The sequence below is a fragment of the Hyposmocoma kahamanoa genome, unplaced genomic scaffold (genome assembly GCF_003589595.1).
Source record: "Hyposmocoma kahamanoa isolate Upper Pololo Valley unplaced genomic scaffold, ASM358959v1 62, whole genome shotgun sequence".
NCBI lineage: Eukaryota > Metazoa > Arthropoda > Insecta > Lepidoptera > Cosmopterigidae > Hyposmocoma > Hyposmocoma kahamanoa.
In genome coordinates this window covers 11483759-11608135 of record NW_020653850.1, presented here as the reverse complement: position 1 = coordinate 11608135, position 124377 = coordinate 11483759, and the positions used below count along the sequence as shown (strand labels likewise).

The following is a 124377-nucleotide window of genomic DNA, read 5'->3' as shown; positions in this document are numbered from 1 at the left end:
CACCCCCTTAAAGTTTGTACAGTGCGTGCCCTAACACACTGTATAGATTAATTGTGAAAGTGAATTGTAACAATTAGTAAAATCTTTTCATATCAAGTTTCTAAAAAAGAGATGTTTTAATGTTTTTGGGCCTTTTTTTAATTGTTAGTTAATTTATTTTCTATTTGCGAATTAATGATTAATATAGGATTTGATAGATTTTAGTTACCTCTTCAAAATTAGTATATATTTTTTAATTTAATGGTCCCACGTATATGTAATTTAATTAATTTGAAATACAATATGTCGTTATAAATAATACAAAGACTTAAACAAACAGACGCGGCCGGCGCGGCATCATTAATGCCTGCCACTGCGTCTGTTTGTGAAAGGCAATCTGTAGGCAACTTTAACAGTGCATACACTTGTACCCTTGTGCAAAACCCTTTATGTGTTACGTGTACATTGTATACCTATTGTTAATATAAGTTTGTACATGTTTATAATATAATTTCGTAATTTACGCATTTAATCTAATATTCAATACGAGTTTTATTACTTTAAGTAGTTATTATTTAACCAACTGTAATTTGCTATTTTCTTTATTAAAATTTAAGACTGAGGGACGCAAGAATTGTGTGGAAAGCGAAATTAGAATTTCGTGATCCAAAGATCACGGCAAAAAAGCATTTACCTGTATTGTACAATGTACCTCACAAAACACGTATATCCAATGTTAGTGCTTCAAAATAATATATTGAGTTAGTCATAGATTGTATATGGATTCATTATAATAAAATATTTTTTTGTTAAAAATACAGAAAGCAGTTTAAATGGTGATCGCAGACTTTATTCAAATTGGTTGCTATTATACATCTAACTGTCTACTTATACGGGTCCACCTGTATAGGTCTAAGATTTTTGCCCACTTTGTCTGACATCTCTCACGAGAGCAAGTGGCATCATATAATTTTTGCTTATGTATCATATTAATTATGTTAATATTAACTCGTTATAATATTCTGTTATACTTCTTATTTTCGTTCCCATCTTTCGAAAATCATATAGACAAAGCCGGCCAAAGTGGCTTGAAGCGCAAAAATCAAAATCTGCCTAGCTAGTGTTTTACTTTACCGAAGAAACGCCAAAAATAAAATCCTCTTAGCTCCAGTGAAAACCAATGATGGTAAACATTCGCATATTAGTTAAACCCATAGATTCCTTTCTTTACCGTAATACCATCATTTCCATTGATGGTACAGAGGCAACTTTTTTTATGTCGTCGCTCCATTACGTGATAGTTCCATGGCAAAGTATCTTTTTGGTATCCGTAGTACCTACAGTTTGGAATTAAATTCCTTTCGGACTATTACTTCCACTCTTGGTTCCACTAATGGGTCCAGTGGGATTATAGGTACCAGAAACAAGAATTAAATAAATTTTTTTAATATATAACGAATGGAATTATAATATTTTTTTGAAATAAATCAGTTGAGTCAAATCAAATCAAATAAAATCGTTTCAAACTTATTAATACAAAGATCGAACACTTAGAAAAAATACCTTCGATCCGGCCGGATTCGAACCGACGTCTTCTAGCAAACCGTGCCAGACGCTATGCCAACTAAGCCACGGAACGAACCCTTTTGACCAGTTATACCATTGAATTGTACCAGTAATGGTATAAATGGGACTAACTTGTCCCATTTATAGGTACCTGTAATGGTATTAGGTCGTACTAGTTGATCCCAGTTATTTATACCATTGAATAATAAACTATGGTATAAATGGTACTTAACTGTCCTACTTATACCATTAAGAGTACTAATGGGACAGATTGGTCCTATTTATACCATTAATGGTATAATGCAATGGTATAACTGGTCCAAAAGGGTTCGTTCCCTCATCTCTTAGCAACCGCCAACCAGTGTGCTTACACGAGTCCGCCTCTTGTTAACTTTTTTTCCATCCTCTAAGCTTGTGAACCAGTGTATTCAATAGCCAATTTTACATTTTAAAAATGTAAGAAAATGTTAACTACCAGTAAGGAATATACGACAGGTATTAAAAATATATATATTAATATATTAGGTATATTTATATTTGTAATGATACTAGGGAAAACATGTTTTGCCGTAGTACATTCAATGGATCGAGGGCAAAAACAAAACTTCCACGGTACCATTAATGGAACAATGGCAAAAAAAATTGCCTATGTACCATCAATGGAACTGTGTAATGGTACTACAGTAAAGAAAGGCATAGATTTAGTATGTGTCCTAAGACGAATACCAGCTGACATGATAGCTGAAAGTGCAGGAATATCTCGAGCCACTGTGTACAGCATTATAAACGAAAAAATATACTAGCGGCGAAGTAGTCCCCATCTAGTCTATAAGGAAAACCTTTTACAAGTCTTGACGAATAAAATATTTTTGATTCAAATGAGATGAGACCTTGACTGAGAAGCGAAATAAATTTCGTTAACTTACTCTTTATTAATTAATAGTGATTTATCTAATTTATCTAATTGATAAAGTATTGGTAAAAACCAATAGCGATACGATTATTCCCACTAGTAAACATATTTTATGCTGGTTTTCTCACGATATGTTCCCTAATAATTATTAAATTTTTTATCCATGAAAATGGCAGCTAAATGCTTATAATTATGTACTTTAGTATCATTTAAAGTACCTAATATTATGCAAAAGAAATTGAATATCACAAAACTGTTTGTGCACCAGAGCGCAAGCGCTGCGTCATGCGATGCTGCCACTTTGTGCCAAATTGCCCTTCACTCTTTGGACACCGATGAGTGGATCTGATAGTATTGTGCAAGTTTTGAATTTAATGCAGTTATTAACTATAACGTGAAGTTATGCAGTAAAAAGTGATGCCAGGTAGCTCGTAGCAATTTAACGACTTGGTGCACTAGATATAATTTGTAAATACTCTTTCCATTACCCCCATTATAAAGGTGTGTACGAAAAAGGAGCAATAATACATAAGGCTCAATGTATTCATAAATTCTATCAATTTCGTTTTGCGACTTCTAGAAATTCAAACAAAACTTTTGATGATCCGCTGATCTAGTATGTTGTCATAAAAATTATATGTATAAAGTTGTAAAATAAAAGTTGTTTGTATTGGTATTGAGCACAATAAGAACATAGAGATACAAAATTATCATTCACTTTGTACGCCGCCACCGTGTATAATTATCACATTAAACGAAAAGTTTATATTTTAATAAATACCTAATAGAAAAATTGCCCAGAATTAGTAATCTGTACAGCCGCTTCTTAAAAACTCAATTGATGCTTTTTAGCCGAATGGAGTGCCGGTCAGTCTTTGGCGACATCAATAATATTCTGAAACCAACCGTTAATAAACCACAATAAATTCTTTATTTCCTTTAAATAAATAAATACATACATATTCAAATACACAGTACTTAGTATACACTAAAATACAGCAAATGGATAAAACTGGACTAGATAATTGATATTTAATAGACTAGATTACTGACTTAGGTCTTAATTAAGAATGTAACATTCAATTATTCTTTGGTTTAAATATGTACTTAAGTCAAAACTAAAACTATAATTTGTTTCGCCCAATTTTTTTCGATTTCTATAATGTATTTTAGCTGGTAGTTCGACGGCGTGTAATTCCACCGCATATTTTTTGCAGTATGTCCGCAAGATAAATGCACTGGTCATAACCGAATCTTTTGTATAATGACTTTAACCCATTGGTTTTAGTTCAGCTAGAGCTTCCTTTACAAGTAACTCCAATTCTAAAGGTAATACAGTTTTTGAAGCTATACTTGTCATTCCAAATTCTCCACCATCGCTCTTCAAATCTGATGATCCATCACTGTAATCTTTGTTGTCATCATCACTGTCAGAATACTTGCTTTTATTATTATCACTTTTTGTATTCTCTTTAATTTCTTTATCTTTTGCGTCTTCGGATTTCACTGAACCCGAATCTGGTAAAAATTCTTCGAGTAACATTCGAGATGGAAATATTGGAATATACTTTTGACCATTGCACCAACTTTCTAGGGTCTTTTCTAATTCAGTTATTCTGTTGGCTAGAATTCTGAAAGTTAAGTGTATTGTTAACCGTTAAATTTACTCTGAAATATACGGAGTATCCACAATTGCGTTACATACACTCGAAGAAGTTGTGACGTTCAGTTATGGCTACCCCTCTCAAATAGCGAAAATAACAGAACTGCTTGTTGGGTCCTCTGATAAACGTTCGTACCCGGAAACCTATCTAAACTCTTATTCGCGAGTACTGAATGCAATAAACTTAATACATTGTATACACATGAAAAATGATTTCAAATTGTTTAAATAAAATGGTTCTTTAAGTATTAGAATTTATATTTGAGATCAATAGCCGAAAAATAGTTTCATATTAATTAGCCTTTTTCAAATAAACTGTGATAGGTCGAAGGTAGACTGTCGAAGAATCAAAATAAAGCCAAAATCGCCTGAGCACCAGCGCTCACATCAATACGCATGGCGGCGCTATATCGCCACTGAGTAGCCGCGCACCAGAGTGCCACCGCCACGACCACTATCACGACAGTGCCACCGCCACGATGGTGGCGCTACCGTCGCTACTATGTAAACTCACTAAACTACCTACTAGTAAGAGACCAAAAAATGTACAATAGTAGACTAATCTGAAAATAAATTTATGACTACTGTTTCATTACATCCAAGCAAGCAACACCTAAACTCTCCTAATTGTACCTTTTAATCTTTGTTTATGACATCCAAGAAAAAGAAAAGGTTTTTCTGCTCACAAGGTTTTCTCTTCATCCAAAAACTAATTTATGAATATATTCTAATACATACTGGTTGGTCTTTCTCTGATGTTGTAGGGCAATAGACTTATCATTGAGTGCCTCAAACAGTCCCAGACAAAGAGATTTCAGTTCAGCAGCCGATGTTCTTTTCAAACCCGTTTTAGAATTGATGTCTAGGAATTCTCGAACTGAAATGTATTAATATAAATGTACCTATCTAAAACATTCACTATTACCAAGTTTTTATGGTATAAAGCAAAACAGGTCATCATTACATAGGTGTCGCACATACCTTGTTTTTGAGTCATAACATCAGCAAATCCTTTCTTGATGTTTAATGTCTCATTCTTACTTCTATTGTCCAACAAAGTCTGTAAATAGTGTGAAAAATTTTGATCATTGCTTTTATTGAAAATGTTACAAACCTACTTCTTACTTTATTGAAAACAAGTGCACTCTTAAAAATTGGAAAATTTATTTATCTACACTCACCTTGTACTTAGCCAATGTCCTTTTAATTATCTCTTTCTCAACTTGAAGCTGCGTTATTCTCTCGTTCAAATACTTATTCTCAGTGACTAGAGCATCTATATCTACTATTGGTTTTGGAGAGTCTAAATCTTTGTCTTGAAGTGGTTTCACTCTATTTGATAGCATATAGCTTATTTGGTGGTTTAATCTTTGTACTTTACTTCTGTAGTAGTCTCTATCAGAAATAAGTTCTTCTTTCTCATCAAGCATGGCTCGGTAGTCTAGTTGAATTTGTTGGTACTAAGCAAATTAATGACAAAGTAATTACTTTAATAGCACCAATGAACCTTAACATTTCTAGTAGTAATTTATTTCAGATAATAGCAAATTTAAAATACATGAAATTCAGAATAATGAGATAATGAATGACTGTAGGAAGGAAGTAGCAGCGTGAATGTACTGTAACGTAGCAGCGTGAATGTACTGTAACATAGCAGCGTGAATGTACTGTAATATAATATCAAGTATAAAGCAATTCTACAACACGCATTGCATAGAAAAAATTGGAAATTGCAATGTTTTAGACTTCTTTAAACATTACACATCTCTCCTAATCAAGGGGCAACTTTACTGTTTCAGGTGAATTTAGACAACTCCAAATCTTTACAAATTGAAATTACTTTAAATTATTTGTATACAGTACCTTTTTTAGTATTTTCTCCAGTTCTTGAACTAATTGTTCATAATCCTTGTTGGAGTATGAGGAAGCATTATTAATTTTCCTGATACCGTTAACATCGTCATGTGTTTCTCTTTTCTGCAACTGTTTCCTAAGAGCCACTATGTCCAAAGTTGCTTCTTCTAGTTTACTGCGAAGAGTTTCCACCTAAACATTGAAGTTTAACTAAACAAGTAACTAAAAAGATCTACCATAAAGTCGCCACACATATTCTGATGTATTGCCTACTACTGGGAGAGGAAGCTTATGCCAGACATTTCATAATATAGAAGTTTGGTACAATTAAAAAAGATTAACTATGCAAGATTAATAAAACAGTTTCTCAGAAAGGTAAAATATGTTATTATGAGAAAAAAATATTTTAAAAATATAGGCCTGTAAGACAAAAGTATATAATTGCTGTAATAATATTATCATTCAAACAGTTAGGTTTTGACAGCTAGAAAGTACAAATATAAATGGACATTATTATGCAAAGTGGTAAAGCTCTACCAACACCTATAGTGTTGTTTTTTAATGGGAGAGTATGGAGAAATATGGAACCATAGAAGATACAAGGTTAGAAAATACAACTGTCGTAGGAACCTTTTTTTTTTGTGAAAACAATTTTGGCATAGTCAAGATCAAGCATGGGTTCTCCACAAAAATGAATGAAATTGATCAAATTTTTTAGTGGTGATCGACTCAGTTTCATAAAGGGATTATTTAATTGTATAGGATGAAAACAGCAGTAGTTGGTCAAACGTCATAAAATGTTTTTGGTACAAAATTAATAAAATGGACTATTTTTTTAACACTGATAGACTCGGCTTCTTTTATGGATTATTTCATTGTATGGGTCGAAATAAGATTCAATAAAAGAAAGTTGGTCAAATTTAATAAAATGTTTTTCTTACAAGAGATTTTTGAGCGTATCTTATTAAATAGGGTGTTTTAAATAACAATGATTATTGGATAATATTTTGTTTGCATTTGCCCACGCAAATGCAAACAAACGTAACGCAACTGTTACGTGCACACACGTTATCAATATGTTAACAATATAAAACAAATTGCATTGTTTTTAGCCCTTTTCAAATTTCCAATATTTTTAAAATCTTTTTTGTAATGGTATTTCATTCCATTTCATTTATTGCATCGTCACACTTGTATTATATTAAGTACAGTAGCTTGAAAATGTAAATACATGTGACACCCTGTAAGGGCACAGGCAAGTATCTATCAACTTTGTTTTCATTTTTGGACTTCTATTTCATCACAGATAAAAGGAATCCAAGGAATAATAATTTGATTATAATTTAAAGTACCTAACCAATAGGAAACAAATCTTTTTTCGATATGAACTGCACATACATTTGTTTTTTCAAACAAACCAATGTTTAGGTCCTTTACAGGTATCATGGACATGGCAGATTATCAGTCATATTACACAATTTAAATTGTGAGAATAGTTTTATTTCCTATGTGTGACAACCCCCTAAACTCCTCCTCGCAAACACCTAAGAACTCAATATTACTGTGAAATTAAATGAAATTTTGCTTTATTTTCTCATCAAAAACAGGCTTAATAAGTAGAGGAACATATAGGTTAAAAGCAAGATTGGGCATGCTGTTTTGTGAGAGCCTGGTGCTCGAGATAAGAATAAAAAACTTTTATTACAGGTCACTAGATCCTTTGAAGGAAAAAGGAATTTTACTTACCTCCAGTTTTAGCATATTATTTTGATCTCTAGTCTTTGCTAACATGTCTCCACCACTTATGGTGTTTGTTGGTGTAAATCTATACATATTACCAATATCATAATTTGGCAAAGTTATCAATTTCTTCGATTTCAATTGTTCAACTAAAACTTTATAACGGTCTCGTTCCATGCTGCATTTATCTAATTCGTTGCTCATTATAGATAGTGCGTCTATTTTGCTTTGTAATTTACTTTTCAGTACTGAATTCTGAAATGTCAATTGAAAAATAACATATATATATATATATATATATATATAATCATAAACAGCTAATTTTATAAAATATCACTAGCACATTATAAATAGTGTTACAATAGTATCTTCTTGTTGTAGAGGATATATTATTATCAAATCAATGTTGTTTCTTGATAGGATAAAAGTTTCAATATTATAATTTTTAATATGATTTTAAAATTAAATTAATGTAATTTACCTCTAATACATAATCGTCGAGTTGCTGGTCTTGAAATTTAACTTTCGGGGAGGATTTGTTGAACATTATGCTTGAATAATAATTAATTTTGCTCAGAAGTAAAATGTACAACTGTAATTTTTATAGATCGACACGCCAACCATAGAAAAATCACAAACAGCTCATTTTATAAAATATCACTAGCACTTTATAAATAGTGTTATAATAGAATCCTCTTATTGTAGAGGATATAATAATAAGCAAAACCAAACGAATTTGTGTGCGAAATGCACAAGTTTTGATTGATTTTGATTCAGATTGATTACGTTGATGAAGCGGAGGGGAGGGAGACGGAAATGAAAAGAATAGAGATGAGGACGGAAGCTTCTTATTTTGTCAAAGAGGACAGTCACGAAATGTAAAGTTATTTAAGACTATGGTTGTAGTTTCCGGTCGATCGGCAAGCAAAGCGAGCTCGTATCGTGTGTAGGTGGTTTAACTACAAGTATGTACTTACACGAACAACTAATGGTCTATCTACACATATTCGGGCTGACTGAAACTTATATCCGTAGTGATACGGAGTAGAAAACGTCAGAAACTAAAGACATCGTACAACGAGAGTAGACCCCCGTGCCCGGGACGGACGTGGGCGGGCCGCGCTCTGTCAGGGGCTAAAAATTTTTTTTGCGTATATTTTTTATGAACTCGTTCACACATGTCCGTGTCCGGGCCGGCGCCGGGACGGACCCGCAGTTCATACAAACTAGCACGCCCCGGCCACGTCCCGGGCATGGCCTGATAGTGGATAGTCCTTAAGTCTTTGATTTTTTTTACAAATTTATTAAGGCTTTGGTAAAGCCAACAGCCTAAACATGAAGTTTAAATATGTTTCTGTAAATATGGCCGCCACAAAGAGGATAGGCAATTTGAGGCGGCGTGCTTGGATTGACTCGGGATTCCTTAAAACGGACGGATACGGGTATTTTAGTTCGAGATTCGTATAATTTCGCATTTAATCTTCGATTAAGGCACAGTAGCACTATCCTATTCCACTTTAAACTAGATTTCACAAAATAAAAACGACACTTTTCCCTCCAAAAGTCTTTGATGTGAAATCGGAGCAAAGAGAATCGGAGGGCAGAACAACAAAATGATAATCTGTGGAAAGTGTCAGTCTGAATTTGTGAGTGGTGTTTGCAGTCGCTTTCTGTTGTATTCAGTTGCAGATGTGGAACAGATTTAGTATTCGTATCAAATCCGTGGGTGAATTTGGTGCCATGCGCTCCGGACAGGAATCAAGGAACAGGTTCTGTTCATCCTAACACACGGCAAGAATGGCCGCGTCAGGGACTGAAATTGAAGACTTCTTGAACGGGCCTCTTGTATCGTGGGTGAGTGATCAACCATCCGTGCCTATTTTATTTCTTTGTGCGTAAGAATGAAGCGTGAGACAAAATTACACAGCCGTTCCGTATGAATGAACGTGTGATTTTATTTGCATTTTTGCACTTTTTTTAGATGGTGGCATTGCATTCCATTCTATTTAGACTGTAAGCTTCCTGTACTTCCCTGTATCAGCTCAGTAGAACCGAATCAAACATTATTGCTAGACTCTCTGCTGTATATTGTTTAGCCTCACTCAGTTTAGAAAGCCTTTTTTTATCAAACCTTTTATCAACTGAAAGGCATTATGTATAGGTGTGTATACTTAGAATTAAGTGTTTAGTCGCTATGTTTATTATTTATTAAATAAGTACTTACCTAATTTAAAAAATATGCTGTGATGCTATTGCATATATCAATGCTGGCAAAGTAAAATATTTAACACGCATTTGAAAAATATTACAGGACAGAGATTTAAAGTATTTTTTTTAAGAAGAAAAGTCATAAGTTGAAACTTTCTAGTTTTCCATATAACAAATAAAATTGGAGTTCTGTTTTTTTTTCCAAATGCAGATTAGATTTTACCTTTCCAGCGTCAATATATATCCCACTTGTGACCATTTTTCTTTGGGTTTGGGTTGAAATACAATTTACTTTAATGTTTCGTGTGAGTGAAACTGCAGGCATATACTTACCTCATAAACACCACACTGTATGAATCCAGTAATATAATGTACAGAAACAGCTTTCGACTGTGGATGATGATTAAACATCTTCTAGTTATGTAAATAATAAGTGATAAATTGGGAGTAGTTACATTTAATTTTATTTAGCATTAGAAAAATATTAAACAAAGAAGCAGTGTGCATAAACCTTATTTGAGAGTGAAGTTGATATTTCCATCAAGACTAATTTTATGATCGCCTTTTTGTATTGGATGGTTAACATTATCTTTTTTAATTTTGTCATATATTATTACTAAAATGTTCAGTTTCAAGTCACCACTTCTTTAGGTGTTCTAAAGTACTAGTTTTTAACAATGTATCATGTACAGACATATTTATTAAATGTTTTAAATATTTTGCAAAATAAATATAAAGTAAAAAACTAATGATTATTTAAGTTTGTACATTTTTTTCAATACTTGACCAGTGTTGTGCCTCATAAACAATCTGAAACTATTTGTTTCTAATGCTAAATAAAATATAGATCAGGTGTGCACTGTTGGTAGTGATTTCAATAATCATTACTTCATACATTGTTGTTAAGTTATAGGAGCAACACAAGATTTAAATACAAACTTAAGTATCAGATTAGGTCAAGGCAACAGCTACAATAATTATTAGTTCCATTCAAATATTTAAATATATACTGTTGTCTACAATCTTCCATACATTACAGCCTCACACAATCTGGTTCCCAAGATATAAACAGTACTTATTGTTTTATGTAGCACTAAGATTTCTAAACGTCTAGTCAAGTGAAATTAGTAAGTTTTACATAAATATTCAGTATATCATTCACTTCCAATTTATGTTGTTTTTCATAAATCTTTAATTTTATGTAACTGTGTGTTTTGTGTTTTGGTTGTTACACAATTCAGATCAACAGAGCAATTTCGTAAGCTTCCTTATTTTCTAAATAAATTTCAAAAAAGTGGGTGGTGTCAACATAATGAAGTAACAGGAACGTGTAAACTGTATTTTTATTAATATATTGTGATACATGGTCTAGGTCTATAGTTTAGGTGTTTAGTGGTCTTATTCTGTATTTTTCAGGTAAAATCATGTCTCCCAAATCCAGACTGCATATCAGAGTATTCCTCTCTCTTCAGTGGCGACATCCTGCATCAGGTGTACCTCCAGATAGACCCAGAGCCTTCCTGTCATATCACCAAACTTGCTGGGCTGGAGGATCAGGCACTTATCTTGGGCAGGGTTAAAAACTTTGATGCGATCATAAAAAATGTAAAAGGGTTATATGAGGAGGAACTGGGAATGACCCTGCTAGTAGTTCCAGAATGCATATGCTTGGGAAAAGCTCCTGAGTCCAGAGATGGCCTGGAAAATATGAAGTTACTGGTCTTATTGCTACTCGGCGCTGCTGTACAGTGTCCCAACAAAGAGCTGTTTATCACTCGAATCAAAGAGCTAGACGTAGAACTGCAACATAGCATTGTAGAGTGTATTAAACAGGTTTGTATTACTGCAAAAAACATCTCAAGTCCTACTTTTCTATATTGTAGCCATACTTAAACAAATCGGATTTGTTTAAGTATGGCGCTAATTTACTCAATTACATCATCGAAGTTAATACTTTCTCTGGCGCCATAAAGCTCGAATCGTGTGCAATAGGAAATGATTTATAATTTATTCGAAAAAGATTAAACCTAGTTCAAATTTTGAATAAATTGCTTAATCTATACTGAATAAGTAGTCCGACAGGTAACTCTAATTAATGTTAATTTTATTTCCGCGCTGATAACATTTTCAATATACCGTGATCATGAAACTCCAAAGAACTATGGAACGGTATCAAAATATCGGTTACAATCAAAACAGAACGCCGCTGTTAAGTTGTGTATGATTATGCTAATTAAGATAATTGTTCACAAACAATATCTCTTTGGAAATCAGGTTGAAATTCAAATATAATACCTCTATTTCTTAAGTAAGCAAATTAATAAATCATTACATTCATTATACACAACTCATTCGAGATTCATTCGTTGATAGTATGAGTAAAAACTCGAGGGGTGAATGAGTACGAAACTGTAACTTTAGCAATGTAAAATATTTACAATTTAATTCAAATATTACGAGTCACTACCATGAATTTATGTCATTCAAGTATCCGGAAGCTCTATAATTTCGTTTCACTATACTTTTTAACCTCTTAAATGGCAAATCGTGATTTAGTTTTAAGACATAATAAGGTCAGGGTTTCGTTTGCGCGTCAGAGGAAAGCTGCTTGTATAAATGATTAGTTCTGGGCGTAAAAGTATATTACGGAATACTAGAAGACGATTGTATAATACCCTCGTAGTTGCTAATTGAGTTTTTCAAAAACATTACGGTAAAAAACAAGTCGCCCTCATGATGTGACGATAGCTAAAGTATCTACTTTTCGAGGTAAAGAATCAGCCGACCGAAACAAAGTAGACGATAATATGGAGTTATAAATAGCTACGTAACAATTAGTTGACAGCTTTTGTTGCGTGTGCGATATTTCCCAATATACTTACAGTCGAAGTAAGGATTTACCTAACGAAAATTGGAGGTTTCAATGTACTTGAATTTGTGGCCTTCAATCTTACTGAGGTGACAAATTTCACAATTCTTGGCAACCGGCCCTGCTCATTACTTGTATTTACCGTAAAAATTACGTAACTAGTCGACCTTTCGACAAAATATGTTTTAGATTGCTTATTTTGTAGTTGTATATCTTTTTATTATTAAAAAAATTGTTTAATACGTTATTTTTATAGGTAACCGATATGCAAACCGTGGTTTTGACACCAGATGCCATAGATCTCTTTCAATCTCCGACGTTGTTCAACCACATGCGTAGACTGGCCAAAGAACGAGATCATTATCTCCAAAACTGGGCTTCCATAGTTCTAAATGAAGGTCTATGCGAGAACGAAAATGAAAACAAAAATGGGAAAAGCCGGTCGACCCAAAATGTCAATCAAATTAATGGGGACAGTCAACATCTCGCGGTAGAATTGGCCGATTGGAAGGCACGATTACGAAAACAACGGCAAGAATTGTAAGCTTTGTTTGTGTATTAAAAAAAAATGTGTAATAAATAACCAAACATTGAATAACCAAACTTATAAATTTTTTATGTTGTACAATTTCAGAGAAGAAAAGTCTGAACAATTATCAGAATGTCGCGAAGAATTTGAACATACGAAATTAGTACTTGCCAAATTGAGGACTGACAGTCAAGAATGGTTCAATGAAGCTAGAAAAGCTGCAGGATATAGGGACGAAGTTGATGCTCTTAGAGAAAAGGCAGAACGATGCGACAGGTATGTTAAGAACCCAAGTTGACTATAGGTCATAAATATTTCGTCTATAATGTAAGACGCATTGTCGTTTACATTAGATGAAATATTGGAGTCTATGCTACATACGATAAGATGGGCAAAGTCCTAAATGTAAAACTGATCGTAATTTGTTGAATATTATGATGAATAGGAAATGAAACTATTTTTCCGGATTTAAGTCGCGTATATTTGTTTTTTCAAACAAACCGACGTTTTTTCAAAACAGTCAACCGTGACCATGGGACCTGTAAAGGGCCCGAAACGTCGGTTTGTTTCAAAAAACAAATATACGCGATTTAAATCCGGAAAAATAGTTTCATTTCCTATGTGTAACAATCGCGAAAACCTAAGAACTCGATATTATGATGAAATTAAATTTTTTTCAGATTAGAGCAAGAAATTCAACGTTATCGTGATCGTCTTGCTGATGCGGAATATTACAAAACTCGGGTAACAGAGTTACGGGAGGATAATAAGGCTCTTATGGAAACAAGAGATGCTTTGGAGGAGCAATTGCAAAGGGCAAGAAAACGTGCAGAACAATGCCTATCCTTAGAGGCTGCCATGATTAAACTTAAGAGAGAAGCCAACGACATTGCTTTGGTAAGTATTCTTTTCATTATAAAATTTGTAATTTGTGTATCCATTGATGCGGCGAAAGATATACAGTGGTGGTCACATAATTAAAGACACCCTTGATGTTGACCACATACAACAAATTAAATGATATTTAGAGACCCAAGATAGGTATCAATTCCATTTTAATAGTCATTTTACATACACTGACATAATATATTTTTTAAAATGAGAACAGTATCAAAGTTTAACTAAAAAGAGTTTACATAGTTCCTGTTTCAAATATCATTCAAACTTTTTCGATACATTAGCTGCTGGCCATCTAATTAAAGACAGTGCGTATTTCGTGTTCTAAACTTGAAATAAAAAATAAAAAAGAGCACTGATTTTTTCTAATATTGAGCGAATTTTCGTGATACGCAAAATCTCACTCAGTTTTAGCCGTGCTCTAAGTTTATTGTGAAATTTAAATTGAAATATTATGGGAAAAAGCAAAAGTTGCGATCCTTCCACAAGGAAGATAATTCTGATTTTTTATGAAAAAGGGTGGTCATATAGGAAAATTGCAGAACACTTGCGATGCTCGAAAGATATGGTAATGAACGCTATCCGGCATTTTAAGAAATTTAACACTACGGAAAATGTGCCTAGGAAACCTAGACCGCGAAAAACAACCCAGCGAGAAGACCAAGAATAGAATTGTTTGCTAAAAAAGACCCTTTCAAAGGATCAGAAGTCATTCGCTTGGAAGTATTTGGTGCAGAGGAATCTAGAGGAGTGTCTGCAAGAACGGTGAGAAGGCGATTATGTGAGGCAAACTTGTTTGGAAGAATTTCTCGGAAGGTACCCCTTTTGAAGAAAGAAAACATCAAAACCAGATTGCTGTTTGCCAAAAAATATGCTCATTGGACAGAGCAAAAATGTGCTTTTTTCTGACGAAACTAAAATAAATATGGTTAACTCTGATGGAAAAGTTTACGTGAGGCGTCCTTCAAAAAAAGAAATGGATCCAAAATACACAAAAAAAAACTGTTAAACATGGAGGGGGTAATATCAAAGTTTGGGGATGTTTTTCTGGTCACGGTGTGGGACCTATTAAAAAAATAGAAGGTAACATGGATAAATTTAAATATAAAAATATTTTAGAAAACACCATGTTACCTTATGCCGAGGATTATTTGCCGGTGATATGGACTTTTCAACATGATAATGATCCCAAACACACTTCAGCAGTGGTCAAAGAATTTCTTAGAAGCCAATCAGTAACAGTTTTGGATTGGCCACCGTATAGTCCTGACATTAACCCGATCGAAAACTTGTGGTCCCGTGTGAAGAAAATGGTTGCAAAAAAACGTACAAGTAACGTGCATCAACTATACACGGCATTTAAAGAGGCATGGGTAGATTTCGATTGAAACTTGCAATAATTTGATTGCTTCTATGCCGAGGCGGTGTCGGGCCGTCATTGCTGCTAAAGGACATGCGACAAAATATTAACAACGTGCTTTTATTTTCTTATTATACATCTGAAACTAATTTTATACTCAAATTCGTTTTAACATTTGTAATATTTTTTTTGCAGTTACATGATTTGTGTGTCTTTAATTAGTTGGCCAAGCTTTTGTATTAGTTTATAACGGTGTAATTAAAGAAACTTAATAAAAATTTAAAATACGACATCTTCGTTCTCTTTATTTCATTTCAAACATTTCACGAGACCCGTTAGAATAATTTAAATAATATTGCAAGCTCCTATTGCATTATAATAAAAAAATATAGGATAAGTAAACTTTGAAAAAATAATATTCTCTAAGTGTCTTTAATTATGTGTCCACCACTGTATGTCTAGATTGTAGCAAGTGGGTGCCTGTTTTTTCTGCCTACCCTGATAGGAAAGGGGTGTGAATTGTACGTATTTGTGATTAAAGATGTAAAGCATTTAAATTACATATTGAGTTCTTATATTTTTAGGAAAGGGATGCTGATCAACGAAAAATACAAGAATTGATTGAAGAAAATAACCATCTTCAATATATAACTAAATCTGTATTGAGTGAAAGCAATAACAGCAATTTGGATTCAGATAATGAGGGTGAGAGTACTTTGGAATCTGGTGAAAATAGCTTATCGGAGCAACTGACGAGCAACGCGCAAGCTAGGGCTTTGAAACTCGAATTAGAAAACAAGAGACTTCTTTCGACAATTGATAGTTTAAGAGAGCAATCTTTATTAGAAAGCAGTGATAAGATTTTAGAATTAGAAAAAGAAAAAAAGAGATTAACATTGAAATGCGAACAATTACAGGAAAATTGTAATAGGGTCATGCAGCAGAACTCGGAACTGGAAGAAGTATTTAAGAATGCTTTGGAAGAAAATAGAAAACTACAAGACTCGCTCGATAGTCAGAAATCTTTTATCGACAGACAAGCTATCGATAGAGATTCTGAAAAGAATAAATTGCAAGATTTCGAAAAGCACTTAGAGTCGCTTACCAAAGACAAGCAACGAATTCAAATGTTGTGTGATTCCATACAAAGAAGAGCTGACGATTTAGAAAAGACATTAGATGCTAGAACAAAAGAACTGAACCTTCTCAAGCCAGAGGCTGATAAAGTAACTGGCCTTATTATACAAACTGAAGAGCTCAAAACAAAATTAACGTACAGCGAAAAAGAATCGCACAACTTACAACGAGAAGTAGGCAAACTAAGAGAAGCAGTTGAAGAAAAAGACGTCTTATTGGATAAAATTACAACTGAGATTGAGTTAAAAAAAAAAGAAATCGAAAGATTGAGCAGAGAGTTAGATATTAGTCAAAATACAATAAGCAAATTACAAGATTTCGAACAGAAATCCCAAGAGCTTAAATCACAAAAGAAAGTGGATTCTGAAACTATACAAACATTGCAAAAGGACTTGATTTCAGAAAAAGTAAATTTTGACAAACTGAGGAATTGCATGGACAAGCTCGGTATCAATGCTTCTGAAGTGATAAGCAAAGATATCAGTGTGGACGATTTATTAGAAAAAATTATGACTAACGCAGATCATGAAGGCATAATAACAGAAATTGCAGCTAAAGCTAATTTAACAACAAAGCTAGTGCCTTGTGAATGTAATCATAAAGAAGTGAATGTTGAACAAAGTGCAATAAATCCCCAAATCGAACAGTTAACCTCTGACCTCGCAGCATTGCAAGTTTCACTAGAATCCGCACAAGCTGAAAATGCAAAATTACAAGTAAATATCGCAACCCTTAATTCTCAAAATGGTTCTTTAATATCACAACAAATGACTTTACAGCTGGCTAATAGTCAACTTGCAGCCGAAAAAGAAGAAATTATTAAGCAATTGGAAGTTCTGAAGGCTAAACAAGATGAACTTATAAGAGATCAAGTAGCTTTACAGACACTACATGAGCAGTTGAATACTGAATACGAAATGTTGCTCAGTGAACGAGAGCCAGTGAAAACTACAGTGCGAGACCTGAAGAATGAAAACCGAGAGTTAAAGGAAAAATTAGCGTCTTTTGAAAAGAAAGTCGCAGATTTTGAATTAGAACGGGAGAATTTAAAAATCGAGTCTCGCAATCTAACTAATCTTAGAGCTGAACATTCTAAACTCAAAGACGATTTCAGAAACCTATTCACTGCCAGTGACAGGTTAAAAAATGAGTACCGAAATATGCAAGAAGAATACCGTAATCTAAGAAGCGAAGTAACTCAACTGAAACTCCGAAACACCGAGTTGTCAGGTGATATAAATACAAAAGTTGAAATTATCACAAGTATGGAGTTGGAAATAAACAAAACAAACCAACACTGTGAAATGTTGGTGCAAATGAACAAAAGCCTAGACGCAGATAGACGTTCCCTTATGGATCATGTCTCGCAACTTCTGACTCAATACCACGAGTTGTTAGCACATTCGCTAAAAGATAAGCAACACTATCATGAAGAAGAGAAAATGTTTACCGATAAAGTAAATGCACTATGTCGTCAAAAGGAAAAACTCGAAGAGAAAATTATGGAACATTATAAAAAATTAGACAACTGTACAACAAAAAGAAAAGGATTTGGTGCTTCATTTGTCAAAAGGGTCCGTAAGGCAGGTACTGACTTGATTAATAAAGTTCCGTCAAGAAATAATAAGAGAATTGAGGATGCTAGTCGCTCCAAGTCGCAATTAACTCTCGCTGGGTCCGAATCTGGTGAATCAGATCCAGGCAGCCAAGATGTAGAAAAAGGCTCTAAAACCTCCGATCCCGATCAAGGTTCTTCAAATCTGAGCGTAGAATCGCCAAGACATAGTTCGGATTCGAATTTTAGCAGGCGGTTTGATGATAAGCTAATGAAGAAATCTGAAAACCATGATGTTACTGGATCTATCCCAAGTTTGGATTCGTCTAGATTAGCAAGTGAAAGTAATTTTGTTAGACGATTGTCTACGACGTCGATGCACAGCGGCGGAGGAGACGACGCTCTTATTAGAGCATCCCTTCGAAGACGTCCTCATAAAACTGTCCCATCATCACATAGGAACAGTTACCAAGGTTTGGAAACTGACACTGGATTACCTGCAGGTACAACAAAATAATTTTATCTCATTTTCATTTCTAATGAAAGAAAAAATTTAAATTTGCAAATCTAATTTCCTTCATCTTTTTCAGCTTCTACACCTTCTCCAGTGTTTGGTACTGCTGGTTCTCGGCGGACTGTCTATGTAGCAGATGATAATACTGAAGTAAACCTTAACACAAAACCGCAGAGCACCCCAATCAAAGAGAATCCGACATATTTGGTGTACAATAGAATATCAACGGTGATTGGTGACGGTGCTTGCCAAAGTATTGATAGGCCGACTGACAGGTCTACCTCTGAACCACAACCTAATGCTGAGGATAGATTACAGGAAAGAGACCTATCTCGAACAGACCGACGTTCCAGAACCGATAAACCAGAAAATTCCAAGGAATCTGCTATCTGGTATGAATATGGTTGTGTATAAATTTCATACTATGAAGCAGTTCAAGGGGTACAAGATTTCCATTGAGTGATGAAAGGATGCCTTGATTTTCAAATTATTCTCAAATGATAAAGTCTTGTGTCGATACATTTTTATTTTGAGACGATTTTATTTTACTAATGTAACTTAGAGATGATATTGGATTTATATTTAATGTTTATTACTATTGGCAATGATTGATTGTTGAGTTACATTGGGAGAATTGTACTTAGATTAATAACAGTATTAATTTTGGCATTTAATTTTAATTCTTTGCATGGAAAACCTAAATCTTTGCAATCGAAAATTCTTTGAAGCTTTAACAGTTTTATATCCATAAAATGAGACGTTCTCTATATTTTGAGGCTACAGCTCTTTATTTACGTATTTGTTAAAAGGAAATGTTTGTACCAAGTGGTTGTGTCCTCAGAATTGTTTGATATTTGATGGTAGTTTTGGAATTACATTTTTGTAATAATTAAATGATTGATTGGTACATTTCCTTGCCAGTGATTCTGTGACAGCTACTTTAGTTTTTAAGTCTATACACCATTTAATATTATGAATTTCTATACTTTAAGTATAAAGCATAATGTTCATGTACAATAGTTTCATTATTATTTACTTGTGTGACAATAGAAAATATTTTATTTCTTAAACGGACGTGATAATAAGTTTTGAATTTAATGCGATATTTCATAATAATAGGCAATGAAATATGTTATACAAATTGTTGGTCTAGGATATCCAACTTTTCAATTTTAGTAACAGTACAAATATAATACATCAAAAAATAATGTTAAGTTTAGGCTTATTATTATTTTAGCTTTAGTATTCAGTAATAACATGAATAAAATTCTGTAAACATGGCATACTAATTTAATTTTTAAGCATTTATGACATCTTTTGTATCCTTTTCTCTGTGACTTCTTTTTTATTTTATTATGGACCATAAAAATTCATATTATAGCTAGCGTTGAGTAATAGTTAACGTCTTATAAAATTGTAGTGCCTTCTGTTTCGAGCGAAATAAAATCCAATTTAAGAAATTGTCTATTTGGTACTATTGCTAAGGTGCTTTTAAACAAATTCAAATAGTATTATTAGTGACATGTGTAATGTTTACAATTAATGAAATTACGAAAATTGTTTCTAAATACTGTATTTTCTTTCATATGTATTGTTTTATAGTAAGCAATGGTTATAATGTAGTCACATGTACTTAACATTTGCCTCTCACCGAATTTATGTATCTTAGCACATGACTTCATGAACTTAGTCTTTTTTACAAATACATTTTTAATTAAATAAGATATTACGGGTATTTATTTTTACATGTACCTTAACACACTGGCAAATTGATAACTATACACAATGGCCACCACTACATCTAGAGGGCTAGTTTCATGCACGCACATTAATATGTGTTTGTCTTCACTGGAAATGCGGTTAATATGTCTGCATACCTATCAGTGGCAAACGCATTGATTGCGATTTTGGCTTAATTACATTGATACAGCATTCAGCGCCAGTGCCAGACATGCTAGCGCCTGGCCCCATGACATAAACATTGGTCCTGTAGACGCGTTCGTGACAGGGGCAAAATAAATTCATGACAAAACTTCGTAACAATTTAAGAAGTTATGGATGTGTTGATTTCAAGCTTTTTGCTAACGCCATTCAGTAACACAAAAGTAGCGTCTGATACGAATCTATTACGATATTGCTTGGAACAAATTTTAAATAAATATCTCTGCATATTTTTTGTTTTACGAGCATTAAAATTCGTCTTCAATCCACATTCGCGACATATTATTATTGGTTGTTTGCATATATTATTAGTACATTTTATGATTTCATATCTAAGCTTTCGTTTAACTGGTATTGGTTAAACATTCAGTCATATTATATATATATTTTTTAAGTTTTTTTCGAGTTGCGTTCTTGTTTATGTGTGCTTAACGATAATAACACGACTTAAGTAAACGAACTTGAACACATAATTAGACTTATTCCCTTGACTGCAACTGTTTTATGGCTATAACAATACTTATGGTACTAACCTCACTGATAAAAGACAAAATCGTTAAAGGAATAATACGAGAAGTTTTCTGTTGCGAACTATTTAAAAAAAAAAAAAAAAAAGTATGACCAATCGTGTCCAGTGGAACAAACGGAATGCTCAGTTATACCTTTATGTACACTCTTTATGTACATTGTGGAATAAGGCAACAGTCGCTTTTAGTCCTACTTTTCTTCCCCGTCATTATGGAACAATACGAAAAGTGTCTTTGTGTAAAAATATATCTGTAGTTATTCGTTAAACTTCCATGTAATTTTTGAGTTGAAAGCACTTGTACCGTTAGACTTATAAAAAATGTCCGATAACTAAAATTATGCCCTTAGTGGAGTAAGGAAAACGACGTTAGGAGACTGCTAGAGAGATATCCTTTTGACATGTTATGTAATCGGATACGCTGAAGCCAATGGTGCAATAAAAACAAAAGGGCATAACTCGTCTTATTCCGTTTCTCACTGGAGGCACTGAATTATTATACAAAGATTCAAAGATTGAAACACTTAGAAAAAATTCCTTCAATCTGGCTGGATCCGAACCAGCGTCTTCTAGCAAACCGTGACAGACGCTATGCCAACTAAGCCACATAGCATCCGCCACGGTTTGCTAGAAGACGCTGGTTCAAATCCAACCAGATAAAAAGAATTTTTCTAAGTGTTTCAATCTTTGTATTAATTATAACAAACTAATGGAGCAATTTCACAAAAAATAATTTAATATAATGGTGGTGAAACATCCTGATATTCAATAAAGTTAATTACAATTAGCAAATAAATTCTATGGCAATTCCAAATTTAAGTGTTTACCTGTCTAGTGACTAACAGCTACCAAAAATAGGCAGCCACTCCATTTTCAGCACTCTGGTGCCAAGTTTGCTGTTGCTTGCCTGTGCTGGGATGCCTAGATACTGGCACCAAAACACTGCACCATTGAAAATCAGCTTCACCGGGCCGTGTTTAGATTTGAAAATTATTCATCAGTTCGGCCGCGCCTTTGCTCTTTCCACTGCCTTTTCTCATGCCACATTAAAGCTCGTAAGAGAAAAGCAACAAATCGCAAACCTTTTTGCTAAATATAATTTGCATTCATTTTTCTACATCTAAATGCATCTTAGATTTTTGCTCAATATAGGCTAGCTAATCAATTATACAAGTGGCTTAGTTGTAAAAGCATATTATTCTAACATTCTTTTAAATAAAATCTAGTGCACTGTCACAATTACAATGCACACAAGATGAAGTTTCACAGTTCACATTCCACACAAAATTAGCTTTTTATAGATATTGTTTGAGTTTTCTTATCTATTACAAATTGCTCATTCTCACAAATGTACATAATTAACCTAAAGAGATCCATTAGAGTTGAGATCCGTTTTGATCTCCCACTGCAGCACTGGAAATGGTTGGATAGGAACTTTAAAAGGCTGACCAGACACAACTGCTTTCCATCCAGGCACAACTTTAGATGGAAGATGAGAAATTACACACTGAAATAACATGAAAATAAAAATATTTTACAAAGATCCATAAATATAAAAAGTACAAGTTGACAAATTAGATTTTACCTTTGGTCTTTCACTTTCTGTAGACATGTAACTGACACACATGGTTTTTGTTGTGTGACCCCATAGCAAGTCTCCATATCCAGTTTGAGGGTCAAACTTCATAGCTAAGGTTCCTCCCAACCTTTCAGACACATCCCACAAAAATGGAGATTGTATAAAATCCTCTTTGAGACATTTATCTAGACTTATTACTGGGGATGGTTGAAGTAAACTCTCTGCCGTATTTTTTGCCAATTGGGTCCGGATTAAATGTTCACCACATCCAGATGTGCATGAAGCAATGGAAGGAGTCGCTCCATCTCTGCTCATGATTGCCCACACACCACTGCCAAATGAGGCAGCTTGTCCTACTCTGCCTTCATGCTTCAGTGAAACACCACCAGAACTTGCTCCAGCTGCCACTACTCCATTCGAATCAACGCATACTGCCCCAACTGTATCAAGAGGGCTGAACTTTATATCATTCTGGAGTGAATATCTTTTTAATTTTCTTTTACAATGCTTATAGTTGCGTAATGCGCGAGCAGAGATCATTCTTTTGTTGTCAACTATTTCTAAGCCCATTCTTTCTGCCCATGTTTTGGCTCCTTGTCCTGTAAGTATGCATGGTGGTACGCGGCCCAGTGATAAACTGTTACATTGCTTTATGCAAAGGTGCTTTGCCAAAGTGATAGGATTCCACACATTGGACACTGCCCCACATGCACCAAAGTGTAGAGTTTGACCATTCATAATGGAAGCGTCACATTCCACTAGACCATTCCAGCTGAGGTTGGAGCCGTAGCCAGCATTTGTTAATGGGCTGTTCTCTAATTCTGAAACAAACAATGGTTAGTTGACTTCGTTTTCTCATGTCTTGAGTATGAAGGGGATAAAATAAAATATAACAAATATCTATTGCTAACCAATAATTGCTTTCTCCACAGCTTCCACAGCATTTCCACCTTCACGAAGAGCTTGTGTTGCTTTTCTACAGGCCGCATAGCAAACCTTTTGGTATTCTTTCTTCAATGTATCGCTGTGATAGCCTGCGCCTAGCAAAGGACAAAAGGTAAAACTACAGTTTCGAATCGGTATAGGTGTAAAGTAGCAAAATTATCAATGAAAATAATCATAGGTATACTTACCACAATGCACAGCTATAAATCCATGCATGTTCATCAATTATTTATACATAAACATGTTTGGGTATAGAGTGCAAAGAAAATCGAATTACTATAGAAGTGGAAGGAAGGTCCCGGAAGTGTTTATTTTTTGTGAGCGAACGAATGAAAGAACAGAATGTCAAGCAAACATTAATGGTCCATAGACAAAAAGTAACTGCTTTAAATGAACGTACGTACGTACATACAAAATAATAAAGTACAACACATACAGTAGTATATATAATAATTAATTGTGCGTGTCTACGGACTCTTAGGATCGTATTCCAGAACTCTATTCAATGCTCAAGTCAGGATTTGAGTATGGTTTAAAGCACTCGAAATCATACTCAAGTCCCTACCATTAGGGTCGTATTTCCAGTGCTTGTGTTTCCAGTGTAATCCTGACTTGAGCATTGAGTAGAGTTCTAGAATACGACCCTAAGGGTCGTATTCTAGAACTCTTCTCAATGCTCAAGTCAGGATTTGAGTATGGTTTAAAACACTCGAAATCATACTCAAGTCCTTGCCATTAGGGTCGTATTTCCAGTGCTTGTCTTTCAATTGCAATCCTGACTTGAGCATTGAGTAGAGTTCTATAATACGAACTTTAGGGTCGTATTCCAGAACTCTACTCAATGCTCAAGTCAGGACTTGAGTATGATTTAAAGCAATGAAAATTATACTCAAGTCCTTGCGATTAGAGTCGTATTTCCAGTGCTTGAAATCATACTCAAGTCTGCTCAAGTCCTGACTTGACCCGAATGCGTAAGTTTGTTTTAATTGGTAAGTAATTATTAATGATTATGTATAAACTTTATGAAAATTTAGTTGATGTATGATTGTCCGTGGAAACTACGTTAAAATGTACAAAAAAGCTGTGGTCGTTCTTTTGCAATACATTGATAACTAAAGTGGTTACCGGCGGTAACCACCGATCAATAAGCGTAGTTTTTTGTAGGAAATACAAGCTAAAATTATATTTCATTTATTTTAGATAATGGCGAGAAAGACGTAATCCGCAAGGATTATTGAATATATTTTATCAGAACATATTAATATTTCTTCTGGTAATGATAGCAGTGCAGGTATAGATGGTTCGCAGACCGATGATCAAACTATCAATCAGGATCAGGAAGAACCCGGCGAAGATTCATGTGGAGATAACTCCTGTCGAAGAAGTTGGCCTGATGATGATGTACCGTTAGCCACTTCCCAACCACTACTACCACCATCAGCTCCACCTGCTTCTCGGGCACTCCAAAATTGAAAAAATCTTACACCATTTTATAATAAGAAGAATACGTCATTTCATTACAGACCATATACCTGTACAAATATGCTTAGCTGCTCATAAAGAACGGACTCCTATAAAGGTATCCCAACTGTTCTGGACTGAAGAGATCATTCAGCATATAGCATTCCATACCAATCTTCATGCGGAACTGAAAGAAGTTCCTTATAAATTTGTTACTAAGAGGAAATTACTGTGTTCATAGCGCTGAATCTGGAGGTTGAAATAAAAAAGACCCTAAGTTATAGATACTTAGTGTAGTTACTTCTTCTCTTAGTGCTGCAGCAGATGCAGCACGAAAAAAATATCTGGGTCTATTTGAAGCTGCAAAACATGCAGTCCCTCATTGCTATAGTGAGGTGAAATCATGTTTCAAGGATCAGAAAAATTAAATTTTTATGAAAATTTTGTTTATTTATTATTCAAACCCATTTCAAAACACGTTTACTCCTCCGAAGCTCCGAACTCGTTTCTTTTGGCATAAATTCAGTGAATAAAACAAGTTCAATATTGACAATAAAGCCCAATTATTTTAAATTGATTTTTGTCACATTCTTCATGGTGGTTACTAATAGTGACCACCTCCTACGTAACACCCCAGCATGCGAATTATAAAAAAAAGTGCAAGAATGCTTGTAATTAATCCTGATTAAGCATGAGGACACAAAAAAAAATTAATCAGAACATAAATCTATGCCGCAAAGAGTTAAATATTACCCAGGTTGTAATTACGTCGCCTATAGACGTACGTGACGTGCGAAAGTAAACATTAACCGTCTACGATATCTTTTTGTTTTGATTGGAAATAATGTAGATTTTTAATTGACAAGTCAAAAATATAGTAACAAATACCGTAATTATCATACACAATCGTTTGTGATAATATATATGCAATATTAACTAAAATTTATATAAGTGAAAGTGTTTTAACTGAAAGTGACTTACGTATTACATTCTAATATAATAAACATTCTGATAAATCAATGTGAAAAGTGTCGAAACTATATTGATTTAAACCAGTGCTAAATAGTGTAATTCTATACAGATACAAATTACCATCAAATATCGTTAATTGATCTATTTAGTGGTATCGTACTAGGACTTGTTAATACCCTCATATACTTATTAATCGATCTCGACAAACAGAGTTGAATAAAGTATACGACTATTTCGCTGTTATACGTCATGAGTGGCGTGGTCAAATGGTTTGAACACACAGCTTGCCGCGGCTCTATTTGAAGGGTCCTGGGTTCAAATCACACCTACGAAAAGTTCTTTATTGTTTTTTGTTTTTTTTTTTGTTTTGTTTTTATAATTATTATTATAACATTTATATTATTACCATCACCCTATCCACTCCACTGCTGGATATAGGCCTCTCTCATACATTTTTTTTTTTCTATAAAAAAGTAACTTATAACTTACTTTGAACATGTTGACCCGCAAAGCTGTTGCACAAAGTGCTGAATTGAAACTAAAACAGGCATTGGAAGAACTTAAACAAACCAAGGAGACATGTAGTCAACTCTTACGTGAACGTGATGAGAATGAGGAGGAAACTAAAAACGTAATTGATCGTAACACTTGTCTGAAGACCGAGCTATCGCAACTACATGCACAATATTTGGAGGTACTAAATCAAAAAGAGTTGCTTCAAATTACAGTCAGCAGCATTGATGAGCAACTTAATACACATGAGCGGGCCCTTAACCGCATCACAGATTTGGAACGTGAATTGATTGTTGCCAACAAGAGGATATCTCAACTCCTTGAGCAACAAAAATTGCAGGAGCCAGAGCATGCTCAAAGTCTTTTCGATGAACTGTTGCTATCACCTGGAGTACAGTCAGAAAAACAAATACAAACCACCTGTCACAATAATACTGCTAGGCCCTTAAATTTGGGTTCTAATAAGTTAAAGAAATATGTCAAAGTGAATAGGATTATAAGGAAAACGGAAAAACTAATTAAGAAAAATAAATGTTTTCATAAAAATATTGCATTAAGAAAGGAACGTATATGTCTCATAGATTCATTAGAAATTTATGATAGTAAATTAAGTGAATGTAGGCGGATGTATGACAGGGACACTGAACAATTACAATGTAATATTATTAAATTACAAGAATCACTTGTAGACATAGAAAATAAATATTTAATTGCTCAAAATCAAATTCAAGAACACATAAAGTCTGCCACGACATTGCTTGAACTTTCCAATTATAATATAGATCGATACGAGTCAGTAATTAAAAAGCAATTAATCAGTACCAATGAGGATTCATCAGTAATTTCCAGCATACACATTCAAAATGACAAATTAATGTTCCAGAGTCCTAGTCATTCACCGGACTGCATTGATTCTTTACAAAAGTGTTACAGCAAACAGACCGTTAAGACTCAGTATAAGACAATAATGTTTTCAGATAAGCTAGGTCAGGATCTTGGTTCGACTATTGGAATTAGCTATAGAGATTCATTTTTAAATATATGTACCCCAGGACAATCTTTTGTAAATATACTAAAAAGCATTGAGCAACACAAAGTGGACAGTTGCTCCAATGTAATAATTTTATGTGGTGACAGTACCCGGATAACAAAAAGGGATATTTTAAATAATGTAAATAATGTGCTAAAATTACAAGCCGAAATTGGTTTTAAACTTATTATTAGTGCTTTTCCTTACGCTAAAAATTTAACTTGGGTACAAAATAAGCGCATCGGAGATTTGAATATGTATCTATATAACATAATATGTCGTCATAATGACGCAATTTTATTTTTTGACATTAATAAATTTATTAATAATTTTATCTTGACTGCAGATACGATGTATCTTACTAAGAGATTTAGGATGCAGATTGCTGCATTGTTAGCTTTTAATTTACATGACACAGTTATAGGTAACACGATGAAGACCTTTTCAAATTGTGATTACACTAGTAGTTCTACAAATGTTTCTAATCTAAATAGTAATAACTCAATGATAAACTCAATTTTAAACTGAAATGTAAGACAAAAGCCAGGACCCCTTATTTAAACATAGTTCATCAAAATATACAGGGCTTGGCTGGCAAAGGTTTGGAATTGGAACTATTTTTGGATAAACATAATACAGATATGTTATGTGTAACTGAACATTGGCTAAAAAAATATGATACATCATTTACTTTAAAAAATTATTGTATGTCCAGTGTGTATAAACGACAAACAGCTGTTCATGGTGGGTCTGTGATATTCGTTAAGAATAACTTGAAATGTAAAAACCGTAAAGATATAGTGGATCTTTCAGAAGAACGTACCATTGAGATATCCTGTGTGGAATTGGTCGGTTTTGTTATTGTTTGTGTTTATCGACCCCCTCTGGGAAACTTTTCTACCTTTGAATCAATTATGGAGGATATACTTAGGAAATTGAAATCAAAGAATAGATCTGTTGTAGTATGCGGGGACTTTAACGTTAATGTCCTCGAAAATAACACTATTACTCTCCGTCTAATGTCTTTATTCAGCTGTTTTGGATTATATCATCAGTTCCTTGAACCCACTAGAGTGACGACTCATTCTTCCACATGTTTAGACAACGTATTTTCAAATTGTGATGCTGTTGTCAAATCGGTATTTAATAAACTTCCATCCGACCACTATGGTCTGCATGTAAGGTATCATTATAAAATATCGAACAAACCTAGGTTGGTCAAGAGCAGACCAGTAACTGAAAAACGACTGGAAAGTTTTAAACATAATGTTGACAATAAAATAGTTACGTTGCCATTTATACGGGATGATCCTAATGTACTTTTTGGAAATCTTTTTAATTTAATAAAAAAAGAATTTGATGGTGTTTTTACCACTAAGCTCTCTAAATATTCCCCTAAACTGAAGTTTTGCGACTGGGCCACGACGGGTATTTATAAAAGTAGAAGTAGGCTTTACGATTTATATGAACAGAACAAATGCAATCAATCTGAGTCTTTTGCAAAATATGTTAGACAATATTCTAAAATTTTCAAAAAAGTTTGCTTATTAGCTAAATCTATCTACATTCGAAATAAAATAAAAAAATCAAACAATAAAATTAAGACCACTTGGGAAGTTATTAATAATGAAACTGGTAAAAACACACCACGTTCATATACTGTTTCTCTGAAAATCAACAATAATATTGTCGAATCTGATGCAGAGGTGGCCGGAGTATTTGACGATTTTTTCAAAAATATACCAGTAGCTACTACTTCGAATTTAAATTCATCATCAACTGATGCAATGACCTTTCTTACGAGATGTGTATCGAAGTGCTGTACCTCATTTCAGTTTAAATATGTTTCTGTTGAAGATATTATGAAAACTTTTAAATTACTTAAAATAAAAAATACGGGTGATCTATGGGGTATTTCAATTAGAGTCATTAAATCAATCGTAATATCTATTGCTCCCTATCTTGCGGATATTTTTAATAGCTGTGTTGATCATGGGATATTTCCCGACCTTATGAAGTTTAGCAGAGTTATACCTCTGTTCAAATCTGGTGATAAAAGTGATCCTAGTAATTATAGACCAGTCTCAATTTTACCAGCTCTTAGTAAGATCTATGAAAAAATTATTCTTGACCAGCTGATTGTGTACTTTGAGGTAAATAAACTTTTTCACGGTAAACAGTATGGTTTTACGAAAGGTCGCTCGACTATCGATGCAGGTGCAGCACTGTTGAGGCACATTTTTGAGGCTTGGGAGCTGTCGAAAAATGCTCTTGGAGTTTTTTGTGACTTATCTAAGGCTTTCGATTGCGTTAATCATCAGACGTTGGTTTCAAAATTAGAATTTTATGGAATCCAGAAGACAGCTTTAAAACTATTAATTTCGTATCTGAGTGCTAGAATTCAAACAGTTGATGTAAATGGGGTGAAGTCGTCTGGATCTCACGTAGGAATGGGGGTCCCGCAAGGCTCTATTTTAGGACCTTTCTTGTTTTTAATTTATATCAACGATCTTCCTTATTTTGTACAGGATCTCTGTGAGATTGTGCTATTTGCAGATGATACTTCCTTAATATTTAATATTGATAGAAATAAATCTAATTATGACGATGTAAATAGTGCTCTCTCGGAGGTTCAGAATTGGTTTACCGTAAACAATCTGAAGCTCAATTCCAAGAAAACGAAATGTGTCATGTTTACGTTACCTAATGTAATGAATGTAACAACTGACATTACAATTAATAATGAACAATTATATTTGGAGGACACCACCATCTTTTTGGGAATAAAGTTGGATTCAAAACTGCAATGGAATCCACACATTTCGACATTGGCCGGTAAGCTTAGTTCTGCTGCTTATGCTGTGCGAAAAGTGAGACAACTTACTGACATCGAGACAGCCAGAACCGTGTACTTCAGTTACTTTCATAATATAATGTCATACGGGATTTTGTTGTGGGGCGCAGCGTCCAATATTGATACAATTTTTATTTTGCAGAAGCGTGCTATTAGAGCAATCTATAAATTAAGTTCACGTACCTCACTTAAGGAGATTTTTAAAGAAATTGGTATATTGACCACTGCATCACAATTTATTTACAATTGTATACTTTTTATACGACTTAATAATGAATTATATAATAAACGAAGTGACATACATAATTTTAATACTCGACATAAATGGAAACTCGTGTTACCGAAATTTAGACTTCAAAGGGTCATGCGTTCTTTTGTGGGGCAAGGAATTCAGTATTATAATAAGATTCCAAAAGCTGTTTTAGATCTATCTTTTGATAAGTTTAAAAAACATGTAAAGACTACCTTACTTAAGGGAGGATATTACGCTGTTACTGATTACTTAAACGATAAGGCGGTATGGCTGTAAAAATATGTTAAATGTGACGATTTCAAGTGTAATTTGTTTACCTACGAAATAAAGATAATTTTGATTTGATTTTGATTTGATTATGCAAAATTTTATAATTGTGTCATACTTAAAAGTGTATAGGCAGTAAATTTTGGCTGTAGACCAAGTTTTATATTTTCACATTCAGACATTTCATATTTTTCATGTCCCGAAGACTACATCGAGTATATAACCAGTTGACTATTAATAATGTAGAGCAAACTTCGGGAAATATTATACCTTTTTATTAATAAAATAAACCCTTAAAAATTTGCTTATAAATTGGAGTTTCACTCAAAGTAAGCTTGCCCAAACTATGTGTACTCGCTTGCACAAGTGATTATTTTTTATATACAGTACACAGGCAGAAACATACATATGGCTTGAGCAAGTAGAACCGCGCCATGAGTTGTTTGATGAAAAAAAAATCTAATAAATTCTTAGATAACATGAGTAGGTGCTGTAATACTCTTTTTTCCATATGCATTTAAGATGAATGCAAACAGGCTGTTATTATGTTGAATGCAGTTTTCATTTAGCAGTTCAGTGTCGTTGTTACTTCAATATTTATTGCGTTTTTTTGAGTCATGGAAATTAATCAGATTTCGAAGTTTAATTGAGCATGGTATGAAAAACACAATGAAAATGATATAACTGTCCTTTTCCCTTTGTATAAACTGACTTGTGTATGAGATTAGAAGCATTTCCAAGTAAAATCACTCAATAATGTAGCACCACTTCAACCGTACAGATTTACCAACATAATAGTGTTTTTTTTTCAATTAAAAAAATTTGTCAATTTTATTCATTTTGTATGAAAAATCATTTTAACTTTTGCTGTTCTGATTTATTCAAACTATACAATTAAAAGATCCTTAATAAAACTTAGACAATGAGCACTAAAAAAAATTTTTGACTAATTTTATTAACATTTATGAACAACTCACACTTGACCAAAAATTCACTATTCCAAAATTGTTTATACGAAAAAAGACTTAATGGTTTCTCAGACAGTCTCCTTGTATTTTCTATGGTTTCAGATGTCCCCATACTATCCTATTAAAAAAAACCATTTTGTATACCAACCTATAATGTCTCACCTATAATATGCAAGAGGTTTGAAAAGTTTTACTAAAAAATAAGTACTGATTAATGTGGTTTTATTTGTATACATCTACTCTATTTTATCAAGCTAATTAATTATATACACAAATCATCTACATGCCTTTTACAACAGATGCTTTATAAACTACTGTTACTTTAAAAACTATTTTACAGAATAATATGGTTTGTGATTATCTTCAAGAATCATTTAAATTCAACAAGGAAACAGTTTCATATTATGTGGTAGAAATTAAGCTAAGTATTGTGTTCACTGTATGATAATTAATTTTATATTTATGTTTTGTAATTATATTTAAAAATTGAGAATCATAGATAAAAAAGTTTCCGTAGTGATATTATTTAAGATTTTTTCCTGCAGACATGACTCCAAGAATTAATGCAGTAATTGTGAATCCTTGTGCGACAATCCTTAACCGCATCATCTGTTGGGATCTCCTTGATTTACCGGTTCGAAAGCACCACAGACCATAGGAAAGTGCCGCTGCTGTAGCCAAACAACCTGAAATAAAATAACTGTAGCTGGTAGATATAACTTTTCCAAAGAAATTGCTTATGTTACAATATAAAAAGAATAAACACATATTTAATAAAAAAACACTTACCGATTGGAACAAAAGGATTCTCATTTAACTTTCGGCCAAATTTTTCTTTTGTCGTTTCAACATGATGTTGTTTTGACATTTCTTGGCGCAGTTGCACCCAGTCAAGGTCTGTTGGTTCACTTTCAGACATTTTAAACAATTATACAAGACGGAAAAAATATTACGTTGTATTTCAAGATAATAATTTAAAAATGAAAATTAATTTCATTTCAAAACGCGATTTACGCAGTGATAACTGACAATGACAATCACAGCTGATAATCTTCTAAAACGTCAGAAGTTGTTTGGAACTTATTGTCTATGGTATTGTTGGTAGGTATTTTTCTGTGCTTGCCAGTGCTCGGTAGTAGTATGTGGATAAATCTGTATAAAGGGGTAGGTAATTTATCACAGACATATATCTAGATAGACGCCGCAAGTGTACGTACTTGGCGTGCCCAAAGTAAGTGAAATTCAATTAATTGCGGCTGCTACACTTCAGAACGCGCTCGACCGTTATCGTAAATAAACACCAGTCGAAAACGCGAAAAATGCATAATTGTGCCATTATAAACAGCAAAATAAAGGACTTAACTATCTATCTAGTATTTTTCTACTATATTATTATTACGACAACTTGTAATCAACAAATACTTGAACAAAAATTATTCTATCTAAAATCGATTAATTGACTGCAATATGCGTGTTTACGTGTATTCCGTTCAATCAATCGATTTAGAGCGAGCGGAAGGTTTCCATCACTAAATAGCTCTTGTGACGTCATAGTGGGTACAAAAAATGTGGCACGCATGGTTTTCATACAAATTGCTGTACTTGCGGCGTCTAATGTCTGTGTAATTTATAATAGGGTGGTAATTTTCCGAAAAAATTTTTCAAATTTCGAAGGCTCATTTTTATTAATAATTTTGGCTTGGATACAAGTCCTTGAGCCATGTCTTCGTTTACTTATGTTTCTGTAAATATGGCCGCCACAAAGAGGATAGGCAATTTGAGACTTTGCTTGGATTGATTCGGGATTCCTTAGAACGGGCCGATACGGGTATTTTAGTTCGAGATTCATATACTTTCGCGTTTTAATCTTCGATTAAGGCACAATAGCACTTCGATTCCCGCGAAGAAGTTCGATTCCCAGAAGGCGCATCCATTGTCCAATTTCATTGTTCAAAGCAAAAGAAAGAGAAAAGGAAATAGAGGGACTATGGCAAATTCATAATGAAGTTGAAGAAGGGCAAGGGGATAACGTCGAAACAGAAACAATGAAGAACAATGTAAAATAATAGGGGTTAAAGTATGAAATTGCCGATTTGTACTGAAAATCTAAATTGTTTATTTTTTAAATTTTCTACATATCTATACGACCTTGTGAACAAAGAAACCAATATTTATTGTAAAACTTCCCGGGAATGTAAAAAGATACTAGAGGATAATGGATACTGTAATTACTTTTATCTAGTAAATAAATCCTTTTTTTTTTCCTTCTTAATTCTCGACTTGTCTAGTCCTTTTTTCGTCTATATATTACCTCTTTTGCTTATATAATCGAGTATGGCGCGCTATTGTACATCGTAAGGTAACATGGAAAAAAAGTCCTTCTAGTCGGACTTTTGGTATTGACTTATTTTAAAACGTCTTAATTCGTCGCGGTTTAGTTTTCCCGACCTCTCCTCGTTCTGCTATGGCCAGTAAGCCATTGAACTGTAAGAGAGAGAGAGAGCCTTTATTGTTAATCTAAATACATTTATACTTTGATACGCAGTTTAATATACAGCCTATCCTCACTCCTGTTATGTATGGACCTGGATGAGACTAGCGTTGATTGTTCACCAGTTTTTTATTTAGTAGGAATTTGTCTTTCACTGCTTTTAGGACAACTTGGAGTGAGATGCACGACTGAAAGTTGCCAACTCGTTTTCTATCTAAATACACAACGCAAACATTCACAGCCCCGCGCTAAGGAAACCTTGTATGGCGAGCGCCATGCACACACACCTAGACAACCACAAGTTACACCAAAGCTTACGAGGCGAACAAATGCAGGCCATATAAATATCTCTCCCGGCGCGGGAATCGAACCGGGGACTCGTATCACACCAGCACGGTAGCCGTTTGGCCACGAGGGTAGTTAATCTAATGACATCGCAATTGAATGCGCCACGTAATCTAATGTGTCTCGCAATGTAATGTGTTTTTACTAGTTTCGCCAACGGTGTCAGTTCGTTTGTATCATTTATAAGCGGCGGGAGTAAATATTTATGTTTTCACTGTCACTTAAAATTACGCAACACAATCGTTTTTCCTGTCTTCCTTGTCGCAGGCCCAGTCTGCGTGGATATAACACAGCAATTGTTTTTCTTGTGACTTTGTGCATGTTAAACCGCTATCCAAAATTCATGCTGATGATGTTAAGCTATTGAATTCTTATTGGTTATTTTATTTTGCAGTTTTTTCCAATAATTGGGGAATTTTCCGGAATAATTTCCATTAATTTGAAATTGTTCGGAAAATTTATTAACAGTAGCGTAGAGAACGTTTTACGCTTGAGTGTGTGGACAGGCTTTAAAACGTGTCAACGTCAAAATAGTAACCAATTTGAGGTTAAGTTTGTGATTTGTAGTCCAAATTAATGTTGTTTTTTAATAACACAGATAACAGTGCATATTTGTTTACTATCGTGACTTAATTACACGAACGAATGGCACCTGCTATTCCTGACAGGTAAGTCCTTATTGAGTCACGTGTAGTGTTGTTTTGGGAGTCATTGTTGATATTTAACATTTCGTGCCTTTACTTCCAGGTGGATACCATACAAAGCCTGTGGCAGAGTCATAGACGGCACCAGAATAATATGTTTTAAAGTGCCGTTGAGGAAGGTAGGTGGTTTTTTTATTTGCCTAACATTTTTGCGTTGGGCATAAATAAATGAAAGTTCGTGTCAGGACAGTTGCAAGAAATTATTTTAAGGGAAAATTTTGTTTCTCTTTTAAGGATTGACCCATTGACCAACCAACAAATGGATGTCGGGTCTAATACAAAAACCCTGAAAAAATGTCCAAAGTTATACAAAGGGACATGTAACAAAATATAAAAAACTAAAACATTTAATTTAAATTATGACGTCATTGCAGTACGGCCTAATTTGTCTTGCAACAATTTATGGGCCCAGAAAAAACATATTCACCTTTAACTGTAAATTTAACAAAATGCACCATATTTAGCTTCGACTGAAAATGACTTGAATACAAGAGTAATGGAGTAGTCTTTATCGTAAATATTAATTAATTTTTATATATATCAAACAATATATAGATATATAGATTTAAATAATAAAGAGTTGGGCAGATACATATATACAAATATTACTACAAATGTGAAAATAAGCGTGTACTATAAGAAATAAACCAATATTCCAACTAAACGTAAATTCAAATATCTGTAATTTATGAAATCCAATTATAATAAAACCATTACTCTTTTGAGTGATTTTGATGCTCTTCACAAAGACAAAATTTGCTTTTGTTTTATAATCTTCCTAAAAAAAATATATTTGACATTATTTTCTGACTTCTAATAGGTAATCCCAAGCCGTAAAACAATTACAACACTATTTTGTTCATTATTGCTAACGTTTAATAAAAAAACATTTTAAAAATAAGATTAAAATCAAAGCAACTTTTTACTATCTTTGTTCTAAATATTTCAATCGCTTACCAATAAGTTTAATAAGCTCCTTGAAATTGACGTAATAGGTCCCTTTCCATCTTTTGAGCATGCAATGTGTAGAAAAAGGACAGTTAGCTATTTAATTATTTTGTCTGCTTTTGTAATTTATATTTACAATTCATTTATATACAAATTAAATACTATACAACTGTACAAAATAACACTTTTAAATGATAACTATGATAACACAATATATTTGTTTAGTGAAAATGTGGTACAAAATCCTTTGTCTACATTTTACTGCAGTACTTGGTACTTGGTACTTGGTGCAACGGGTTGGTATCCGCAACTTGACGACAAAGCGCCTATTTTGCGTGTGGTGGGTGCAGGGTCCTACTCGTGCCACCCAAGCTCCTCCAGGAATCTCAGCAGCCTCCTTGGTTTGCTGAAGACTTCGGGGAGCGACCTTGGCACTCCAAGGTATCTTGCCCTGTAGTTGGCCACGCCGGAGCACTGAAGTAGGATGTGCGCAGCCGTTTCCTCCCCCTCCATGCACGCTCTGCATAGAGGGCTGTCTGTGATACCTAAATTGAAAAGGTGTTTATTATATGGACCATGACCCGTTAGGGCGGCAGTTAGAGTGCGAAGCTCTTGCCTTTAAAGTTTAATTAGTATTCGAGATAGACTGGCATTGAGCGTTGGGAGTGCTTCCCTCGCCTGTCTACAAACCGTAAGGGTGGTCCATGTATTATTATGTGAAGATTTTGTACCTTTGTGTATAGTTGTTCTAGACCATTGGGAGGGGAGGGACACTATGGGTTCTGGTCCTACAGCGTCCGTCTCCGACCCTTTCCTGGCTAGTTCATCTGCTGCATCATTGCCACGTGAGCCGCTGTGTCCTTTAATCCACTGAAGAGTTACGTGGTTTTGTATACATACCTCCATGAGTGCTTGGTGGCATTCGTAAATGAGCCCTGAGTTTATGTCATAGCTATTCAGTGCTTGAAGTACTGACATACTGTCGGAGAGTATTCGAATGGAGTAGTTCTTTACTCTTCTCGCTATGATTGCTTCTGCTGCCAACTTGATGCCCATGCATTCAGCCTGGAATACTGTGTTGTGGTCACCAAGCGGTGCTGATATCCTGATATTGAGGTCTTCTGAGAATACCCCAGTACCTGTTCCTGAGTTTGTTTTAGATCCGTCGGTGAGGACTCGGACCTCTCTGGGGTTCAGTCCTTCGTTGGGATCTTCAAATAATTGTATCTTATATTTCTTGTCAAAGATGTATTGTTTTGGGATCCTATCCACAACCGCCTCCAGTAGCGGTTCCTCATTGACAGACTTGTAGAGGATTTTTGTATGTGGGGTCCTCATGTGCTTCCAGAGGCCGGCTCTGTTTAGACGCACTGCTGTTGACGCCGCTTCCTGTCTGATGAACAGTGGGAGGGGTCGAAGGTCCAGCATCGCTTCGAGGGCCGCAGTTGGAGTTGTCCTCATGCAGCCCGTCGTCGCCATGCACGCTAGTCTTTGGAATTTGTCCAGTTTGTCGGTTGCGGTCGTCAGCTTGGTTCGTGGCCACCATACTATCGCGCCGTAATTGATCATGGGTCTTATCACCGCAGTGTAGAGCCATAGTGTAATCTTGGGTGAAAGTCCCCATTGTTTACCCACCATTCTATGGCACTGCCAGAAGGTGATAGTGGCTTTTTTAATTTTGTTGTCCATATGTTTGTTCCAGTTCAACTTGTTGTCCAGTATTACTCCCAAGTACTTGACTTCGGTTGATATCTGTAGTTCTGTGCTGAAGAGTTTGGGTAATCGGTAGTTACCTAGTAGTCGTTTGTTGGTAAACATTACTAGTTCCGTCTTTGTTGGATTTACCGATAGTTCATATGCTCTGCACCATCTTTCCACAATTCGGAGAGCCGCTTGTGTAATGTCGCAGAGTGTATTGGCATAGTTTCCTGTTACCAGTATAGCTATGTCATCAGCATATCCTATTGTATAGAAATGTTCTTTGTTGAGTTTAATGATAAGGTCATTTACGACCATGTTCCACAGCAGAGGCGACAATACCCCTCCTTGAGGGCACCCCTTCGCTACTATTGCCCATGGGGTCTCATTTGCTGTTGTTTTTATTGTTCTTTGTTTCAGCATGTTGCTAATCCAGCTAATTAGCACTTCATCTACGTTGTGTCTTCTCATTGCTGATTGTATGCTGGAGAAGTTCGTTTTATCGAAGGCTCCTTCAATATCTATAAAGGTGCCTAGGCAGATTGCTTTGTTTACTGCAGTAATTTATTTGCATGATTGACAACCATGCTGTCAGTCGAACAAGCGAAGATTGTTGCGCGAGGGACGCTCTGTATACGATTTTAACGCCCTATAGGAGCGGTCACTTTTTAGTGCGAACTCGACGTCCATTTCTTGGTAGGTCAATGGATTGACCCCATTCACTCAATGACGTTTCTGCTTTCAGAAATAATTCTTTTAAATAACATTATAAATTAAGAAAGCTATATAGCATTAAACTGCAGTGCATGGCTTGACTAATTCTTAGAATGAGTATGTAATGTGTGAATAGTATTTGTTTTAATGTTTAGGTAGTTATGTCAAAGTAAGTACTTTTTTTAAATTTCTTGAAAATCTGCTATCAGTCGACCAAAGCAGGTGAAGCAATGGATGAAGGGTGTTCTAGAAAGTTAAGGCCATTGCCATATCTCTATTTACACAGCACATCTTGAGTCTCTTAATTTAGTTTTGCAGAGATGGCAAGTGGAGTAATGGGTCACAAGAAGCACCTAGTCAATGTCTGTAGTTAATTCAACAGCATATAGCTTCGTTGAGAACTGTTGCCATTTCCATATAGTTGTGGGTTTGGCGAGTGTAAATAAATTTGCCTTGCTGGTTGTTTACCACATTTGTATTCTGTTAGTTCAGATCAATTTTATTATAACATTACTTATTTCTGATATAAGGGTGCTGGTTAAATTACAGGCACATGACATTATAGAAACCTAAGTTGACTAGTCCCACATGCCTGTGATTTAAAGTGAAGGGCGCAGTGGCAGTGCCCCTCAGATCTTTGCGATTGAAAGTTCTGAGTGACATTGCAACTCCCATGGACAGGAGTGTCGCTTACCTCCACATGCACTACTTGTTCGTCCCGTCACTTATCATAAAAAAAAATTATGTATACTACATTCTCAGCTTATTGCCTAGAGATGAAATGGATTGTCTTCTAAGAGTCAGAAAAGGTTTCTAAATTGTGTATTGATCTTGGTTTGTTTATATTTATGTGATCACTCCATGTCAACTCCTTACAATCCGTATCATCTCTCAGCAAACACCACTTCCCAAATAATTTCAAGAAATTTTAAAGGAGAGTGAAAACTACATCATTTCTGTTATTGTATACAAGACTGTGTTTTTTAAGCTGTTTTGTAATAAGTGCTCTATTTATGGATAACAATAGTTTACGTGTGTTCGTTATATTATATTTATTGGTATTCTAGTTTTATTTTGACTTGAGTATTTTAAAAAGTAAAAATCTCCTATTTTCCACTTCAGCGGTGTTGTTTGCTAAGTGAGTCTTAGATGTTCAGCGCAAGAGACTTTTGGCAGAGTTTTAGGACCTAAACTGACTGGGGGACAAGTGCAGTGGATACATTGACCTACCAATAAATGGACGTCGAGTTCGCACTAAAAAGTGTCCGCACCTGTAGGGCGTTAAAATCGCATACAGAGCGTCGATCGCGCAATACTTTGTTTGTTCGAGTGACTGCGCGGTTGTCAATCATGCAGTATCAATATATGCAGTACAAATAATAACTTGTTAAAATTACTGCAGTAAAGTGTGAAAACAGGATTTTGTATCATATTTTCAATAAACAAATATATTGTGTTATCATAGTTGTCATTTAAAAGTGTTATTTTGTACTGTTTTATAGTATTTAATTTATATATAACTGAATTGTAAATATAAATAACAAAAGCACACGAAATAATGAAATAGCTAACTGTCCTTTTTGTACTCATTGCACGCGCAAAAGATGAAAAGAGACCCATTACGTCAGTTTCAATGAGCTTATGTAAACTTCTTGGTCATTTTCTATTATTCGAACCAAGCGATTGAAATATTTAGAACAAAGAAACTGTAGAGTTGCTTTGATTTTATTCCTATTTTTAAAATGATTTTTTTATTAAACGTTAGCAATAACTAACAAAATATTGTTGTACTCGTTTTATGGCCTGGGATTACCTATCAGAAGTCAGAAAATACATTTGCCCGATATAACATTAGCTCGAATTTTCATAATGTGTTTTTACGAAGATTACAAAACAAAAGCTAATTTTGTCTATGTAAAAAGCATCAAAATTACTCGAAAGCGTATCTGTTTTGTTATGAAACGGAATTACGGATATTTGAGTTTACGTTTAGTTTACCGATATTCTATATCGGTATATTTCTTATAGTACACACTTATTTTCACATTTGTAGTAATAATTGTATGTATGTATCTGCCCAACTCTTTATTATACCGTTAAGTGTATTTGTACAAACTTCGACGTAAATATATAAAAAAAAAAATATTTACGAGAAAGGAGAAAAGTAATTCCATTACTCTTGTGTACAAGTAACTTTCAGTCGAAGCTAAATATGGTGCATTTTGTTAAGTTTCCAGTAGAACCTGAATATGGTGTTTTTGGGCCCTTAAATTGTTGTAAGCAAATTTAAGCAGTACTGCAATGACGTTACAATTTAAATTAAATGTTTTAGTTTTTTATATTGCGTTACATGTCACTATGTTCGTATAGGTTAACCTCGAACATTTTTTTCGTGGTTTTTGTATTATACCCGATGTCCATTTGTTGGTAGGACAATGAGTGGATAAGCGCGATGTGATATGTCGCCATTTGTTTAACTATGCGTTGGTGTCATTAAGTTGGACAGTTATAAGATCCGGTTAGTCTCTATTGGATTACAATTACAGAGCAGGAACACTGCAGTGTTGCGTGTGTGTTTGAAAAGTGGGGTAGTTATTAGGTAATGACGATATTATAAATACAACACTGGGTCAAGTATAAAACCTGACCACATGGCAACTGAAAAGAGAGATGACCAGTGGGCTAGCACGACAGGGCGCGACTGAGGCGAGTAAAGACATAGAACCGCGAGATATTGGTATGTCGCGATCCGGTAGCACGACGGTGCTTGTCGAGTCGTATTTATTTGTCATTGCACCATTCGTCAGTCGATTGACAGCTGCGTGCGACACGCTCTCGCAGTTCGTAGCACGATTGTTTATTTAGAGCCAAGTATCTCTAATTTAAACGTCATAGTGCGAGACATTTGTCTTCGAGCCTTAGGGTGCGCGACCGAGGAATAAAAGTTAATATTTTTGTTCTTATTACTTGAAAAAAATATTATTTCTATTTAACATAATATACTCTAATTATTATTTTCTCTTATTCTTACTCTATTTATAATATTATTTTTACTCATATTTATTTATTAGACTTTATATTATTTTTGTTATATGTTTTTTACTCCTATCGCTCTTTTCTTCAGTGATTATAATTTTTGTAAGTATATATATTTTGGAGTGGATGAGGCGAAGGCTTGTCAGGTACATAGCAGGTGGAGCTCCATAGTCTCTGCCTACCCCGATGGAAAATAAGCGTGACAATATGTATGTATGTATATGTATTTTTTTTATTTAATTGAATATTATATTTTTATTAGAGCAAGAACAATTTTTGTAATAAATTCGTATTCAATAGCAGTTTTTGCGCCCTCAATTAATTATTACATTTAAGTTTATCCTGTAACCGGGAAGTTGCCTGGAAGAATCTTAAAATAAAGCAGCCTGTTGTACCCGTCTTTTGCTTTTTTTAATGTATTTTGTTCTTGTGTACAATAAAGAATATTTGTATTGTGTTTTATAAAAATAACTTTATAAAAAATAGAATGGAAATAGAATACAGTTAGAATATAATACCATGACTTGTATCAGACTTAAATGAGTATTTTTATAGAAAATACGTAAACATAATTTTACAAGTGGTTAAATAATAGTACAACTTTGATAAATCAATTTATTTTCATACAGGTAACTAACAATTAAAGGTTTTGAGATAAATAATCACTAATTAAAGTAATCAGTGTTATTACCTAAGTAAAGAGGATTAATCCACAGTGAAAAAATGGATATGATCATACAAGCAGCAATTTTTTTAATCTCAGGATCAGGTATACACGTGGGCCATCATCTTCTAACTCAGAGTCCAGTTGACTTCTTGTGAAGAGAATGCATATTCTATCACTCTTCATTGTCTATGCTGTAGGTTGCTATGGCTACAGTCTGACTTGTTATTTTTCACTCTTGTCACTCATGTATATACTGTTACATTTAAACTTGCTCTACTTATTAAATATATAATAATATTCATTTATACTTGTATGTCCTTTATTATTCACATAACAAAAACTTAAAATGGTAGCAGAGCGTAAAAGTATCCGATATTTTTTGAAGTGAAGTGTAAAACTCGCGCAATATAAGACGATGCCGAAAACGACATATCACATCGAACCTTTGGATAAGGATAACTATGATACCTGGGCGATACAAGCTGAAGCCGTGCTAATAAAAAACAAACTTTGGAAGTATGTTACTAACACACTACCTCCAACTCCAAGCAACGATGAACTTGACAGCGACAGAGAGGCTAAGTCAGAACTTATTTTACTGATTGCACCTTCACAGCTAAAGGACATCAAGAAATGCACTTCTGCGAAAGCCCTATGGGACAAATTAAAGGAAATACATGCAAGTAAAGGCCCTGCGAGAAAAGCTACTCTTCTAAAACGGTTAATACTAACTAAACTTGAAGACAGCAATGTTCGTGAGCACCTGAACAAGTTTATGGACACAGTAGACAAGTTAGCAGAAATGGATGTAGATATTAACGAGGAACTACTCACAATCCTGATGCTCTACAGTCTTTCCTCTGAATACGAAAACTTTCGTGTAGCCATGGAGTCACGCGACGTTCTACCGAAACCTGAGGAACTTAAAATAAAAATTATTGAAGAGAGTGACGCTCGACACCGTGACGTCGAAGTCAGCCCGCCACCACATGAAGAAGAAAACGCACTCTACGTATCTTGCAAAATCTGTAAGAAATCGGGACGAAAAATCTTTCAGAAGAAGACGCACAAGATCTGCTCTAACTGCTGGAAGAAAAATAAAGCGGCTAAAGGCTCGGAAAATAAAAGTTCCTCCTATGCCGAAGATTGCTACCTCATTTCAAACAAAAACAACCAGAACGACTGGATACTTGACAGCGGCTGTACCTCTCATATGACGTTTCAACATGAGTACTTCAAAAACTTTAGTACAGTTTCAAGAAAACTTAATTTTGCTTCAGAACAGCACTCTACTGAAATTAAAGGTGAAGGCAGAGTAACACTGAAAACCAATTATCGAGTAATTAATCTCGAAAACACTCTGTACGTACCCTCACTTTGTAAAAATTTACTCTCAGTGCCAAAAATGACAGAACATGGAGCTTCTGTAACTTTTAAAAAAGATAAAGCGTTCGTACGCAACAAGACAGGAGATTTGGTTATGACTGCGGAAAAATGTCAAAACAGTGGTCTCTACTATGTCAAGTCGCAAACCATCGAACAAAATTACGCAGCTACATTTGAAACAATTTCAAACAGTGCGAAGAAAAACTCCTTACTGGAATGGCACAGGAAGCTTGGACATATGAACGACAAAGATCTGCGTCTAGCTCTCAACAAGGAGACTGATTGGATTATACTTTGAGAAAAAAGAGTCTCTGTCCGACTGTGACGCATGCATTCAAGCTAAAATGACTCGCGTACCAAGCCCTCCACAAAGAACAACTCCTAGAACAACTGAACGTTTGGAGATTGTCCACAGTGACGTGTGTGGTCCTATCACACCTTCTAATGGAAAGAACCGCTACTTCGTCACCTTTATAGACGATTACAGTAGATATGGACGTGTCTACTTTATGAAAAACAAATCTGAAGTACTAAATCACTTCAAAACATACAAACGAGAAATGGAAACATTTACTGGAAATAAAGTCAAGCACCTGCAAGCAGATAACGGCACAGAATTTGTCAACGGCAAATTTCAAGCCTATCTTCAGGAAAATGGAATAGTAAGACGCTTATCCGTCTTAGACCTTATACCCCACACCAGAACGGAATTGCTGAACGCAAAAATCGTACACTGCTGGAGAAAGCTAGAGCAATGCTAATAGACGCCAAAGCACCTATGTTTCTATGGGCGGAAGCCATAAATACGGCGAACTATTTATCCAATAGAATTTATGCTTCTATATATATTATAAGAAAACCGTGCGTCAATCATCTCCAGACTTTTGGAACTAAAGCATTTGTGCTTATAAAAGGTCGTGCTAAAGGTCCTAAATTTGCACCAAAAGCGATTCCAGGAGTATTTGTTGGGTACTCTGACACAAGCAAAGCATACAGGGTATATGTTCCTACCAAACGCAAGATATTTATTTCCAAAGATGTAAGAATTGTCCAGACAAATTTTTACTCAAATACTACCAACAATTTTGACAATCTTACTTACTCTATTTCGACCACTCCAACAATTGAATTGAACATTGAAGATACTCAAGATCAACGACAAGATACAAATTCAATTCGAATTGATCCAGATTCCACTCAAGAAATAGGTGTCATTGATCAAGAATATGACACGGAAGATGAACAGCAAGAATTCTACGAAGTTCCTGATCACGATTCTGAACCCGAATCGAACGAACATGAACATGGAATTCCACCACATGAACTGGGGCAATATAATCTGAGAAACAGATCAGCAATACAGCGACCACAACGGTATGATGACTAAGTACTGGAAGCTGTCGCTGAAGTCGAAAACCTACCGAAGGATCCAGAAACTTATAAACAAGCTATGGAATCTCCTTATAAAGATAAATGGCTCAAAGCTATGTTAAGTGAGATAAATTCACTACACGAAAATCAAACATGGGATTTAGTGAATTTGCCTAAAGGAAGAAAAGCTTTACCTTGCAAATGGACTTATAAATTGAAAACGAATCCAGACGGTTCAATAGATAAATTTAAAGCAAGGGTAGTTGTGAAACGCTACTCCCATCAACAAGGCGTGGACTATGACAAGACATTTAGTCCTATAGCCCGCCTTAGCACAATTCGAGCAATAATAGCGATTGCGGTTAAAGAAAATTTAAAGTTGCGACAATTTGACGTAGCAACTGCCTTACTTAATGGATCAGTCAAAGAAGAAATCTATGTGAAACAGCCTGAAGGGTTTCACGACGGAACCAAACGAGTCTGTAAACTCAAACGCAGCTTATACGGACTGAAACAGGCGCCGCGCTGCTGGAATTCGTGCATAGCCGAGTTTTTACAAGAGGTTGGCTTTCAACAAAGTGAAGCAGATCCCTGCCTATACGTTAGAATTAAAGGACGGTCCAAAGTCTTGATTGGATTATATGTCGATGACGGGCTGGTTGCGCATACGAGTAATTCAACTGCAGCAGGAGACGAGTTCATAGATGAACTGAAAGCCAGATTTAAAATTACTACCAAACCTGCCTCTTATTTTCTAAGAATCGAAATTAACGTGTGTGACGATCACACTATCACAATTTCTCAAAAAGCCTATACAAAGAAAGTGCTACAAAAATACGGCATGACTAATTGCAAGGCAGCACCAACTCCTATAACGAAAGAAAATTATACGGGAGAGGAAGAGGAAGCAAATGGAAAATTTCCTTATAGACAAGCCGTTGGTGCACTGGCATACCTATCAGTGGGAACTAGACCAGATATCTCATACGCTATGCTTGGAGCACCTGAAAGAAAGGATGTTGTACTGGTTAAACGTATATTCCGGTATCTAAAAGGCACACTAAACAATGGCCTTACGTTTACGGCGAAGTCACCTCCACATTTAGTTTGCTACAGTGATGCAGACCTGGCTGGCGATCAAACAACTGGACGATCGACGTCGGGATACGTTTGCATGTACTCCGGAGCCGCTTTAAGCTGGAGAAGCCAAAGACAAGGGACTGTCTCAATCTCGTCGGCAGAGGCAGAAATAATGGCTGCCAGTGAAACCGCACAAGAAATATTGTGGCTGAATGCCCTATTAAAGGATATAATCTCCTTAGAAAAACCAGTACTCTACTTGGACAATGAATCGGCTGTGAAACTATCTCATAATCCAAAATATGAGTATCACAAACGTACTAAACACATTAAACTCAAGCATCTCTTTGTACGTGAGTGTGTCACCAATGGGGAACTACTAGTGAAACAAGTTCCATCTACAACACAATTGGCAGATATGCTCACTAAGCCATTGTACTGTCCAAGATTGGAAGATTTGAGTGGAAAAATTGGACTTAAAAGAATTTCTAAATAGAATTACCAAATTCTTAAAAGTTCAGAGGGTGTGAAGAGAATGCATATTCTATCACTCTTCATTGTCTATGCTGTAGGTTGCTATGGCTACAGTCTGACTTGTTATTTTTCACTCTTGTCACTCATGTATATACTGTTACATTTAAACTTGCTCTACTTATTAAATATATAATAATATTCATTTATACTTGTATGTCCTTTATTATTCACATAACAAAAACTTAAAACTTCTAAACTGTACCTCAATCTCATTTATTTCTGCTATGCCTGATAATAAATATTAAGTGATAAGCAAACTCTGCCACACCATGTCTAAAAAATAAAGAATACTTATTAGAAACAATACAATAACCTGTTGTATGTATATGTATGTGAATAACATATATACATTCTACCAACCGCTCATATGCATTTTTACATATACCTTATAATGAATAACATAAGATATATGTATACACATTTTTGAGCGAGGTTGTTAGGTTGTGTACATGTTAGTGCCCTTGAATGTGGCTATGACAGCCAACAAGTTGAAATTTTGTATAAACTCCATATAAGTAATGAGTGAAACGGGTACTTCCTATTTGTTCCATGAATCTGTAATGTCACAGAACTGAGGAAACCTTTTATTTCCCGGCTGTTCCATGATTGAAGTAATGAAACAAATTTGTCTTGTCTTTTCTATAGAATTTTTATCTACTTCACCACGCTTTTGGCCGACCCTGCTTTCGCTAGCAATTGCTGCAAGCGAAAACGTTCGGCTTCCATCTTCTGGTAGTTACGACATGTAGTTCATCAAGTTTTGTTAAATTTATTAGTGTTTCGTACATTAGTTACATAGTAAATAACACTAAGATAAACTAGGTGCATACCATTGCATTCTACGGTAAACGCACATATGCTGTCACAAGCATAATGGAAATACATTCTTCAATTGCAGTAAAATTTACTTTTACAATTTTATTATGTATTTTGTAAACGATTTTCTATTTCGTTGAAACACGTTAGTATATCTAAAACAATTTATTCGAAAAGAGTGTACGAGAAAATTCAACAAACGACAGTAATATAACTACCGGAAGTGGTAAGATAAGCAAAATTAATTCAATATAAACTTAAATTTTTCCCAATTAGCGCCATGTTGATTCAACATCACTCAGATTTTTGACAGATGTGACGTTATTGTGTTTTGTAATTCACTCAATGAACGAATGAAACTGTGTATATATATTTTTAATTTATTAAGGCTTTGGCAAAGCCATCAGCCTAAACATGAAGTTTAATTATGTTTCTGTAAATATGGCCGCCACAAAGAGGATAGGCAATTTGAGGCGGCGTGCTTGGATTGACTCGGGATTCCTTAAAACGGGCCAATACGGCTATTTTAGTTCGAGATTATTATTATATATATAAATTCGCGTTTAAATTTTCGATTGAGGCATAATAGCAGTATCCTATTCCAGTTTAAACTAGATTTCACAAAATAATTGAAAGTCAAAATAAAAACGACACTTTTCCCTCCAAAAGGTCCAGAGCGAATAAAAACTGTCTATATTACCGATTCGGTGTTATCACAAAAGAATATAACGCAAGTTGAATATTTTTTATGTAAATGGTATCACATACTATGTCGCCCTCGACTGAATCTACTCGCAGTGCCTACGTTTGTCGCATGTCATGTCGTGGTACGTAAAACGAGAAAATTGACGACTGCGAGAGAGTTTTGTCGTCTCGCTAGTCGCGTCGCGCTTGTACAGCGTGCTAGCCCTACTGGTGCCCTAATGGAACATTATATCGCTGAGGTAGGAGACCATCGAAGAAAGAATGAGTTTAGAGTAGTTTTTTAATTTTGTTCTAGATTTTTATGCCAGACTTGATCAACAGCTATTAATAATAATAATAATATTAACGCACACACTCAACATATATATTAATATGTCAAAGGTTTGTAAAAGAATGTAAAGAATGTAATAAATATATTTTGCAGTGCAATATTAATGATTTGATCCAAATTCAATTTTTCGCTTGATAACAGTTTATCAAACCACAAAATTTGTTAAATGTTCATCAGATAACAATTTATTGAAAAGTATATTTTTAAATTAATATTTATTATTACCTTTGCACCAAGCCCCAGTTAAATACATACTTTAAGTTGTGTTTATTTAATACAGCGCCGCCTTTTGAGCGTTGTGATTTGTACTTAGTAAGCCAGGTTGATTGCCATCCTTACAAGCTTTATGATTTTACTATAACTCACAACAGATGGCGCTGCTTAATAAAACTTCATTATCAAGGTTTTCCATTGTTCAGGCTAGGTAAGTACTAGTTACGAATATAAATTAAATTGTTTTGTTACTCAAATGCAGGCCGAGAAACATGTTAAGATTTTAGTATCAATAAAATTATACTAAAATGCAATTGTGAAAGACATAATTGGTTGAATTGTAGAATTTAACATTGTGCTTTTGTTTTATGAGTAAGTAGTTAAGTAATTAAGGCCAACAGCTGGTCCCTGCATTACTTAAAACAATTTAATTTGAATTAGATACCGGAAAAATTTAATATTGCTCTGTAATCATGTTTTTAGTGAAGGTGATAATTCATGTTGTATTCTTTCGCCTGTTTACTTTGATACTAATAATTCATTTCACGAACTTCTTTTATAACCAATTATAAATATAATTATAAGTACTGCATTTGTTTACTTGTTACAACTAGATATAATGTACCGATATATTTCAGCGTTTGGGTAGCCAACATAATTATTATTGTTAGTAGGTCTATTGTGAGTGTACACAAAATGCATTAAAGACTCCTTTGCAAATCTTGTTGATCATGCCCTTAAATCTTCTCCCGTTTTCGAGGACGCATACTGTTGCACATGCAAAGCTCGCCGACAATGAAATGCGTTATTGGTCCACACACGAAATGTTTGCATAACTGCGCAGTCTGGGCGTTCACTTGACCGCGTCTTTTACATGGACTGTAAACAGCGTGATCTATGTTAATTTGTTCTGCATAGAGCTGTGGATATCAGAAGTGATGCGTGAGTTTTCTCATGATATTTTAATATGGTTAGTTGATACCGCCACAGATTGGTCGAGTCTTGACGCTTTTTTTAAAGTCAATTATTATTTCGTATAGTAACTATTGTATTGCTTTAAGGTAGTGGTGAGTTTAATGGAAAAGCTCAATAAAGATTTTCATTTATCAATTCCTTTATATACACCGCTTTATAAGTAATATTTTTCTTTGTTTCTTCAGTTTTTGGGTTTTCATTGTGAAAGGTCATTGTGACAATATTTCATTTCATTAAAATATTGTTTTTTTAGAATGTATTTACCAGAAGATATATTATTAGCTCTCATTTTTTGAACGAAAGCTGCGCTTCTAGGTACCTCTTTTGCTTTGTACATAGGTGCTCTATAGAAGGCAATTCATGTTTTAGCCACTTGACACAAAACATTAAATGCTTTGCATCGGCGTGTCTACAAGACGCCATATTTGTGGAAACTGCGCGTTTGTTCCGCTCTTTATTGTTTCAGTCAACAACACTTAACTCTCAAGTTCTGGTTTAATCGTGATACTTGAGCAATTGGGCGGAAGGTAACATTAAAATGATTGCGGTTTTTAGAGGTATTTCATGTTTGCTCGAGAATTGACCACCTTTTTGTTTGGACGTCTCCACGAAACGTAATTTTCATAGTAAAGCGTCAAATTGCCTCCCAAGTTGTTGAAAATATACCTAGGTAAATAGGTAATGCATTTAATGTATCGTTATATTAAAGTACCGGGTAAAACGATTTACATAAGTAGCGTAATAGCCAGGAATGTATAACGCACAGAGTAGTGTGTATAACACTTTAGTACCTTTTTGGCCACTTATTTTTTGATCTGATGTTGTAGATAAATATGAAATTTTCTGAAGTAAGGCTATCTGGAGGTAAGCTTTTTAAGAAAATGTACAGTTATTTTGAGAGATTTCATCTTGTGGCAGACAAAGCAAGAAAAGCCTCATCGTAGTACTAAAAATTAATGTAAATGCAGTTTATATATATAGTAATAAATTTCAGTTAAGTACAAACAGTTTGTTATTTCAAGTTTTGAGTAACAGTGCCTTTGATTTCTGTACTAAGATGAGATTAATAAGCATTAAAAGAGGCGTAAATTGCGCGTCTGATGATGACGCTAATCCTTCAGATACCTACCCTTTATTTGCTCAGCCGCATGTCAAAATATTTGTGCCCCTTTATGAAAGAATCCGTCCCGACTCCTAAAAGGCTAATCCCATATTTGATAAAACAGCGGGTGACTCATACACCGTCCTATGAATAGTTGATTCTTTTTATCTCTACATCTTTTGATTTAAAAAAAAAAAGTCCTTTATTCTATAACCGTGGCGCTTTGATTCCGCTTCTTTATTCAACGAGATGTGGTCATAAATTTTGATAGTTTTATTCACTTTGAATTATAAAGGGATATTACCTTAATGCCAATCGGTAGGTGTAATTTGATATTACTCGTTACGATAAAACTTTTTTGTTTGGAATCGAAGATTAGTTTCTTGTCGCTTCCTACTTTTATTATTTTGTAAATTGTCTGATTTTTTACCTGAAAGTAGTTTCGGCACATTTAAAAGGTTTGCTATCAATGGTTTAGTCTCAGTTTTTGTTAGACTTTGTTGTAATTATGACGAATGGTGACAGCTACGAGGGCGTTCGCTTTTCAACCAGGTGGCAGATGGCTGTATGCATCTTTTATGGTTCCTAATGGCGAGTGATACAAATTTATTGTTTTTTTATATACCAATGACGTCAGTTTGTTACAGGTCTTGTCATGATGATATTTTGTCAGTACTTTAACTGCTTTTTTGAATATTTCGAAATCAAAGAATGTAGGCCCAAGCAGTAACAAAGCATAAATTTTCAAGAGCTTGTTTCGACTTTCATTGGTAAATGTAATACGTATATGTATCCCATATACCGTTAAATAAAGTCGTATCAATCAGTACAACATTCCGTCGTAAAATAACAATATTTACTTTTCGCAATATTCTTTTATGGTATCACCTCAAGCCCAGCGCACAATTGGTCCAACGACTTTGACAAACGCTCATGTTTTCATTATGCACACACACGGGCTACGTTTATAAAGTTATAAAATACGGACAGTACTTTGTGTTTGTAGTATTTTTGTTTGCTTTATACCGTTTAAAGCTATGGAATGACGTCGCGATTTCTCTTTTACTTGTGCGGTATTAATAGGTGTTTTAAACTTTTGTACCTTTTGTAGATTTGCTGATATCTTCAGTAACTATTGATTTTTTTTATAGGACTTCCCATATTAAAAAAATATATATGTATCTATGCGTTGGATTCCATTAATTTAATTACTTCTGAACAGGTGTGAATAGCCAATAGAATAGGTATTTTAATGCGACCGGAACGATTGTATCGATTACATCTCACACTGTTAATCGATCTAATATGGTGTCGGTATGTAACTTCAATATCGACTCCTTTTTAATGCTATAATGTGTGGTCTAACACGATAGGAATATGTAGACGTTCCTTGGAAAACTATTTTTGATGGTATATGTGTTGTCTTTCCATTTTTTTTTCATTATTATGACAAGTCGCTATAACAAGACATGATTATTGTATGGTATCAGTTACACACTCGAATTCCAATACTGTCCTTTTATGTTTCTTAGATATTTGTGCCTTCACTCAGGTAGGTCTTGCATAGCTTTCTACGTTACGATGATACGCATACTATAAAGCGTATTCGTTTTCCATCTGTTCAATTCTTTCATGCATTCACTTAACATTAGTGTGTAATATGTTGAAGTTTATTGCACTGTGATTGGTTCAAAACTATTCATTTACACTTTTTATAGCACACTTCAGTACCGGCATGGAATTGGGAGTGGTGTTGCATTTCTCTGGCCATCAGGACGAATAAAAAAGTCATAAACCGATGACAGGCTTGGGAACACGGCTCTCTAATGTTGTTCCATATCTCCCGGTCATTTTATTGGATCGACAACAGCAAAAGGTTCAATACATCGCACTTATCGGCTATCTGTGCTACTACGCGACTATCGGCGCGTACATGTAACGCAACATGCTCATAAAATTCTCTCTAAAAACTAGTTCGAACCGCATCGAGCAATGAGTTCAATTAGTTTTGTGTTGAATATTCATCAGGGTGTAGAGGATCCTTTAATTAATAAAGAACCCGATCAAACGTTGGTAACTATGAGGTAAACCAATGCATCCTTCCTTGTTTTGATCAACATCATAACGGTATCCATTGAATCATGACTTTTCTTTGTTAAATTACCTGGAAGCGTTAAGGAGGTCGGCGTTACTATCAATACTGGAGCTTGTGGCTTAATTTATGTCAAGACTACTGGGGCTAGATTGACGTAAATCATGATCATCACAAGACGCTCTAACAAAAGGACTTTCTAAATCAGTTTTATTTCTTTTGTCCGTTTCGTTAGGAGGTCGCGCTGCACCGGTATGCTCCGACCGTTCATTGTTTGGCATTGTACGCGAAATAACACCTCAATTATACGCAAAAACTGACAAAAAAAGTCCAGGTTTCTCCCTTTTGTGTTTGGGTGAAGGGAAAGCAATAATTTATCCGCTGACTGACTTCCGCGTCGCGTGGTGTTCAATGGAGGGTTGGAGGGTACTTCGGGAAACCATCTGTTTATTGGAGACTACAGTTTGCAAAACCTGATTACGATGAATTTTCTGCGAGGTGATTAAGAAAAGACTGGAGGATCGCAGACTAGATTTATTTTCATTTCTCGGCTAACATTTCGGCTGTTATATCTATTTTGGATTTGTGGCACGTGGTAATTGGTAATTAGTATCGATGTGCTAAAACTGAGTTAGTCGCAGAGTCGATTAGCATCGTATCGATTGCGTCGCCGATACCGGTGGGCAGTGTTAATGGCCACCCATTTAGTAAGCTGTTTGATCTTTTAATAGCTATTTGGGAACATTTTGTTTTTGTGCTTTCTGCATTTTAGGATGATAATTTTTTAGCTAAACATAAAACCCTCGCACGGCGTCCGTGACGCACTAGATGGCGTTAAATTGTTGGTAGTGTAGCGTTCTCATCATTTCTGATGCGCATTTTTTTCTTTAATAGAATCATTACAGTGGTGATGTCACCATTGATTTTTGGACACGATAATCGTGATGGTAACGCCCTGCCAGATATTATTGCCATGTTAAGTTATGAGCTCATTTATTTAGCGAGTATGAGATGATTATTAGTCATTGTTAAAGTATAATGCGGTAATGTGAACCTGTCTGTCGCCGATTAATATACGATTATTAGGCTCGGCATCTAATTAGGTGGATTACTAGGGTGGCGCCTGTAGCCACACATGCAATATGATTGGATCCCGACCGCGCTGGCTCTACTACCGCCAATCAATGTCCGTTGATTGCCAATTGCACCGTGACATATCGCCGATCGCTGCGTTTAATTGTGTGCGAGTAGTATTCGTACGAGTGAGGGCTCTCAAGAATGTATATGTAATTATATAGTAACATCTTTATACCGTTTCAACACGTTGGTGGTATTCGAATTTCAGTACTCGGCATGCACTGTAGCGTGTTAATTAAGGACGTTGTTTTCAGCGTTAAGTAAATGTTCATAAATAAAGTTTTTACTTTAAATATTACATGCCCGTGACTGTGCTTTAAGTCATTTATTATAATTTATATTGGTGTAATAATTTGAACTTTCTGTCGTCGACCAATTAAACTTAATTAAAATTTATTGGACGTAATAAGTGAATTACGAACTTTATTCAGATCTACACATGTGCTCTGTAACTAATAACCGAGTTTATTTATTGATTTATTGTCTTCAATAAATTCTTGCAATTAAGTGTAGGAGTAACGGCCTAATTACATTGCCTAAGAAACTAGCACAATTGGAAGTTATGTTAAAAAGGAATTGTAAATATTGATATATTTATTTTGTAATTGTTAAAAAAAAATCGTTTTATCTGTATAATTTCGTAATAAGATAAGAATAACTATATTCGAGAATGTATATAGCTTATGGGGTTGCTTTAAGTAATGTCCAGTGTGTTCGTACAATGCAAATGACAGCTGTGCTGTGGGTGGTTCGGTTTGTGCAACGCTCAATCAGTAATGGCCGTTAGCCGCACGCACCGGACTACTGTCGCACTTTGGAACAAAATATGGCTTTTTATAAGTTTACACTAGTTCCATATCTAAGGTTCTGGAACTTGCTGCTTGCATGTTCACCAAATTCGGCCGTCCTGATAATTTTGTTATATATATGCCATTTTCTTATATTTATGCCATTGTAGATTACGTCTGTTATCTACGACACTAACGGTCGTATTCTAGAACTCTACTCAATGCTCTAGTCAGGATTTGAGTATGGTTTAAAGCTCTCGAAATCATACTCAAGTCCCTGCCATTAGGGTCGTATTTCCAGTGCATGAAATCATACTCAGATCCTGACTTGAGCATTGAGGAGAGTTCTGGTATACGACCCTAAATTGCAGCAAAGCTAAAAATAAAATTCATGGTAATCATTGCGCCTTCTTAGACCACCAGAGGCGTTGTTGTTAATATTCTGTAACACTAAAGTGTAAAACGTCAGCTTTAATTGCTGTAAAGTTCAGTGAAAAGAAATTTGATTTGTTTTAATGTCGCATAAAAGGTAACGTAATGTTTTTTTGTTCCAGATGATAAGGCACTATTTACTTTTTTTCATTAAAGACCGCAGTAGATGCCAAAGAAATTTATTTATAAAAAATTAATAGCCCCAGTGGCGAAATACAGCGGGGTGTGTTAAGATAAATACAGTATCATACCGTTATATGATGGGTATTCTATATTTGTCGAGTCTAAATGTACTTAATAATCACTATTTATAAAATATAGCAATTTGTAGAAAAAATAATGAAAGAATTGTGCTCCATTTTTACAACTTGTACCCACTCGTATATTTCTTGACCTTAACTTTAATTTTTTATTGTATCATATGTAGTATGCAGATTTATTCCCCACAAAATTTGGTAAATTTTCTAGGTTATTTATATTCCTTTAGTTTCTTTATTCATAGTCATTATTCTTGAACTTTGATGACTATACTAAAGTAAGTAATGCTTCTAAATTTGGCATTTTTAACTTTTAATTCAAAGCGTTTGCAAATTGTTCTTGGCAATGTAGTTTGTTTTTACATTGAACGCTTTAATTTCTCTTGGTAATTGAGATAAGCATGTCGACTGATCTTTATACTTGGCTATCAATATAGATTCAATTATAATATTTACGATAACGACACTGTCTCATCACCATCGCGAGGTCGCGCCCGTATCAATTACGCAGATCCAACGATAAGTCGTACGATAAATTACTTATGCGCGATAACATCTGATCGGCGCGGGATTACTTCTCATTGTTGATTTACAGAAGGGTTGTACTTCTGGCTTTGAGCACATATAAATTATAGATTTGTGGGTCTATTTCACATTTCTTTAAGAAAAAAAAACTGATATACGGGATTTAATCTCCCATATTTGTGATAGCAATAGACCCCAGAATATGTCATTGTTCTTTAAAAAAAAAAAACTAAAACACAAACCAATCATCTAGATCCGAATTTAAATAGGTACATTCATCGAAGCGTTTTTCCACAAAGCCATGTGCTCCATATTCAAGAGTCCCGCCGTTTGTTTGTAAAGGCAAGACCACACAGTAAGCGGACAATCATCTGACCATCGCTGACCCGCTCCCACTCTGTAATCACGCCATCATTACCTCTAATGACGTGTTAACGTTGTTTTATGGGAATGCCAAACATGACGTTCACATTTCGTTCATTTACATTTGTTTATCCACTATCTTCGGACTGTTTGCGTTCGTCTCTAAAACAGAGGGCGGCGTTTGCCAGCCACCGGCATGCTTAGCTTTTTTTGTGAGTATTAAATTATGTTTGGCTTCTGTCTTGTGCTGTCGCTTCTGGCTTTATCTCCTTATATTACGATCCTTGTTTTTCCATTTAATATTATTTCTGTTTGTCGTAACCTTCTACATTGATCCATAATAATGTATCTTAATTCATCTCATATTGACTCGATAAATCACAACCGCTTATTATTGGGTTGTTACCTATAATTATCAAGTTTATGACTAATACTCACAAAAAACTAATAATGTATCCTGTATCGTAATCTACATTACCAGTTGTGTTTTTGATATGTTAGGCATCTCGAACCTGATATTTTCTTTATCTGCTTTAATTACAGACCAATTTTGCAATACTTAATTTTAAAAGCTTTTCCACACAATGATGTCGCCTGGTTTATAGAATTTCATCTTTAATAAACTCTATGTTACCCTTTACTTTTTTTCATGTATTAAATTTGTTGTTCTATAAATTTCTTCACTATTTGTCTTATCCTAGAATAAAAAGAGCGTGTACCGCTATTCAAAAGGGAGATACAGATATGTTGGTTTAGTAAGTCATAAATCACGATAGGTTTATTCTTCGTGAATGTAATATTTTGAACAGGTTGACAAAAATCACGGTGTCCTATTAAACTTAGTTGTCAATTAAGCCGTTACGAGTATCAATACGTGCTTATTCAGGCTTCCTGTCTATTACCAAATAAGCTTGCTGTAGTTAGTGTGTACAAAAATACGACTGGTTAGGAACACCCACAGTTGTCTACCTTCCGGCTGGTGTTAATACGCCCCTGTTGATTTTTAGTCTCCACAAATCTTCGGTTGCTGTTGTCATATTCAATAATTGTCTTTATGTCCATTTAATACGGTTCTACAAGCACGAAATTCTTTTATGACGTCCGCAAGCCAAACCTAATTCACACTATGTATTTAGCTGAACTTTGTGAAACAACAAAGATGTAATGATGACTATGGTAATGCATTTTTTTGTGTATTCAAAGACGGTCGCCGCAATGCACACGATAATCAAATTATCAGTGCAGACTTCCTCGTTACTATTAAAAACTGGCTTATCTACGCTATGCGTATCAGATTTTTTACATCGTGCCTTTATAAATGAAATTATTAATCAGGTCAATAATATATGCTGAAATTCTTCAATAACTGTCGGTGGCGCACCTCCAACAGTATAGTCACGTTCCACAATAATGGTAAAAGGAATAAAAACATTATAAATGTGATAATAGTCCATGGTCACGAAGTTGCTGGCGTTGTCTGAGGCGCCGTGCTACCCCCTGTGATTTTTCACCCCGTCGATTTATGATGACCTTACTATTCTTATGCGTATTGTTTTCGCCTTATTTACAGGGGAGAGGTTTATGTTTCTGGATGTGCAAGCCCCATCGCATTAGAGTTTGCCGATTAAACTCACACCCGCGGTTAGTCTGTCCCCTCCTCATTATAAATCAAACGCAGGTATGACTCCATTTGGAGCAACCAAGTGTGAATGCTGCAACCCTTACGTATGCGATTTGAACCGAACCGTTGAGTTGGTTGGTTGGTAAAATATTATGTTAAAATATTTTAGTACAATTTCTGTTGCTTTAATGATGTTCATTTTTATCTAGAGGTTAGTCAATTAATAATTACAAAGATGTTAAATTATAATTTCGATTTGTGATGCTTTTGTAGAAGTGTTACTTTTGCAATGTAGTAAATAGTTATTCTTAGAAAGGCTGTAATTTTTTTTTTGCATATACAAGTTGCAATTCTCATTTCTCATCTCTCAGAAGTTTATTTCTCAACTAATACCAACACCGTAGTTTGCAACAACAAAAGTAAATTAATATTCAACTTAATATTATTATGACTTCGATGATCAATAATAAAAAATATGTCACGTTCGTATCACAGCGGCAGTGTTTCAGTTTGACAAAGAACTTGCCAGTCAGTGCCTTGAAGCCTTTCCATACAGCACTATTATAACCCACCTCAAGTGTGACGGCTCCATGCATTTGTTTGTCCACAGCTGTGGTGCCGACAACATATTTATTGTGCTCATTAACCTTCAAGAACGCTATTTAATTGTCGGCCGTTTTTTATTCACTTCACCTTTGACCCGTCCGCGACTTATTGCTCCCCGGCCTCTCTTTGAAAGCGAGAACTGGATGTTATTTATTATAGCAAGAGATGGGGATGCGTGTCGTCTCAAGTCGCTTCTATCTTTGTGGCGCTTGTGAACTAGACTGTATGATTTATGTGGTTATAAGGACTAGTGATTAACTGTCTCACGGCGAGGAATCGTGTGCGGCTTAATGGTGTGTCTTCTTACAATTCAAACTGTGGAAGTTGACGACGCTGTACACTCAAATAAACATGTCAACGCCGCGGTATGCTATTAGAAAACCTAGGTACATAATCTCACATTACAGGATATGCAAACGAACCTTACGTTTATCGATCGTATTTAGTTACTTTCTTGTGTTAATAAGAGGTTAGCGTATGAAGCAACTAGTAGGTATTCGTACGAGGAGCAAACAGGATCTATGTATTCGCTAAGCAGTTTGGAGTGCGTTCTACCGCTACAAGATAATGAAGTTCTGTATTGAAATGCCCCATGGAGTATATTGATCAGGTAAAGCGGAGTTATACTCGACGATATTGTCAAATGACCGACCATATCTCACACAGTATGGGACTGTTCTTACGGGGTTCTAATACCTGCGGTTAATGATCAAAACACACGTCTTGCGGGAATTTGTATACAGAAATGTGTTTATTGAATGATAAACCTGTTGCACAATTTATAAATGTTGTAGTGCTGAGGCTTTTATTGATATTTTATGGCAATTCTATGTGGGATTTAGGCGTTGTCTCTTGCAAGTGAGTGTAATATTTTATTCATATTAAAAGTATGCTTTGAATATTTTTAGGGATTAATGATTTCTTTTATTCTCGATTATGTAAATCACACACTCTTATTTCCTTAATATTACAATGTATAACGCAGTAATTCTCGTCATATTCAATGGCAGTGATTGAGCAGTTTACGTTCTTTATACAAGGGATTCGTATCACAATGAAAATGCTGCTACTATTGTCTGGGGCTTTCTATCTGACCGTGTGTACTCTGGCATTGACGTCTTCATACGTGCTATCGAGAACAGTAAATTGTGGTATCATGCCGGTACCGTCGTCGGTATGGAACCGTTTATTGATTGGTATCGTAGTTTGTCCGCTGTTCACTTTGAATAAAATTCGAATTATAATTAATCACAGCTGGCCCGCGTGGGAGAGCGTCGCGCTCCACCCGACGATCTATCATATTTTGTGATAACGCCACCAGGACGCATCTCGTAAACGTATTGGCCTGATCGGGTTTGAGGCGCAGCTATGCGACAACAGTTCGACACAACGGCACTATGCCATTTCAAATGCAACGTTTCATTGTGTAGTGTACCTTCAAACAGCAATAATACTTCGCTAACAATTTCTTACATCGATGATATGTGGAAATTCCGGGATGTGAAAGAAAATACCATAAACAATTGTTGGGTGAAGAATTGACTGTGGACATTCAAGAAGATCACTCAACTTTACTGGAAAGTGTCGTGTTGTTACGCTGTACACATCTTTTAGAGTTTGTTAAACTTAACAGTGCAATTTTCCACTCCATCTAGAGGCTCTGCCAGTCGTCGCGTCGCGTTTATGCCAACGGCGGCGGTGTCGATGACTACAATAAAATCGGATCATAAAGTTTGTATCGCACCCTTTGAGAGTTTCTATGCAATCTCGCCGATCAATTTTATATCCAATACGAGCGTAAATAGATAGGCGGGTATATGTAAACGAGGGACACCCTGGGGCTCCGACGGAGGCTCCCTGTCAATTGAATTTGTCTGCAAGCGCGCTCCGCATTAATAGCGCACTAAACTACGTTTAATACTATTAGTGATATTTCTGTTAAATCTATTGTGTGTTGAATATCTTCAGGTTTCCAGTTTCAAGCTATATTTTGAATGCTAAATGGTATTTTACGTCGAATTACTGCTTTATATGTATTTTGTAGCACTTTTGCTTTTGTACTTTTCGATTTTATTGTATTGTCTCTTGGCTGCTGGCTTTTTAGTACTGGCTTTCTAAGCCATTATAATAGTTTGATTGTTTAAAAAAATATCATTTGTTGGGATTCCGTTACATGATTTGATATGTTTGCCCAAAAGAACATGATTTGAATATATTAAATTATTTAATAGCTGATTTAAATTATTATATGCCGAAAATGATTACTCCTTTTTTGAGAAAAGAAGAATAAGCAATAAATGTACTCTTTTTTTCAATTATGTTTCGCCGTTTGTTCCCACGTTTCTGTCTCTTAATCGCTTTGTTCTGCGTCCGCGCCTAATATCGCGTTGTAATGTGTGTATTAAGCGCCGTTCCCTTTAATGGCGGAACATTTAACATATGATGTGCGGATTCGCGTGCTAGCCACTAATGGATACGATCTCATCTAATAATGGCTCTTACACACCAAGCAGTTCATTACGCTTTTATAAAATTGTATTTTTATTTTGATCAGTCTCTATTTTACATCTTACGGACGGATCGTTTCCAGGTTTAATAACCTTTTCAAATAAAGCCAAAGTTTATTATTATAGTACAGCTTAATAGCATTAAGTTAACTTGAAGTTGTTGCATTTCAATTTGGGTCTGTTGTATACATTATTAAAGGTAGTATCCATAATTTGATATTGTTATCAGAACTTCACTCTGCTGCAGCTTTCTTTGAATTTCGTCATCGCCAGCCACTGCTGCATGAATAACTCTATTAATTATTGCTAATGTTTGAACACTGCCTTTATTCATGAGTTTGCCCATGATTCAAATGTCTTTTTTATCTTTTGTATTCTACACAAAGGAGAAATGACACGTATGCCAGTCTTATTACAAAGCCCTTCGTCGGTGAAATGTTTTCGTATATGTTTTGATATGTGAAAACTTGTGTTTGACGCATGTTTATTGCTTTATTATTGTTGCGACCAGACTTGATTGAGAGTCGAATGTCGCCGGAAACTATTAATGCCCACCAGTTTCGACATTTTCGGCAACGATATTAACCAGCTAATGAAAAATAGTAGAGTTTAACTCCGTTTGCCTGGCCATTATGTCAACACGAACATCTTAATCGCCGCTTATAAGTTGTGGATCGAAAGTGTTTGATAAATGTGCCAGAGTCACCATTACCGAATGTGATCTATGCTCCTCATTAGCTCCCTCTAAATAAGATATCATCCCGTGATTAAGTGCTAACACCGCTTATTATTTTATTGCATTCCAACGCTAATAAACAAACTAAAGATTTCTTGTTTTTTGGTGCACAAAAATTGATAGTTTCATTTAGTTGTTTTCGTTAGTCTGTCGTTAGTATCACTGGTTTGGGTGGTAGCGATGCAAATTAAGATGTTTGGTCGGAACTCACTTTTGATTTATGTTCTCATAAAGCAAGTTGTTTGAAAGATAGCTACTTCCTTCATGGAAATAAATCGCGGATTCATTTGGTAAAAATATTTTGATATTTATTTATTACCATTAGGCAATGAGAACATTCCAATTACATTACTTTTGAAATAAATGTTACATTAATGTTATTATAAGTTTTTACTAATCACATCATAGAAGTGGAGTAAGATCCTTGAAAAGTAGCGTAGATGTAATAATATGTTAATCTGAAGTAACGATTTAAACAAGCCTAAATAAATGATTTGCGAATTTCCCAAAATCTACTTTAGCAAATTATTTTATAATTTTTTTAATTTATAGTCTACATAGTTTTTATTGCCACTACATTGTAAAATTACGTTTTATATTCCTCTACCTTAGAATGAAACCTGCATGCATATTCATTATAACGTTGTCAGCTAATTTTTAACCTTCGCGTTGATTGAACATCGTCGGCGCATAATTAATTAATTAACGAATACATAATTAAAGCATTAATATGTTATTTAAAGTTTTTTTACATTTTAGTGGCCTATTGAAGCGTGTCTATTTGGTTTAAAAATGGTCACGGTCTTAAATAAATCATATAAATTACTAAAACTTACGCCAGCTTTAGCATAATACTTTATCATTTAAATTAGGCTAATTAAGTATTGCTTATTTGTTTGTAAGAAATTTTGATGAGGGCCTTTTATTAAGCCGTATATTTCCTGCACACGAAGATTATCATTAATTTATAAGCTTTACTACATTGGTATACGTTGTAATGTTATCTTTACGAGTGTACATGTGACGCTCTGGATGTACTTGGGTCAAACAGTCATATTAATCGTTCTCGCGAAAGCCTCTGGGGCACTTATCTTTTAATTCAATTTACACGAGTACACGTCTTGTTGATAGGAAATTTATCGCAGGTGATTCTTATTTACTTTGATTATTTAAATTTCTTTTTTTGTTTTTTTTCCTTCGGTTAGACCTCTTTAGGGTGTTTGTTAATTTATGTTTTATACAGTTTGTGTATCTAATGTCCGATCTTCGGGTTATATTGATACTTTATTGTTCAATTAAGTTGGGTGGAATATTTTGAGTTTGCAGTATTTAACTTCCTCCGTGGCCGAACGGTTACCATGCCGGACTGCCACATAGAGGTCCCAGGTTCGATTCCCGGACCGGGAGAAATACTTGTATGGCCTACATTTATTTCTCTCGTGAGTTTGGGTGTAATTTGTGGTTGTCTATGTGTGTATTCATAGCACCCACGACACAGGGTTTCCCTAGTGCGGGGCTGTGGTGAGTGTATGCGTTATTATAATTATTATTATGTCCGGGTCCCCCAGAGACGCCAGTGAAGGGTATTACTGTACCCTGTAGTAACCTGGTCATACCGGGGTCTTCCCAGAATTCCCTATCTCTCGGGTCGGTAGATAGGGAAAATCCAAGCCGGACAGTAAAACGACCAAAGGGAGTGGAATATCTAGGAAACTTAACCTGTGCAGACGACGCTGTGCGCCAGCGCCAGTCTGCGACCACTACTTACTTACGCACGATCCATTTACCGAAGTAAACCTTCTAATTTATATCCCAAAACTTATGAATCCTGTCAATATTTTTGCTCTAATACATGCAAAGTCGAAATCTGTGCATTTTTATTATTCAGGCCGGAGACGTTCCATTACCGTAGAATCAATTAGGTATAAATGCACGAAAAGCCGTCTTTACCACCACACAATCCAAAACAACCAACCAAACAAGTTCAGCAACCTGGTAGAATATTGGTGACCCAGTAACATTCCAGTTCAGCAGATAGATCCAAATAAAAATTGTTATTGATATATTTTTTTCATGACGGTAGGGGCAAATAAAAAAAGGAGAAAAATTAGTTCCTTTTGTTTCTGGCTTCATGCAGTCAAGGTGTTTTGTTACGTATATATTTACTATCACAAAGTGCAATGTGCCTAGTTGTCAAGTTGTGAAGGGGAACCGACGACCTGGTGAAGGTTGCGGGAAGAGGCTGGATGCGAACAGCAAAGTGTGGACATATTTGGGGGAGGCTTATATATATATAGAAAATTATAGTGTGCAATTTCTCTATTGTACTATTAGACTATCAAAATAATGATGAATGTCTCGAATTTTTTGCTTAACTATATTAATAACATTAATAGACTTTGAACAATAAATTCCTTGTCTTGGTGTTACACTGATGGGCCGACGCCACAGAAATATGATCGAGTTCCCAAGTGTTCTTATCATCTGTGTTATTTATTCGTTGTGATTTTTTAATTACTATTTAAAAAATCTTTTCATTGGCAGTTTTTTTATAATATTTATATTTAAGTATTATAAAACTCGTAAAGTGCAAAAAAAAAACTATATAGTCGTTGGAACGGCTGCAGATTATTTAAAACACCTTCTCATAATGAGAGCCTTCCTTGTATTCTCTGCTAGTTTACGACAATTGTAATGCATTGATTTATACTTAATTTTTTAGGAATTGGATAGAAGCAAATTTTTGTTCTTTTGTCAAAAAAAAAAAAAAAAAAAAAATAAAAGGCACAGTTTCATCCAGCCATTTGTAAGTAAAATACATGTAAAATATTTTAATAATTACTGTGAAACAAAATTATCAAACGTTTACTACAGAGTTCCTAGGTTTTCGCGATTGTTACACATAGGAAATAAAACTATTTTTTCGGATCTAAATCGCCGTCGATCTACGTCAGCCGTGATCGTGAAAGGCTCGAAATGATGATTTGTTTATCAAATACTCGTAGTATCATTTCCTATATTTACTACTTTTTTGTAATTTTTTTAATGGTTGTAGTCACTATTATAAATTAAATGAAAATTTGTATCTTTACATAAGTACTTAATCTATTTCAAAGACTTACACAAAATTTTTATAAAATAAAAATTTTTATAAAATAATAACATGTTATCGTGTCATTTGTCATTAATTCTGACGATATTTTCCTTTATTGTAATTTGTTGACTGAAGAAAAAGTTTGTAATCACTGCTTCTTTGTTTATGTTTTTTCTAATTCTTTAAAAACCAAGTATAGGTGCTTGGTGGAAACACGATGTGGTTTGTACAATATCCGATACAATTTTAATTAACTTTAATTCTACTAACACCTGTACGGTGCTTGGTAATTGAGAGGTGTGTCGCCCCGCCCAGTTGTTGATGTGCCGACGATAGGCTTCGCAACTCGCTCTGTTAGTTTTAATCCACCTGTTACACTTCTATCCCTATATGTGATCAACAATGACATGTTCGCGTCTACAGTTTTTCACAAGCTTCTTAATATTAATCATGTTACGGTTACCTCGCGATTGAGTTCAAGTGACGTTTCACGATTGGTTACTACATTTTCAACAATCGCTTTGAACCATCGGCAAAAGAAATCAGGACGTTTACGATGCCCATATCTGTGGGTTTAAACTCCAGTAAGCGCTGCTTTTATGATATTTGATTTGACTTCTGATTGCAGATATACGGTATTGTTCAAGTTGTAAACGTGATTCAGGGTGACTTACATTACGGAATATACCTAAGAGGAATCCGTGATGCAATTTGCGATTCTGTATCCTGAGTCATTTTATAGACTTCCAAAATGTAAAATATGGTTTTGTGAGGTCATTTTACCAATTTGACATATGTTCCCGGAAAATATTGTAGTTTTTTTTATTTGAACTTACTTGGTACTTGGTACTTGGTGTAACGGGCTGGTGTCCGCAAATTTGAACCTATTAGAAATATCTTTGTTGTTATTATATATTGCATAAATTTTTACCACGAAAATTCTTTAACATGGTAGACAATTAAGTATAACGTAAAACTGCAATAAGTTCATCACATTATTTGTAATTTACTCTTTGTGTGTTGTTTATGAGTAATCGAAATTATCAATTAAAGGCGACAACCTTTGAGAAGTTATTATCATTTTGGTATATTCATATAGAACTCCACATTGCGATCGGGTTGCTGGACAGCGTCGGCGTCGGTGCTGGTTCTTCTTACGAATTTTGCAGCGCTACGCTTGTACGTGGGCGGCCTATCCTATGCCGCCATCACACGTCTTACTGAATATACTTGCATTTCTCTTCTGCTTCCTTCTACATCCTTGTTACTTTACGTTAAAGCCTACATTTCCGAGTTTGGTTGTAATTTTAGACATGTAGGGTCACGGTACGGACCTTTGTTGCTCTGTGCGTCTAATTAATCAGACTGTTTAGAGCTAGGCTGGCCCCAGGCCAGTGAAATTATGAGATTAGTTCAGGTATGCAATTGCATTTGTGTCGGCATTATTTTTTGTATAGTTTTTTAAGTTATTATCATCGGATGTATCTATCTATCTTTGTTTGAAACAATCTATTGGTTAGGTTAAGCAAAGCCATTTTAAGAATATCCCTGTCGGTTTGATTTTACTAACAATTCATAAATTTTTATATAAGTATACATAGTTGTATGATCGCCGCGAAAAGAAAACATTTAATGTACTAAATGCTTGTGAATCAAAAAAATTGCATCTATTGGTATTATCAGAGAAGCGAGACTATTTATAGCGTTTACTCGAGGCGCCGTCAATACGCCTACGACAATAATAACATGTTTACATTACATTAAACATCCTGGACCGAGGAGACATCGTATTTCAAGGGTCGTGCTCAGATTCATCTACTAAGAGTATTCTTCTAGTGACATCAAAAGTCCATATATAGTATCCTCAATGTGCAATTTATAGCACTTGTCTGAGGAATCGTGTATTCAACTGTCTCTATCTTAGTGTATTTTTCCTCAACTCCTTTCCTCAAGTCGCCAGTGCGCTTTTTATTTGCTGTCTCCATGGTATTAATATTAACTCACTATTGTAGATATTAACTGAATCCCGTTTCGCGAGTGCACATGAGCATATTTCACACAAATGACGTCATAAAATATCATTACGTACACAATGTCCCAATACGAGAGTCAGTCGGGTCACGAGATCCTGAATCAGAAGTATGACCTGAAAAGCGGCGACGCCACGGCGCCAGTACAGAAATGAAACTTTTAATCATGTAGTATCTGTTATTAAATTCTGCTGTCCACTTGTTACTTACGTACTTATGTATTAAGACATCTTAAACTTAGATTCAATAACTTGGAGTGATTAGCGATGAGCCAAAGGTGCTCTTTAAGGTAATTTTTGTGTAATAAAGTTAACGAGAGGGCTCATTTTTGCTACCGATTTGTCGCTATAAGGTGATTTATCTTCAATACATTTATCGCTCAATCAACGTCGCGGGGTGCGCCTGCGCTGGCGTTCCGTGGCCGCTGATTGGATTTCTTCATAATTACATCTTTTGACACGTACGCGCTAAGTTTCGTACTTCGTGCCGCCAGGGCATGAGATCGTGGGAGCACCGTGTAATCAGCTTTCTTGACCGTCGTGTTTTCATTCGGTACCGACCACGGAATTATGACCGATGAATTAATTTAATTCAGATAATACGGAAATTTCTTTTGTTGTACTTATTCAATTTGAGCGAATCCTCACAGATATCACATTTTGCAAACGAATTCCATGGAATTTTGTACTAAGATTATTTTTTGCATGTATTAGATAATACTCGTTTAGTGCACATTCAAGTTTTATTATATACAAGTTGATAAATAAAATTTTATTCTCAATACTTTTGAAAGACCATTACTACAGACATAGTGAGAGTCTGCAGAGTTCTTCCAGTACTACATTTTAAGTCTACGTCGGATGCTTATGGCGTAAATAATAAAGAGGACCGCGACGAAGCGGTGTTTTCGCGTTGTTCCCTGTCTTCCATTTGACAAGAAAAATATTTTGGTAGTTATTAATCATAAAACGCACCGACATCCAATTCGCTTGAACCTTCGTTTCGCTCACATTTCATATTATATCGACCATTTATTTAATTTACCTTGCACACGCGAACATTTCAGTAACTTTTGATTTTTAAATGTATTCATACGAGTAGTTCTGACTTCAACTTTTCAAATCAAGTTATATAAACGTCTTATGAGTAGCTTCAGCAAAACTTTAACAATAAATTTGCTTAAAAATCTGAAATACTGCTGAAACAAATCTTTAGTTTGCTTTGGGAAAATCCTTTGCGTATGCGTGTAGTTATTTATGGAAAAGTTTTTTGTAACGTGTGAGTATTATTATGTTTGCGTTAAGTATATACCGGTATTAGATTAAAACTGTACCTACTATCGAGAGAGTTTTAAAATCAACGCTTACCAGCCGGTAGCCAGTCTATGCTGTAATTACTATAATATCAGCAACTTATTCAGGAGGAAATTGTGCGTTGGCGCTTCTCTGTATTTTTACTGAGCGGTTGAGCATTTCTTTACAACGCTTCTATAATATATTTAGGACAATGTTATCAATTTTATTTGAAATGTATATAAAATGTCCGCGATGAAATCCAGGATAATTATCTAAGAAAATCGTATGGTTAAAAGCATTTAAGTTATGAAAAATTTAAGCACATCCAGCGTCTAAATAAAATACCTATAGAATTTTATTTGCATTTTTATGGCTAAAGGTATCACAAGTTATCTGTTCGGATTCAAAACAATTGTTTGTCATAAAGTGCAATCTTGTACGTAGCGCAAGCGCGTGTTCGAAATGAAAAAAAAAAGAAAACAATTTAACTCTTAATTCCGTAACACCCGAAATTGGTATGTCGTAGGGTGACCATTAAGTATTGAAAATGGAATAATTTTCTTGAGATACTGTTTTTTATATACTTGCTCTGGTATCCAGCACCATCAAACCAATGTAGGTAATAGTGACTGACGACAATAAACAGTACCAAATTCTATTAGGTACACGTTTATTAAAATGCTTTGAACCTTGACATCATTAAAATTTCCATGGAAGTTTAAATAAAAACAGTAAACACTTATGTAAGTAGACATATGTAGCAATGACTTGCACGCTGTTGCACTATATACAATTCGAGTATTTTATTATGTTTAGTACACATTTCTTTGATGCATTATACCTTTGTTTCTTGTTAATCTTCCTTACTAAAGTATTTCCTAATTCAACCGTGACCATGGGACCTGTAAAGGGCCCGAAACGTCAGTTTGTTTGAAAAAACAAATATACGCGATTTAAATCCGGAAAAATAGTTTCATTTCCTATATTTCCTAATTCTTATACTATCCTCAACAATCTTAAAAGGACGTGCCTCTACAAAGGAGTATTATCCTGACCCCATCACGCCACCCAGGTCGTTTTAGTCAAAATTCAGCGGTGGTAGCAATTAGGCGCGATAAATGCTTCTGACTACGACGAAACGCAGTTTCAATTCGATTAATCGGTTGAATAGAATACGGATCTCGATTTTAGTGAATCGTTCCTACTGTTTGTTTAATGTTTTGACGATTTATGATTTTTTTTGGTTTGTTTTTGTCTTTAGTACAATTGTTTTAAAATTTCCAGAATCGTATATACGTGCCAATATATATTGTCATCTGAGGTCAATGGTTATGGTAATCATGGTTCTTATCAAGTCATACCCGTATAATTTGTGACACAAAATTTGATGTCTAAATTACTAAAACTAGATTCAAAGATTAGTTTCTGTTGTTGACTGTGCCCGCATACACGAAGAACTGGCCACATATCAACTACTTTGACAGCGAGTGTAATTTTACTATTCAACAATTAGTATGTCCCTTGTGTTTTATGTCGATACCACAATAGCTGGGGTCTTTCTTTGATAACTGTACTTCTAGTGGTTTCCTATAAAGTTGACATAGCAATTTTGTTGCCCTTTGTTCTTAGCAATAATATTTCTCACACATTTATGACAATACACAAAACAAGTATTCTAGCGGTACGAGCATAAACTTGGAGATATAAATATCATCAAAGTTCATTTGAATGAAACAACTCCACCCTTTCTGAATTTACCACATTCAACACCGGTGTTAAGAGGAAAAACGCTAGCGACGACGGTCCTTGAAACAATACCAAAAGCCTCAACATTACAAGGCGACAAAACTCTAATATCAATAGAACACAATAGGAACAATAGTTGCCCTCTGTCAATTATGCCATCATTACCATTGGAATAAACGACGTAACGGATCAGATGATTGTCGAAAAACAACACGATGACTACGCGACTCGATCTTTACTGCAACTCTTACTTGCTACAGACAAAAATGTATCGTAGACTATACGTTTATAAAATCCAAGTCTCAATACAGAAGCATATCGTGATCTTGCGAGATGTCGAAACAGTTACCCTATAAATCATTTATAAGACTGCGGTGCCGTTTAAATTTTTGTCACTTAACAATGTACAATGAATCTGATTAATTAAAATGTTGCATGCCTGTTAATGGTTCTTTATGAATATTTTAGAATATTATCAAAAGGTAAGTAGTATGATTACGAAATTGGTATGGAGAATCAAGTTTGACTTGTTCAACCTGTTTGATATTATAATATTGGGGATTTATATCTAACTTTGTATTCTTCGATTGAGAGCCCAAATGTTTAAATCCTAGTTAAGGACAGTTTCCTAGTTTCGAGAATAGCGTGTATTATTTTACTAGCAGATCATTCGGTGAAAGTAGCAACAGCTGTCTGTGGTCTGCTCACGCTAGGCATCTACAAGCCCTTTCGTGTATCCTCGTAAATTCTCTGTGATCTCGACTAGTTTTGTTCCCATAGTGTTTCTATTGAAACCTAATGCTCCAACATAACGCTGAGTCACTCGTAACGTTCCAATTTTGCATAACCAATTTATCTACAAACTGTAGGTCAAAATAAATTTATGATTACAGTTAGATTAGTGATACTTCCATTTCTTCCTCTAATAAATTTACGTCTATGTTTACTAACTTGTATAAATGGGGCGCACTATAAGTTTCCGAAACTGGCCACTTACATAAACAATATTTAAAAAGTAATTACAGTATTTGAAAATGGAACTCTTTGGCTGTAGAATACTGTTTGTTTCATCTGAGTGTCACTTGTTTTTACATTGTGGCGTCATTTTATAAATTGGTTGTCTACGTCACCATGGATTTATGAAACTTTTCTTTCTTTTCGTGAAAATTTTCGTAGTATGATTTTCTACGACTTTAAGTGTTGTTTAACAGCTCAGCGGAACTTCCCTCGGCTTCAAACTGCTTTTGGCGATGAAGCACCATGTAAGATGACTATTTATAGCAGGTTTGCAGAATTCAAGCGCGGTCGTGTGAATCTCAGTGACGAATATAGTGATGGTCGCCCGTCCGCTGCTGCGAACAATAAAATCATCGATGCTGTGCGCCGTAGGGTCAAAACAGACAGGCATGTGACATACCATGAGATTCGGGCATCTTTAGGCATAGGCATGAGTCAAATGCCATCAATACTACACAAACATTTGGGTAAGAAAAAGCTGTGCTTTCGGTGGATCCCACACAATTTGACTGAGGCTTAAAAAAACGAATCGCTTCACTTGGTGCAATGCCATGCTTACCAGATTCAACGATGGGGCGTCAAATTTGTTGTGGGACATAGTAACAAGTGATGAAATATGGATTTATAGTTACGATCCCAAAATAAAGCAGCAATCGAGCGTATGGGTCTTTCGAGATGAACCGAAACCAACCAAAGTGGCGCGCGTGCAAAGTGCCTCTAAGCGGATGATTGCTTCTTTTTTGGATAAAACTGGACACTTGGCTACTGTTGCTTTGGAGAATCGTTGTACCGTGAATAGTGATTGGTACAGGACCATCTGTTTGCCGGAAGTTATTGACAAACTCCGTAAAAATAACCGTAACTGCCGTATCATCTTGCACCACTATAATGCCAGTTCTCACACGACCAGACAGACAAATGAATTTTTGAAAGTGAATAACGTTGACCTTATGAGCCATCCCGCTTACAGTCCCGACCTGGCACCTTGTGAGTTTTATTTATTTCCAAAAATTAAGAACCAGTTACGCGGTGTACGATTTTTATTACCTGAAGAGGCTATCGAAGAGTACGAAAAATATGTTTCAGAGATTATCACGGAGGAGTGGCATAAATGTTTTCAAAATTGGTTCATTCGTATGGAAAAAGTGCATTAACGCTAACTGAGAATATTTTGAGAAACAATGATTTCATTTCTGACCATTTATAATATTATTTTTTATTCATTCCGGAAACTTATAGTGCGCCCCAAGTATATCGTTATTGACCACTATTTGGATTATTATTGACTGAATTTTGCTGACTGATTATTGGTATTGACTGAATTTTGTGTTAGCGTCTCAGAATGTACCTGAACTTTGAGACTGAAACCATTGGGCTTATTTTCGAAGAATATTTGTTCATAAGGCTTATTACGATTATTTATTTGATCCTCAAATTTGTCAAATATGATCGAGGTATGCGAAGGTGTTGTTCGTTTTGTCTACACACGATCGCAAGATAAGTCTAAAGCTTGCCACTTGTAATTTAGTGGGAGGTCTTGGCGGTACGGTTATGTTTTTACACATGTTTGTCATAGTGTGACAAATGGCTATAGAGCTTCATTTAATTTAAGGCAAACTTGGATACATTATAATATTGTTCCTTTGTATCGTGGTAGGTTTAGAAGGTTTGTTCAAGTAATATTGAAGTAAATTTATTTTTATTTCTTGTTCGACACTGTATTGAGTATTGACGCACTTTATTTTGCCAGCGGGTAATCGGGGATTTATTGAACGACATTGTTGATTATTTTATTAACGACAGCATTTATTGCGCGAAGGTTTATCGTTGAGCCCATATGGATTGTCAATTGCAGTTGTGTTTCCATATGGTAAAAAGCTTGAAGAATTAATATTTTAGTGCTGTTTGTGAAATTATATCAAGGGTATAAATATAGACTTTTATACGTTCATATATCAATTAGATTCTTGTTTATGTTTTATAAATATTTTCGCGAATAAAGTTAAAGAGTTTTTGATATTTCTATATTATCCAAAATGTTGAATGAAATTAAATCTCTCAAGTACACCTACTACAAGATATCGTAGAAGAAATCGACAAGACTCATCGACATCTTCTCTGTTTATCATTATGTATTTGGTTTGATACATTCGAATGCAAACTGTGGCGTTAGTATTTGCATAATTGTTTTTAGAGTAGTCTTTTAAAGACATTTTAAACTTTCTACAATTTGAAACCTAATAGTAGTATCACAGTTGCATCGCTGCTTAAAATCGCGCGTGTGTGTAAAGGTAGACAATTAACGACTGCATCACTACTGCATCGCGTTTGCATCGTTGCTAGAAGTCGCTGTGTGTAACCGCTCCAAATTCGATTACCTTTTGAACATTATATCGTTCCCTTTATTGCGGTTTATTTTATGACAATTCAACGTTACCTGACGTTAAGCGGTTACCGCCTTCTATATACATTTGTCATAGTAAAGAAGTATCTTTAATATATTAAATGCGGTAACATTAGTAGAGTACCGTATAGTAACATGATAACGTATATTTTCAAAAACTTACATTTTATTTTAACATTGTAGGCATATTCTTAAGTACTTACGTTGCTAACCCTTATTAAAAGTATTACCAACCATGTAGGTATCTCTGCGCTCAGAATGTGATTGAGAGTTACGATTGTCATTAATATCGTAATGGACTCGATTTATGATCGAGGATCATCTCTTTAGCTGCGTTGCTTGCATGTTGCATTTAATTCTAGATACACATCGACTCTGTTGTTACAGCTCGCCAATTTGTAATTGTTTGCGGTATTTTTGTTTTATTTATTGCTCTGGGCATTACTTTTAAAAGCTTGTGAGTATCATTTGTAATTGCTCTCCATTGTGGGGTTGTTGGTGTGTTTCAGATCTTGCTGTTTTTATTCTAAATTAAATTGTGTACTAAAACTATATATAATTTAATTATATTCAATCGTATAATAGCATTTTCGCCGATAATAAATTATTTAATTACTGCAGAAAATTCTTACCCAAGAAAACACTTGTTTACATCTTACTTACTCTTTCAATTATTTCTTGATTACCATAATGAATTTCTGAGTGGTTTCTCATCAGAGGATTTACATAGCTTCATTACGATTGCCAATATGTTCTGCAATTAATTAATTTGTAACATGGTTTCTTGGAATTTAATATGATAAAGTAGTTTTGTCCAATATTTATGCACTTTCCTCGATATTGCAATCGCATAAATTTATTTAAATATCACCCTTAATTTATAAAGGCCACCGGCGAATCTAAATTGAAAATTAACCCCATTTAGACGCACCTCCTGGCGCTCCGATACTCTCCATTATTTTTTATATCATGTCAACACCGTCGATAAATTATGATCACTCTAACAACCTATTATTAAGGATCCTGACATTTTGTTTCGTGTAATTTTAGGCAAAATTGAAAATTTTTGCTCAAAATTTTGGCCTGCGGTGCGGTAAAAGATGGATTTCGAGATTTATATGTTCCACCAATTTTGTGTAGTTTTTTTAATTCTATTACTGCGGCTCTTTATTAGGGTATATGTTTCTGCTTTAAAGTAATTATTTATCAGTATCTTCCGAATGTTTCATAATTTATGAAATGTAATTAGATTCACAAAAACCAGCGTGTCGGATATGTCCAAAACTTGATCCCGTCAGGTGGCCAAGGCCTGGAGTTCGTTGACACCGGTCAGGTAGGGCTGGCTGATGATTGATCTGCATCCTTATCACTGCACTGTCGCCTACGTGCGGCTTTCTCAAAGAAGCATTGTCTTCGACCATGAAGGCATGTGCTAATGGCGCTCAAGACGATTATTTGGCTCCCTTTTTTAAAATCGAAGCGTCATGTTTACATGTTCTTCAATTTTAATAGGAATAAGTCTAATGTGATGATATTATGCTAACAATCTGAATGGTACAGAGTAGAAGTTTTGACGTTTGAAAATGAGCCATTATTTGTATATTGTGTACTTTTATACTAAATTAATTAATGAATTTCTTTCTTTGTTTCAGACTGTTCAAACGGGAAAACCTGAAATAAAGGAAATGTAAGTCTTTCTAAATATTCATTTATGTATTGATTATGGAATTCACTAATTTCTGGTATGCATATTATACGATTTTTAATGAAAACTTTTATGTTTTATATTTTGCGATATCGCATTATGAAATGGTGAAAGCGTGGTGAAATGCATAAACATCAAATGTTAGTGGGAAATTCTATACCTGAGATCGATTTCACGGGTATCTCAGATTATGTAACACTCGAGTGTTGTTTTTATGCAGATGCGGGTATAAGTAACTTTACACATTTTTTGCATTGTCTCAACTGTTTAATTATATCATATATATTTTTTATAATTAAGATTGTTTTAACCCTTTTTGAAGTTTTGAGATTTCTATTTGAAAAACTATGAATAGGGGCCAACGTTTCCGTGGTAATTTTAATTTGTTTGTTTTAAAACTATTTACTGCGTGTTTTGACAAATAATCACAAGGTTTTTTTTTCATCCTTAACTTTCTGTATTTTCTATTGTTTGGCTTGATATTCTCATGTTAGCCTAGCGCCTCTAACTTTAGTACCTATGGTTATTTTCACTCATTGTCCTCCTGTGACTCTAACGGTTTTCGTTACTATTATTGTACATGTTCGAGCTCCCTCATACGTCTGTGTTAGTTTATGAAATAGCTTGCAAACAAATCTATTTCAATTTAATATAAAAGTTTATTCAAACTGTAATGTTTTTATTTGCAGATGGGATATCAAAACGCTTTTAAAGAAAATACCTAAATTGGGTGCAGTAATAGATTTAACAAACACATCACGGTATTACGATCCTAGGGTAAGTGCATTTGATTTTATCTCTGCGTTAGCACTACTGTTTATTTTCATGTATGTAAATAAACAGAGTTATTGCTCAATGATAATATTCTTTGCTTAGACATATATTCACACATGGTTGCGGCTGTTGACTCCATACAAAGGCTCGTTTCTTATGATGAGTAGTTAGAACACAAAGCCTATCAGCTAAGTGACCAGGGCCTTAGAGTAGGCACTAGAGAACTGCACAGGACTTTGGCAGGACGCGCTCGGTGTGTTAGAATACAGCGAAACAGTAAAATTATGTCCAAGTTTGCAATTGAAAGCCACATTTTCCTGAACGATGCTTTGTTTGTACCCAGTATTGATTGCCTCGCATTCATCTTCCAGCAAAAGACGATCGTAAAAGTGTTTTCATAGAGGAACCGAACTTTAGAAATATGGAACTAGTTATAAAATTACTACTTTTTAATGTTGCGAACCTTTTACTTAAGTTGCCCCGAAACTACACGTAGAACGAAAAATTTATTAACTTTAATGATTTTTCCATTGTCTGTTTCATGGAAGTGGATTGTTCAAAATTACTTTCGTAAATTTCCGTTGTTTTTTTAACGATTTAATTTTAAATTGGTATCTGTGGTTTTATCATGTGCAGTTCATGTAAATCAGTTTAGCTCTTGTTCCAGATTCTTTTCATAAGGCATTCTTTTTCTTATTTAATTGTTAGGGATTGTTACCCACTATACTTCCATTTACTTACATATATAAATTGTTTCATTTTATTTGAATAAAGTCAGTTCTAATACCGCACGTTTCGCGCGTACTTGTCACCACCTCATATAGTACAGTGGGTAACAATCCCGTCCGGAAGGACGAACATCACACCTACATGACAAGTAAACGCGACGCATGCTGTATTAGAACTGACTATATTAAAATAAAATGAAATAATTTATTTATATAAAGTACATGGAAGTACAGTGGGTAACAATCCTGTACAAAGAGCTACCATGTCGGTTCAGCTCCCTAATTAGAGTTTCTGATGCCGTGTAGCGAAAATAATTCCCTTATCTGATCTATATAACTTCGTCTATGTCTTCCGCTGCCACTTTTTCCTTTGATTTTCCTTTCTATAACTCTTCTAAGAAAACCATCTTACTTTGTGCTAAGTAATTGAATAGTGTTGTGTGTTTCAATGGCATATATCAACGAATGCGATACCAATTTCATAGACTTAGTATATCAGCTAATTGTATTTTGACGTTTACTATTACGTGCTGCATTTACGATGTTTTCAAAAGTATTTTAAACTGGCCATTTAAATTGATTATGTTGTGTTTCATATTACGAATAGTGCTTTATGCTTAGAATAATAACGCATAGAAACCTAGTCCGCACACGCTAAGTGGGGCAAATTGAAGCGTGCCCAAAGGGCCTACACGAGCGGGCGGGCCTGAAGGCCCTTAAGGTCAACTTGTACCGCGAACAGATCAAGAATTTTAGCTGAATATGACGAAAGGTGCGGTAAATGAGTGTAAAAATACGTCAGACAAACATAAAATAGATACTAACATCACATTCCACAAGGAAGTAACGCGTTTCAACTTGTATTTTTATATAAATATTCACGAAAACCGAAAATTAACCTACTACTAAAACTAGCCTACATGAATTTGATTTTTGCCTCACTTGTGACAGTTCGTTTGATATGAAACTATCATTCTATGCGTTATTATTCTAAGGCTTTATGTTTATTATTTACTGCTTTCCATCTTGAAACTATATTTTTCTTGCTGCTCGCATATTCTTGATCAAAATCATTTACATTACTTTTTCGTGTTAGGCGTAATTTTTCAAATTATAATAAGTATTTCTACACTTATATAATTTTGTACTGCATGCCATCATTACCTGTACCAGCGAACAGCGGGGACAAGTCGGTGTCAGCACGTGCGCTGACGCCTGTCGCTCGTCGAAACTGTCAATTCGAATTATTTTATAGTTGTTTTTATATAGCGTCTTATTAAATGAACAGGCGTACCATAGAAAAATAGACTTTTTTGTTCGTACTAGCATTAGTTCGTCGTTGAAATATTAGGTGTCTTTTGTAAGTGGCGCCAACAGTTTTCTATTATATTAATCTGAAATGTAAAACCCTCTGAAGCAAGAAATGTTGAGTAAAATGTAAATATTTGCATATTGCATATTGTTCATAGATAAGAATCTCCGATCATAATTTGATTGTTAATAGTCATCGGGTGATATATTCAGAACGTCTTTACCATTTGATGATTACTTTCCCTCTTCATTCCATTTACGGTTCACTTACTCCGTGTATCTTAATCTACAACTATAGATATGTAATTGAAACCTGTTTGATATTTGTATTTAATTGATTGTCTGATGGACTATTTGATTTGGAGCCAGGTGTCATTGTAATTGTCTATATTGAGTATCTTTGTTTTATGCCATATAAGAGGTTTTACGGAGTCGTATATTAACTAAGACTTCATCGCTATTTAAAGTCAGCTCGGCCTTTTTCTGGATTCACATACGTCGACTCAGTAATTACAAAGGATATTTTAATGACTGCTTCTTTTGTCCTAGGAACTGCAAGCGGCGGGCATTCTTCACAAGAAAATTTTAATGCCCGGTCGCATAATACCTCCGGAGAAGAAAGTACAAGAGTAAGTTTTATAATTTTTTTGTACATTACTACATTGTTCAGTATTCTAACATTCTTTGCTAGTATTAAGGTATTATTACTATTTGAAACTTACCTATGTATTTCTATAGTCGAACAATATTCGTTCTTGATGTTGTGGTATTTGTAGACAAGCAGATCTCAATTGAAACATTGGCCCGAGCCTCCGTAACCCGCATTCACGTTTGATTACTCGTGCTTTCATGTGAATCTACCTACAAACAGTAAGCTCGCCCAAGTAGAAGATCTGACGAGATAATATTTTGATCTTCCATCATGAATATGTATCTGAAGTTGCGTAAGATTGGGAGCTAATCGCTGTTTCGGATAGGCGTCCCTTTAGGGACATACATTTTCAGACAATGTAGGTTAATTATAGAACTTCCTCTTTATGTTAATCAAATGGTTAAGTTTTTAAGATTATTATAAATAATTAATAATTATTGAGATAAAAGACGCTATATCTATAGTCGATATCGATGAATCTCCAACAAAATTGTGATTGCAAAATGAGTCTTGATTTCTTATATAGCGTTCAAATACATATGTAAAATAAATCCATTAAATTGGGTGAAGCATGTTATTGCGTGATTGATCAGTGTGTCGTCGACGACATGTGAAGTATGCATCGCATTTACTCTCTTTTACGGTGTCGCGTAAATCTTGAGCCACGCAGCTATCGATCAAAATGCACAGTATGTTTTGGTTGGTGTATTGTCTTTTATACATTTGCGTACTCTAAAAGCTGCAGAAGCTAGTAAGATATTTTATTAAAACGCTGTGTTATAAGAATATTTTTTTCAATTTATACACGTTGATTTACTATCTTTAGACTAATCTATGGTACATCAAAGCTGTTGTAGTGTTATCGTTTTGCATTGGAGCGGATTTTAATTTGAACCGTCGAATTGGCGCCGCGTAGTCCGAATACGGGTAATGTTATAAATCTCGCCACTGCGTGGGCGACTCTCGCCCGAGGCCCACGATATAGTACTGGCGGTAGTAAGCGGGAACTATAAAGGTACCAAATAAAAAGACTTTAGAAAACACTCTTGCACTAGAGCTTGATTCGATACTCCGTTAGTAGTGGCTGCAGCCTTGGTCGAAATTGGAAGGTCTTTTCATGTACAACAGAATGCGATGATATATATATGATCGACGCGCAAAGATATTGCCTTTGATAAATTCAAGTATTTTATACCAGACATTGATTGAATTGCACTTTGTACATTTTTGTTACGGACTTAGGGTTCCTTTCGATATTTTGTATTTAATTGAAGAGTCTCTATTGAGGTAACGTATCTTCTCTGTGAACACTCTCTTTTGGAAATCGAAGCCGGTCACATGAAGCGGCGTCTGCCGCCCACGCGCTGCTCTCGGAATTCGAAAGGCATTTGTCGCCGCACCGGCGCGCATGCGTGTAACAGATGTAGCCACAAAATATTTGTATTGAGACATAAATTTTGACACGCTTTATACATCTATTTCTAAGTGAATATTAGCTTTTTAAATCAATTTCTAGAAGCAATAAAGATGTTGAGTATTTATACGAAACTTTTCACCACATTTTTTTAAATTTATGTATTATTTCAAAAACTATACACAAATACAGGCTCTACAGAAATTTTCAGATTCAGATTTAAAGTAAAGGTGTACATAGCTACCTGAATACCTGTTATTTTTATTGACTAATATTTTTTATAAGCTATATATATCTTGATTCCAATTGTAATCAATAAACAAACTTATCTTGGTCATTTGTCTCCCATTTGTGGTAGCGCTTCATAAATCAAAGTTTAAAAGTTAAAAGTTTAAAGACCTGGCCAGAGCTATTTTGTCATTAGCTTTACTTTAGCACTTTCAATAATTCACAATATAACCCAAACTGCAGCGGAAATGAAAGGGAACATATTTTAATTAAGAACTCTCATTATGCTGTAAAGACAGATTCACAACCTGACCTTTCTATACGAGATGAAGACCGTCTGCAGCAAATGAAACTTGTGTTCTCCGCCGTTCATTTATCACCGTTTTTGTACTTATTTTCCATGTCGACTTATGTCCACTGACGACAGTCCTGTCGTCATTACAAACCAGCTTACACTGAACAACCAATTTCGTTTTGACCTCTACTTTAATTTCGTGACCATTCCCCATTGTCTTATTTATATTTCTGTTCAGGATACAACGTCAAGGACCTTCTAAAAATTGTCAAAGTGTATGGATCACCAGGTTTAATAAATTGTGACCACCGCCGTTGGTGTGAGTGTTCGGTTAACAGATTTTTATGGTGCGATAGCATGCCTTAACGTTTTATTGTTTCACGATACGTGTTTGCTCTTTAATAATTTTGAATGCGTATTTTTTATATCTGTAAAGTAAACATGGTATTGGACTTTGATCGCGTTGTCGTTGTCGTGGTCGTAAAATTACAAGTTTTGATTTGATTGTGTTAAATAAACAAACAAAAAGACAAAAACAATATTGAGGCCTGCTTGAGAACTTTCATAGTAAATTGTTCCTAGGTGGCATTTAAGTTTCTCGTTTGAATGTAGTGGACTAAAATCATTGCCTGATCCAATATTGATACGTCAGATTCCGTATCATGTCCACATGCCAAATCCGCTTTTGAACTTTTTTCTCCTACACTTTTTGTTTTGTGATTCAATTAGCGCATGATTGAGAGTTATCACGAGACAATTTGACATTGTATTAAGTCATTTTCGTATTTTAGGTGGTTTACTCAGTATTATTGAAGTGTACGGAAAATCCAAAAGTTATTTTGGATGGTTTATTTGAGTATAAAGGTCGAATGGAATCTGTTAATGATGACAGTCACGTCAATTTTTATTTGGGTTAATATGGAGGTATGTAGATAGGTGGGTGTTAATTATATTTACTTAGTCTTTGGTGTATCTTCTATATTAATTAAAGATTTATTTCGAATATATTCTGAGTAACAGTACATAACACAAGGCTTCGCATAAGGCTTTATTACTTTCGTCTCCTACATTCATGTAGTTATCCTATCAAGTGCACTGTTAAAATGATTTAAATATGATTTGCCAAAAGTGTTAGGTCTGTTACAGTGTTGACGGTTTCTGCCGCGAGGGCATTGTAAATCAGCTCCCGATGGGAGACTTCCGAGTGTGATAACAAACACATAAATATGGCGGCCGTCGGCCATTGGCCAAATTTACTGTCACTAAGCCGTTTGCTCTAACAATATCCTGTTATTTTTCCCTTTTTCGAAATGATATAAGCCTTTCATAAATCTCTGAAATTGCGTAGGTACTACTTACTTACATGAGTATTCTTGCTAATATACCTGTTTAGCTGAAAAAAAAATGTTCTATCAAAATACCCATCAGTCTCCGGATGAATTATCCGACTAATAACATAAATCTCATCGAACGTTATCCATTTTCGGTTTCTATAACCTCCCTAATAATGTTAATAACATGCGCATTACCAGTTGTTACAGTTTTAGATTCGTTGTAATGGCTGTTCTTATCGTCGTCAATTCAGTTGTTTTATGCTAAGGTATAATGGTTGAGACCACCAGCCTTGAATAATTGAGACATTCGATAAATAGGTATCATTACACCTAGTTTGCCTATCATTATTCCTACTTTTACATTATTCAAAGCTGCTTTCGAAATTTCGACTTCGTTGTAACTTAATTAAATGCGGTTACGAAACGCGGGTTCAATTACACGATTTGATTAGCGTAGTCTTGTTTTAATACTTGTAATTATTATCTTGTGAAAACTAGTCAAATTTGGAACAACATCTATTCGATTAAAGACCAAACGTTTGGTAACAATAATCACGGATTTATTACTCTTATTGGTTTGGCTAATACTTTTAGCGAAGCAATGTTTCAAAAGATATAATTTTGTCAATTTGAGAAATGACAATAGAATGAGTTTAATAATTATACACTAAAAAGGCTATTCGGAGTACTGCAACGATTTCTAACTAATTGAGGATAATGACTAGTTGCTCAACATTAGGAACTTTATGATGTTTGAATTAGAGCTGGACCCGTTTTCTAAGAATATTCAAATGAACATATTGCTTTCTAGATACACTATAGGATAAATTACACAATTTATTGGATTACTCATAATTTCAATGGTTATGTTAATGTAATGCGAACAGAACTCTGCGATGTGTCATTGGCTTTGGCGCCGGCGTTTGATGCCGTCAATTAATTTGCGCATCCCACATGTTTATGACTGACTAATGATCCCTCGCCATTGTTGAATTGCGGCTGCCAGTTGCATAATACCTGTCTGTTGTCTGTGGTTTCAGGTGAGATATTTGACGTAAATTTTTAAGACGGCATAAGGTGGAGAAGATTCAATTAATTTATGGTATATAATTTTATGGTATTTTGTAACATTAGTCTGATTTTTACATGATTTCCTAAGAAATGTTTTTTCTTTTCTCAGGAGGAAATCGCTGAAAAATAAACTGTTTTCCTACCGCAGATAGGGAACTATACCCCTATGGCAAAAAGGTTATGGGGGTTATACGTAGGGTTATACATGTATAACTCTTATATATTATACGGTTATTTTAAATTTGTCGTTCGGATGTAATCTATCTAAAAACTTAACTATTTTTGGCAGGCTATTCAAAATAATCCATACACATTATTAGCAGGTAAAATTGTTGAAGCATCGAAAGAAAACATCTAAGTCATCTAGTAAAACAACAAAAAATAAAACTAAATCAAATAAAGCAATTAGAATAACACGATATGTTCAATCGCGCATAAATTTCTCGGAACAAAGTACCATTTTCCGGTCCGGAAAGGAAGCTTATAATGTAACAAAGTCTGAGCGGTTTGTATCTTCGTGTTGTCAATAACGTCGTTCGAAAATTGTTATTGAATGGAAAGCGTTGCCAATATAGGCACATAAATAATACTAAACAGATTCGAATTGATGTTGTGGAACAAAAATATAGTGTAAGTTAATTAAAGTTACACATACGTCCTTTAAAACACTAATGAAAAATTACTGCCATAACAATCCCATATCCTATAACAACTGTGAGTCATAACATTACGTGTTCCGTACCAAACCGCGGCTCGTAAAAACTATCTCAATTATGCGCAGTGAATCAGTTGTTGGTTGCAAACTATGCTGTTGTCGCGATTATGCCAAGTTCCGAGAACACAGCTTTGTCCTAGCCGCACACTTTGATGATTAAAGCCTCTAAATAGTTGTCGTTATTAATATTGTTATGAGTAAATGTTGCTGTCACTCACGACGAAGTCTAGTCTATTTACGGTTTGAGAAGTTACAAGAAATTAGGCGAGACACTCCTGTTGACGGGTGGTGAGCACATCTAAGATCGCACTTGTTGAAAAAGTGTCCAAATTAAATTTCTTACAGCTTGCGAACGAGAACTATAAAACAGTTTGTAAATGAAATTAATGGGTAATTTTCAGGTAAATTTTCTCTTCCTGATTTCGGTGGCAATTTTTATTATTTAAATATTCTAGACTATTGTCATGAAGCATCATTTAATATTGAAATATGTAAGTTACTTGAAACATTATTCAATACTTCACGGTAATATAATCGCTTAAATAATAAAAATTGCCACCGAAATTAAGTAGAGAAAACTAACTTGAATATTACCCTGGTATGAAATAGTTTGCGAAAATAGAAATGAAACCAATCCGTTGGAAATTATGAAAATTCGTCAGCCCCCATAGAAGGTTTACGTTGCATAAACTTTCATCTACGCATTTTTTATAATTTATTTATTAACGATACACCTCTTGTCTACGTATTTTGTATTTAGTACAATGTTCAGAAGATATTTACATTGATACACGAAGTTTCGTTTAACTTTATGCTATTAATCCTTATACACATAACTACATACAATAACGTGTTCAGCCTGAACTTTCCATATGAATAATTCTTTTCTTGCTAGACGAAATCTTTTACAATATAAGATTTACGTACGTGTAGATTTATCTATACGATGACATCCCGTCTATTATTGGTCCTAAACTTTTCAGACTGAATGCGCGGAGTTCCAAAGCGATGAGATTTTATTTTATTGTTGTCGACACATTGAGAGAATTCTCTTTCTCTGCCTTTTCTTGAGTTTTAGCCCGGTTGCCGTTTCGACACTGGACAGATTATAATGAAATAATTTTCACATTTTTAGCATTGGATTCCGTAATTATGGCGACGTTTATAATTAGTTCTACCCCAAATTCTTGGTAGGATCGTTTCTGAATGTTATATCAATATTATGGTAATTTATGTATTAACTAGTCAACAAATAAATTACAACTTTTTCGTTTGCTACACATCAATTAGAGACAAAGTAAATGTATTTGGAAAAGTAAGTAGTAATTATACTACAAAATGTTTTATATCCGGAATGAAAAATAAGCGAATAAAAATTATGTATCCTAAACTTATCTTTATACTATTTGAAAAGTCGACCGCAGATAGTTTCAAGGCTATTCCCGGAGTCTGACAAAGTTTCCCGACGTAAACACATCGGATGATCTTCGCCTTTTCTCTGATTGAATGACTGCTCAGCTCTATCGTCGACATGATTGGGTGTGAATGGGAACCATTGGCCATTCTGAAACAATGTGAATATCGGATTGTGCTCATATCTACCATAAATCACAATACTTTTGCAGCAAGGGTTCAATTAAATATATGAAGGCCACTCCAAATTTTTTTTTATGACATCTAGTGACAGGACAACAAGTGAAGTCGTGCACCTGGTAGTATTTTTTTTTAAATAATAACGCACACACTCAACATAGCCTCGCACTAGGGAAACACTGTGTCGTGGATGCCATGGACACACACATAGACAACCACAAGATACACTCAAACTCACGTGAGAAATAAATGTAAGCCGTACAAATATTTCTCCCGGCCTGGAAATCGAACTCGGGTCCTCTGTGTGGCAGTCCGGCATGGTAACCGTTCGACCATGGAGGCAGTAAGCAACACGCCTGTCCATAGCAGTTGCAGTATCACTTAGAGCTTTGTGCCTGTAATTTCACCAGCACCCTTATCCTTCAACACCGAAACGCAGTAATGCTCACATTACGCTTGGAGGCAGAAATAGGTAAGAAATATGCACTTTCATGCACGCACCCTTTCACAAAGAGCTTTCCTGCTAATACAATAATTCAGGATATAACAAGTAAGGATTTTGTCCTAAACATATTTTACTTTTTTTCTAACTAAAAATGCAAGTATATTTAGGATTACATTATTAGAATCGTCTTTCCCACTATCCTTGTATAATATAAATAAATAGCAATCTTTATTTCACCTCATAACATAAAGGAGAAAGAAAAAATCTCAATAATTAAACATTCAAGAATACAACTACATTTCAAGCTGCGTATTTTAATTAAGTCCTGTCATATGTTAATAGAGAAGACTTAAATATTGTTCAGCATTCGTGCATCTTACTTTTATAAGTGGAAACTTATAGTCATATTAATAATTACAATTTTATGCGAACAAGAAAATTATAAATTCATAAATAGTGTATCGTTACTATAAAAACAGTATAATAAATAATATAGGTTATTTATTTAACCCATTAGTAGTCAGTTTAAACGAGTTGCTGTTAAAAACCGAGTTTTATGGTTTAGTTTGATATGTTTAAAAACAACATTACATACAAGGTTTCTCTCTCCATACAGTATGAAAATTATTAATCAGATGATCTCGTTCCTCTATAATGAAAATTCAGATCCCGTTTTTAAGGGTAAGGTGGTTGTGGTGAAATTATATACACATGGGACTTGTCGACATAAGTCTCAGGGCGCAGCGGCAGTTCTTTCCCTCAGATCTTTGTGATTTAAATCTCCGAGTGGCACTGCAACTGTCATGGGTAGGCGTGTCGCTTACAAGGCGCACGACTTGTTCGTCCCGTCTCCAGGTACTATAAAAAAATTAAAACCAAATCTGTTACCCACAGTATAAAATATTGTAATCTAAAGTACATTTTATGAGAAAATAGTAGATTAATTTATATATTATATAAGTAGTTTTTTTTAATGTACTACTCCTATATTACTACTTACACTAGTAGTATTTATGTTACACTTTTGTGTTTTATATGTATGTGTATATTAAACACTTCTATTGCTTGGATATTTCTGAAGCGATTTTCTTTCCAGCTGTATTCCCCTAGTTGTACAACATAAACAAAGTGTTGTCAACGCTAACCCGCAATCGAATAAATCAGATATCGACAGCTAGCGCCTTCAGGGCGGCTTCTAGTTACGGCTATAAGTTTCGCGGCTCATTTGTACGCTGCCGTGACAACTCCTAATAGTCTCATAGTAGCGCCGTCAAATGAGGATAGATTTGCGAGGATATTCTCGTTTCTATATGCTTTTTTAAGAAAGTATCAGACATGTTTCGGACTATTTAGTGAATTAGTTGATTTTATTTGGTCTAACCGTAGAGGTAATCAAATAAATATAACTTTAAAAAACCCACCTTTAAAGGTTTGTGGAAATGCATCTCTTTGCCAAGTTTTATTGAAATGGGTGATGGAAAGTGGGTGAAATACAATAAACCGGATTCATCTTCTAATTTGCCATTACCATTACCATTACCATTAGAGGGGAAATATTTTCTTCAAATTTGAATGGATCTACTACTGAATCATCGCAATCAGATCACAAATGTCAAAGGTAAATCGCGTAACATACACAAAAAAATTACAGCCGAATTGAGAACCTTCGCCTTTTTTAAAGGCGGTTTGTAAATACAACAGTTGCAATGTCAGCTCATCCAATTAAGAAACTGTTAAGTATCTAACGCTAATACATTACAACTATTACGCATACTCGTAGTATCTCGTGGTATCTATCACCTACGAAAGATTTGAAACGTTACATTTATTCGAATCCGTAACGCGTGTTCTCGGGTTGTAACAGTGTTTTTAGCGAAATTATCTTCGAACAAAATTAATTTTCCTATTATAAAAGTTGAATCCTGTAGGGGTCTAATGTGCCGTATTATTTTCCTGCCGCTTTGAATCTTTATTATTTTTGTTACATTTTTAATACCTTTTAATAGCAAGCTTAAAGCGTTATTTGACAGATTTGCCAGTGTGTCTGTAACCAGGTCCATCGCATGCGCAGCCTTGGTGCAACGACGGCTATGTATCATTGGCTAATTACTTCCCGACGGCACGCTGCCACCGTCTGCCGCGCAGTTCGCACGCCGTAAACATGATCGCCTAGCAAACTATCTTCCACTCGCATAAATTATTCAGTCAGCAACTAGTATTCAGCTACTAAAAGTGTAGTATGCTTAGATACATTTAATCGTATTACTACACAAAATCTTTTAGATACTCTTTTTTTGGGGAATTTTTGTGAATAATTCGTTACTTCGCAATTAGTAATTGTGCACTTAAGTAATATACATATTGATTGTTTCCTTGTCTTTTGTGCACTTGTTATTATAGCTTTCTTGCAATAATGTTAAAGAACGATTTCGGTTAGCCTTGAATCTTATATAGCCAATATTATTTTAGTGATAAAACAAAAAAATATCGTGGTAATATAATGGTTTGACATACCGCCTCCCAAGCAGAGGTCGTGGGTTCGAATTCGGACTCGAAAGTTAATTTGAAATTTACCATGAGCTTTTCGGTGGAAGAAAACATCGTGATGAAACCTGCACTTCGAAGAAGGTTCACCATTGCCGGAAAACGTGTGAAGTACCCAACCCGGCCATATTGGGCCAGCGTCGCGGATTATGGCCTAATACCCGCGCCTGAGAGGAGACTCGTGTCCAGAAGTGGGACGTAAAAATGGGTGGCTAGCAACAAAACAAAAAAAAAAGGATTCTCTTGTCTCTTTGTTCCGGATGTAGAGTGTAGTTTTCAAAGTATTTTGTCCACGTTTGACCTCTGGCCTCATGGCGCAGGTTCCTACGCCCTGAATCTCATGGGAACCTTCTTCGTCCTTATCTGGCGTCGTATCAGAATGTCGCCTATTATCTCTAGGGGACTTTCGTTGCTTGTTGTGCACCGACATGACGACATGTGCGCTCCTACCATGATGGATGCGCTTGCGTCGCTTATGTGAGGTCTAGAGGGTGTTGTGAAAGCATCTGTCAAATTTGAATATCTCGATGGTCACTCATATTGTTTGGACTTTATTAGTGATGAATATACATACTTTGATTTAAACTTTCACGATGTTTACACATTATTTGATTTTTAATTCGGAACTTAATCAGGTATACCATGTACCATAGACGTTGCAATATGTCCGAAACGTCGAGGTAAATAAAGTATGTTTAATACGTGATTAAGTCCCGAATTGAAAATCAAATAATATACATACTTCTGAAATGTAAACTTCTTTTTCATTGTTTGTTTAAGAACTTCGCGTAAATTTTCAATTGTTGCGTAATGTACCTGCATTGATTATTACATTTTATTAAGGTTGTAATACATTTCAATTTTGGATTAATTAAACAAAAACGTGAGCTCGAATAAATGGGCATATAAATAAACATCAGTAATTAATTTGCAACAATATTATTGCACAATTTATGTGCACGCTTTATGTTACTGTGCGCCCTGTAACGGCTATGTGAATTTGACATTTTATAAGCTACAAAATTTTATAAGCTTATTTGAAAGGAGTTTATCGTTTATTGTCATGTAAAAATAACTTATGCATTCTTCGATTTTTCTTGTACTCGCATTGGGTGACTGCGCTCGCCGCTCCGTGGTCGCGGAGTGTGGTATATGATATCCTATAAAGCTCCGATCACGCGAGGTAGTCGCCTAGTGCGTTCCGGTCTTAAATATTGGGAAGGGAAATAATAATTGCAGCGATGCCTCCTGGTAGTTACATAAATTTTCCAGCAACGCCGTCTGTGGGGCAGACATCGTGCCACTTGAAAAATACCCGGATTATAACTCGGGAGCGATCCACAGATCCGATAACACCGCTAGATATAAATTATGGTACAAACGCAAGACGCGGCTAATATTAAATAAGAAAGCATGTAATTCACCTTGCTTCGATGTGCCCGCCTTGTAATAAAATACGCAGTTTTGACAGTTTTTAAATAATAACGTCCGTGTAGGCCAGGAAATACTTAGAAAGTTTGATTCAAACAGTTTAAAAGTCGTTCAATGATCATGTTGACCTTGCATGTGATATATTGAACTTGTTTGTGGATTTTATTTGATCATATTTTGTAGGGCAATGTTTTATGACACGTTAAATGAGAAGGTGTGGGAAGCGGCTCGTTGAAACTAAATTTAAATATTATTTGTTACGTTAAATATATAATAGCATTATAATAAGTATAACTATAATAAGTATAAGTGCTAGACTTGAAATAAATGTCATAATGTTCGTGACAGAATCCAATTTTTTTAAACAAATTAACGTGATTTACCCTTTAAACTTCCAAAATTATACTGTAATGAGAAATTAAACCGATGAATTATATAAGGCACTAAACTTCGAGAAACAGACAGTCACAAACAGTCACAGACAGTCGACAAAGAGTCGTTGAGAGTAATCTATTTTTAACGTTAACTATCGATAAAGAATTGATTGGTTGGTATATAAGTAATATCATTTTGGAAAGTAGTTGCGCGTCACGCTATGTCTTGAGGGAAGGGCCCAGCAATAAAGTGTTTTATGGCCGTTAAAACTGTACGGAGTTAAATGCCTCCTACTTAAAATGTTTACTTGATCTACCGCCGCGGTATCTCTCATTTTAAATTGGAAATGGTTTTGGACCTTTTTATTAGCAAATAACACAAAAGATTTCAAGATCATATAACAGTGTAGGTGGATGAATGGATATGCAGACACATCATGTCAGAAGTATCGTAAACACTGTTCGTTGAGACCTTAGAAACCGTTATTTACATAATGTCTCAGAATTCGTAGTAAACCGTTTCCTATGTTTGAATAGATTTATAGAATGAGAAATAACGTCATAATAGTTTGCTTATTTGTTCTTAGAAATTTTCTGAACCTTGACCTACAATTAAATTATAAATATCGGAAAGTCCGAATCCGGGAAGAATCGACCATAACCAAATTTATTATGTACGCAAGAACGATGAGAACATCTTAAATCTTAAAAATCTGTTGAATCGTGACTTTATGCATAATTAAATTGTTTGCTCTCTGGCGCCACACGTCGCGGGTAGTTTCGTTTTGTAAACGTTATTGGAGTAAAAATATCAGAATTCCATAAATTGTTTGCTATCGTTTGTTTGAGCACGAATACAATTGTTGATTACCAGTTTCACGGGCAATTTTAGTTTTTAAGTCGTGATCCTTACGACTTTAAAGTTCGTGTTTAGATATCACAGCGTATAGACCTTTATTGATATCTATGGCAATAAAATCATATTTAAATTCATTGCCACTGTTTGAAATACGTAATAACGTTCATCTAAAAGTTACTGTTTTAGATTTGAATAATTTACGAGAATCTTATTTAAGCAAAGGGCTCATTTGAACCGTTTTAGATGTTAATGCGAACGATAGGTTGAATTGTAAATTCGGTTCGGATGCAACTGGTTGTGACGCCTTGCCACGAAGTTCATAGCCCAAGGGGCAATTCGAAAATGACGGCGCTTATCCAAGTATTTTAAACGTCATTTTACATGACAAGACTTAATCATGGCAACCCTCCTACTGTACCATCACAACAATACCTAATATTCATCTATAGGCTTTAAGATGTCATCGCATCTCGCTCGGTGAGTTTATATTTTAGAGGGGAGATATTTCCGAGCCTATTTGAATCGGTAGACCACCCTACTAAGTTATTTTAGAAAACATTCCAATAGTACAGTGTTAGGGTTGTCGGCACCCTCTCAGTAAATATCAAAAGGCATTCGTTACGATGAAAACAAACATATTTCACTAAATTGGCAGAATGCAGCCGGCCTGTCCGTAGAAACGCCTTGTAATTTCAAAACGCCTACAGACCATGGTTTTAAGTGTAAAAAATCGATTAAAGAATGGCGACACGCTGCGATCGATACATGATAATATTTCATTTCCGTCGAGATGAATGCTATGGATTTCGGATTTTTGTGAAATTCAATTAAATGTTTATAGCTAAATAACTGTTGTGACGTATCATTTTACATAACTGTTGAGTTTTTATAAATTATATATTAGCCACATTAAAATTTCTGAAATATAGGTCAACGATTTAGTATTATTGATTTTAGAGTGTTATTTGTATAGGTTCGTAAATTTATACGTGATCGTAAGACATAATGGCCCAATATTGATAAATAGCACAGTGCGTGGTCGCTCAAAAGTAAAGTGTAAATATGGCGACTATGGTTGTATTAATTTGCTGCCTTTACTTTCAGATTTATGGACACTATGGACGAGTTTCTGGGAAAAGATTGCGGTGAGTCAAATTTTCGTTTGCGCATTGTGTTAGCGCGTTTGGTTACTTTTGGGCTTAAGGTAAAGACGGCATTCTGTTTAAACACTGCTGATGGCTTTATATTAAAATACAACAGTTAAGGAAAATATCTTTGCTTGTTTGTTTGTTTTCTCATTTGCGGACTTCGAGTAAAATAAAAAAAATTTTTATTTTTCATTACTATTGTGCTTAAGATAGAAACCACTAACTTTTGTCGCCAGCTATTCATTACTGGCTGTTAGTGTATCCATTGTTCCTTCTTTATAATGAAATGGAATATGTAGAATTTTCATCACGTGGTCAGTACTAGGGTCTTGCTGGGCCGTCAAAAGAACGTTTTATTAGAGTTGTGGTTTTCTCTTCAGTGGCCGTACAAGTAAAAAGAGCCCGACTCGGTTTGTCGACCACAGGTGAGTGTGTTCTGTACCCTCTTATGTTACTCCCACAATATGCTTCTGGCGTGTATTTATTTAAAACAATTAAAATTTAAGAACTTTTCAAGGCACTTAGTTTACAGTAGTTTTTATTAAAATATTAAATATATAAAGCAAAACTTAACTTTTCACAAAAATAAATGGGCAGTTTTTAATTTTCGATCGGGTCTTAGTGTTAGGGATCAGTTTACATTTATAGCTTACATATAGAGAGTGTCGTAGAATCAACGAGGTTCTGTTTCGCGGAAGATGATCTGTCGGCTGTAAATGTGCGGTTAAGCCTTAGAATAGTACGCCAATCTGCGTGGGTGAAGGCGGTGAGGTGTTAATGCATGCCCATTGCCTAATTGCATTACTTTACGAGACCATAAAGAGCACGCTGGTCTTTATAGACACTAATAGTTATTCCATTGTGTAGGTACATTCACATAAATATCGTCTTACCCATGAAATGCATTGTAAACTTGTCCGTAAAAATTATACCCGTATTTCGTATTACGGTGTTGCGTAATTCATTGAAAATTATGACATTAAAGTATATTTTGTATTGCGTTACATTTGTTCTTATTTGTAACCAGAGCTGAATAATGAATTTTTATCACGTTCCGTTTTGCAACTTCGGATTACTTTGTTTAATCGTCAACGAAATCGTATAATGGCCTTATCAATGACGCTGAACACAACATACGATTTCAATTAAAGACCGCTTCGATATAAACGAGGAATGTGTAGCAAAACCAAAATTTAGAGAACTATAAAGTCGCCTACTTAGTCTGGTGTATAGGCTGGTGAGCGTTCAGATTAGGGCGGCGCGGTAGAGCTAGCGGAAATGGTTATTTAATAACTCATAGGAGTCAAAACTAGCAGGTTCGGTCCGCATGTCCGAGTTTATCGGCAGCTACACTTTTAATTACAGTGACACAAATCGTAGTTATCGACAAACTTCTCACGGTGCCCAACTCAATATTCGGTGTTCATTAAGTTCTAATTACGAATGGGCGCCCTTGTTTGTCCCGATCATCAAAACTAGCTTTTATTAGATTACGTGGGCAGTTTCAATTAATTGTAAGCGAGCAATGCTAGTATCAGTCGGCATTTTCATTGGTAATGGCGGGTTATCGGTGTCGCTAAGTAGATTGAGTGAGATGTATATAATACGAAACTGGTTTCTCATGCGTAGCGCCAGATTCGTGCGGGATTTTGGAAGACCGTGTGTTCCTTTCTAAAATACTGTAGTTTTAAATATTTTGTTAGTATTTTTTGATGCGTTTTAAAGTACCGAGATTTTATACTAAACTGTGAATTTAATAACACAAAATGCTAGTACATTGTCATCCTTTCTAAATTCCAGTATTCCTAACAGTCTTTCTCTTTCTTACTTTAATTCTTCATTGTCGATGTTCTGTTTATTGACTTTCTACAAAATAACAGTTTTAATTTCAAACTGCGTTGTTGTAGCTCTTGTGAAGGCGTCAGGACAAATAAAAGACACGGATAACATGTCGGAGCAATAATGGGACGATATACATATTTCACGGATTATCGCAGGCGGATCGCGCTCGCGTCCCGATTTACACGACACCGTGTAGGAACACTTGCTACTGGTTACCATATTCGCACACGTACTGCGGTGTTTGGATTAAAGTTTTACATGCATGCTACATTTTGTATTAACAATTTTGAAAGCAAATTGTACAATAAATATCTGAAAAACAACTCTGTGGCCTGTCCTTCCGGCTCAGTCTTGCTATTTAACCCACTATTTAAACTAATTGGTTTTCATAAGTTTGACGGATGATTAGTAAAAACGGTGATTTAAACGGCAATGCTGAGTTGGTAAGACAATATCAAAAGCCACCAGATGCTCTTTACGTTGTTGGCTGGTAGCACGTTACAAAACGACTATATATATATTAGAACTTTTAGATTTTGCCGTTTAATGGTGACAATGTGCATTTCGATCAACATCTGAAAAGGTGTTGCGACGTTTACATGTTTAGACAATCGGAATGTGGTTTTCAGTGTAAACAAATACAAGCACTTTTTTATTGAATTAATTAAACCCTATATTCCAATTGTTTGTAACAAAAAATTATTCCACTTTCATAACTACTTTGTGCGATGGAAATATTTTTAAATTAGTGAACCCAAGCACATAAGTAGACATTTAAATGTCACACATTAGCAGTATCGTATCAATATTCTGTTTTAGTATTCACGCGACATCGATTTCTCGCGTAAATGTCTATAGGTGATAAAGTTATGTTTTATTGAATATTGATATTTCATGTTTGCAATAATAGTGATGAGCGTACTTATTTGAACTGGAAATTATCATATCTTTCGAAGTCTATATTACGTGAGTGCTTAGTGTATAATAACAGTGATCCATAGGTGTTACGTAAGTTCGAAAACAATTAACTCAAGTAACTCATTCTTAATCCTTAAGAAAGTCTACTTGTGCGAGGAGGCTAAAAACCTATCAGTGTCATTACAATAATAGACAACTAAACAAATTTTAAAATCATCCGAACAGTCTTTTTTGAATTCTACTCGCAGAATGTGTCGCATCACGATTGACGTATGAATTTATATTCTCGTTATAGACGGATGACTTGCCACTCGATGCCACATCGATATTTAACAATATTTAAATATCGTTTCTGGTATTCATTGATATAATTTTTTGTTTATTTTGATTATGAATTTTATGTTTAGTTTTTATTCTAATTATTTTTTACCATGACGTTTTAATTTAAAAAATGATTTAACCATTTTGGCAAATCATAGGAAGATAATTTATATTGCTTTTAAAGTATAGGATTTTTATATTACAGACGCCTCGATCACAAACACACTTACATACCGAAGAAAACACTGCGCAATAAACTAAGATTTCTTAAAATTATTGAGCTGACGTCACGCAAAATGAGTTTTCTCAAAAGTTTCCAACTTTGTTGATATGAAAGCTGGATATATCGCTTTCTGAGCAGTTTATTCTCAAGACAAAGTTGCACTTTTGTTGCACTAACAAAGGTTTTGAACTGCTCTGTCTACTCGTAGAGTCTAAATAAATCAACGATCCCTTTTGGTGATAAGAAACTTGTGTTAATTGCAGCTACTTAAAAACAAGATAGTAAATTATAATATATACCTTATAGCAACTTCTTTTTCTTAAAATTGATATTAATACTTATTTTTGATACAAGTGCGGAAAGTTAGTCATTATTCACGAGTCTCGAGACAAGTAAAAATGACAAATCCGCACGTGTATCAAACGACGTTTTTTAATACATTTGCGAAAAAACTACGTTGAAAGTAAAATAAAACATTATTAAAAAAAACTCATTTTATTTCTTTGTCTGATAAAAATTCAGACTACAATGGCAACTGTTGCCAGTATTCAGCCACATTAAAATCACTATTTTAGCGTAATATTCACCTCGGTCATTGTTAATACTCAATCAGCCATTTTTATGGAAAATACTTTGGTATTTTTAAATGTAACCCGTTGTTTTATAAAACACCTATGCAATTTAAACAAATAAGATGTTTGTAAGTAAATATAAGTTTTAATGACGAATGACTTACGTCACAAAGCACATAAATATTAAATAATATACAATATACAACCTCTTTAGTTCTATGTTTAAGACTTGAAACATCAGTAAATAAAAAAAATGGAAAGTAAAAAGCACTAGTGTGAAAAATCCAACTTTCGGCACGATTTGTAGTACGAAAAATACTACGTTTTGAGCGACTGTATTAAAGAATATGTTATCTACATTCTTTTCACTTACGGTTATTAAGCGATTACTAATCATAGTATCCGATGATTCGAAATCGTGTTCAGCGGTTGTAATTAATTTGGTCTTTGCGGCCATTTAAATTACGTAAATACTTTAGTAGCGACCTAGTAGTTTACTCTCAAAGGGTAATTAATACGATTTAGATCGAAACTAACATCGGTACAACCATATCATAGCGACCGAATGCGTGTGGTAAAATCCTAATAAGCCGATTATGATGCAAGAGGTTTGCGCGTAGGCGAGTATCGATATCGAGTCGACACAATGTCGATTGTCGACTATCGATCTGCGATGCACACACCTATTCAACCATTGATGCGACAAGAATGTAACTGAATGCAACTTTGGAAGAACCTATAGAATTTATGACCTGATAGATAGGTATTTCCGATTTCGGAAGAAATCGTAAATATTCTGAACAATGCTGTTGTATGTTCTACAGGCAGAATATAAATGGAATATCTTAATTGCAAGCATTTTACTTCATATTGATTTCATACATTGATGTCCTACTAACAATTTGCTTTGAAATAATTTCGCTTTTATAAAGTTATCTTTCACACTATTCATTATATCAATATTTGTTCACTGATCATGTGAAAATATGTTTAGGACATAAGTGACGTCAATGATTTTACGCTAATAGCCGTTTGTTAAAAAATATGGGTAGCAAACGACTTTTGCTTAAAAAACGTTTTAGCGCTATCTTTGTGTTGTTAAAGGTTTTTATCGTTCTTAACACGACGTATTTATTTTCTTCTTTTCAGGCGCCATATCTGATTTTTTATGGTTCTATGTCGGGTCCTCGTATTACGCAATAATGAAATGCATCACGAATATCGTTGTAGTGATTGGTGTACGCCTTCTTTTGATACCTTTTGTCTGTTGGTTCGAGCCAGTCCGCTGACTTACCAGTGTTATGTTTATTTTCAATCGAGTTTATTACAAGTTGCATCGGGAATGCGTGCTTTCTATGCTAATTAGTGACATGTATTAACTTATTGTATTATAATAAAATTTGTTCGTGAATAAGTTACCTACTGTTTAATATTGACTATGTGTTTTATTATTTGGGCTTTTTTGCCATTGTGTTATAAAAATTAACCTTTAAAAAGTAAATATTACAACAAAACTGAAATGGTATTTATAATCTTAATCAACTTAAATATTCGCTCAGAGTTATTGCAAAGCATTGCATTCTTTCAATTATAATTACCATTGTTTGTTGTTATAGGTAATTGAAAATGTACTTGTGTTCGTTAATTGAGTTGCCGACGAAAGGCTCTTGATGGATTGTGGAGGTTTTTTTTTTAACCGAGTTGGCATGCATATGTGCATAGTAATGCCTCAAATGCACCTCTTGGCTCCGTGAGAATTTCGCTTCGACCATTTTTGTTCCATTTTTGTCTCATGCTAGGCGCCGATTTTATTTAGAAATGTTTATCATAGAATCCAATTAGCGGTTACATATGCTCTTGTATTTTATTTGTATAAGCATTTAAATAAAACCATTAAACATACTAGTTGATCTGATATCTCTTGAAAGCGTGCTATGATCTGTTTTGTCAATAACATTCTAACAAGATCGTTTGTAAACTATCAGTACAAAAAACGTTTAAAGGACTCCCACTGCAGTTCAGTATCTTTCCTGTTACCTCAAAGGTCTTCCTGAGGAAGTGTCAAACCACGGCCGCGATTTCCTACCACCCTCTCCACCTACCTCACACCCGTATGAAGGGGTGTGACGGGGGAGGTCAACGATCTCACCCGATGTTTGCGGTGCGATTTTGAAGACGCAAACATGAGGTTTTCGTTTATTTTCCGTGGACCGCTTTAGTGGTTTCCCCATCGATCCCGCCGTTCTTTGTCTTGTAATTCGATTACGCTTTTTTATTTTTGTTATTATGTCTTGTTTTGTAATGGCTTCATTTATAAGAACATTTTGAATAGCACAGACTGCAATTTAATAGAGCAATTTTTTTACATTACAACCTACTAAGTAGATATGTATCTAGTTTGCTTGTGTCGAAATTACATAGAAAATAGTTTAGTTATTCGTACGATTAGATTTTAAATTTCTGCCAATTTCTGATCTAAAAAAATATTTATGAAGCGCTTTACTTGTTTATAGTTTTGAATCCCGAAATATTTAAATAATATTTTGGAAATATTCAGTCATAATACTCTTCATACATTTACTGTTTCTTGCATAATTAATCATCACAATGTGTTTGTTACAGAGTTCCTAGTCGGCGTCCATTGCACCCACGGCTTGAATCGAACAGGCTACATGGTCTGTAGATATATGAGGGATCGACTCAATATACTTGCGAAGGATGCTGTCAAAAGTGAGTGTACATTAGTAATTATAACTATTCCAATTACATAATCGTATCGTAACAGTGGTAGTAATTGGTTAAGGTGAAGTATTAGCCAATGCAAATATGATAGAAAAAAATATAGTGTAACGTTACCTGCATGGGGTTGATACAAAATCGTTATTTTAGTAACCTACCTACTTGAAAATATTAAGTTTCAACTTGTATCTTCATAGTGTGATTTCATTGCTTCCAGAATTTGAAAAAGCGCGGGGTTACAAAATCGAGAGAGAAAATTACATAGCAGATCTATTAGGTACTTTGGCGCCACCACCCGATTTACGTAACGTCACGGAATTAAAACCCATAGAAGGTGTACGTAGTTATGATCATAGATCTTATTGCTATGCAAATGCAAGTGACCGTCAAGTTAGTACCAGGGGCAAGTTTAAGAGGAAGAGTAAAAGGAAACAAAGTAGGAGTAGTGCAGAAGGATCAGACGATTGGGGAACAGAACGATGTGATAGCGGAACTACCAGCAGTAAAAAGGGCAGAAGAGATTCGGATGCGTCATACGATTTTAAATATGACTACTGACATTAGGCAATTTTGGTTTGTTTTACACGGATGCATAAATATTGTAAAACACAGTATTTTTTTACCTTGTATACATAAATTTCACTTTTACGAGTTTAATCGCATGAACATCATCAAAAATATTGAAGATGTATTGTGTGATTTTGCCAGTCAGCTGTATATGCGTTTATGTATATCTTGAGTATTTATTTACTATTGTAAAAATGAAAAAAAAATACTGATTCTCTCATGTTGGCTCTACAATAAGATAAAAAATAATGCTCTTGAAGTTATGCTGTACCTGCTTTATGAAATTTAGTATGTTGTTTTATGAACTTAAAATTGTCTGTGGCATTATGATTGTGTATTTATTTCACTTGCCAAGTTATCGATGGAATGTCATGAGAACGAGTCTAATTATGGTGAAATTGGTGGCTCACGTAATGTACATCAAAGCATAGGAGGCGCGTGCTTGATGGTATCTAAGTCGGCCTTAGTTTGGGCGCATATGACAACTGCTGGTGCATTGTCGTTTATCTAACTTTTTGGTGAAGGGAAAGCTCATAAACATGCTTACGATCAAGCAAGTGAACTCCACTTGCTTGATCGTAAGCATCTTTAAGGTCATGTAAAAGGTCAAAATTCAAGACTTACACAGATCTGTTATGCTTTTGATAGATATTTGTGCAAAGTACAGTACTGCTACGGGATGTGAAACCTCACTGTCATTGCGCTGACTTCTTCCTTCAATTTGGACCACAATAGTGCGGGTACTGTAGCTGCTCTAAATAAAAAAAGGTTGGGTATGCGGTAGGTACCTACACACGCGTGCTATGCATTGAGAAGGCTCTGCAACAAGTAAGCAATTTTGGTTTGGTTTTCAAAATGTTTACATTTTTAGGTTTAATTAATATTTATGTGTAGTTCTCAAAGATTCACTTTAAGAAAAAAATCGTTTAACTAAATGTCAATTTATATTAACATTGCGGCGGAGATTCACCTGTGCCGATGCCCTTTAGTGTGTCTTTACGAAATGCTCCGTGGAAAAATCCGTTCTGGTTGTTTTCGGATAATTGTACAGTTTTATTACTGTTTTGTATCTCTAAAAATAACGTGCACGTGATTATGGCTATTTTAAGTAACTTGGCCTATTTGGAAGAAGCATCGGGTTTGTTGTTTTTGAATTGTACTCCATTGTAGATAGCTAAAAAATTCATCTATCGAAGGAAGTATTTTTAGAAGTTACATTAATTTGGTTGTTTGAAGAATAATTCTACGAATAAGTTTAGCTTAAAAGTGCCATTAAAATTTCCCCATTTTTTAAAATCGCGTCAATTCTGGTCACGTTTCATAGCGAAACAGATTTTGCAGATTCCAATTCTAACAAAATTAAGATAAGTGACGCGATAAAGTTGCCGCTAGACCATCGGTTCTACAAATAAATCAGTGTAGAGATTCAAGAGATAAGTATAAAGTTCAGACTACGTCCCATTTCTAATCTCGGGTAAGTTTATGTAACAGTAAACTGAGTTACACGTTGCTGTTTAGTTAATAAAGTTGCTGGATGCGTTTCCTTGCTGTGGTATCATGGTTATTATAGTGTCGGCAAGTAGAGGTTGCATTTGATTTATCTGTCGCCGATACGTGGTAGCTATCTCGAAATGTCTTTACAGCACTATTGTTGTGCAACCATGAATTAGGAAAACAGAAAGGCACTGTAAGTAATGGCTAGAAGCCTCTTTAGTGTAGTTTTTTTTAATAAAAAGTTTAGTGACGGGTGATATATATTTAAAGGACGGCCCCCAAAATCAGGTAATCAAATACTCGTAGTTTGGTGCGCCTTATATTGTATTGTTTTAGCTTTTTTCTACAGTTATGTATTTTAACACATAGGACTAAGTATCAATAATTTATCACATTCACCGAGAAGCCATTCGTCAACAAAGTCAAACCGCTTCTTATCTCATACAAAAAGAACGTAAATTAGCTCCACTTTGTTACGTCCTAATAAAATTTTAACATCTCAATCGTTATCGCATATTTTTGTTTAGAATCTTAACTACCTGGCTTCTGTCCATATATCTTGACTTCCTTGAGTGACATGGACGACTATTTAATTTATATCCTTTTACTTTGACCGTTTCGTTTTAACGCCCCCACAAAAAATATCAAGTTTCCAAAGTCAGATTATTTCTTCAGACAAAGTGACAAACACAATTTGCTGAATTCCGTATGTATGAAATATTAATTGCTATTTAGTTTTCTTTACTGCAATTGTATCTTTATCGTAAGTATCAACGCTCAAGGGTATCAAAAATGTGATGGTCGAAGCGTCTCCATCCGATTGGCATTTTATATATAATTTCATTACTTTACATTGCCTGTATTTTGAGGAAATTATTGCCCAGTTTTACTCTTTATAATTCATACATCGACACAGTTCATAAATAGCAAATAATGCAAGTAAAAATGTGACGATTATGTTATCAAATAAATATCCTACGTCATCAAACTTTATCTTGTTACATTCTACCTGTAAAGATGATAATTTAACTGAACTAGTACACGAAAATTACATGCAAACTATTAAGTTTAAAAAGTATTAACTTCTTAGTAATAGGGGTTAAAGTATGAAATTGCCGATTTGTACTGAAAATCTAAATTGTTTATTTTTTAAATTTTTAACAAATTTATTTAATCAAAATAGTTGCCATTATTATCTATACATTGCTGCCATCTAATGGGAAGGTTATTAATGCCTTTGCGATAGAACTCCGACGATCTAGACTGCACAAACTGTGTGAAAGCATTTTGTACTGCCTCCTGGGAAGAAAACTTCTTGTCACGTAGATAATTGTCCAAATCACGAAAAAAATGGTAGTCCGTTGGAGCAAGGTCTGGTGAATACGGAGGATGACGAATGGTTTCTAACTGCAGTTCCTGAAGGGTCAAAATGGTTTCTCGTGCTGTGTGAGGTCTCGCGTTGTCGTGGAGCAATAATGGTGAAGATCGATTCATGAGTCGGGGCTGTTTTACTGCTAGTTTTGTCAACATGGTTCGGAGTTCGGCACAATAGACATCTGCCGTTATTGCTTGACCAGATCGGAGAAAACTATAGTGAATAACACCATGCTGAGACCACCAAACAGTTACCATTACCTTTTTATTGGTAAGTTTTGCTTTAGGACACTGTTGTGGCATTTGACCTGGGGTCAGCCATTGCATTTTTCTTTTCCGGTTATCATAAAGAATCCACTTTTCATCACATGTTACAATTCGATCCAATATTCCTTCATTTCTGTACCGGTTCAACAAGGCAACACAAGTTTCAACACGCGTTTCTTTCTGCAGATCAGTCAAATCATGAGGCACCCATTTTTCGTATTTTTTTATTTTATTGATTTGACGCAAGTGAGTCAATATTGTGGGTAAGGTAACGTTAAACCATGCCGCTAATTCCTGGGTAGTTTGACTAGGATCGGCTTCCACTATCTCTCTTAATTCATCGTTATTCACCTGTGTGGGCGGTCTTCCTCGTGCCTCGTTCTTTAAGTCGAAATTTCCATCACGAAAGCGTTTAAACCAACATCGCACGGTGCGTTCATTGGTAGACCCCTCTCCAAACGCAGCATTGATATTGCGGGCTGTTTCTGCCGCGTTAGTTCCGCGTCGGAACTCGTATTCAAAAATCACTCGAATTTTCGCAGTATCCATCTTTCTTGTCTAAATCGAATAACAAAAACAATTGAAAGTCGATATTCAAATGTTTCAAATTTAAAAAAAAAAAAATCACAGAAACCATTTGAAAAAAGTTTCATTCGAAAACCTCAAACCATGAAGATTCTATGAAAATTCAAAGAACCTATTGCAATAAAACGGCAATTTCATACTTTAACCCTTAGAGGATGGAAAAAAAATAGTCTAAGCTTTAACCCCATTGACTTACAATTATATGGACGTCGGGTCCGCGCTAAAAAGTGTCCGCATTTGTAAGGCGCTAAAATCGTATACAGAGCGCGACACTCCGCTTTAGTCTTCATTTGTTCTACTGACAGCGCGATACTGCGATGACATTACAATTTAAATTTCGAATAGGTGGACTTGGGACATTTTTTTCGTGGTTTTTGTATTAGACCCGTCGTCCATTTATTTGTAAGTCAATGTTTAACCCCTAATATTAATTCCTAAGTATTAACTTAGGAAATGAAACTATTTTTCCGGATTTAAATCGCGTATACATATTTGTTTTTTCAAACAAACCAACGTTTCGGGCCCTTCACAGGCCCCATGGTCACGGTTGAGTGAGTGAGCACACATTAAGTTATTTATCTTTTGTTTTATCTTTTCACAAATAGAAATATAGGTTTGTGCAATTATTTTAGAACGTCTATTCAATGACTTATATTTTATAAACGTACTTCAGAACAAGGAAGTTTCTCCGTGCACCCTTACTCAAAAAATTATAACTTAAAATAACAATAAATAAATAAATCCAGCCAAAATTACACGTGTTTGTCTCAAAACGACTCGTATTTACGGACGACAACATATCAAGCTACACATTCACGGACTTTATTCCGTTGCTGAAGGAGTTAAAAAATAATGTTTATTTCATGGGTAAGCAAATCACGCTTGAAATTGTCATATCGATTAACTTTTAACCCTTTTGGGATTCAGGAGTTTTAAACATTTTATATAAGTAGCACGTATGTACAATCATGGAAATTATAATAACGCACACACTCATAGCACTGGGAAAATCCTGTGTCGCGGATGCCATGGACACACGTAGACAAACAGAAATTGCACCCAAACTCACGAGAGAAATAGATGTAGGCCATACAAATATTTTTCCCGGCCTGGCCTTATAATAAAATAATAATAAATTATAATAAACAAGTTTTTTTAAGTAACGTACCTACTGTTTTTGATTTAACTGTATGTGTATATGAATGAAATAAATATTATTAGCTCATTCCTAAGGCAGATCCCCCTGAAAAGCATGAACAATAAACTCTAGGGGTTGCTATTTCTAAATAAACATTTTGTACATATGTCATTTATAATTTTTATTTCAAACATTATAAATCAAGACAACCGGCAACAGCTGAAAGGGTCACTACCACGGATTTTCGTTATCCAAGTTTAGCAGTACAGCTCTTTGTGAAAGAGTTCGTCCAGGGAAGTACTGCCTACCTTACCTATTACGGCCGCCACTTGTCAAGGTATGTCCCAGAGTGCAGTGGCAGTGCCCAGAAGATCTTTGCGATTTAAAGCTCTGAGTGCCCGGTACTGCAACTGTTATGAATAGGCGTGTCGCTTACCACCAGGCGCACGATGTGTTCGTCCCGTCGCTTGATATTATAAAAAAAAGTACGCGGAAGCTGTATATAACCATTTTTAAGTTTTTGTATGACTAAAATTTTCAACCCCGGGAGTGACAATTTTGAATATCAACCGGAATATTATTACAGAAGCGTATATAATATTGCCCCTTAAATGAATTTGAAATTTTGGGAAGACGACCTTCAAGAATAGCAATTTTATTTTTATTCCTTGTATTAATGTTATGTGTGTCGCTATTTTTCATTAAAGGAAAATACTATTCTTAACAAATTATATTTTCGTAAATGTACTGCGACGGTAGTGCAAGAATTTTTATTTCTTTAAATTTAATCTCTCGAAGGCACCCTGGGGCTCAGATTGTAAATTGTCCTAATCGCACCTTTCTGCAACTCAAAAGTTATAAATATCGGTGGCATTACCCCAAACCAAAATGCCGTATGTTATTACCTGTGACAGTAGCCGAAGTAAACCAATGTAGCGGTTTCGGCGTCTCAAAATTTTCGTATTGTTTTAATCGCATACACTGCAGAGCCGAGCCGCTTCAATAATACTTATTTGTGGACCCCATTGTAATTTAGCATCTAAAGTTATACTTTAAAATACAACTGTATCTACAAGGTTAAATTTTTCGTTTCTAACTAGAATTTGTGACCGTCTGGCTAATATTGATTTAATGTAAATTTCACACATTTTTTTTTCTCATGTAGGAGCTGGTTATTAGCTGCAAATCAATCTACTATACCTTTGATAGTAGATATAGTAGTCCATCGTCATAGATACATTGGTGCCTTTTAACTTTAATTAATAAGGAAGTATCATTAGCAAACAATAATCTCATGTTCGACACCCTCCACGAGGCTTGGTAGTCATTAACATAAAATAGAAATGGACCTAGATTTGAACCTTCAGGGACACCCATGCTAACTGTAGACCGTGACGACGACGGTACGAGGTACCGGTGACGGTACGAGATCATCATAGAGGATCGATATATCCGACCACTCAAATACGACTTAGGAGGAGAAGTTTTCTGACCAGGTCATCATGCTGCAAACTACCAAATATCTTGGGAAAGTTACAAAATATATTAATAGCATCATATTTGTCTTCTAATGCATCAAACTCAACACCAGCAGCTGTATCGTCGTATATCAAGTAGGTAGTATTTATCATTTTTAAAAGTAGGTATTTCGTTATTTAAAGCGTAACTTCAAGTGTTCAAGGACCTTAATGAAAGTATAGCTTGAACGATATATAAGGGTATCACTCTTGCAATCCCATTATCGGATCGATAATTCAATCTTGGCCGATATTGTCTGCGCGCCTCAGGCCGACGCTTCTGAGGTAGTAGATTTATACACGACTTAGATTACGAAAGGTTCAGCAGGGAAAGTGTAGGTAGGTATTCAATATCCTCAATTTACAGTTCTAAATGTCAAAATTTGCTAGGCAGGGGTGACAGTGTCTTTCAGCTTTTTTATTAAAACAATAGCTCATAGCTTCCTAAACTAAGTTGCATCTGTTGGTAAATTTGCAAGGTAATAAAAAAAATTATAAAAAAAATCGTAAAACAAACAGTTATTTATGTAATTACAATTGCTCTTTTTGTTGCACCTTGGACACATTACGCTAGTCTATATAGACTACGGAGTGATCTGCCAAAATTTGTGAATACTTAGGTGTTGGTTTTTAACTTAACGTTAGGTAGCACAGGCGATTCCTTACATTTATCAACAAATTGTTACTTATATAGATAGGTATCATTTTTAAGGGCAACGTTAAAATTTTGAATTTAGAGCAGAATTAATAATACTAACAATGTGGGAGACAATCCGGGTTCGCCGGGATTTCCTCATCTAGCGCTTACAGTGACAACCACTAAGCCACCGAGGTCATTAATTTTTTTTATAATAACAAGTAATGGGACAAACAATTCGTACGCCTAGTGGTATTCGACACGCCTCTCCATAACATTTGGAGTGCCATTCAGAGCTTTAAATCGCAAAGATCTTATGGGCACTGCCACTGCACCCGTCACCCTGAGACAAGTTGACAAGTCCCAAGTGTCTGTAATTTCACCAGCACCCTTACCCTTCTAAACCGGAACGCAGTAATGCTGACATTACTGATTGGCGGCTGAAATAGGCAAGTTGGCAGTACTATCCTGGACGAACTTTTTCACAAGGTGTTTTACTGCTCAATGACGTGTTCATGTACAAGTGCACGGGATGGCTTATGTTGGTGGCAACACCATGATTACTACCATCGTATGTGTGACTCGCAAAAAAATTGGCCGGTACCATAAATCATAATGTGTATGTGTATTTTCGCTATAAACGCGGTATTTTCATGTTGCTATCCTTATAAATAGTATCTACTTAATAATTTACAACAAAATCTGAAGGATCAGCTACTCTATCTTAAGTTAAAACAATAACTACATACAATCTTTTCAGACATTAAGTCAAGTACTCAGTTACACGTATTATAACTACTTGCTAAGAAAGAGCGAATGATTTTGGTAGGTACCCTGAACATAATTATTCTCCTTAGGCATTATTATTACGTACAAAACACTGTCTCTATTAGCATACTCTATGGTAAATAAAGCTATTAATAAACTCAATCGATTAAAAATATAATCGAATAAGACAATCGTTTGGGGTACAGTACAATTAAAGGATTCCACTGCAAGGGATACTGTATTTGAGACACTGGGTCGCTTATTTTATATTGCACCTTAATTGTAACTGTTCTTTTGATATATTATTAGTAATAGCCGGTTTAGTTTCGAAAGGAGGCTTACGAGTTCTGGAAAATTGTAATAGGTTATTGCTTATCTTTCATCTTTTATTTCTTTCGTTTATTTCATTTTCTGCTTTACTTTTATGTTTGTTTAGCAAGCAACTTACATTTCTAAACATCAGTAAATTTAAAGTGTCATTTATGGGCTCCTACACTTTAATAACAATAATAATAAAACCTTAAACATAATAATTAAGTTCGTAGGTACATACTACTTACTTGTAATAAGATCTTGTCATCACAGAAGTTTCCACGACTATGCGCTAAAACTGGTTAATTAATGACATACCTACAGCAATACTCTAGCAGTTCGCATCATGTGACCTTACCTTTATGTACAAAGACCTCACTCGAGGGCTAAGGACGAATTCTCGGAATATCTCGGAAGCCCGAGGTTTGAGGAAAATTATGGAATTCAAATAAACGTCTACCGGTTTAATAATTTATATTGAGAACTATGCAGGTCGGTACTACAAGTTTAACAAAATTTATAGAGAAATTATTTTAGAGGATACCTAGGTTTTTAATATTTTGTATTTTCATTTTTATGTTTTACATTGCAACAAAAAACAATACATTAAACAAATGATTATCACTAGTATCAGGTTTCTTACCACTACTGTATGACTTCTTTATATTTTCCCGATATTTCGGAACGGTTGCACGCTCCATGGTCACGGGTTGACTGGACGGCGGCAGATGACAGCTTTATGAGCAGACATATCTGTCTACCCTCTTGCGCTTTCGACGACTACCTTCATCGCGATTTGTTGTGGCGTTACCATTGTCACTCACTTTTTTCACACAAACCACACTCACTGTATCCACACGCGAAACTGAACTCGAGGTGTTTTTGTTTTTATTACTGTACGCACTAAGGACCGGATTCCATGCACTGGACAGTTTAAAACCATCATCACGGTTAAATGTTTTGTACTTCGTGATCTCGATGGCTTCTCGTACCAACCGTGGTATGTAGTGACGTTCTGTCGAGAGTACCTGGGGGCTATGCAACTCGATCCAGTGGTTAGTGTCAGACTGTGTGAGATGTTGTGCTATAGCCGACTTCTGTGCATCATTGTTGTTTACTGCTCGGATGTGTTCCTTCATACGATCGACAATCGAATCCGGTCCTTAGTGCGTACGTAATAAAAACAAAAACACCTCGAGTTCAGTTTCGCGTGTGGATACAGTGAGTGTGGTTTGTGTGAAAAAAGTGAGTGACAATGGTAACGCCACAACAAATCGCGATGAAGGTAGTCGTCGACAGCGCAAGAGGGTAGACAGATATGTCTGCTCATAAAGCTGTCATCTGCCGCCGTCCAGTCAACCCGTGACCATGGAGCGTGCAACCGTTCCGAAATATCGGGAAAATAAAAAGAAGTCATACCGTGGTAAGAAACCTGATACTAGTGATAATCATTTAGTGAATAACCACGAAAGTCTTAAAATCTATAATACATTAAACAAATAAGATTTTCCGTATACCGCTCACACATCGTTCAAAAGCAAGCAGGTTATACAGTATGTGTGTATGTGTTTGTATGTCGTTAATAAAGCGTGTTAATACTGAACCTTTTTATTGATTGTATTACTAAGTTATTTATTATTAATTAAGTATAATTTTATATGAAAAATTAAGAAAAATATCTACATACTCATAATATAATTGATCTAGAACAGAATATGAGTACCTGAAAAATAATATTTAAAAAATGAATTGAAAATACTTATACTGGGTCTATATATTTGTTTGTGACTTAATAAGGATCCGACAAATTAATCTTTTATTGAAATCACATTTTTTTTTATCCAATGGATGTTATCGGAAGAAATGACATCGATTGTTCACAGGAAGCGATTTATTAAAATTTGATCGCTTGTTAAAAAATCGTATGGGCTTTGTTAACAACAAACCGCTCTTAATTTTTCCCTTTTTTAGTTATTAATTTTAAGAATGGTGAGAGTGTTCTATGTGGCAGGTGACATTCGTTATGATCGCCGTTTTATGGACCGAATGCTTTTACTTTTATTTTACAAAGTCAATAAACCTTATAAGAAGTTGAACGCTACACATGTATTACATTGAAAGCTAGTAAGTCATATTAGCAAGAGATATAATGATTTATAATTTCAATAAATTTACTAAGTGACGACGTTAATAGAAAAATGCTAGAAGATGAATAGGCAGATATATGATCTCTATACAGTACCCAGCGTAGAAGATCGGCGAATTACATTAACTTATGACATAACTTTGGAGTACACGAAAGGAGCCTCCTGACATACAGTTTTTTCTTGTAGGTACGTTAGGCGCATCCTCGGCAACGACGAGTATCTTGCGCCGATTGGCAAGCAAGTAATAGAAGATGACATGACATTAAATTTTCATCAAACAAAAAACAGTCCTAATTATTTTGAATGTTTGCGCGCTTTTGCAGAAAAAAAAACAAATAATTCGTCTTTTAAGTCGTTCAATTTAAATTACTTTTATTGTAGGATCTTGATGTAAGTGAACCCGAAAGAGCCCTTGATCATAAACAAGTATAAATGTCGATTTTCATTTTCAATTTACCGTAACCAAAAAGTTACTTTACACCATTCTTTACAATTTTTCCTTCAAACATCTGGAACTAAATCCTCGGATAATCTCATTAATAGACATGTAAATCCCGGATACATTTCAACAGGTGAAATAAAGCATTTTTTTACGGCTGTCTGGTAGTTTGGATAAGTATAATCTATTGGTAATTAGGTTGTAATATATTGGGTTTCGATGTTTTCTTAGACTCATTAATGGCACATTATTCTGGCTTAAGATTTAAGGTTCTTATGGCGTTTGTCGAAGCATTTGTATTACTCTTGAGGTATAGAATAGTCCTTGTACATACGTTTTTCTGTTTTAAGGTTTTTAAAATTGGAATTTGGTGCAATATTCAATGGTTCTCAGTTCATAATAAATGATAAATGTTACAATTTTAATTGTATTTTCAGGGTTATTTGTAAGGATTTGGGCGTAGTTGCGAAGGCTCTTGGGTATGTCATAAGAATCATGAATGTAGCTATCCTGTATGTGTAGCAAAAGCGGGTACTCGGTAACTGTTAACCATCAAAAGTTTGCCCTTGGAAGAGCCATGTCAAAATTCAAATTTAAATAAAAGAATTTTCGTCTAAATCGCGTAAAATACGATCGAACTGTTATGTAGTAAATAAGCCTACAAAGAGGTTACAAACAGCTAGGGTCTTATCCTGTCAGGTTAACTATCCGGCTATGCTTTATTCCGTCTTTTTCGAGGGTCATTTACGACGTCAGATAATTGGACGTAGTTAAACAAAAAGGATTCAATGCACATCCAGTCACTTTCAAGATATGTCTGTTTGAAGTTTAAAAATGTTTCTCACTCTTGTTTTATTTTCAAAACTTTATAATGTCATGTAACTCCAGAGATATTTATTTATGTTTATTGTTGGATTTTTTTTGCTGATCTAAGAGGTTAGACTTTAGGAATCGTTTGGTACATGTAACTCTTTTTTGATAATTTTGTGGATTGGATCCTTTTTGCTTAACTACGTCCAATTGTAATTTGTAAGGAACGACAGATCTCTGCGCTTCTGCCACGAGGTTGCAGTAACAGTTATCGCTAGCGACCGCGTAAAATGTTTATATACAAAATTTTGTTTCTTCTTGTGACCGCTAGGGGCGCTGTATAATTTGTTACACAAAATTATGAAGTCATTTACGCGACAACTGTCACAGTAAACTAGTGGTAGAGGCACTGAAGGCCTGCAGAAAGTTACTTGGGTTACCTGTCCTCCGCCTGAAACGTTAACTATTTAGTCTCGTCAAATGGGCTCATTCTTATGAACGAAGGTCTTCCACAGCGAGATCCCAAGCTATTACAGAAGGTGATAAATGTTCCGACCTAAAATTTCCCGCCCCGGGCCCGCCCGGGATTTGAACACCCAAAGCGAGTATCATACCACTAGACCAACGAGGCGCTGGCACAACTTTTCGAAAAAAAAAAAAAAAATTATAAACGTTTGCTTTATTTCAGGTGTGCGAATAATTCGTATTAAGTAGTAGGTAGTTATAGGAAATAAGTCTACCATTTTTTGTTACAATACCTACGTATAAATTCTTTGATAGTAAGATATGATAGAAAATAAGAAAACATTACTTTTAAAATGTTTAGTTTAAATTTGCTGCTACTTCCATTCCTTAACGTACAATGGTCTTGTTCTCATTCAGTGCTACAGAGTAGAGTTTTAATCCTAGATTAAACCAAACTATACACTGTCTGTCGCCGCTTCACGTTGGCTGGAAGATGGCAATTTTGGCACTGACTTCAATGCACATGTGCCCGGCGGAACCTCAAATTGCTCGTCTCGCCCAAACTAACATATTTCATACGTCGTTCGTGCATTTCGCGAATTGTCACTGGTTGCTGCGGTTCAACTTCGCCATGGGGAACAGATTGAAACGTTTGCTCGTGTACCAAAATATCTAAGATCATTGTAGCACTGATTTAAAAAAAGGTAGTCCGAAAAATGTAAAGAAGAAGTCTCTTCGTAAAGATCAAAATTATCGAATTTATAAGTATATTTTTCTTTGTAAATATAATATACAATTGTTAAATTTAAAACCCTATAAGGTTGTAGGTGTGGATACCGCTCATTATTTTAAAACATAGACTTTTAGACAAATGTCTATAATATAGAATATGACAGCAACTCTTTCAATGGTCGTATATTTTACCGCAGCAATCGTGTACTGTATTCACCAGCTTTATTGCCCATATCAACTTTTGTTTCGCTTTGTGCTCAAGCTATTAAGAAATTATTTTACTGCCCACTGTTAAAAGTACGCTCCCGAATTACGCAATAAAGGGTAAGTGTGATTTTATCTTGTATCAAAATTTTGTGTTGAAGGAAGTACATGATTACCTACTACTTGTAAAGTAGATAAATACTTTACAATTTGTAGCAAAACTTTAGAACATAGGTGCCGACAACATATTAAATTCCCAATAACACTTAATGACCAAAATAGGGAAAAGCCGAAAATAGAGACAGAATACAAAATAGAGCGAGCTTGGCATCGAAAATATATGCACAGACTTTCAGTTTATAAGTTCACAATATTGTACTTCTTGTATGGTATTATATATTAGTGGCTTCCCAGTTGTGCCGATTTTGTTAAACCCTATAACATTGTTATTGTTTGGTGGAGGGTAGCTTATTACGATCAAGTACTTAAAATATGTGTACGACTGTCGTCGCGTCTTTTTAGGGCTTCGAATGTAGTTTATCACGACAAGAGATTAGCTTTTAACTCCAGAGAGACGGTACGGCGGTGGTACTGGTTATTACATTCAAGTTATCTAGCTTAAAACCAATATTTACGACGTACAAATCTACCCTTAAATGTGACATCAGGCCACGGATACTCGGAATGAGTGGAAAGCTAATTTTCGTTACAATGCGCCATTGAGCGGCGCAAACGTATTTTACGATGTGGTATAAAATTGAGCGTATGCAAATGACACGGTGCGATTGTGTATAGATTCATCTCGCGGGCTCTCTTTAAATGACTGCAAAACCGCCGGACCTCTAAAATGACGCTCTCACGTTACTGATACAATAATATCTGGATGTCTAAACTCGATGAACTAATTGATGGTATCACTTGGAAGCAATAGGTTAGTCGAACATTAAGTTTTGTTAATTGATTATAAAACACGAATTATGTAAAATATGAAATATCGGTTAACAAATTGCGAAAAGCTTTCAAATAGGAAATCCTATGCATGGTGCCATGCACTCGTACGGAACAGTGGTGCGCTTGGTGGTAAGCGACACGCCTGTCCATAACAGTTACAGTTCCACTTAGAGCTTTACTTGACAAAAATATAAGGAGCACTGTCACTGCGCCCGACACCCTGAGACATAAGTGACAAGCACCCTTACCCTTTAATACCGGAAAGCAGTAATATCCACTTTGCTGCTTGGCGGCAGAAACAGCCGAAATCTTTCACAAGGAGCTCTACTGCTACTAATCGGATCGTATTAATATGAAGTTAAAGCCTTCGGGAAGCGCAGTTGTAGCGCTCATAGTTTTTACTCCGTGATGGCGCATACAAGACACGATTAGCAACATGTTCAGAGTAACCGTCAGGAATGTTGGCCACATTGTTTTCTATATTTAACTGCATTTTCTCGTCCCGCCTCTCAAAGGCCATTCGCCTACGTTGTAGGCAATTCCGATTTTACTTCAATAGCCTTTTATTGCGAAGTCTGTGCCTCTAAGAAGTAGGCACATGTAAACAAAAGCGTATATTGTTGCTTAATCAAATTCAATATTGGTGTACGTATTTTTAAAGTCATCTTTCATAGGTATATGATATCATATTAAAGACTGAGATACCATTTGGAGTACTTAAGTACAAGTACTAAAGTAGTCTAAATGGAACCTCAGGTCCCATTTGGACTCGCTCTGTTCCAAATTCCTGTAGCGACATTACAGGTAAAAAAAAGGTAGCATACTGAACGCTAGTAGATTATTGTTTAATTGACCCATGTAAGACATGAGAGCTTCTGTCAATCGCATCGCCTCTTAACTTTGAAAGTAGATTCAAATCAACGATGAAATAAGGATTTATGTTCTGTTTTTGCTATAAACCACGTCATCAACTTTATGCGTTTTCACTTCTCGGGAATATGGAAATTCAATATAGCGGTAGTTGAAAGGCGTTTACAGTGTGATGTAATAAAATGGGTGATTTCCGCTGTTTATATTGCGAATGGGACATTACTAAAATGTTATTCTTTGCTGGTTTGCGCTGCGTTAGAAGTATTAACGAAATTCAAAAGCATTTGTACTCTTCTGCGTCTGTTGTTTTCCTTCTTGAAGTCATCGCAACTACAATCACTCAACACCAGTCTCATTGTCGGATGTTTCATTTTTAATTTGTGATTTGACCATTAGGTGATCGGCCTATCATACGCTAGTCGCGTCAATGAGGGCAGAATGCACCGTCAATAAACTTTCAATTAAAATTGTTATCACATCTAGCGCGTTTTATACTAAAAATGTGTTGTGCGTTACGTGATTCATGAAGCACAATTCAATGTATTATTTCGAATTGGAGTAGAATCGTTATGGTGTGCATTGTCGTTCATGCTCCTAGTACTATTAACACAGGTAAACAAATGTAAAAGTAGAGGACACATATTATATCCACTGGAAATGAAATTAATTTTTAAGATTTTTAAAATCAACCACCGGTGCGGTGGTGCGGTTTCGGGCTCTTGATAGGTCCCATGGTCACGGCTCATTGAGTCTGTTAGAAAAAAAAACAAATATACGAAATTTATACTTTAGTTTAATAATTTCATTCCCAATGTGTAATCAAAGTCAAATAATCTTTATTTCATAGATACGCAAATTACACCTGAAATCGTGTAGACGAATTTCCCTGAGAAGAATGAGTAAGAAACTTTAGGGGTTGCTTTTTGTAAATAAACATTTGTACATATTTATCATTTACAATATTTGTTTCAAATATCATAGACACAAACAATCTATTATAGTTATTAATACAAAGATCGAACACTCAGAAAAAAATCCTTCGATCCGGCCGGTTTCGAACCGACGTCTTCTAGCTTACCGTGACAGGCGCTATAGCGGACCTCACGAATTTTTCTATGTTCTTGCGTCGTGTCTTTGTATTTGGTTTCTCAACGAATTGATTGAGATGTCAAAGACACTCTGGGGCCCAGATTGTAAATTGTCCTAACCCTATGTTTCTGCAGGACAAAGAGTCTAGGCATTACCCCAAAGCAACATACTGTGTCATTAGTATTTGCGAAAACTTAAGAACTCGATATTGTACCATTATAAATACTTGGCGTAGCTACGTCCATTCTTGTTATATAGGTGTTACTTTTAATTACTAATTTTACTAATAAACGTAAAGTTTTCGTCAACGCGTTTGTCTAAGTTAAATGCAATAATAAGTACTTATAGCATGAGACGTAGCTCAGGTAGCGTAGCGAGAGATACTTTATAAACATAAACTGGGATTATCTTCACAAATAGATATTGATTACGTATTTTACATATTGACTCATTGATAAATAAGATAAAACCTTTAGAATAACGGTTTTATTCCACAAAAATATTTGACAACAATGAACTAAAAGACTATCAAATGTAAAGTTCAAAATAGACATTAGAAACTAAAGAGTTAATATTATGACATTCTATCAGCCTTGAAAATAATCCTCGAGGTGGGCTGGTGGGTGTCGCACTCTTGCAGACCTTCGAATCTCTGGTTCGATGTCCGCTGGAGGTTCAGGGTGGTCTATGTCTTCAATCTCATTTTCAGAATCAGAAGATCTGGTTTCAGAATTTTGAGATGTAGGATTAGGGTCCTCCACTTCATTGGAGTTTTCGTTAAGAGCCTCAATATTTGTTGTTTCATCTACCATTATCTGACTATCTAGGCTCAATGGTGCTAAATGTCGGTTGGAAACAGTTGTCTCTCGACCGTCCTCATAGCGAACATAGGAGTAGTCTGGATTTACGTGCAGAAGAGTCACTTCTTCAACAATAGGTTGATACTTGTTAGTACGATTAAATTTTCTCATTAATACTTTTTCTGATTCCGTCAGCCAGGTAGGTATAGATACTCCATTCGATGACCGCCTGGTATGTGTAAACATTCTTTCGTGCGGCGAACAACAAGTCGCTGTGCACAACAAAGATCTGATACAATGTAAAGCTTGGTTTAGAACCTTTTCCCAATTTTCTATTGGTAGGTTCTGCGAACGTAGAGCCAATTGCACTGATTTCCAAAGAGTTCCGTTAAAACGTTCAACCTGTCCATTTCCTCTTGGGTTATAAGGTGTAGTTCTGCTCGACGCAATACCACGTGAATTTAAGAAGTTCTTTACTTCAGTAGATATGAAACAGGTTCCTCGATCTGAATGTAGATAAGACGGCATACCGAATAGCATAAAAATTTCATTTAAATGTTTGATTACCGTTGAAGAGTTCATGTCTGGGCACGGAAATGCAAATGGAAAGCGTGAGTATTCGTCTATTACTGTAAGAATGTATTTATTTCTCGTATTAGAAGGTACTGGTCCTTTGAAATCGATACTCAGTCTCTCCATAGGCGACGTAGCTTTTATCAAAACTGGATCAATTGTAGGTTTGTAAAATCTTGGCTTTATTTCGGAGCAAATTTTACACGACTTAGTCATGTTTTTAATTTCTTCCGTAGAATATGGTAGATTCTTTGATTTAAGCCAGTGGGTCATTCGTGCTATGCCCGGATGACATAAATCATTGTGCAATGAATATAACTTTTCATTTCGTGTCGATATTGAGCTGCATACGCGTGAGAGTGCATCCGCTGCATCATTTTGTTTGCCTGGACGATATATAATGTCATACTTAAATGGCGCCAACTCCAGACGCCAGCGTTGTATTTTCTCATTCTTTATTTTGCTCGTTAGTTTATTGTTAAACATGAAAGATACTGATCTTTGGTCAGTGATAAGCCGGAAGGGTTTGCCGATAAGAAAATGACGCCATTTCTTCAGCGATTCGACGATAGCGTAAGCTTCTTTTTCTATCGCCGAGTGATTATGTTCACTTTTGTTTAGCATTCTGGAGAAAAAGGCAACAGGCCGAGAAGCCTGTGACAAAGTTGCTGCGATAGAATGATCTGACGCGTCTGTTTCCACGGTTAATGGTGCGTTATGATCAATTGCATGAATACTTGATTTGGCTATATCTGATTTGAGTACATTGAAGTTTTTGACTAAATTGTTGCTTAATGGAAATATCCTTGCATTAGTAAGATCGTGAACTTTTTCTGAAAAATTTGGAATCCACTTGCTATAGTGTGCAAACATTCCTATCACTCTTCTCAGTGATGATAGATCAGATGGTGGTGGTAAGTTCAGAAGTGGGCGCAAGCGGTCTGCATCCGGTTTGATAATGTTGTCTTCTATGTTATAACCCAGAATATTAATAGAGTTTTGTGAGAACTTACTCTTTTCTTTGTTGAGAGTGAGGCCATATTTCTGGGCAGCTGCCAAGAATTTCTTAAGATTTTGTCATGTTCAAGCTGGGTCTTGCCACAAATTGTAATATCATCAAGATAAGCGAACGTTCCCTTGAGATCTTCTTTTCGGATTACCCAATCAATCGTCCTTTGAAAACTTGAGACGCCGTTTGTAACGCCAAATGGAATTCGGAGAAATTGGTATAAATTTCCTAAAGCCTCAAAAGCCGTAAAATGACGTTCTTCGAGCAAAATAGGAACTTGATGATAAGCACTTTGCAAATCTATAGCGCTAAATATACGATATCTAGATATTTGTGACACCAGCTCCTCTATGTTTGGTAGAGGGTACGCATCTAAATGAGTATATCTGTTTATAGTTTGGGAATAATCGATGACAAGACGCTTCTTATGGTTGACATTTTTTGTGATAAGGACTTGAGCTCTCCAGGGGGACGTGCTTTCTTCGATTATTCCATCAGCCAAAAGTTTCCTGACTTCCTCTTTTATAAATTCTTTGTCATCCTCACTATGTCTTCTCGATTTTATAGCAACAGGCTTAATTTCAGGACATACATTAGAAAACAGTGGTACGGCAGGCACGGTAGCTGCAGCAACACTGCATACATTAACTTTGATAGGTTCCTTCAAACCACCAAAAGAAAACTCTAGTGAAGAGTGTTGATGCAGAATATCATGTCCAATGATGAGATCAGCGCATAAATTCTTTACTATGAGTAGATTCAGATTTTTGTACTCATAATCTCCAATTTTGGCAGAGACGCTAGTTTGTCCCTCTACTTTGGAAGTAAGAGTAGTCGAAGCCATTGAAATTCTCTGGTTACTCGGTTTCTTTTTTAAACGACAGAGATTAAAGAATTCCTCATCCATAAAACTAATTGAGCTGCCTGTATCGATTAATGCTTGGGCGCGTATCCCTTGAACGTACGCCGTTACAGTAGCCTTTCTAAGCGAGTCCGGCGATGCCGCTATTATACAAGCACTAGTTTTATTACTTTCAGTTTCGACTACTGATGCAGCAGTCTGTTTCTTGCTACGACATACTTTAGCTAAGTGTCCTTTTTTTTCACAAATCTGACAGGTAGAGTCGAGTGCTGGACAATCTTTTCTAGGATGCACGCGACCCCCACAGAAGAAACATTTTCGCTTGAAGAAAGACGCTGCTGATGATTCTTCTTCCTTTGATGAACCTTGTACAGCATTCAAATTTGAAGATTCGTAACTCTGTGAATTCATCTCCGCCATTTCTAACGATCTCGCCTGATCATAGGCTTTGTCAAGAGATAGAGTTAGATTTTCAAGCAATCGCTGCCTGATTTTACTCGAATTGAGACCAGTAATAAATGCGTCTCGAATATTATCGGATTTATTCGTTTCAGCATCAACCTTTCCAAATTGACAATCTTTCGCTAATAATTTTAGCACCTGCATATAAGTATCAATGCTCTCATCGTGCTTTTGTCTCCTAGTAGCTAGTATATACCTGGCATAGACTACATTTTTTGGTTTATTGAATAGTTTGTCGAGTATGTCTAGGGCTTCTTCATAGGTAGTACATTCACTTATGTATGCGAAGATTGTTGGAGATACGTGGTTTATAAGTATGTCTATTTTCATACCAGCTGTTTCTTTTGTAAAGTTCGATAAGAAATTCTCGAACGTCCTCTTCCAGTGCTCCCATTCCTTGGAGGCGGAATTACCGGTTGGATCAATGTTCAGTTTATCGGGACGCAGAAACCGTTCCATTTTATTTATTCTGATAACATTTTGTGGAATAAATTGATAAATAAGATAAAACCTTTAGAATAACGGTTTTATTCCACAAAAATATTTGACAACAATGAACTAAAAGACTATCAAATGTAAAGTTCAAAATAGACATTAGAAACTAAAGAGTTAATATTATGACACTCATGGAAGCTTCTTTTACTCCGCCATACCTACAAAATATCGCCGACACCAGAAAATCACATAATATTTCCGCTGTCACCCTGGGTACGGCTTTGCACACCACATACTTTGACAAATATTCGATACTCACAATTATATGTATATTTATTGCCCCTATCCGAACGATTAAACGGTCCTTAAATATCAAATCCTACCCGCTCGAAGATACTATTCACGGGAAACGAGACAGACAGCGTAACAGTTCTATTTAAATTACGTTCCTGACACATCTGACAACTCTTGACATACGCCTTAATTATTTTTTCTGCACCTACCATAAAATATCTCTGTCTAAACCTTGAAAAAGTTTTAAACAAACTAAAATGTCCACCTGATTTGCGCTGTCATGCAGTTCTTTCATACATTCTGAAAATAATTTACTCGGAACCACCACTAAATTAACTATATCTTGATTCACACGACACTTCTTATAAAGGATTCCGCTCTGAAAAAAGAAGCCTCGATAATTATTACCTACACCAGACCGAATGCAACTAATAATATTCCTACAAAATCCTTCCACTTCCTGTTTACTCTGGACATCAATCACACGCAAAACATACAATTTTAACTAGATGGATCACTCACTAAGTTGGATGGATATATCACCCTATTTTATTTATGATTTTATGAATATATTGGACCTGGGCTTATGGGCGTTGATCATTGTTCCAGATGAACAAGAACTGTCTGCATTGAAGGGAAAATATGTTTGTTTAATTATTGGGAATCCTTCATATAATATATCGCCATATCATATTTGTGTTAGGAAATGTTGTTGTTAGGATAATTGGCGTGTTGTTTTAATTTGTTCAAAGAAATTAAGAAAGTTTGGTGGAACGTGTATAGCTGCAGGATGAGGACGGAGGCAGCTGGGAGATCAATATTGATGTTCCTCAGCGGTCGCCCAATGGGTGCTCAAGCCTGTGTCGTCGTCGTAGGAGCGTGCACGTTGAAGATTGTATAGTGACGCGTTTAAAAAGTTTTAGTATTGATGTTTAAAGATTTTTAGGAGGATTCAGCCAAGCTAGGGTTTTAGATGAAATAAAGTGTTAGGGTTTCGATAGGATACCTAATTAGCTAGTATAGCTAATGAGTAATTATATTTTGAATTGTTTGATTAGGAAGTGGTCATAGTCTGTCCTTTTAGATAGATTTTTGGCAGATTAAAGCCACAGCCTCTCGGTGGTTTTGTTTGTAAGTGATAGCTTCCGAGCAGTGTGTGGCTAGCCTATAGTAAAGGCTGATCATTTATGTATGTTGCTTATCATAGGTAGGGCACCAGCTAGGGATGTTCACCCCTTCAGTTGTGAGGAAGAGGGATGTAGTCTAAGCTCTACTCTATGAGTAGAAATACTGACTGAATGAATGTAGGTTTGTGTTAAGAATATATTTAAAAAATAAGAAAAAAAAAAAGAATATCTCGGGAGTTCTGGACAGAGCTTCGAAATTAAATGCACGTATAAATTTATAATTATGTTATAATCGTCGTTTCTCATTGGAAAGTACCTCTACGCAAGCCCAAGAGCTACGTTCCATGCTATAGTACCTACTGTAATTTAATTACGAATTACCTCAGCAATAAATTAAAAACTTCACATTCCTAGGTAAGTGTGGTACAATAGTTGAGAAAAAAAGACCTACCTGCACCTTTCCGAGAATGTGAAACGTAAACAAATACTATACTGACCATTCGGTCAATACGCTGGCTTATTTTATTCAGATTTTTAACAAATTTTCTATTTAATACTGACTAATAAATTGGTACCATATTAACTTCATGATTTTCGCATGTTCTTCTTTTATATAACTTGTCCCTACAAATAAATTGTTACGAATATTTGCAACAGGATTTAGGTTCAATAAGCACATATCTTGAATCCCTGATAACAAAACGAACAAACAAACTGATAACAATACGAAATATTAAAAAGAACTTTATAAAGTTTCAAAACTATTTAAAATTTTTATGTGAATGTTATAAAGAATTATTTCCATTTATAGAGTATACACTGCAGACGAGCTCCGCAGTGCTTTGGCAAGTAAGAACCTGACTCTGTCCAGTATTCCCATTGCCCACCCATTTTGTTTCTCAAACACTTCAAAAAAGGGCATTGTGGGTTCTTTGTATCCATCGTACATATTCAATTTTAACCGGATATTGAATGACGTCATTGACACTAATCCTCACAAGTGGACAATTGACAAAGATTCTACGGATTTGCGAATAACGGTTGATGTTCAATAGAATTACTGTTGCATGTATGTGGAATGGACACATAAAACCGCTATTCAGATGAATTAAGTCCCATAGTATTCGAAGGAACTTTCTGTATGAAATCCTGTTAAAAATATCAGTTTAATATTTATAATCTTGATTGATCTTAATATTTAGAGAATTCATGGGTGTGACATTTTTTATAAATATACTTTTCTTTAGGGTGCATTTTAACGGTTCAACAGTTATCATTCCATCAATCAATCGTAAAGGTTAGGTAATGATAATCTTTGCATCTTCAGATGTATACCTACTTTTAAAGTATATATTTGCGTAATTCGGCGTTGGCCTATTTGACGCCAACATTGAAAAAGTTCCCGTTGTAGGAAGCTGTGATTTCTCATTTCCGATTTTTTTTTACTTCCGGAAGAAAAGTAATTACTTAAGAAAAAATGTGATGAAATAACAGTATGTACAGTTCGGTCAGCAGAAGCAACTCAGAGAGAGAGAGAGAGAGAGAAAGATAGTTCAGAAAAGAATAGTAGTAACTAGGCAATGCAAAAATCAAGTACCAAAACAAGTACGTAGTCTTACTTCCGTACTGCCGTTATCGTGAAACTGTATTTAATGCGTATATCGCTCTCCAAATAACATGACTATTGCCGACGTTCTTTTTAATTTTTTAGTAAGGGATGATTAATATAATAATGGTTTAGTAAGAAGAGCTTATAATTGGACAACATGTGTAAACGGCTTCCGTTATAGCACTTGACTCGTGAATTTGATCCCCCACCGGGCCTGCACCGCTCGTTATTTTTTGAATTATTTGCACTTTCGTTTTCTAATTTCTAGCTTCCTTTAATGGGAAGTAAAACATTCCGATGAAAGTGTTGCAAATGGTTTACATAACTCTTACACAAAGTGGGAAGTCTTGGGTTGAGCCTACACCTGTCCTTAGATGATACATATATATGTTGTAGAAGCAATTTTGTTTTGACACAATTGTTGCTTGAATTGCGACTTCTATGCAGGATTTGTGTATCATTGGTATACTCAACAGTGTACGACATTTGTAAACGTTTACTTAGCGGTGACGTAGTAGGTAGTAGGGAGGGAATGGGGGTCGTAGTGGGTGCATCCCCGTCAATGGAAAGTGTGTCGGCGTCCGAGCCAGAGCGACGCCATCGACGCGCCATGTTTGTGATATACGGGATGGCTCATGTTTACTGTATTGCGATTTGTGACGTCACCGTTTAGCGAAGTTGCCATTATGTTTATTGTTTTGTATTTATGCATGCGATTAACATGCTGGGCAATTTCAGGTTATGGTACACTTAGTGGGATACCATAAGGTGAGGCGCCGCGTGTCATACCTTGTAAAGTTTTGCGTATCAGGCATACTGTTGGTCGATTTACCAGCTATCGCTAGCGTTAAGCTACTGAGTTGCTAAACGATATAAACTGTTACAATTTTGAATAAGCACATGTCATAATATGTACATTCTAAGTATTAATCATATTGAATTACGCTGCATTCGGAATTTCAACACAAATAAATTCAGTACCTATTTATAAATACTTTCAGAGCATCCTGTAACCGAGTTTTCTGAATATAATCGGCTGCCCACGCGGTTTTCAGTACGTTGCGTAGGCGAGCGGGGCGTAGTATATTAATTCGGCTCGGTCTGCGAGGGCGGAGGCGCCGCCGAGCGGCCTTGTCGTGTCATGAAGTCTCAAAGTAGAGGACGTGGTACTTTTTAAAATATTAGGTCTTTGGTGCTTCATTTCATAGTATCCAAATGTGGGTGTCGTCAAAGGTTTATGATGTACCAGCTAGGTAATATCTTTCGTATTCGATCAGTGGCTGAGTATTCTCTGTATTAATAATAAGATTTTAATATTTGCAATGGTAATTACAGATTTTGCTATTAATTAAGAGAAAACAAAATTGTGATGAAAAATGGATTCATGCTTAAACATTTGTATTCAGCATTACCATATATTTTCGGTCAACACACATGGTATAATCATGTTTGGCTCGTAAACGATGTACTGGAAAATTATTAATCAAGTTATTTCGTTTATGTTTTATTATACAATAAACATTTTACTGTCTTCGTTTATACGTATTCATTGCTGTCGCATAAAACCGTCAAATGTTGTTGATTTATTTCAGGCGTGATTTGGTATTGACTCAGCAGTTGTTCGGTAATCTGTTGAATCTCCGATTGAAAACGTCATCAACATTTAGATTAATTTCTTTAGCAATATTTGTTTAGCTTTATTTTTCGCCTAACCTGGTCTAAACTAACAATACAAACCATGTCTG

General features: G+C 35.2%; 6 protein-coding genes across 9 annotated transcripts; 3 read left to right on the top strand and 3 right to left on the bottom strand.

Moving 5' to 3' along the window:
- Positions 1-3188: 3188 nt before the first annotated feature.
- Positions 3189-8845, bottom strand: LOC113229561 (coiled-coil domain-containing protein 149). 3 transcript variants are annotated; one of them, XM_026463208.1, is made up of 8 exons: positions 8693-8845; positions 8197-8337; positions 7722-7970; positions 5985-6167; positions 5303-5581; positions 5103-5181; positions 4860-4998; positions 3189-4089 (listed from the first exon to the last, which is right to left on the bottom strand). In XM_026463208.1, exons 2-8 carry the CDS (start codon positions 8260-8262, stop codon positions 3729-3731), a joined length of 1356 nt encoding a protein of 451 aa, XP_026318993.1. In that variant the 5' UTR covers positions 8263-8337; positions 8693-8845; the 3' UTR covers positions 3189-3728. The 3 variants fall into 3 exon arrangements, with proteins under 3 accessions (XP_026318993.1, XP_026318991.1, XP_026318994.1); XM_026463206.1 differs by having other exon boundaries at positions 8197-8287; XM_026463209.1 differs by lacking the exon at positions 8197-8337.
- Positions 8846-9369: 524 nt separating this feature from the next.
- Positions 9370-19974, top strand: LOC113229430 (protein Daple). Its single transcript, XM_026463012.1, has 7 exons — positions 9370-9569; positions 11340-11756; positions 13049-13332; positions 13427-13597; positions 14002-14218; positions 16163-18773; positions 18861-19974. Exons 1-7 carry the CDS (start codon positions 9513-9515, stop codon positions 19196-19198), a joined length of 4095 nt encoding a protein of 1364 aa, XP_026318797.1. The 5' UTR covers positions 9370-9512; the 3' UTR covers positions 19199-19974.
- Positions 19975-21960: 1986 nt separating this feature from the next.
- LOC113229431 (threonine aspartase 1) lies at positions 21961-24081 on the bottom strand. Its single transcript, XM_026463013.1, has 4 exons — positions 23964-24081; positions 23742-23870; positions 22837-23651; positions 21961-22758 (listed from the first exon to the last, which is right to left on the bottom strand). Exons 1-4 carry the CDS (start codon positions 23995-23997, stop codon positions 22615-22617), a joined length of 1122 nt encoding a protein of 373 aa, XP_026318798.1. The 5' UTR covers positions 23998-24081; the 3' UTR covers positions 21961-22614.
- A 2541-nt stretch (positions 24082-26622) lies between these two features.
- On the top strand, positions 26623-28507 carry LOC113229772. Its single transcript, XM_026463454.1, has 3 exons — positions 26623-27205; positions 27605-27707; positions 28467-28507. Exons 1-3 carry the CDS (start codon positions 26705-26707, stop codon positions 28505-28507), a joined length of 645 nt encoding a protein of 214 aa, XP_026319239.1. The 5' UTR covers positions 26623-26704.
- A 3801-nt stretch (positions 28508-32308) lies between these two features.
- LOC113229821 (HIG1 domain family member 2A) lies at positions 32309-33120 on the bottom strand. The gene is made up of 2 exons (XM_026463500.1): positions 32883-33120; positions 32309-32779 (listed from the first exon to the last, which is right to left on the bottom strand). The coding sequence occupies exons 1-2, from the start codon at positions 33010-33012 to the stop codon at positions 32616-32618; spliced, it is 294 nt and encodes a 97-aa protein (XP_026319285.1). The 5' UTR covers positions 33013-33120; the 3' UTR covers positions 32309-32615.
- A 2319-nt stretch (positions 33121-35439) lies between these two features.
- Positions 35440-99885, top strand: LOC113229583 (RNA/RNP complex-1-interacting phosphatase homolog). 2 transcript variants are annotated; one of them, XM_026463234.1, is made up of 8 exons: positions 35440-35597; positions 35677-35752; positions 75512-75546; positions 76254-76341; positions 78927-79006; positions 92437-92477; positions 98979-99086; positions 99313-99885. In XM_026463234.1, the coding sequence occupies exons 1-8, from the start codon at positions 35575-35577 to the stop codon at positions 99651-99653; spliced, it is 792 nt and encodes a 263-aa protein (XP_026319019.1). In that variant the 5' UTR covers positions 35440-35574; the 3' UTR covers positions 99654-99885. The 2 variants fall into 2 exon arrangements, with proteins under 2 accessions (XP_026319019.1, XP_026319020.1); XM_026463235.1 differs by lacking the exons at positions 35440-35597; positions 35677-35752 and adding an exon at positions 75343-75413.
- Positions 99886-124377: the final 24492 nt, after the last annotated feature.

Coding starts and splice junctions, on each gene's coding strand:
- LOC113229583 (XM_026463234.1), top strand. CDS start 35,575: ATGGCACCTGCTATTCCTGACAG. Junction 35,598..35,676: donor GCACCTGCTATTCCTGACAG/GTAAGTCCTTAT, acceptor CTTTACTTCCAG/GTGGATACCATACAAAGCCT. Junction 35,753..75,511: donor TTAAAGTGCCGTTGAGGAAG/GTAGGTGGTTTT, acceptor TCTTTGTTTCAG/ACTGTTCAAACGGGAAAACC.
- LOC113229772 (XM_026463454.1), top strand. CDS start 26,705: ATGTTGACCCGCAAAGCTGTTGCACAAAGTGCTGAATTGAAACTAAAA. Junction 27,206..27,604: donor AGTTAAAGAAATATGTCAAA/GTGAATAGGATT, acceptor TTAATGTTCCAG/AGTCCTAGTCATTCACCGGA. Junction 27,708..28,466: donor AATGTTTTCAGATAAGCTAG/GTCAGGATCTTG, acceptor TTGTATGTCCAG/TGTGTATAAACGACAAACAG.
- LOC113229561 (XM_026463208.1), bottom strand. CDS start 8,262: ATGTTCAACAAATCCTCCCCGAAAGTTAAATTTCAAGACCAGCAACTC. Junction 7,971..8,196: donor TCGACGATTATGTATTAGAG/GTAAATTACATT, acceptor TTGACATTTCAG/AATTCAGTACTGAAAAGTAA. Junction 4,090..4,859: donor CATCAGAGAAAGACCAACCA/GTATGTATTAGA, acceptor CTTAACTTTCAG/AATTCTAGCCAACAGAATAA.
- LOC113229430 (XM_026463012.1), top strand. CDS start 9,513: ATGGCCGCGTCAGGGACTGAAATTGAAGACTTCTTGAACGGGCCTCTT. Junction 9,570..11,339: donor ACGGGCCTCTTGTATCGTGG/GTGAGTGATCAA, acceptor TGTATTTTTCAG/GTAAAATCATGTCTCCCAAA. Junction 13,333..13,426: donor CGAAAACAACGGCAAGAATT/GTAAGCTTTGTT, acceptor GTACAATTTCAG/AGAAGAAAAGTCTGAACAAT.
- LOC113229431 (XM_026463013.1), bottom strand. CDS start 23,997: ATGAACATGCATGGATTTATAGCTGTGCATTGTG. Junction 23,871..23,963: donor ATTTATAGCTGTGCATTGTG/GTAAGTATACCT, acceptor GTCCTTTGCTAG/GCGCAGGCTATCACAGCGAT. Junction 22,759..22,836: donor CAGAAAGTGAAAGACCAAAG/GTAAAATCTAAT, acceptor ATGTTATTTCAG/TGTGTAATTTCTCATCTTCC.
- LOC113229821 (XM_026463500.1), bottom strand. CDS start 33,012: ATGTCTGAAAGTGAACCAACAGACCTTGACTGGGTGCAACTGCGCCAA. Junction 32,780..32,882: donor GAATCCTTTTGTTCCAATCG/GTAAGTGTTTTT, acceptor ATTTTATTTCAG/GTTGTTTGGCTACAGCAGCG.